This window comes from Chamaea fasciata, unplaced genomic scaffold (genome assembly GCF_029207755.1).
Source record: "Chamaea fasciata isolate MVZ Bird 193981 ecotype frontalis unplaced genomic scaffold, bChaFas1.0.hap1 SCAF_10, whole genome shotgun sequence".
NCBI lineage: Eukaryota > Metazoa > Chordata > Aves > Passeriformes > Sylviidae > Chamaea > Chamaea fasciata.
Genome location: NW_027094095.1, coordinates 30,953,563 through 31,062,093, shown reverse-complemented (window position 1 = coordinate 31,062,093; position 108,531 = coordinate 30,953,563). Strand labels below are relative to the sequence as shown.

Genomic DNA, 108,531 nt, shown 5'->3' with positions numbered 1-108,531 from the left:
TCCTTGGATTCCTGGCAAAAGCGGGTCCAGCCCCACATTCCTACCAGGAGTGTTTTTATTGGCCAGCCCATGAATGTGCTGCAAATGGGAATTCCAAATTAATTCAGCCTCAGATTCCCTAAAAGCACCGATTTTCTAGGAACTGGGAACCGAAAGTGAGAATTCACAGGGAATTACAAAACCATTTAGCACCAAAACCCAGGGAAATCATGATGCTGGGGGGTGAAATCATTCCATAGGGTAAATCCATACATCTCCAGTACTGCTCCTTGGAGCTGGCTAATTATAAACCTGGAGGAAAATTACTGTGATTAACTGAGGAGCTGGGATGGACTTGGGAGGGAGCAGGCACGGGACCAACAATTTGTTTGGAGAAGATAAACCAGCCCATGACTTCTCCCTGCCAGCAGAGCCTGGAATTTCCAGCACCCCCACAATATTTTGTCCTTAAAAACTTGTTACACATGGGGAAAAAAAAAAAACAACCCAAAAAAACTTGCTCAATGTGGAAAACTGGCCTCGAGGAGGTAACACCAGGGAAACATTCCCCCCAAAAATTTATGAGGCTTTCAAACTGTTCTGCTGTTCAGTTATAAAAGGTTTCCATAGGAACTGTCACCCAACGTGCTGTGCCTGATTCCTCCATGTTCAGAGTGAAAAAAAAAAAAAATCCATCCCCTTCCTGTTTTCCAGGTTCCCTGGCTGAGGTTTTTTGTTTACAGATATTTCCTTGGTCCAGCTGCAACAGAAATAAACCCATTATTAAGGAGGTTGTTATTATTATTATTACTATTTTACAGCCATTAGATCGTGTTAATTACTCAACCTTTAATCCTTCATGTGATTTGCACGAATTATGCCAAGGGAATGGATCTTGGGAGAGCAGCTTCGTGGCGGTGTCAGAATGTTGGAGAAGTGAACAGAAGGAAATGAAAACTCTCCGAGTGCATTCCCAGCTTCCCGCTGCTGGTGCCAGCCCATCCTGGGGTGTCTGCCCAATTTCATCACCTCGCTGCAATTGGAAGGGGTTTAAAATTGGAAAAAAAAAAAATATCCATCGGTGTTGGCCAAACTGGAAATCCTGATGGTTCAAGTGGATTTAAGGAGAGACCACCAGTTTTGTCAGGACCTTGCCAACGCCTCCCCGCACGTTCTTTCCTGCAAAGTGCCTGTGGAAAGCGCTGACTTGGCAGTTTTGGAGGCTGCTCCCCTTATCCATGGAGTTGTTCCAGAGCCAGGTGAAGGTGGGATGGAAGGATCCCTTCTGCCCCGTGCCCCTGGCCGCTGCTGTTGTCCCAGGAGAGGCAATCCCAGCAGAGGGCAGGGATCAGGCAGTGCTGGACTGCTGGATTTGCCAGCGCCAGCTCCAAAAACCAACAACAAACCAGAGCAAACCAGGACTGCTCCTTCCCAGGGCAGCTCCCAGCAAGGAAATGAGCCCAGGGATCATTTTTTCCACAGGATTTCAAAGAGGCCACTCTGAGCTGAAGAAAACCTCCAGATCCAAGACACGTCTGGATCACATTCCCGCTCCTCTGCTCACAGCGTGGCTCTTCCAAAGGGATTATCAGAGATCCCACGGGACCTTCTCCCGAGGAGGAACCAGCAGAGCTTCTGAGCAAGGGCTGGCGCTCCCCCCAGCTCTGTCTGGCACCCCTCTAACGAGGCAGGGCTTGGAGAACTTCACTCCTGCACTGCAGTGTCCAAATTCCACTGCAGCCTTGGCTCCAGGAGCGCCAGCCCTTCTGGGCCAAGGTCTTTCCGTGCTCATCTCGGAGCACAAAGCACAAAATCATCACCTCTGATCAGCCCGAGGGCTGCCAGGCAGGAATATGAAATATTCCATGGCACTGATGTGCCTTTTCCCCCCCACTTCAGGCTCCCTGGCAAAGGGGAGGGTTTGTACAGAGAAACAATCCAATGGTTCCCCAGTTAACTGCTGCAGGAATTAATATTCCAAACATCGCTGACAGCCCAGAGCAGGCTCCTTTGAAAATCCCAGCCATAGCTGGGAATCTCTTTTACAAACAACTGAAATGGGCGGCCAAGAGCTGGGAACGCTGCAAAATTAAACTTGGAACTCGCCAAGAGCCTTTTGGATCACCTGCACCCTCTTAGATCCAGGACTTTTGCATCCTAGTTTCTTCTCCTTTTCCATATTTGCTGCCAGCTTACTCCCATAGTTTCTCCTCTGACAAATCCACTTTCTGTCCTCTTGCCCATTTCTGGGTCACTTGACAGAATAAAGCCTTTGAGAGATCTCCCTTTGCCCAGTTATAGTCACAAGTCCTGCTGCATGTGAACGTCTCCTAAATTCCCAGCCATCCTCCCTTCCCTGCCCTTGCCAAGGGCAAGGATAAAGATAAAATTTCATGGCTTAAGTGGCCTTATAAAATGTTCAGGGGTAAATTGTACCAGGCTTTTGCAAGCCACGCTTTTTTAGCCAGGCAATAGCATAAATAGATTAAAAAAAAAAATCTTAATGCATTTTCAATCAATATATTCTGCCCATAGAAATGCTTCTCCATGGTTCCTGGGATATAGGGAAATCCATACACTTGGCAGATACTCAAAGACTCCAAGCATCAAGTCAATTTAACATTCATAAGCACAAACTAAAGGCAATGCTCATTTTCACTTTAAAAGAGCTATTTTTTTTTTGTTGCTGGGAGAACGAAAGAAAACCTACAAGAAATTTCCACAACTTTGCTGGGAAAATGAAATAAGTGGAAAATTAATGGCCATAAAGTCTTATCAGTTCTAGGCAAGGAGGATCCAGGGTTTAAACTGCTCCTTTTATGATCCTGCTCCTCAGTCAACACAGTAAAACAATGCTGGGGAGGGAAGGCCATGGCAGAACTCGGGCAATAAAAATGGAAAGCTGTGATGCAGCTCCTGACAAACCCCAATCACATCCAGTATCAGCACCCGTATCTTTCCCAGCATCCCATTTATTCCTGCTGGGACAAGGTCAGTGCCAGCACTGGATTTGGCACACCTGGAAATCAGAGCTTTCCCTGTAATTTTTCCCAGCAAGAGCTCGGGCTCTTCCCATCACTTCAAGCAGGGCTGTGCAGACCCCTCAAATCAAGAACAATTTGTATGTCCCAGAAGAAAAGAGATGAAGCAGCAGCGAGGAGAAGCTCTTGAAAAGCTTCTAAGGCAAAAGGAAAAGGGGTTTGATTGTTGGATTTCCAAGAGCTGTTCCAAGAGGTTCTGGAAGCTCCCGAGTTCCTGGCAGAGCTGCAAGAGAACCCTGCAAAGGTTCTCTTTGAAGGTGAGGAGCCACCAAAAAACCTCTCCCCTGAAATAATGTTGTAGATCGAGTGATGACCGTGATGACTTTTTCCTCATTGATGATATTTCTGGTACATTTGATCAAAAATGATTTGTCCCACGGTATCCAAGCACCAGCATGACTTTGGATTCCCAACTGGAAATGAATCCCAGCCTGGATGATGCCCAGGGAATCGGCCGCAGAGCTCTGACAGCACAAAGCAGAGGCTCAGTGGATTCCCGCACTGCCTGCTCAGCAAAAAGCCTCCACCAAATCCTGCACAAACACAGCACAACAGCAAATCCAGAGCCACCGAGGTCTCAGGAGAGGATCAGGAAAATAAAACCCTGAAATTCTTTGCTTTGGTGACTCTAAGCAGTGGCTGACCACTTCCAGAAATGGCCATTTCCCAAATAATGACCAACCAGCTAAAAAAAAGGCTTTTAAACTTCCACCAACGCTGACATTGCTGTTTAAAGTGTAGACTTCTCAAGGCTGTTGACAGAACTGGAGGAATTTTCAGTCCTGTTCAGCCAGAGAAGGAAACTGAGGCAGAATCATTTCAGTGCAGCCACCTCTCCACAGATCCATACTTATATACAGTTTATTTCACTAGAGATTTTAATTTTATACATAGTATAAAGGGGTATCCTGGTATCACACACAGAGTTATTTTACTGTACTGTTTAAGAACTGATTTTTTTTTTTTACAGAATACAGTATTAAGTACCATATTAATTAAAACAAGTCATTTTGTTTTAAAAACTACATATAAATGGATGTTTATCATATGCACAGTGCAAGAACGGCTTGATGTAGTTGCAGTCACAAAATGTGAATCTAAAATACAACACTGTGATTGAAAACTAATTGACATTTTGAATGAGTTTTTGAATTACCAAGCAAGGTTAAAATTCCAGACAAACGGCAGCAGCTTCTCATTACGGTTTCAAGGTTTCTTCCACAGTAACCCGAGTTTTACAAAACACTGGTTTATCCCTCTACTTGTGGTCTAAGGAAACAGAAGAAATGGCACAGATTCCATCTGGGATTACCTGGTAACTAATGCTAAAGAAATTCTTTATTACTTCCACACAGGAATCCTTTAAGGATGAGCGAAGAGATAAAAGATGGAGAAGTTTCTGGGCAGAATTCTCCGGATTTTACTGACAGAGTTCTGGATTTCTCCTCTGCAAATAGGAAGACAATACTGGAATAGAAATCGGGCTGTAATATTTACAGGAAACAAGTGTGGCAAAGGAAGCAATCCTAATGTAAACACCGAGGCAGAGAGGGCTTCTTCATTTTCCCTTTGCAGAGCGGGGCACGGGATGAAGGTCAGCTCCTCAGGAGCAGCTGTTTTCCCGGGAAGAGCCCCTTCCCCAGCACAGAATGCACGTGGTACTCGTCGAGAATCCCAAACAGGTTTTCTCCCCTCCCTCCCCCCGAAGTTTCAAGTTCAATAAATAGTAGAAAAATAATCCTTTACTTAAAAATCTTGAGATGCATTGTCCCAGGTCCCGCACAGCGACGTGGGCACAGGGAGCCTTCCACCTGCAGAGAGGCCAGCAGCCTTCCCTGCCCTGCCTGCCACTTCTGGGCTCTCCAGCTGCACATCCCTGCTCTTCCAGTTAAGGAAACCAAATCGTCTCTGGCTCTTTAAGCTCCCTCTCTGCTCTTGGCTCAGCACAACAAACTCCAGCTGCTGGATGAACTCCCATCCCTGTTCCTGGAGGTCTAACGCGCCTCCTGCTCCATCTGTCTCCATGTTTTGGCAGGTCCATTCATCAAGCACGTTTCCAGGCCAGAGCCAACCTTACATCTGTAAAAAATGCAACGAGCTCCGATGCCTCAGTTTGGTGGGGAGGCCTGTGGGGTTGTCCCTGGGGAGCAGCACAGCCCCCGTGCCTCTGGAGCGGCATCTGTGGTGTCCTCAGTGCATGGTGACTGCAGCCTGCAGGAGGTGGCTGTGGTGTCCCCGGTGTCACAGCCTGCAGGAGGTGGCTGTGGTGTCCTCACTGTCACAGCCTGCAGGAGGTGGCCATGGCAGCCTGCAGGTGGTGACTGTGGTGTCCCCGGTGTCACAGCCTGCAGGAGGTGGCCATGGCAGACTGCAGGAGGTGGCTGTGCTGTCCCCAGTGTCACACCCCCTGCAGGAGGTGGCCATAGCAGCCTGCAGGTGGTGGCTGTGGTGTCCCTGGTGTCACAGCCTGCAGGAGGTGGCTGTGGTGTCCCCAGTGTCACAGCCTGCAGGAGGTGGCCATGGCAGCCTGCAGGAGGTGGCTGTGGTGTCCTCACTGTCACAGCCTGCAGGAGGTGGCTGTGGTGTCCCCAGTGTCACAGCCTGCAGGAGGTGGCCATGGCAGCCTGCAGGTGGTGGCTGTGGTGTCCCCGGTGTCACAGCCTGCAGGTGGTGGCTGTGGTGTCCCTGGTGTCACAGCCTGCAGGTGGTGGCTGTGGTGTCCCCGGTGTCACAGCCTGCAGGAGGTGGCTGTGGTGTCCCCAGTGTCACAGCCTGCAGGAGGTGGCTGTGGTGTCCCCAGTGTCACAGCCTGCAGGAGGTGGCCATGGCAGCCTGCAGGAGGTGGCCGTGGTGTCCCCAGTGTCACACCCCCTGCAGGAGGTGGCCGCGGTGTCCTCAGCACTCGGCATCCACGGTGTGCACGGTGACAGCGGCCTGCAGGTGGTGGCTGTGGTGCAGGGTGGGGTGGTGCAGGCGGTAGTGGTGGAATTTGTGGCTCAGCAGCGCCGCCGTCTGCGGGGGCGTGTCCAGCTCCAGGTCCTCGTCGTGTGTCCCCACGTCCACCCCGGCCGACAGAGGGTCGTTGTTGCACGGGGGGTTCTCGCTGTCCTCCTGGGGGCTCATCGTGCTGTAGCCTGGCAAGAAACAGCAGCAGTGAGCAGCAGCAAGGCTGCGTGGTCAGAACTCCCAGGGCTGGCTGGGCACCTTCATGTGCTTAGAGAGGGAATAAAACTGTTTTCTTCCTAGATCAAACCCCTACAAACTCATCCTCTCCTGTAAGTCTGTAATGGATCCCTTCCTCTGCCATTCAGAATTCCCAGGACTGGCTGGGCACCTTCAGAGAATCAACACGGGGTCCTTAGAGAGGGAATAAAACTGTTTCCTTTCTAAAATAAACCCAAACAAACTCATCCTCTTCTCTAATGATTCCCTTTCCTGCCACTAAGAATTTCAGGGCTGGCTGGGCACCCTTCATGGAAACACACAAGGTCCTTAGAAAGGGAATAAAACTCTCTTTTTTCTAAAACAAACCCCAACAAACTCATCCTCTTCTCTGATGGATCCCTTTCCCTGCCACACCGAATTCCCAGGGCTGGCTGGGCACCTTCATGTGCTTAGAGAGGGAATAAAACTGTTTTCTTCCTAGAACAAACCCCAACAAACTCATCCTCTCCTCTGAGTCCACACCGGATCCCTTTCCCTGCCATCATCTTTGGTTCAAAGCTCTGGGGACCTGTGGTTTGTGCCACCCCGAACAGGAACAGCACCCACGTGTTCAACAGTTTGTAACAACAGAACTGCTGGCACTGATTTCAAACCAAAACATAAGAGATACCACCCCCAAAAAATCTGTTAAGATACAACCTGGATTAATCCAAACCAGCTGCTCCCACTCAGACCAGGCTGCAAGGCAAACAACTCCCCCTCAGCACTTCCACATGCAAAAACAAATGAAATTTAAAAGGAAAAAAAGATCTTGCTTTAACTGGAAATAAATCCTTCTCATAAAACAAGGAGTAAAGGCTGAGGAAGCACTGGTGCTCCTGAGCATCTCGCTCAGGTTTTCAGCTGGAGACACCTAAAAGGAGGGTGGTAAAAAATAGCAGCTGAGTCCCCAAAGCTGCCTCCCATTTCCCCTGCTCTGAGTCATGGCTCGGAGCTGGCACGGAGGAATTGGGGAAGAAGCCTGGGCAGCCCTTTGAAGAAGATGGAATTACAGAAACTAAAAATAGCAGTGCACATTCCAGATGGAGGTAGACAGCTCCCCTGCTAACCCAGGATGACTAAAAGATGGGAAGGATTTGCTGGGACTGCAAGAGAAGGAGCAGAGGGAGAGCATTGATCTGGCAAATCGGCCTCAGCACAGGTAATCTCACCCCAAATCCAGGGTAATTCCTCCTAGAGCAAGATTGTCTAGGAGACATCTGTTCATCCACGTTCCAAGGCTTTGGCCTTTGGGTTTCCTGCCCCAATTCCATTAGTGCAAGCAGAGTCTTAGTGCTGGGCCAGGTCTGCTGGAAGTTCCCCAGCCTTGCAGAGCCGACAGCTTGCAGACTGCCCTGTCTCGCCCTCCTCCTCTTCATTTCCTAATCAATTAAGCCTCCTCATGAGTCAACAGCATTACACCCCTCCAGCAGCTTTCCAGATTTAAGGAGATTTAGTCTTTGGGCAGGGGAGACACATCCCAACCCCCTGAGCCTAATGGTGCCCAGCATCTGCTCAAAGGTGCTGGAAGATCCCGGAATGCCAGAATGATTTGGGTTGGAAGGGACATAAAAGATGATGCCATTCCAGGGGATCCCATAGCAGGGACAGAACAGGGACACCTTCCACTATCCCAGGCTGCTCCAGACCCTGCCCCTCGGGAGGATGCGGAGGACCCTGGGGAGGTCTCCCCTCAAAACAAACCAAGTCAGAACCAACGGCAAAGCAAGGAGGAGCACAGCACTGCGTGGCTTTGGCTCTGGCTGTCCTTCCCTGCAAGGAGGCAGGCTGCAGAAGGAAAAGGAGCCCCCCAGGAGAGGGAGCGAGGGGCCGGGACTCACCGTGGTCGCTCTCGGTGCCCGAGCGGCCCCAGTAGCGGCGGCGGCGCTCGGGGCTGTGCGCGTGGCGCTCGATCACGGCCGCGATGAACCGCGTGTTGCTGACTGCACAGACACAGACACAGCCTCAGGGCAGGGTACACAGGGCAGAAACCCCAACACACAGTGCAAAACCCCGACACACAGTGCAAAACCCCGACACACACTGCAAAACCCCGACACACAGTGCAAAACCCCGACACACAGTGCAAAACCCCAACACACAGTGCAGAACCCCGACACACAGTGCAGAAACCCCAACACACAGTGCAAAACCCCGACACACAGTGCAAAAACCCCCCAACACACAGTGCAGAACCCCGACACACAGTGCAAAACCCCAACACACAGTGCAAAACCCCAACACACAGTGCAGAAACCCCGACACACACTGCAAAACCCCGACACACAGTGCAAAACCCCAACACACAGTGCAGAACCCCAACACACAGTGCAGAAAAACCCCGACACACAGTGCAAAAACCCCCCAACACACAGTGCAGAACCCCAACACACACTTCAAAACCCCAACACACAGTGCAGAAACCCCGACACACACTGCAAAACCCCGACACACAGTGCAAAACCCCAACACACAGTGCAAAACCCCAACACACAGTGCAGAAAAACCCCGACACACAGTGCAAAACCCCAACACACTGTGCAAAACCCCAACACACAGTGCAGAAAAACCCCGACACACACTGCAAAACCCCGACACACAGTGCAAAACCCCAACACACAGTGCAGAAAAACCCCGACACACACTGCAAAACCCCAACACACAGTGCAGAAACCCCCCAACAGACAGTGCAAAACCCTGACACACAGTGCAGAAAAACCCCGACACACAGTGCAGAAACCCCAACACACACTTCAAAACCCCAACACACAGTGCAAAACCCCGACACACAGTGCAAAACCCCAACACACAGTGCAAAACCCCAACACACAGTGCAGAAACCCCCCAACACACAGTGCAAAACCCTGACACACAGTGCAGAAAAACCCCGACACACAGTGCAGAAACCCCAACACACACTTCAAAACCCCGACACACAGTGCAAAACCCCAACACACAGTGCAGAACCCCGACACACAGTGCAAAACCCCAACACACAGTGCAAAACCCCAACACACAGTGCAAAACCCCGACACACAGTGCAGAAACCCCCCAACAGACAGTGCAGAACCCCAACATACAGTGCAGAAACCCCAACACACAGTGCAAAACCCCAACACACAGTGCAAAAACCCCCCCAACACACAGTGCAAAACCCCAACACACACTGCAAAAACCCCGATACACAGAGCAAAAACCCCCCAACACACACTGCAAAACCCCCCAACAGCCCTGCTGCACAGGGCACTGCCCAGCCACAGACGGCAGCAAAGGGCTGGGATTTACACCGGCAACTGCTGCGCTGCACCCACCACCACTCAGTATTTTCTGAGCCTGAGAATTGCCGAGCTTTTCCCCAAGGGAAACTTTTCAACAGTTTTCTTCTTTTTTTTTCCCAAACAACCTTGCGTGAACAATATTCTTTTCCTATAGCAACGGGTGTTGTTGGCTATTTCTGTTACTGAGCCAAGGGGAGAGGTGTCAGCCCCATGGGCCAGGAACGTGCCTTTTAGCACAGCGTGTTATAAAAGGGCTGCATGAATTGTAAATAAACCGTTCTGATTTCTACTGCCCTCTGACTGGAGTCAAACATCTTTATTTCGTGTCCTGTTGCGACACACCACCAGGTAGATGTTTTCTATACAAGGAAAAGGGTTTCAGTTTCACCTTAGGAGTTTTAAGGGGAAAACACTGAAATTTTCTGTGCCCTCCTCACTGTAACTAGCTCCATGCCAAGACAAAAACATCCATAGCTCTTTTCAGCTGTTCCTCAGAAATGCAGCTGTTTTCTATTGGGTTTCTATTTCTGTTACTCCAAAAACCCACCTAAATCATTCAATCCTTAAGGAAGAGCACGAGGCTTCTTGGCACATTTTCAGGATGTTGTAGCAGGTGTGTGGGACCTCTCCCTACACTGTGCGTGGCTTTTGTTCTTTTGTTTTGTATTATTTTCTTCTTTAATTAAAACCTCTTTGCTTTTTCAAGATATACTCGATCGTGCTGTCTCACAAATTATTTTAAGCCATTTCTGTGAGGTGTTGGACACTCTCAGATTGTATTGGACCCTTGTGGAGCTAAAAGTATCTGGCTCGATGAGAATTCCAACAGGGAACAGGTGAAGATCCAGCCAAACTCCTTCACCTGGGCTGTCCCAGTGCTGAGGGTGCCATGGCAGCAATGTAAGCTGACTCCAAAGGAAACAACAAAGGGAGGTGCAGAAGCAGTAGATGCAAGCCATGAAGCTGCTCAGATTTGTTATTTTTCCATCTCTGAGTGCTGACACAGCTTCAAATCTTGAGTATTGTTTTAGTGAGGGCCCAGAGCCAGGGATCAACTTACAGCAAAATGCCATTTTTACTGGATGGCAAAGAACTGCAGGCACCCCAAATCAATGCAAAAGAGATTTACTGCCGAGTTTCCTGACCAGACTTGCCAGACTTGGCTTCTGCCTTTCTAAGGCCGAAAAAGGGGAAGAGTTTTTTCCCCTTTGTGGAATTTTTGAGCTGATCAGAGCCGTTTCTGGAAGTGCTCATAACAAGGGGTTGTAAGGGGCAAAGCTCCTCCACACCTAATGGAGAATTATCTTTCGAAAGTGAAAAATGTCATTTTGCTGCACGAGACTAAAGGCGCACTGGATGTTTGAATTCAAACATTGCTGCCATTTTCCACTGCTGATCAGCACAGGGCTTCCTCACATGTGCAAACCTAGGGTGTTAAAAAACAAATGGCTGATTTAATTTGGTTTTTTGGTACTTACTGATTCCTCTGTCTTCATGGCTGTCGTCGTCCCTCTCGTCCCTGTCGTTTTCCAGGTTGGACATTCGCACTGACATCTCTACACAGAAAATGAAACTGGTGAGAGGGAAGTCCTGCATCATCTTACTGCCAGCTGTCACCCCAGAAACAAGAGGGGGAGCACTTTGTGCTACTGGCCTGAGCTGGGGGTGCTCTTCTTCACACGAGGATGGGGCTGGGATAGCAGGAAAATCCCACTTCCCCCTGAAAGGGACTCACTTTCAAATTCTGAAAGAAGTGATTTACAACAGAGCTGGGGGATGATCAAATGTAGAGGTAATTAGCTCTGATCACGTTTAAATTCCCAGAATGGTCTGGCTTGGAAAGGGCTTTTAAAAGCTCATCTTTTTCCACCCCCAGGGACACCTCCCACTATCCCAGGCTGCTCCAAACTCTGTCCATCCCGGCCTGGAACACTTCCAGGGAGGTGTTCTCACCTCTGGATCTTTATCTTTGTACCAGAACCCCTTTGGCCTCTCAGACTTCACTGGTTTCATCTCTCTATGCACAGACATTCCATGAACATCACGTGGACCACAACCAGGAAACGCAAGTGAAAAAAGACACATCCCAAGCCCAAGGCAAAAGGGGGTGCAAAGTGCGTCGCTCCCAGCAGCCACACAAAATAAACACGCGACGGATCTGCTGGGCCGAGCTGCAGAAAGCTGGGCTTAGTGTCTGAGCCCTGGCAAAGCTCAGCTTATCTCCCTCTGGGCGTGGGCAGCTCCCCGGGCAGCAGCAGCAGCTCTGGCTGTACCCAGGAGAGGGCAGCAAGACACAGCCCCTGCTCCTCCAGCTCCAACGCGGAGTAAAACCAGGAAAACTGCAACAAAACCCGGGGGGAGAGATCTGGGATCGCTTTTCCTTCAGGTCCTGACGTGCTGCTGGGTGTTTTTGCATCCCCAGCCCGTTGCTCAGCCCCTGAGTTGAGCTCACCCTGTGCTGCCAGCGGGGACATGTGCTGGTGGCTGCGGCGGTGGATCTGGTGCCGGTACGCGTACACGGCCAGCACCAGCACCATGATGCAGCCCATGATGCCTCCGGCCACGGGGCCCACGGGGGCACTCTTGATCATGTTCAGGGTGATCACCTCATCTCCTAAAGCGCACGGGACAAAGTAGAGGGAGAACGACATCATAAATGCTCTGCAGGAAGGGTTAAACCGACAACGTGGAACGTGGAGCGGCTCTGCAAGGATTTCTGGGTGCCTGACTGTGCCCGCTTGGAACAGAAGGAACTCAAGAGAGGGTGCAGGAAGGGTTAAACCAACATTATGGAACATGGAGAAGCTCTGCAAGGATGTCTGGGTGCACCAAGAACATGGAACATGGAGAAGTTCTGCGTGGATTTCTGGGTGCTTGACTGTGCCCACTTGGAACAGGAGAAACTCAAGGTGCAGGAAGGGTTAAACCAACAAGATGGAACATGGAGAAGCCCTGCAAGGATTCCAGTTCCTGTGCCCACTTGGAACAGGAGAAGGAATTCAGAGAGAGTGCAGCTTAAAGACAGGAATGCAGAGTTACACTCAGCTCCACATCAGGATTTTCCAAAAGCGGATATCCACCACGTCTTTGCTCTTCATGCTGATTTAGCACGCAGCTAAGAGGTAAATGTCATGTGCAGAACCTGCCGCTTGTTCTGCTGTTGGAGCCCTGGGCACTGGGAATTTCAGACCCTCTGTGCTGACAGGCTCTGACCCCCAAGCAAACTCTGCATTGGACCTGAGGCCGTGGAAAAGGCTCCCAAAACTGAGTGACAGCTCTGGGATTGTGGGTGCGGGGTTTGGATAGAAGTGTGTGATAGCACAGGGGGGAAAACACAGAGGTTAAGGGTTTAGAATACAGTAATATATGTATAAAGCAAGGTGGAGGTTTTAGGGCAGAGGCTGAGTCCTTCTTTTTCACCTTCTCCTCCATGGGTCTGGGTGGGATTTTGTAACTGGGTAGAAAAATCCATATTGTGGGCCAGGGGTGGTTGGTTATTGGGTTAAAAGTAAAAATAATTCAGGTGTCATTTCCTAATTGGACAATTCATCCTTAAAAGGCCTTGTAGAGGGATAGAGATGGAGCCATTTTCCACTTTGTTAGCCAGAACTCACAACTTTTGAGACTGTACTATAGGTAAGCATTAATAAACATCTGAGTCCAAACACAAACACCATCTCTCGAGCACTGAATCCCGACTCTAACAGAAAAGACGATAAAAAAGCCACAGCCTTAAACACAAACAGCCGAAGGCAGAGTTACCTATTGCTCCCAGGTCATCCACATAGGGACTCTTGGCTCCCACGATGCCACCAAAGCATTCCTTCTGAGGGGCACAGTAGGATTTGTCCAGGTGGGTCTTCCCATCGCTGTCCACCATGCACCACTCGCAGTCCAGCACCCCAAAGCAATCCCTGCGTGGGAACATCCCAGTAAGGCACGGTTACCTTCCAGTCTGACACCTCTCCTCTGCAAAGCTCAGTCTGGTTCAGAGCCATGAGACACAGGGAGGCCAGAAGCATCTGTAAACCCTCAAGCACGTGAGTTCAGCCAGAAAAAATTCCATGGAAGTGCTCAAGTACCACAAGGGAAGTTGCATTTCCAGCATCCCTTCTCCAACTCTGTCTGCTCTGGTATTTTCCTGCACCGCTCAGCCTCTGAGCAAAAGGAGAATCCGACTTTTAACTCCTCCAATAAGACATTTCTCAGTGTGGTGAAGTCTGGCTGCAGTTCCAGCCTTTCTCTGCAGCCTCTGGAAGATGGCAGAAAGGATTTGGGCAGTCTGATCAGAGCGTGGTGTGTTTTACCCAGCTCAGCTCCCTGGAGATCGCTCGTAATGAGCAAAAATGAGCCAGGAGCAGAACCTCATTCTGGCATCGTGCTTTTTTCCCCTGTATTTTTTTTTTTCTTGAAAACATTTACAGCAGAGCTGTTTCCATTGGATTTTTTCCACAAGAGAGTGTTCCGAGGGGTGGGGAAAGCCACCTTACCCACTCTCTGTCCTCTGGTTGCACTGGGTGTTGATGCACTGTGGGAGCGCATCCTGCAGGCTGGGATCGATGGCCGTGAACGTCATGGGCTCCTGGTGCACCTCACAGCTCGGGTTCCTGCAGTGGGGCAAAGGAAAGCCTTGTCTTGCAGAGCACAATCCAAATCATCTTCGCTTACTGCATGTCATCTGCCTCATTGTACCAAAAACTCCTGCCTGTTGGATGTCAGCAGGACAAAGAGGGAATTTGTTCCTGCAGCCTCACCTGCTCTCGGCGTTGGTCAGGTTCCCAGTGCACTCGTTCACCTCCAGTGGGCACTCACAGGGACACTCGCACTCGTTCTGTTCCATCCTGCAGGGCAGAACACACGGGGAAAACCCATCAGACACCACTGGGGTTTTAAGCCCACGGTGGTGCAGCTCTGGAGCAGCAGCTCCCATGGAAAAGGCTGTCCAGTGACTCTGCTCCTTCCCCCAGGAACGGGGATTGCTCTGTCCTGCACCAGGACTGAGGGTGACCCACCCCTGGAATTCCAAAAGCAGGCAGTCCCTCAGACTGGGAGGTAAGGATCCTTCCTGGCAGTGCCACAAACACCTCAGGATGGTGTGGGCAAAACCTCCCGGATCCCCTTGACCAAAAACCCCCAATCCATGGAAAATCAGGGGAATTTCTATGCCAGAAGAAAAGGGCTCACTCACAGGCAACTGCTCTTGAGCCACTGAATCTCTCAGTGTCTTTCAGCACTATCTACCCAAACTCCCCCGGCTTAAACTCTCTGGCAGAGATACCCCAAACCTCTGCACCTCCCACAGGGAGCACAGGCAGAGCAACTCTCATTTTCCCCGACCTTGCACAGAACTAACTGCCGCACTCACTGTGCCCTTGTAAACCCCAAAGCAGGGAGGGGGGCAGGAGTGTCCCAGCCCAGCCCTGGCACCTGTGGCAGTTGAGGCACAGCCTGTCCACCATGCTGCAGGCACAGAAGGCCAGCGAGTCGCACGTCTCGTTGACGATGCCCACGAAGGCGTTGGTGCCCGGGATCCTGGTCAGCCTGTACTTGGAGCAGTGACTGCCATGCACCAGGTTGGTCAGGTCACCCTGGGCAGAAACAAGGTGTTAGTTTTGTAAAATGCTGTTTTTAGGGAGATGGAGGCTCTTCCCTTCCCGAGGGATCCTACACAGCCGTGGGGACATGAATTCTGCCATGGCTTCCAGAGGTGGTGGCTCCGCTCAGGAGTTTTTGCCTCACAAAAGAGAGGCTGATTAAAAGGTGGGTGAGTTTTGCTTCCCAGATACTTCTGGGTGAAAAGACTTTGCTGGAGATAGAAAGGAATTGGCTTAGCGTGTGGAAATGGGATGTGGCAGCAGAGGTGACGTGTCACTCCTTCCCAGCGCTCGCTGACCTGTCCCCACCGTGCCAGCCCTGAGTGACCACCCCAGAGGCTCTCATGGGAGCCACCACCACGTGCTGGAAACTTCCTGAGCCTCAAAAAAAAAGTCACCACAGCACTGCCCAGCTCCTGCAGACTCCTTCCTGATTGCTGTTGACAAGTTTCTGCTCTGCCCTACACAGTTTCCTTCCCAACACCACACTTCCCACTTGGCTTCTCGAGTGTGGGGAACATGTTTAAGCCAAGCTGACATCCATCAGAGTATTCTGACACCACTTGCAAATATTTTCAAATCCTCTCCCACAGTGTAACAGCTTTGGGATCATTGTAGAGGGACTCTGGCAGGGTGGATCTGCGGCTCTGTGAGGGATGAGAGCCCCTGGTTCAGACTCCTCACAAGAGGAAGCTCACCCAGGATCCATGGAGAGCACAGAATGTGCAGGACCCCAGAGATTTCACTCTCACAGATACTGGGAATGCTCACCAGTAAATGGATTTATTTGGACACCCAAAGAGAAGTTATTAGAGACCTCACAGGACACTGGTCAGAGCTGGAGCCAGAGGGCAGCTCAGATCCAAAGCAGCACGTCCCAACTACAGCTGGAGAATCCTCCCCCGGCGACAGCAAACTGCCCTTCTCTCCCTGACGCTGGCTGGGACCCTGCAGACAGCAGCCACACGTGGCCAGGGCTCACGCCCACAACCCCTGCAGGTCAGGGAACTCTGTTTGTGCAGCCTGGTTTGTGTCTGCAGAAGGGGAACAGAGGCCAATCCCCACGGCAGGCTGGCTCCCAGCCCTGGCAGGGACTTGTGTTTCCACCCGAAGAAACCCAACCCAACCCAAGCAGGCTCGAAAGGCAAAATCAGATAGAAAAGCAGGCTCACCACTAAGCTGGTGTTGAATTTATAGAAGCGCTGCACGGTCCTGTCGCTGAAGCTGTTGCAGAGGTTTTTCTTGACGAAGTTGGGGTGGTTCAGGATGTCATTTGCTACCAGAGGCTCCTAAGGCGGAAAGGCAGGATTTGGAATCAGACCCAAAGAGCAGCTCAGGAATGAGAGAGGTGGAAGGAGGCAAGGGAAGGCAGGCAGACCTTGTGCGTGATGTGCTGCTGCTCCACGGGCGCGTGGCCCTTGGGGTCGATGAGGGTCGGATGTGCCACCAGGTACCCCCTGTCCTCCATGATGAAGCACCTGCCCCCCGAAACACAGAGAGAGCCTCCCGTTAGACCTCCCTGGCCTTCAGGAAAACATGGTCCTAAAGGGCTTTTCAAGGTTTCCACTTAACAGGGCCATGAAACAAATTCCCTGCAAAATGTCCTTAAAGAACGCGTCGGGTATTTCCCCGAAGCTTTTCCATCTGTTACTGCTCCAGAGAGCCAGGGCCATCAATGAGCTGGAAACAGAGCCGATTAAAACCAGAAAGGAAAAGCCATCAGTGCATTGTCTGATTGGGGAAGAGCCAGGAACGAACAGAGCCTAATGAACTCGGAAAGCTTTAATGGTTTATTAATTTACTATGTGACTAATTAAAGAGAGATTTCACACTCTCCTTTAATGCCTTCCCCCTTCGAAACTCGATTTTAGCGGGGGATAAATCACTCCCGTTCCACTCCCAAGCTTCCCTCTCTCCCTCTCCAGCTCTTCCCACGTTGGAGCTGTGTCCCAATCCAGAATCCAGGGAGTTCAGCCCAGCCCTTTTTTCCCCTCTCCCGTTTCCATGGCCACAGACGGCAGCGCTGGGGAAGGCGCGGGAGCCCTGCCCGGGGTGGCACCGACATCAGGGACCCCACCAGGGACTCGGTGGCCACAGAGGGGACAGGGAGAGGTTAAAACCCCACTTGATGTTCCCAAAAGCTCAGCGGGGTGGCGGCCACAGCAGGAATCCGCCTGGATCCGGGGCTGGAGCAGATTTCAATGGGATTCCCGTGGGATGTGTCAGGGGTGAGCAGAGAGCAGGGGGAGCATCTGTGCTCTTTAGGGGTACAAAGGAGGCAGGAAAACTTGGATTTTTGGGGGGGGTTCCATTAGAAATACACGCAGGGATGTGGTGTTGGCTCTTTTTCCTGATAGAAAAATCTTTAGGAGAGATACACCAAAAAACCCCAAACACCTGCATTTATAGAGACTGGAAACACTGGATCCAATTTCTACATCAGAATGGTCCAACACTGAAAAATACCCTCAAAATTCCTCGTTTGGGGAACGCAGGAACAGAATAAAGCATCTGACCTTGCTGAGCAGCAGCAGCTTTTTACTGGGAGGGAGCGATGCCAAACCAGAAATCCTGACTTGTTTTTGTTTTTTTTTTAATGTGCCATAAAATATATAGAAAAATACCCAAGGCAGAAAAGAACTGGGAGGATGAACAGAAAACCACTTCCCTTTCCCAAATTTAAGGTTTAAAAACAAACAAGGAACCGAGAGCAGTGCCCAAACCACGTTATCAAGTCACTCCAGATCCAAACCAGAGTTTATCCCACCCCCACAGGATTTTTTAAAGAAGGAACAATTGAGGTACCCAGGGGTCTGACTGAAATCGGATACTCCAGATGAAATCAGACTTCTTCTGCCTAGGCTGTGCTATGGATTTCTGGGAAAAAAACATCCCCAAAAGTGGATCTGAGTAATGGGAGTTAAAATAACTGAGATCCTGTATCATTCTTACACGCTCACAGGAACTAAATAGGTGAAATTACAATTTAATAAGGAATGTTTCTTTTTTTTTAAACCCAGAATTTCAAAGGAGTCTAAATATAACCAAAAAAAAAAAAATCAAATCAAATCTGTTATCTTCTGTTTTTGTAATCCTGCAGATTGTTTGTTTAGCTGATGGCAAGTTTGATCTGGAATAACAAAAACAGCCACATAATCTTTATGAGAAGGACAAGCACAAATTCTACTGGAAATCAGAGAACACACACTCAAACTAACAGAATCCTCGGAGAAATGAAGTTGGAAACAACCTCTGGGTCATCTGGTTAAAGAAAACAACTTTTTTTTTTTTTATTTTATGCCTGGCAGGAGCAGCTTTTACCTGATTTTGTTCCCCCCATCTTGGTTACAAACTGGCAGCAGGTCCATGAGGACTTTGTAGAAATATCTGAGGGTGAAGTCGATGCCCATCACGGCCACGGAGTGTCCTGAGGACATCTGAGCACTGCAGGGAGGGGGAAAAGGGAAAAATTATAAATATTATAAATAAAAAAAATTGTTGTCCAGGACTGTATTGTTATTATTATTATTATTATTAATTATTATTGACAGCCCAGGAGTGGATCCCACCCCCCAGACACCCCCACCACCTGCAGACATTTAATCCTGAGCGACAGAAATTAGGATTAAAAATTGCCCATGCACACGAAGATCCAGAGGATGCAGCCCCTGTGTTTTCCAATCCCCCCAGAGCTGGAAGGAGCTACCTGCACCCCTCCTCTGCTCAGCCCCCGGCAGCAGGAATGAAGATGAAGGTGCCAGACTTTGAGTTAAATCCCTAAAACTCCCGAGTGTGGGAGTGATTGTGAATGGCAGGCAGAAAATCGGAAGAAAAGAACATTTCTTAGGCTGGGTTATGAAAAGGATCCTGTGATGTGGTGATGTGCAGCAGCCTGAGGCTGCATTTTGTCCTTCCTCCATTCCTAACACCCCAGTTGTCCCAGTTTGCTCCCAGTTTGCTCCCAGTTTGCTCCCAGCAGCACTGAGAGGGCACAGCCAGACCAGTCCCCTCTCACCCCTGCAGGACACAAAAGGATCGGAGCTCAAGGGTGTGGGATTTGCACCCGTGTGGACCTTACACCTCTGACCTGCTGCTCTTCAAAAATTCACTCTTCTCCGTTATTTTATCTCTGAAGAGAGGAATAAAAACGTTTAGAAAAAGAAGGAAAAAAAAAAAAAGATGCTGCAAGGCCCAGCTGGACTGCACAAGCAGAGCTCTGGCCACCCCTGCTCCACGGAAACCCAGCTCTGTTTACTGGGCTGAGGTTTGTTTGCTTTCTCAAAGAGGTGCAGGCGAGATGGAGTCAAATCTCGTTTGCAGACAGATAAATACAGATTTTTTAAAACCTGCATTTAATTTAGTGTTCACATTTCCTGGGGGAGGAATGGGAGGATGGCAGCGAAGCAGCACAGACACATTTCATGTGTGACAAGGCATCAGGCTCTGAAGTTCTGCTCTGTCCTAACAGACATAAAGCCATTAGAACACTGTAAATATTTTAGCTTCGTTTTTTTAAGCATTAAATCCTCCAGCTTTGCTGACGCCAACTGCATTTAACCACATCAGGCGTAAATCTTCTTCTCCCAGCCTCCATAAAAAAGAAGTAAGATCTACAGAAAACGGGAACGAGAGGTGTCAGCTCTGGCTGCCCTGATGTGGGTATTTAAACCCTCCCAGCAGTCCCTAATGCCAGAATTCCTGTAAACTCCACGGATTCCTCCCCACCCCTCTGGATTTTGAGCTCAGGCCTCTTTGGGGATTACAACCACATGTGACTATGAGCTTCAGAGGTCATATTTACCCAGGAATCACACTCACGTCTGCCAAACTTTGTTTAACTGTTCTTTAATCATGTTCTAATAACCCACAGGAGCTTTAAGTTCTTAGAGCTGAGTAAACCATCCCCTGCTAGATAAAAATCAGAATTCTGATGAATTGCGCCTCTCCCCTTACAGAAGGGCTCGTTTCCCCATTCCTCTGTGAGAAGGGAACCACGCAGGGGCTGGGGCTGAAAACGCTCCTGCCAAAACGCACGGAAAAAGGTGCAGTGGTGGGAAAGCCCACACAAACAGGGGAATCTCTGGGAAGAGTGGAGGAGCTGGGGGGAGTTCCCTGCTGGGTTTGGGATCCCTGTTTCCCAGCAAAACACTGGGAGTCACCTTTGTACTGCTGGGTAGGGAGCTTGGAGGAGACTCCCTGGAAAAACCAGGACAGGTAACTGCTATTTTGGGAATTTGGGACAGCGAGGTTTGCCCCACGTTTTATAAACTGGGCTCCTTTAAACATCCTTCATCCCTACTCCTGGCCTCAGGCTGGGGGCTGGCAAGGAGGGAGCTGGAACAGCAATGGTCTGGTTCTCCAGGAAAAAGTCATTTCATAGAATCGTGGAATATCCTGAGCTGGAAGGGACCCACAGGGATCATCCAGTCCGACTCCTGGCCCCGCTGTTTCCACTCCAGTCTGTTCCCAGCAATCCTGGAAGGGCTCTTGGAGATTCACAAGCTTTGCCTTAAGATCTTTCTCCTCCTGGAAGCCCAGAAGTGCTGGATTTAAGCAGCCCAGGAGAGGAGCTCCCCAATTCCTGGAGTAGGGACAGCTCTGTCCTTAACCCCCTTTGTGGCCTGGCCGCTCTGCCCTTGCATCAGCTTCCACCTCCCTGCTCCTTAAAACCCCTCAGGTGGAGGTGTGGGGAACTTCAGGAAACGTGGAGCTTCTCCTGATGAAGAATTTAACTTCCAGCAGAGAGGGAACACTTTCCAGAGTGCCTCAGGAGAGCAATCCCTCTCCTCCTCCCAATTCCCTGGACATCCCAGCTCGTGTTCATCCAGGAGCACCTCCCCACCCATCAATCCTTTTCTAAAGTGTGCTGTTATTACTCCTCTAGCAATAACGCCCCAGAATTCCTATAAAACGGATTTCTCCCAGTGTTTCAATGCCCTGTTTCCACAAGGTCAGACGACATTTCCCCACCAGCACTTTAAGACCAGCTTTGGTGTTCAGCTCCTGAGCACACAGAGTCACGCAGCTCTGAGAATTCCGAGTTTTCCTGCCTGCCCCAAAGGCCCAGGGCCCCTCACCTGGAGGAATGGACAGTGTGGCTGATGGTCACCACATATCCAGCCCCTCCCACGTCCAGGTAGGGCCCAGTGAAGGTGATCAGTCCTGGGTTGGCCACTGCATGCAGGTACCTGAGGGAAGCCCAAAGAAACGCTCACAATTAATGCCAAAGTCCGTGACTTCAAGAATCCTTGACTTTCCCAAAATAACGAACGCTGAATTCTGCACGCTGTGAGCAACAGGCCCCAAATTATTGGGTTTTAATATCAAACAAATACCTCAACACAACTGGGACTCCAAACTAACCCACACTGGCTCAATCAACGGTCCCCCAGAACATCCAGCTGCATTAAAAAAAGCTCAGTTTACTCCTGCACAGGACACATTTAATGTGATTTCAGACATTTCCCCCCAGAACAACGCGGGACTTGGTGCCAGCAGAGTCTCAAACTCAAAGCAAACCTTGGCAAAATGATTACATTTCAAGCTGGGGAGGAAAGACAGAACTGAGGCAGGAAAATTCAGAAATACCAGACAGTGCTTATAAATGATAATCTCCTAAAGCTTCCATCAGCATAAAACAAGCCGCAGCCAGAGGACAGTTGATAAAACTGTCATAGGAAAGTTGATAAAACTTTTTGGAAACACTTTTCTGTCAGAAAAAGCGCTCACTTTGCTTCTCCCTATGCAGAGCACCAACCCCTGAGCAGCTTAACCCATTTCTGCTTTATTCCCAGGATTTAACTTGCACCTTCTTCCCGTAACACTACAAATTTCAGGGAAAACACGGGGCAGGAGAGCTGCCAGGAGCTCTGCAGAGCCACAGGGGTGGGATCTGTGCCTTTCCCTCCTTCCCACACATCCCAGCCTACGGAGCACACTCAGAGCCTGCTCCCATCTGCAGTATCCCCAACTCTCTGCCCAAATCAGATGCTGCTGCATAATGCATCCCTCCTTGAAAGCAGCGAGGAAAACCCACCGTAAACAAACAAAAAGGCTCCAATATGAACAACCAAAAAGGGCCCAAGGAGCTCAAACACTCCTCAAGTAGCTAATCCCTGAAGGGGATGCTCGTTTTCTGAATATTTATGTCCCCACCTGCCAAAGCTGGGCTACGAAACACCAACTACCCCATCCCCCAAAACCAAAAGGCCTGAAATTAGAACCAATAAACGCTTGAACTGCATTTAAGCCCTGAGCTTCTTCCACATGACAAAACACTCTTTAACTCAATTAAAAAATAAACAAATAAACCCACAGGCTACGGAACCAACTCTAAAAAAAAAAAAAAACAAACCAACAACCCGGAAACCAACTCTAAAAACCCAACTGTAAAACGTTTCCCTTCTTGCCCTCGGAGGGGATTCGAAGCTTTGCTGCAGGGGACCCTCCAAACTCACCATTGTCTCCTGGTGGGATCAAATGCTTTGTCCATGAGGGAGCCGGGGTAGATGCGGAGCACCCCATTGGGGGTTGCTATGTAACGCCTGACAATGTAACTGTTGAGGCCACTGATCTCCATCTGGGTCATCCATTCATCCGTGCCGTGACTGGTTGCCATCACTTCGTTCCTGACAGAGAACTGCAAAACAAAGGCAGAGCTGGCAGGGTTCCTGCAGGACTTGCACAGGGGAGGGAATAAAAAGCTTCCCCGAGAGCCATCGGCGATCGGCTCGGCTCAGTTACTTGGTTCGAGGCTTCTCGCGCCACACATTCCAAGCAGATTATTTGGGATGAAATATTGTTGGGGTTATCTCTGTGGCTTTTAGGGTTTTTTAAACTTTTTTAAACTTTTGTTTTTTTTAAATGTGCCGCTTGCACAGAAAAAAAATAGAGATTTCTCCTTTGTATGCCTAAGGTGTTTCTGCTAAGAATTTAGTGTGGTTTTAACTTTTCTAGTGTTTTGTTTCAACAGATTTCTGCCTCCCTCCTCTTTCTGCTCTCAGATCAGATGTTGGGAAGGAATTCCTGGCTGGGAGGGTGAGGTTGTCCAAAGAAGCTGGGGCTGCCCCTGGATCCCTGGAAGTGTCCAAGGCCAGGTTGGAGTGATGCCTTTTTTGGGGGCTTACCTAAAAACAGAGGCCGGACAAAATTAAGAGAAGAAAAAGTGGTTATTGAAGAGCCTTCAGGTACATTTAGGGCAGACAAAGCCTCCCCAAGGGGTTACACCCAAAAATGGACGATGGGTCATGAGTTTTCACACTTTTGTAACTTTGGTCCATTTGTACATTGGGGGTTATTACAATAATTGGGTATCTCCCAATTACAGCTTCAGGTAATGAAGTCATGGACCCCGGATTCGCTGCCCCCAGCTCACTTTTGTTTCCATCTCTCAGGCCTGAGGCAGCGAGGTGTCCTTGATTCCCAGGCCTGGAGAGGAATTGTTGTGTCTGAGCAAAATGGGGAAGCAGCAGCTCACATTCTATATGGGCTTTAGAATTCCACACTGAAGAATTACAGGATTACAAAGAGATGGGAAAGAGAAAAGCTACAATCCAAAGGTATCAGCAGCACCCTGGGATAGTGGAGGGTGTCCTGGCCATGGCAGGGGTGGGATGAGATGGGCTCTAAGGTCCCTCCCTGTGACAGTTTTGGCTTCTTTATCTCTGCTGAGCTCAGGATGAAAGACATGGGAAATGCAGGATGGAGTTTGGACTTGGATGTTTATTATTTCTTATCTATTTACAGACTCACGAGCCATGAGCTCCAACGAGCATGGCAGGAAAACGAGCTTAAATGGAGAGCTACTAACTCTTTCCAAGGTTATTTGAGGGATAATCCCCCAATACCAAGGTGACACCTACATTATTTATATTTTTGACCCAACAATGACCCCCCAAGGCCCCGCAATGGGGACCTTTTTCACCCAATTACAGAAAACCACCCAAACCCATGAAGAAGAAGGAAGAAGGAAGTGAAGAAGGAAGAAGGTGAAGAAGGAGGAAAAAGGTGAAGAAAAAGGAAGTGAAGAAGGAAGAAGGTGAAGAAGGAAGAAGGTGAAGAAGAAGGAAGAAAGTGAAGAAAAAGGAAGTGAAGAAGGAAGAAGGTGAAGAAGGAGGAAAAAGGTGAAGAAAAAGGAAGTGAAGAAGGAAGAAGGTGAAGAAGAAGGAAGGAAGTGAAGAAAAAGGAAGTGAAGAAGGAAGAAGGTGAAGAAGGAAGAAGAAGGTGAAGAAGGAAGAAGGTGAAGAAGAAGGAAAAAGGTGAAGAAAAAGGAGGTGAAGAAGGAAGAAGGTGAAGAAGAAGGAAGAAGGTGAAGAAGAAGGAAGAAGGTGAAGAAGAAGGTGAAAAAGGACAAAGACAACACCCCAAATCCTCCATCTTGACTCACATGAGTACACGCCAAACCCCCAAATTCTGAGTTTCCAAGACCCCAACACCTCCCAGTGCCAACTGCTGGGATCTGGAGCTCCCTGCAGGAGGGCCAGCAGCAGCAGGAAGGCCCGGGGGGGCCCAGGGCTCACCTTGAGGCCGGGGTTGGCGATGAGGCGCGTGTTGTCGCTCAGGTAGGCCGTGTAGTGCTCCACCATCCGCTTGGTCTCGGGCTGGCTCAGGTGCTCGTAGGGGGAGGAGAAGCTGCCTGCAGACAGCATCACTGTGGGGCTCTCTGCAAACACCAGAACAACCAGGGATTTCAGGGTGGGGAGCTGTACACATTGCCTGGGGAGGGTGTCTGTCCCACGTGTCCCTGACGTGGCGTCCTTGGGGCAGGAATGACCCTGCTGCCTTCCCCACTCTCCCACACAAAGCGCTCAACTCCCGCAGGACACTCTGGACTGGGAGGGAGGGCAGGAAATATCGATTTTTTCCACCCAGCCCAGAGCACTTCCCAGCAGAGTTTCCTCCTGAACTCAGGCTGCTCATGAACTCTTCCCTTCTCGCCCTAAAACACACAAGTCAGCACCAGCCCCCCTCCTCTGATCTCCGTGTGGCATTTGGTATTTAATGCCCTTGTTCCCAAAGCCTCAGTGATTTCTCAATTGCTGCTTTTTGTGAGATCACAGAAGCTGTTTTCCCTTAAGGGAAGATAAAGAAGAAATTAAGTATCCCTGTTTAGGTTAGGTATCCCAGAGGGAAATGAAAAGTGAGCGTTTTCAGTTCCAGAGAATGAACATCTGGAGAATCCCAAGTGCAGAAGAGGAGCTCCCCAATAAAAGTGCAGCTGTCTGGAGTGGTTTTCAGAACAAACTCGAAAGTAAACTTTCATCATGCGAAATCTGCAAAACCAGACAGCTTTTTCTTTTGAAAAACCATAAATTATGATGATGATGCAGGGCTGAGGGTTGAGGAGATCTCTCCGGAGGATGTGACCCATGGAACCCAAACTCCCTGTGTGGAATGGTGTCCAGAGGAAAAACTGCAGCGCAGTATGTGAAGTGTTCTGCTTTCAGTCACATCCCTCTCCCAACACATCCCCACACGTGTGCTGCAGTCCCCACTTCCAAACTTCCAGTCCTTCATCTGCTTCCCAGAGCAAATATTCTGACTTTTCTTCGCGTGAAGTTTGTCCACTTGACGGCTTAGTACCGCATTTTTGGGAAATTCTCCATTTGTGTCTCTCGGGACATAAGATGATCAAGATTGAGCACCGCAGTAAAGAAAAATTCCTGTGTTTCAAACAACCGGCAAAGCAATTTTCCACAGGTTTGTCAGGTCCCTCCTCCAGTGTGATCTCACTGAGTTATTCTGCAGGGCTACAAAGAGCTAAGAAAAATCTCACAACCGTGCCACTAATGCAGCGTGAGACCTTCGAACCCCGCTAGAAGCAGAAGTATTTAATTCACAACTTCTTACATTACAGATTTTAGGGACCTCCCAAGGTTATACCTCAATATGACAGCTTCCAGTGGAGGATGTTTGTGTAAAACCCCTCTGTCCTTGGGATATTTCTGGGGTTTAAGTTCTCCATCCTTCCCAGACACTGGAACTGCCACGGAGATTCTTCCCTTTCTCCCAGCAATGTTTGAAATCAGCCAGGAGGAGCAGAACCACTTTAGCCCATCAAAACCTGAGAATTTTGAAGCAGCTGAGGAGGGTCTGGAAACCATCAGAGCACTGAGGTTCTTTTTGTCCCCAACAGGCTCAGCTTCTGACTCTGAAGGTATTCAATGCTTCTGGCACTGAAAAACTTCCACGAATCCAAAGCAAAAGAGCAGCAGAGTCCTGCACAGCTGGCTGGGACTTGATCCTACTCTGTCACTGCTCAGGGAGGTGCTTTGAGCCAGGAGAGGACTTGGTCTGAGCTTGGTGAGACACCTCTGCTCCTCCCCCTGCCCTGTGGGACCCTGCTGCACTCCCAGGGCATTTATCTCCTACTCTGACGAGCAGCCCCACTCACTGATCCTGCAAGAAGTAAATATGTTGGTTAAAACCCAGCGCTGATGACGACAAAATTATGGATTCAATCCCTGCATGGGCCCTTCACTCAAGAGCCGGGCTGGATGATCCCTGTGGGATCCAGCTCAGGCTCTGCTGTGGAAGAGCTCAGCACTGAGCAGCTCACTGTGAGAAGGTAAAAGCTGATCACAAAATCAGCCTTGGAAATAAAAAACTGATCACAAAATCAGCCTTGGAAATAAACGCTTCTCCAGGGAAGAGTGTTTCCCATGTTTTGTGAGAAGAGCTTTGCTTTGCGCTGCCACACTCTACAGAAACACAGAGGAGGTGTGACTGTGCCACAGGAGGCTCAGGTTGGACAGCAGCAGGAATTTCTCCATGGAAAGGGTGCTCGGGCATTGGAACTACCCAGGGAGGTTTGGAGTGCCCAGCCCTGGAGACGCCCAAGGAATTCCTGGACGTGGCACTCAGTGCTGGGGGCAAGGTGGGGATCGGGCAGAGCTGGGAGCGGATCCTGGAGGATTTTGTCCCAGCTGGAGGCTGCTGTGTCCCTGAGGTGGCCAGGACAGGCTGGCAGAGGCCCTCACCCAGGGTGGCCAGCTGCTTGAAGTGCAGGCAGGCGTTGGGCTGGCCCAGCAGGTCCAGCCTGTGGTACAGCAGTTTGCTGCTGGGGACGGTGTTGAGGTTCTTCAGCTGCTTCACAGGAATCTCTGGCTGGATCACCACCACACACAGGATGAAGGATGTGTCCTGCACCTGCAAAACACCAGCCAGTCACAAAACGTGGGGCAGCAACAGAATTTCTCCGTGTCGGAGCCGCCGAGTTCTACAAAAAGCACTTTTCCACAGTTAACACAGAAAATAAAAATAGCGTAATTTTTTTTTTTCCCCTGAAAACCAAACGAATCTTTCATTCTGTTGCTCAAATAGCAATAATTTCTAATTCTAACACTGCTTCATGGGTATTTTTTGTCACTAACAGAGGAGAGGCGGCAGGTTTCCAGTTGCTGGACACACACTGCTGTTACCTTCATGGAGAGTACAGACAAATTAACTCTCAAATGCAAGATTTTATTATTTCCACTCTTAATTGTGTGCTGCACGAGCCACATGTTTTACTGGTTTGGGTATTTTAAGGACTCTAAATTACACCAGACCAGCAAACCTTGGAATGCCCCAGCTGCTCTGCAAAGGGAGTTTGGTATTAAATGCAGCATTACAATCTTAAAAAATCAGCTCCAGACACTTCCCTGTGCGAATTTCTGTTAAACAATGACAGATTTAACCTCTTAAAACTGCTCAGCTTAACCCTTCAGGTTGGATTTAACTTAATATTGTGAAATCCACGTGTACCTCCTTGAGTTTGTTAGCACAAAGCAACCCATTACTGCTGGCATCAGTGAATTCACCTGGATCGTGTTTAACCTCATACTCCATTTGAATCCCTGGGCTGAGATTAGTGATCAGATATTCCCAAACTGACGGGAGGACAGTAGCAGAGCCATGAATTCCCTCTGGGCCATCCCACACTTGTTTTTCCTTACCATTTTCCAGGCATAGCTGACGTTGTAGGCTTCTTTCCCAATCTCCCTCAGCTTGTTGACGTGCCAGGACAGCGAGGAGTTCACAGGAACTGTGATGATCTGGCTGCCCAAGGGAATGCTGCAGTGGCAGATAAAACAGCCAGCAGTTTATTAAACACTGAGCAAAACTGTTGGGACTTCAGCAAAATCCTTCTGTCGTGTGTTTATATAATTATCATAAGAATTGAAGGAATTATCTGTTATTTGTGACTGGGGGAAGGAAAGCGTGTGCGTGCTGAAAATGCACTTGTGCACCCCCAGATTTTGAGTTTAAAAATTCTCAGATTAGGCAAAGGATAAAGAAAAACCCAGATCAAATAGTGGGAAATCTTCCTGACAGGGAAGAGACAGATTAGAAGGAATATTCCCCAGATCAGCTGGGAAACACAACATAACAAATGACAACTGAAAAAAGCTGGAGGAGACAATCAAACCGGAATTGTTAATGGGGGGGGAAAAAATTCATCCAAGTGTTCAGATATTGTAGGAAAAGGGATTTTATGTTATATATTCTTAGGATTCTGCTAGAAACACTCCCAGTGCTGCTTATTTGGGAGCTGCATCCCACTCCTTACCTGAGGATGTTCTGGCGCACCAGCTCAAATTTGGGAATGTTCTCGTAGTGGATGATGTCTGTGTGGAGAGGAGGCTCAGACAGCAGGTAGGGCCTGGTCAGGGAGGGGTGCATCAGGGTGTATCCTGAAAAACAAACACACAGCCCCAAACGTGGAATGCAGCACAGAACTGAGCCTAGGAGAGGTATTTTAGGGGGGGAAGAAGAATACACAGGCATTTCATAGAATTTTGGCAGAGATGGCAGCGGCCAAAAGATCTCCTCATCAAAGGGGTGGCAAATGAAAACCAGCTTGAAAAATTCAGCAGTGAAATAAGCTGGATCAGAGGAAAAGAGCTGGACACACACATTAACACCAGTTTTCCCTCTTTCCCAGAAAACCTTGGGATGTCACAGGTGCAGGAAATCCCCACAGAAACTTCCCAAATCAGAACTCCAGGACAGAAGTTTCAAGTCATGAATCCGCTTAAAATCTCCAGCAACATTCAGGCAAAACTAACCAACAACATGCAATTAAACTTTTAATAAATATTAACATTCATTATTTAGAGACAGCCCAGAGAATTCAGAACTGGTGGTTCACAAGCTCAGTGGGACTAGAGGAGATTGTGTGATTTAAAATTACCTTTATTATCAATGAGGAAGGTGTAGGATCCCAAGGAGTCCTGGTAATAGGTGACGTCTTCCAAGATATAGGCAAGGTTGACATCTACTCCAACAATTCCCAGCAGGAGGTTCCCGAAGTAACAGGGTTTACTGACGGTCATGATCAGGCCTTGGAGGGAGAGAAACACCACAAAACCATCAGGAATATCATCTGGTCAATTATTTTGAGAGGAAAGAGAGCATTTTGAGCTGTTGCACAACTAAATTTTGTATCTATTCCATGCTGGAATATGGCCAGGGAAGCTCAGCAGGGTTTCTGTTGTGTCTGGCTGTCGTTAGCCACTCTCCCTAATCAGTTAATTTGTGTTTCTGATAGTGACCTGAAGTATATTAATCGATTTATTAGAACACACACCACAGTTGATGTTTAGGGGGCTGTCAGTCTCCAAGTGGGTTCCTTAGAGATAAGAAATAAATTTGTGCGAGAAGCCAATGAAGTGTTTTCTTCCTTTAACAGCACTGAGGGCATTAAAAACAGGATCGAAAGGGAAGTTAATTTGGGATTTATCCCTGAGGCGAGAACTCCGCACCACCTTCTCACCTCTGCTTTCTCCACCACTGTTTGGAAACTCAGCAGCTCTTCCCTCAGCCCAGGATAAAATTCATTTGCATGTACAAGGCTTTCAGCACACTGTGAGTTCCACGTAAGACAAACGTCTCTATTGCACCATTCCCAACCCTTTGTTGCTCACAGTTTCCATTGGATATGGCTTTGGGGGAGAGCAGTATCGGAGCTGAATCACTGAGGGAGGCAACGCAGGAAGGAGCAAAAGCTCAGACTCAGATTTGCTCCGGAACAGCCTTAAATTTAGTTTGGGTCTCAGAACAGTCCAGGTGTGCTGAAGTCAAAGAAGGGCTGAGGGTGGCCAGCTTGGGAAAATAATTAACAATAATTAACAATCTCTCCTTGTGCCATTTGCAAGGCTGCTTTTATCCTGCTCTTACACAGGGCTGCCATGGATGCCATTCCAACCGACTTCCCTCCAGTCCAAAGAATTTCTCTCCACGGATTACATGATGGATGTTGTGTATGTACTCGTACACAGGAACGAATTTCACCGCAAGAATCCAAACCGAAATCTGCCCACTCCACGCCTTGTCACCACTTTTGTCTCAGCTCAACCTTCTGCAGATGAAAATGCTACAGACAGAAAGGCTTGGAAACACACCTAAAACCTAAGTCTTGTTGGATTACATGTTGGAATTCTGGAAACTGAGAATTTCAGGCTTTCTGTTCTAAAGGGCACTGACCCTCGAGCAAACACATTTGACCCGAGGCTGTGGAACAGGCTTCCAAAGTTGAGTGATAGCACTGGGGTTGTGGAGTTTGAATAGCAGTGTGTGATCTCACAGGGTGAAAAACTTAGAGTTTAAGGGTTTAGTATGTCGTGATATATATGGGGCAGGATGGAGGATTTAAGGCAGTGTCCACGTCCTTCTTTTTCACCTTCTTCTTCATGGTTTTGGGTCGTTTTTTCTTATTGGGTGAAAAAGGTCCATATGGCAGACTTTGGGTGGCCAATTATTGGGTTAAAAGTATAAATAATTTAGATGTCATCTCGTTATTGAGTAATTAATGCTTTAAAGACCTTGGAAAGAGTTAGAGGCAGCTCCATTTTCTACCCTGTCAGCTAAAACTCACAACTCCCGAGACTGTGATAGAAATACGAATTAATAAACATCCGAGTCTGAACACAAAACTGCAACTCCTGTGCATTAATCCCAGCTCTGACACAAAGAAAAGAAGCCAAGAAGCCAAGAAAAGAAAACAACCCCACGATTACAGTGTGTTTGGGGCTATGAAAGCCAAGAGAACCTGACCTCTGATGGTTTTACAAGGCCAGCACTCACCATCCCCCATCTCATCCGAGAAGGGCAGGCTGAACACGGCCTCATCGATCATCCTGTTGGGCAGGTTGGTGTAGAACCTGCCCACGGTGGTCTCCAGGTTGCTGAGCTGGTTGAGGACCATCATGCTGCCCTTGGTGACGGGCAGGGCGCTGCGGTCGGGCACGCCGTACTTGGCCGAGTTCTGCTCCGCCAGGTCCCGCAGGAAGGCCAGCTCCTTCAGCCCTGTCACCCCCTCTGCAGGGGCACAGAACACGAGCAAACAGGTAAAAACAAAGCTCCACCTCCAGCCAGGCTTCTGCGTCCTGCCCCGGAGGAATGATCCGTACTCTGTACTGAAAATCCTGCATTCTTAGTTAAGTGCTTCAAGATTGGTTTGAGGAAAATTAATTACCTAACACCAAAATTTCAGTGAGATTTAATGAGACTGCCTCTTTCCTACTGTCAGCACGGTGCAAAGATTCGCCATGCCGTTCACATCCCCCCCTTGAAACAAAGCCCTTGGAACAAAGAGTTGTGTGCCCCATAAATCCACAGGGCAGCTCTTTGTTCTCCAGCGGTGGCTCGCCCACAGGCAGGACCAGGAGCAATCCTCAGCCCTGGGAGATAACAGGCTTTGTTCTCCAGCTGAATCATTCCACTTTCACACTTCACTCCAGTCCCAGGCTCAACTCCTGCACACAAATCAAAACCTTTTGCACGCCCCAGTCTCAAGTGAGGATTTAAATTTACAACCACATCATACATTAGGTTAAACATTCATTTCCTTGGTTATTTTCAGTAATACAACAAACTGCCTTCGTGCCAAAAATGCTTTCTTTAGAAAATGGGTGGGTGATCTTCACGTTGAACTTCCCTCCCAGGTTGGTTCCCAGGTTATCAAAGCATTCCAGATCTGGTTTGATCTCCCATTCACCCTCCCTGGCTGATGAAGTCACACTGAGTCCCACTCTGCTGCCCCTGGAAGCCCCCAGCAAGGTTTGCATTTGCAATATCCAACAAATTTAACCCAGTCTGGAAAATCCAGCCCACAATATTTTACATCCCTGCAGCTGCACTGGGATGCACAAGGATAGAGTGGCACAGTTATAAACACCAAAGTAACAACATCTGGATGCAGCTTGTGGATGGATTAAACGTGCCAAAATCCATGAACAAACTGCTCCCGGTAAAACCTGGAATTACCCTGGAATGAGCTTAATAAACGAGCTGTGCCGTGCCAAGAAAGGGAATTTTATGGCCTGGAAATGACAAGCTTCTCTCACCATTCATGAGGGCGTAAGTGAGGATCATCACCGAGTTATTGAGGAAGCTGTTCTCTTCGTTGATGACACGCAGAGTGGCTTTTTTATCATCTTCTGAGGAGTCTTTTGATGTGATCCCAGCCGAGAGATAAATGATGACCATGTCAGTGTCTAAAACACAAACACAGACACAAAGTGCATCAGGTTTTTCACTGGGGTGAGCCCTGTGCTGAGAGAGCCCTGAAATCTGCTCACAGCAGCTTCACGCAGGGATCCACAGCATCTCCAGGGGATAAACACACTGCAGCCACATGGATTCCAGCCTTTGGTGGTGAAATTTCACCCTTGGCACTTACCAAACTTCTGTTTGGTTTGGTGCCTGTCGGCCACCCAGGACTCCTGAGCAAAGCTCACAAGCTTTGGTTTTGGAGTCATGGAATGGTTTGGGCTGGAAGGGACCTTAAACCCCATCGAGTCCCACCTTCCACCGTCCCAAGGTGCTCCAAGCCCTGTCCAGCCGGGTCTTGGGCGCTTCCAGGGATCCAGGGGCAGGCCCAGTTTCTCTGGGAATTCTATTCCAGGACTTCCACAGGCTCCCAGGGAACAATTCCTTCCCAATATCCCATCTGACCCTTCTTCCTCTGGCAGTGGGAAGCCATTCCCGGTGTCCTGCCCCTCCATCCCTTATCCAAAGTCCCTCTCCAGCTCTCCTGGAGCCCCTTTAGGCACTGAGGTCTCCCTGGATCCTTCTCACCTCCAGGCTGAGGAGCTTGGCCGCCTCCAGGCAGGAGCACACAGATCCAGCACCTGGGGCAGCTGCTCCAACTCCATGGAAAAGGCTCCACAAGGTAAAAAACCTGCACTTTTCATCTCCTGCCCCTGTGTTCTCCTTCCATCCTGCAATCCTGAGGCATGGAGCTGCACAGGCCACCTTCCCCTGGAGCAGGGCAGAGCAGAAAGCTTGGGAGTGGGACCTGGCCACTCACACTTTCCCTGGAACAGGTTTTTCAGGCTGAGGATGTTCCTGGCCAAAGTCCTGCCCTGTTGGAATCCCGGGCACGGGAATTCCAGACTCTCTGTGCTGACAGGCTCTGACCCCCAAGCAAACTCTGCATTGGACCTGAGGCCGTGGAAAAGGCTCCCAAAATTGAGTGACAGCTCTGGGATTGTGGGTGCGGGGTTTGGATAGAAGGGTGTGATAGCACAGGGTGGGAAACACAGAGTTTAAGGGTTTAGACTGCAGTAATATATATATAAAGGAAGATGGAGGTTTTAGGGCAGAGATTGAGCCCTTCTTTTTCACCTTCTCCTTCATGGGTTGGGTGGGATTTTGTAACTGGATAGAAAAATCCACATTGCAGCCACGGGTGGTTGGTTATTGGGTTAAAAGTAAAAAAAATTCAGGTGTCATTCCTTAATCGGTCCATCTGTGCTTAAAAGGCCTTGCAAAGAGTTAGAGACAGAGCCATTTTTCATTTTGTTAGCTAGAACTCACAACCGGTGAGACTGTACCGTAGATAAGAATGAACAAACATCTGAGTCCCAACATGAAAAATCAACTCTTGAGCAATTAATCCCGACTCTAACAGAAAAGAAGATGAAAACCAACACGGCCCCAAAGCCTTTGAACACAGCAATTCACAGCCCTGTGCTTACTCCCAGCCTGTTCCATCACACTGATCTCAGTACTGAGAGGGGTTTGTGTTTATAATGAACACACGGATCATCATCCACGGCTAATCCAGAGCACTGGGCTGACGTGGTCACATCCCAGCTCCCTTTTATCACCTGGATTTCTGGTGGATTTGCTGTACTGGTTTATTAAATGGGTATCAATGCTTTGACTTGCACATGTTGTCCTCAGGACTTGACCAGAATTTCAGCCAGAACCAGATTTTGACACAAACAGGAGGTGCTGGTAATTTGGGGGAATTTCTGCCTTAGTTTTTTGTAAGAGCTATAAGTAGGGAAAAAAAAAAGCAAAGCCAGGTATTAAAGCAGCTTTGGGTGGAATTTAAGGAAAACTGTTGCTGTGTTTCCTAGGCTACAGCAGAGAGATTCTATCTGCAGCCAGGCACGGAGCTGCAGCCTGAAATGGAATAACAAGAGCCAGGCCTGACTCTGCATGAGGGACCAGAGCAAGCAGCTTTTGGAGCGTTCTGTCACCCTTTGGGGATGGGGATCTGCTGAGCAGGACTGCAGTAGGAACTGAAGGAGAAAATCCGGATGTGTTCAACAGCACAGCTCTCCCCTCTCAGCCCAGCAGTTCCCTTCTGGTGAATTTGGGGTTGAGGCTGGATCTCCACGGCTTCCCTGACACACCCACACATTGTTCTCTGGGAACAGGATGTTGGAAAATTAACAGCGAAATGAAGGAAATTTTTTTTTTTGGTGCGTGTGTGTGTGTGTGTGTGGGTTTGTTTTTCTTTTTTAAAAAGATGAAAAGATTATTTACAAGAAAATGAGACGTGTTTTATAAACATCCTCTTCTTGAACTTATTGTGCCTCACCCCAGGAATTCTGAAATTCGTTATAAACATGTTAGATCTTCACCATCTTCCACATGTAGAGAAAACCGAAATCCAAAGCATTTGCATTTTAACTTTCTGTGCTTGTGCCCCAAATTATGAAACCTAGTGAAGTATGAATATGCCAAAACTTCTAATCCTAATATAAAACAGTGCCAAATATAAAACCATGGAGTCCTGGACTGGTTGGGACTGGGAGGGACCTTAAAGCCCATCTCATCCCACCCCTGCCACGGGCAGGGATGCCTCCCACTGTCCCAGCTTGCTCCAAGTTGGCCTTGGACACTTCCAGGAATGAGGAATATGTAGGAGGATGCTCCAAGACTCCTCAGCTGATGTTCTTGGAATAACTTCTGATGACAAATTCATCGTTATCCCAGGCAGCTGCAGCAGCACTGCATTGTTTACTCTGCATTTGCTGGAGTTGCTGCCCTGTCATCACTTTGCCAGAGGATGGTCAAATCCCGCCCTTGGCCAAGTTTATCCTCTTGTCCAGTCACACAGAATCTCCCTGTGCCAACGGCCTGAAGCTCAGGAACTGGCTGAGCCTTTGGTAGCACAAGCATCATTCCATAAACCCAAGGAAAGTCACAGGGGATGTGAGGGTATTTCCTCATTCCTTCCAAAGCACTTCAGTTCCTGGACTTTTCCTCTCCTCTGAGCTTTGGGACACTGATGGATCTGCTCTCACTGGAGCAGGCACACGGCCAGGGTGTGGGAGTTGTGTTCCATAATCCCAGTATCCTGATGGAGATGGGCTGTTCCCTCCACCCTGCCATGGCACTGCCAGTGTTAACCAAATCCAAGGAGCACTCAGAGCACAGAATTTTCCTTCTAAGGCTTCTGGCAAGCAGATCTGCCACTCAATTTCACATCCATCTTCTCCATGTCTTTCACCACACCCTCATTACACAAAAAAAACCCCACCCAGAAAACCCCCAGTCTTGGGAAGGGGAAGGATAAAGCACATAACGAGTACGCAGAGCTCAGGGGGGGATTCTGAGATGAAGGAAAATTTAGCCAGGACCAGTTGGGTTCCACAGAGTATCACCCATAATTTGTGTTTTCAAAAACCCCATTTCCCTGGGAAGCACGGGCCACTTCCCCAGTAAGGCACGTCACCCACATGCAAACGTGCCAGCAATCATTAAATGAACCTGCAGAAGCTGCAATTTTCCTGGAAAGGCCCCCTGCCCCATCCAGGCTGGGGAAATCACTCAGCTACCACACGGCTCAATCCTGCATTTTCCTCTTTCAGCTCTAAAGAAAGGCAAGGCAGCAAGTGACACAAACGGGAAGGGAACGGACACAGTCCCTCACGCTGCAGCCCAAGGAGATGCTCCTTAAAATAAAAACAGGGGACAGAGCACAGTTTTGTTCATATTCACCACGCTCCCCTCCCTTGGCCTCTGCCAAAGTGAGAGTGTGAAAGAAGAAAACATTGTGCAAGTGCTCAGGCTTGCACAAGAGGCTGCCTTACTTCCTTGGAGCCTGGTGCCGTTGTTGGTGTTCCGGAGGAGCTGGAAAGCCTTCTGGAAGCCCAGGGCGTGCTGCGTGGAGCTGTCAGATGCCTTGATGCTGCTGACAAAGGTGGACATCTTCCTCTTGGTCTCACTGGTGGCAGGGGACAGGAAGGTCTTGTAGCACTGGTCCAGGGAGCATGTCCTCACCGCCTCCGCCACCGTCAGCACCGAGATCTGGGGGGGAAGAGATTCCATGGGATCCCCACACACACACACAGAGCACAGGGAGAGGCTGAGGGCATTCCCTGGGTTTAAAACTCGATTTGTTGGGAAAGAAATGAGGTAGAGATCCGTCAGATTTCAAAAGGGCGGTGGGGAGGTCGAGGAAAAGAGATTTTGGTCTTTGTTTCTCGGCAGAGCCGGCGTCACTCTGCTCCCTCACAATGGTTACTGGGCAGAGCCTGAGTGAGCCAGGCAGGACTGAGAGGGAAATCAGCAGAGAGCAGCTCCAGGAAAACCTGGAGAGCCCAGAGAACAGTGCAGTGCACAGAGAAATGAAAACAAAACAAACCAAAAACAACCCCTCTGAGGACTGCTCCCAGCAAAGCTTTTTGCTGTTCTAACACCTCAGTCAAAGCAAGGTGACTCTGACATCAGCTTTTCCTGTAAATAAGTTAATGCAAGTGTTACCGCTGTGCCTTAATGACATCTGACACACCAGGCTCATTAATTGAGTGACAAACTTCATTAGGGAGCATGAGTGAGGCAAGACAGTCACAGCACTAAGCAGTGCTCAGATACCTGTGTAACAGGTTCTATAACCACTGAGCTACTGACCAAGGAATCTGTGTCTTAAATATATTCTCTGTATTAACACAAACCCTTCTGACACTTGAATTTAAGTGCTATTAATCCTGCTGAACTGCAAGATTACTTTACCATATTAAATCTCTCTAAAAGCACCAAGTTCCAAGTGGTTTTCCCCTACTATTCATGAGAAGGCTTAGGGCAAAGATTATCACCAGTTTTCTTCAATTTGATTTAACTGAAACTCTTCCTACTCACAAAAGAAAATCCAAGCAGAGAGACTGATCAAGGTCTCACCAGTAGAGAGTTACTAAAAGTAAAAACCAAACTGGAGACTTTTTACAGAAGCACTTTATGAATCCGTGCTTGTCTGTCTGAAAAAAAAAATTTACATTTTAAGTCACTTTCTCCCTGTCAAATGAGTACCAGTGGCAGAGCAAGAGATCAAACCCAGATTTCTCAGCCCTTTGCTGGTCTCATAATTATCTGTGAATCCTCCAAACACTAATTATGCTTCAGCTCACCCCAGTACTACAGGGGAATAAATAACTTCCGCTTCCACAAGACAAAAAGAGAGGCTCAGAGCTGAAACGAGTTGCTCAAAGCAGTTCAGGATGTGAGAAGGAGTCAGGTGTGGAGCATGGTTCTTCTTCCTGCTGACCATCACCGAAACATCCGCTGAGATGGAGGAGCCTTTAGAGATTGCTCAGGTACAAGATTTTGCCTTTGATCGGTGGGATTGCACATTTTCCCCAGCCTGCAGATCCCCAAATGTTTCCCCTTGCAGCAGAAAAGTTCCAAGAGTGAGCTCAAGGCTCAGAGGCGGCTCCCAAATGCGGAGTGCAGGGGCTGCAAACACCACGTTTGGGTGAGAACCCAAGAGCCAGGGCAAGCTGCTCCTTGCCCGGAGGAACCTCACCTTGTCGTGCTCGTCTATGGAGCTGAGGATCACCTGGGCAGCGTCCTTGGCAATCTGGAGCTGTGTCTCCGTGACAGAGGCGCCGTGGTCCACGATGACCACGATGTGCTTGGACTGAGGGCGGACGGTCGAGACGTAGACGGGCCTGAGGAGGGACAACACCCAAACCCCCATCACCAGGCATCCCGTCACCCCCGCTGGAACGCTCACGAGGGGACACAGGCAGGGATTGAAAACAGCCAAGCAAACAACCAGGAAGAAACGACGCGGGAAAATCACGCATTTATGTACATTCATATACAAGAAGCAATTATATCAGGATTTGTTTTTCCCTGATGAAAACTTGTACCAGGAAAGGCCAGCTGAGGAGCTCAACATGCAGAAATGCCCCTCACTCTCTGAATTTTTTCAACCCAAACCAGGCTCTTCTCTCTCTGTCACAGCAAGAGCTTTCAGGAATAAACCCTGTTGCTTACACAGCAGCGTTTGGGATCGCTGCAGCAATTCGCACCAAGGTGTGAATGAAGCAAGAAATGCCTCCTGGGAAATCCTGGCTGCTGGGAACTTCACCCACACGTGAACTGAGGGGAATAATGGGGATGTGCCGGGGCCAGGACAAGTAAAAACCTGTGCAGCTGCAGGGAGCTGATGAGCCCAGGGTGTTTGGGCTGTTGTAAGAAGGCTCCTGGCCAAGGCAGGCTGCCCTGGGATGACTCTCACCCGGGTCATGCTCCACAGTCTGCCCAGTTTTACATCCCAAAGCCAGCTAACACCAGTGAGGGCTCTCAGTGCTGCCATGTGTCTGCGCTAACACCAAAATCTTGGTGCCAGGGATGTGTTTTCAGATCCAGCTCAATACTGAGAGATGTGTGAAAGAGTTCACAAGCCCTCGTACCAAGGTTTTAACCTGGAATAAATTAGGAAGATCCTCAGCACTGAGGAAGGATTAAAATAAAATGGCAAGTTTCTCTTTCCTCTTCGGTCCAGACACAAAACTAGTTACAGTCAAGTGAGAGTTTTGGGATCTAGATTTTATTATATCAAAGGCAGACACAAAAATCTTATTAAGAGGAAAGGAAATGCAGACGATTTGAGACAAGGCACTGCAGTAAACAACTGGCACAAATCAGTTCTTAACTGTAAAACAGCCTGCAGCTCTACGCTGGATTAATACCTGCAACTGAAAGAGGCCCTTTGATCTTCAAAGCACTGAAGCATTGACTAATTAATTCACCCAAACTCCCCTCTGAAGTAAACATTACCGAAAAGACACCCCTTATTTAGCCAGGGAGGAACGCTGACCCAGACTGAATGATTTGGATAACATCACTGATGGTTTTAGTGTCCAAATTCTGAGCAGGACAGGGGACACCCCCAGCTCTCACCTCTTCAGACCACACCTTTCCCAAGGCCCCAGAAAACTCAGTCAGGCTCAGAACTTCGTGCTTTGATGACACACACTGAAGATACCATCGGTAAACTTTTGATTGCTCAACCCTGACAGGAAACCAAACCCTGCTTAGTGTCCCCAAAAGGTTCCTGGATGTGCTGCTGCTTCCCCAGCACAGACTGATTAACTGGTACAATTAATTCACGTGCGACCAGAGATCTTAAAGCCACTGCACTTTCCCACCCTAGAGCCTTCATCAATCCCACGGTACTAACAGGAAAACACTGGACCTCCAATTCTTGGCTCCATGTCTAGAGAGCACAAACCCCTGTGCAGGAAACCCTGCCACCAGCTGATGCTTTATTTTTACTTCCTGATTTTAGTGGAAGGAAATTTGCACTGCTCTCCACGATGTGCCACCTGAACTTGAGGAAAAATGGTCGTACCTGTGAGCCCTTCCCACTCTCTCATCCCTCGCCTCCCTCCCCAAAGCGATGCACCTGCCAAATCAGCAGAGTGTGTGCTCGCTGCTTCATTAACACGGGTCAAGTGTGAGGCAAATCTAAGTCAGATTTTGCCTTGCAGGCTGACCTACAACTTCCAAGCCACTGCTGTTTCCAGCTGATTTAATTCGGGAGAGGTGAGGAGCCTGTCTGGATTTTTAGTTTGAGTTTCTTCCAAGTGAAAAGTGATGCTTTAAAAAACACCCCTAAGAAAAACCCAAGGGACTCCATTAGAAGTTACTCATGAATGTTGTCAGCTTGGCAAACGACAACGCTGAATGAACCCGGGGCTCGAGGAATCCGGAATGAATGCTTTTCCCAGGAAATTGGAAGGAGGCAAATCCTACCTGCTGCGGTGCTCGTAGCTGCCTTTGCACCGGAACTTGTGGGCTGGGAACACGGTGAAAATCCCTTCTTCTGAGCTGAAATATTGCCACTTAATTCCTGGGTTAGACTTCAGGTTGTCAGCAAGGACTGCAGGGTGGAAAGGGAAAATGAAGCAGAGTTACAAAGGCAGCCCAGACTCAGAGGTTTTGTTACTCAGGGCTTCCCTCGTGGTGTTTGGAGAAGAACAAGCAGGGCCCAACATGAAACACAAACTGCTCTGCTTAGGACGGGTAAAACTCACTGGTAAAACTTCACTGATTTGCAAACAGCTCGAGTCTCTTGGAAACTCAACACTGGATTTGACAGATTTCGTTTAACATGTGATGAGAGCTCCTGAACCTCTGAAGTACACCCAGGTCCTGGGAAGGCAAGGCCAGAGTGAGGAAGGAAGAGATTTAGGCAATTTTATATGATATATATATACACCCCTACATCTCCATGTAATAATAAACACGTTGTCAGCATCCTTTCCGTAAAGGAAAAAGCCTTCCTGTTAAAAAGTGCTGCTCTTTTTGGTGGAGCAACTCCAAAATATTGCACAGGTTTGGTGTTCACAGCTTCATAACCAACCTGCTGGCAGGGAAAGGAACAGATCCCATTGGACATCAGGAAGGAACAGATGCCATGGGCATTGGGATTTCTGCCTCATGGTGCACTGAGAATCCTTGGAGAGACCAAGGATTGACGTTCACCCATGGAATCACCAACTTTGCCACACCACTGATCTCACGTGGCTCTAAGTCCTTTAAAACAGAAGGAAAATGCTCCCAGGAGAGAGGGAATGGGAAATCATTGGTATAGGAGGCACAAACCCCCCTCAGCACCACAGCAGGAACAGGATTGTTTTCCACTCAGGGCAGAACGTCCTCTCTGCTTGCAGCAGATTGAAAATAAAATCTGGATGTTTGAAATCTTTAGTTTTTTACCCGGCAAATAAAGTGGATCACACCAGCTTAGAATGCACGAAAAAAAGAAAATATTTCTTTGCCATCTCTCCTTTCACATTGTTTGATTGCAGAACTCCGAGAACTGGCGGAAGAAGGTTCTGATTTCTAGTGCTTCACCTTTTGCTCAGCATTTCCCTTCAGCATCCCCTCAGGACTGCAAATGAGCCAGTTTCATCTCCTGCATCTCCTTCATTATCAAATCTGCCAATATTTGGCTTGGAAAAGACTGCAGGGCACATTCAAACCATAGCCAGACAGTCCACACCCAAATACCCACACTGAGGACGGTCTGAGTCCCACATCCCCCACACTTCAGCACTTACTCAAGTTTCCCAGACTGGCTGTGGCCACGATGTTCTCTCCACATCCAGCTCAGTGTAATTACCCTGCAAAAACCACTGTCCTGGGCTTTCCCCACTCCTCTTTGCCCACAGTGTTTTACACTTCCCACGGAGCCTACAAATCCCACTGGGATGCTGGGCTGGGACTGCAGAGCTCTGTGCAGAAATGCAGCTTCTCCTGAGAACAATTCCCTGCCCCGACGGACCAAGGGCTGCCAGAGATTCCTCATTCCCCTCCAAAATCAACTTTTTCTCTGAACTGCTGCTTCCTCCTGCAGGCGGAAGGACCGTGAGACTATAAAACATTGAAATCCTTCTTTTTCTGCCCAGCCACCAGGATTTCATCGTTCTGGGGGTGAGGTTGACCTGCATAAAGAGGCTGAATTTCTGGTGCTGAAGCTTTTGTTTTGCCTCACAGAACTTGAAAAATGTCATTTCAATGTAGACATGTGAACACACTCAGTTAAAGCCTGGATGAAATAACTTGCTCAGTCTCATTTTACCAACAACGTTACAATAAAGGAGTTTATAATTTAAAGGCTTTGGCTTTTTTTTTTTTTTTAATCCTTGCCATATTAAAGATAAACTTCTCATTCCTGCAAGGCCACGAGCTGTATTTCTTTCCCCACGAGAGTAAGTGGATTTAAAAGCGTTCATTTTCCCCGTAAAACAACTGGGTTTGAAACTCAAGCTCTGCTGTTCCTCCTTTTCACACAGTTGTGCTCATGTTTCCTCCAGCGAGTGTTAGTTCAGTAACACCCTCCCCAGGGACCGCCAATTTTATCCTAACTCTGCTTTTTCCCCCTTTTCTTTTTTTTCTTTTCCCTGTGACCACAGCAGACAATCTCCCCGCAGATAAGCCAAGGCTGAAAAATCCAGACTTTTTAAACACATCCTTATTTTCCATCCACTCAAGCTGCAAGAATGCCCTGCAGATATTCCCTCAATTCTTGCTCCTCGCCAGGACACACAGTAGATGATTATTTTTTTTAACCTAAACCTCACTTTACCCCAACCTTTCCACCCCCTCAGTGCCTGTAGTTTATTCCCACCTCCTCCTTCCAGGAAAACCAGCCCCTGGACAGGTTATTCCATCAAAGGACCCAAGTAAAAAGCTGATCCCTTCATTCTGGACACAGATGGGGAATAAAAGTGGCCAACTTCCCATGAGGTGGCTGTGGTGGGTTAAGCTCCCGCCAGAATTATCTACTCATTTTCTGTTCTGAGATAAGAATTAATAGCAGAGCAAAGCAGGCTCAAAACTTTGAAGGGTATAAAGAATACTTTATATTATTTTTTTACTTTATATTTATTATTTTTAGGTCACTCCAAAGCCTCTGTCCCCTGCACTTCCCCTGCAGCAATAGCTGACCCCAAATCCTGCTGCAGCCTGGAAAAGTTGGGAAGCATTAACACGACAGCATTTGAAATGATCATTCTCTCTAATTATAAATATCTCACAAGGCAAAAAGGACTTTTAGGAAGAAAGCCCTGTGTGATAGAGTTTATAAAACTTCAAAGGGAATGCGATATGATAACACTTAGCACTTCTAGATACCACTTTCCATCTTCAAAGCACAGCCAAATCATTAACTAATTAATCTTCAAAGAACAGCACAAACAGTTCGGGGTGGGGGGGAAGGAACTACTGAACATAATTGCTCGTTATAAAAGGGTTTCGTACAGCCCTCCTCTTTAGCATTACATCTGCTGAGCTGCCCACCTCGGATCTCATCCCACAAAAACCAGGGAAGTTTAATTTTCCGTTCTCCTCTGACAAGTCCCTCCATTGAGAACCCTCACGGTGAAGAAGCAGCACCAAGGAATGTGTTTATTGGACAAGTGAAGACATCCTCCAACTCTGCGGAGAGATCTGATCCAGGATTTTCCATGTCAAACCCAATTCCAGCTCCTGGGCTGTCACCAGGAATAAAAGCTCTGCAGCTCAGCCACAATTAACATTCTGCTGGTGGCATGAGCCAGGACACAGCCCTGCTCAATCCTTAGGACTCTGAAGGGAAAAGAAGTAAAAGAAAAAACTTTTCATTTTAAGGGATGAGACCAGATTCCTCCACTAAAAGGATCTGGAAGGAGAAGTATCAACTCTTCTGCTCAAATAACTCTCGACCATTTATACTCAGCCAAAAATCAATTTAAAATACAGCAATTTAAGGGACATTCCACATTCTGGACTCTTCCAACTCCAGATCTTTTATGATTGTACGATTTTTAAACGATCAACACCTCGAATACAGCAGACAATATTTATTGGGCAATTTGGTGCCACCTCTGCATATTTCTGGGGCGGAGCACCCTGCCAAAGCCGCCTGACTTGGAACAGACATTTCAGCACTTTGAAGGATGAGAAGGAGAAAGATTTACTGGTTCCCTGTTTATTCAAAAGGCAAAAAGAAAAAAAAAAAAACTTCCAAAGGAATCTGATAACATAATGCACTGGCTCAGGGGGAGATTTAATAAATAAAGGACTATTCAGAGTGGTGAGGACAGATCTCTTCATCTAACTGCCCAAAGCCTGTGTCTCCATCTGGAGAATAAAGACTTTCTCCTTATCTATTTTGTAGTAATGGCTAAAAGTAATCCAGATGCAAAGCTCCAACCAAGATAAAACTAAATCTTTCCAAGACTTTAAAAAAAAAAAATCATTTAAAAAACCCACCTAATATCAAGAAAAAACGGAGCTAAAAGTGATATTTTTTTAAAGCTGAGAAGACACACATCAATTTATTCCTCCCTCCTCTAAGATTAATGTTTATTTTAACAAAAAAAAATAAATCCAACAATTCTGGAAAAAAACAGATTTAAAAGCTCCATGAGCTCCATCACCCTCCTTAACACCTCGCTGAGGGTGGAATTTGGGGTTGCTGTCCCCGAGGGCTCTCCCAGGCTCTGCTCCTGCGGCTTTGCAGGAGCCTGCGGTGCAAATTCCGTTCCCTTCCGACACCTCTGACTCCGATCCCACTTTTTTTTTATTCTGGGCCAAGATTAACATTTCCTGAGCTGAGCTCGAGGTCGAGCAGAGCAGAGCAGAAATTTATGTTTTGCCAGGAGCTTTTTATAGGCAGGGATTATTTAAACTGCAGAACTCACGTGGGAAAAGGGGGGGGATACTCACGGGAATTTTACGTTCCGAGTGAAATGAAAAACTCGTTCAGGAAGACAACGCTGAGAACACCCAGAGTTTTTAAAGCATAAAAATAAGTGAGGCAGAGAAGAGCCAAAACAAAGTGCAACAGATATTCCTCCCCAGCTCTGCATGAGGACGCTTAGGAGAGAAAAAAGGAAATGATGGGATCAGGGGGAAATTTTTGTTGGTATTTGATCACCGTCTTCTTTCAGAGGTGGTTTTAGTTTAATGCGAGTATCGATCAATTTATTGAGAATCGGCTCCTGTGCACACCAAGGGCTCTGCCCTGAGGGTGCCCTCAAAGGCAAGCGGTCCCACAGAAAGATAAAATGAAGGGTTTTAAGACACAGATACACTGGTTAGTGCTTTTAAACCCCGTTTCTAAGGTGACAGCATCTCCTCAGCTGGGAGCACTCCATCCCCCTGACCAAAACCGCTTCCCACTCCATTCCTACCCCAAGGCAACTCTTGTCCCAGCCCACGAATTCCTTTGGGCACACAGGAGATCCCAGCCCCGAGCGCTGCCGACACCACCAACACAAACACCCCAAAGATTTCCCGCCCCCAGTTTATCCCAGTGCCCTGCTGACCCCCCGGACGTCCCCAGGGGTCACTCAGAGCCCTGGTGCTGGCGCGGTGGAGCTCATGTGGCCGAGATGAGGAGCAGGGATGGGAAGGTCACAGCGGTGGCTGTCCCTGGATCCCTGAAGTGTCCCAGGCCAGGCTGGATGGGGTCTGGAGCAGCCTGGGACACTGGGAGGTGTCCCTGCCATGGCAGGGGGCCACTGGATGGGCTTTAAGGTCCTTCCAACCCAACCCAACCCCACCGGTGATTGATCTCCCAGACTTTCAAACACAGCAAGGACCAAGGATACTCCCTGGACCTACACAAAACCCCTCTCCTCACTAGGTGTGTGCTCCCAGTACCAACCTCCGTGTCTCAAATTAACCATTCCCACCCCCTTTGCCTGCCTCAACCCACTCCTTCCATCCCATTTCTCTCTTGCAGACATTTCCTCCCTAATCAAAACCTCCCCCCAAGGCTGATTCTGTAAAAGGAGAGCCAGAGGAGAGTCTGCTGTCAATAAATCCCTGTTCTTACTCAATTCCCTCTCCTCCCCTGCTGCCCTTTCCTGCCAATGCCATGGTTTGAAGGTTCTCCTTTCATCAGGAATCTTTCAAGCCAGAGGCAAGGGAAGAGGAGGCACTGGAGCCTCACTGCTGAGCCAGGACAGCAGGAACCTTGAACCCCCACTCACTTGATTTCTCTGAGAATTCAAACCAGAAATTTAAATTATGTTTACCAGAAACTGCAATCTAGTCGCTTTTCGTCACTCAAAAATAAGTTTGAGTAATTGAAGACTTTTTTAACCCCCGACTCCTGAGGTAGAACATTATTTTTACTCAATTTAATTAAAAACCATGCAGTGATCCATTCTATGCCTTGCTCTTACAACAGCGATTCCAAACTTGCCTTTCGAAATGATTCTGATTAATTAACAACTGCATGTGATTTAAACATTATTTTAATGAGTCGCTTGGGTTTGGTTTGGTGTTTTTTTTTTAATAAAGAGATGAGCAAAACAAAGCCCAGCAAATCACAGCGAGTGAACAAAGAGTGCCTGGCGTTGGGATGGAAAACACCACACAAATCATGGCACGTCAGGAAATCAGCCTGGCCAGCACCTGCATCCAAGATGTGGGATACAATGGATGGGATGGAAAAGGATCTATGGGGACTGCTCATTTCTAGATTTCATTAGAAATCCAGAAAGCAAAGCTATTATAAGAAGAGAAACAGCAAAGGGGTTTATAAAAATTTGGGGTTTTTTCCTCCTGTTTGTTGCGAGACGGTGAGGGTGGAATGGCAGGGCTGCCGCTTCATCAGCCCAGTTAATAAAACAAATCAGCATTTTATTTCAAAAGACCTCTGAAAATGAAAACAAAATAAAATAAATCCCAAATCTGCATTATTCCCCGAAAGAATGAACAAACAACACCTCCCCAAAATGAGATCCACAACCAAAGTCAATTAAAGTTCTCTAATTTACAACACTGAGCACCGTAACGAGTTGAAAAGTCAGATGGAACAGCTGGACCAAGGTCTGACTAAACTCAACTGAAATCCCTGGATTAATCCTCGCTGATTAGGATGCAAAATAAAGAAGAAAACCTTGCTGCACCAGAGGCCCAAAAGCTGAATTTTTCAGGGATAAGTCGTGTGTATTTTTGGTTCTAAGCATATTTCTAAGTCCTGAAACGTGTCGAGAAAATGCCCTGACAAGACAAAGAAAGGAAATATTTTAAGATGCCCTCATATTTGGGAGTTTTTGCATATCACATGAGCTGCACTCAGCTAAGAAGATCAGAGGAACTTCCCTGTGTGGCCCCTGCAGCAGCTGACACTGCTGATGCCAAAGCAGACAGGCCTAGGAAGGAGAAAAACCTTGGGGGGAAAAAAAAAATGAAAAGGAAGAAATAAAAAGTGCAGAAAGCACAACAAAATTATCCACGGTAGGCTGGAATAAAATCTTCCTGACATTTATATAAAGTACTTAGACTAAGGGCATTACTTTAGGTATCAGCTTTCAATCATGAAATCTCAAATTAAGAGCAGGGTGACACTTGCAAGGAGAAATAAAAGCCTGTTGCTATGGCAATCAATGCAAATTCTCTGTGCCAAGGAAGTGTTGGAGTCTAATGCGGGAAAAAAAACCCTACAAGAGAAGGAAAAAAAAACCCCAAAGTTGAACTGTGCTGCTCACCAGAATTTAAGTCACGTCCAGGGTTGAAGGCTCTGCTGTTGACAGTGGTCGAGAGTCTGTCGCAGCTGATGGTTCTGGAAACGTTGGTGTTGAAATTCCCGTCAAATCTGGAAAGGCAACGACAGGAACATCATCAAACGTTATTTATTAAACACACATTTACAACAGAAACACATCTTTTTCGTGTTTCACTGTAAATAACTATTAATAGTAAGAGGTTGGAGTTGAAATTCCCATCAAATGTGGAACGACAACGACAGGAACATCAATCAAATATTATTTATTAAACCCACATTTACAACAGAAACACAGCTTTTTAATGCTTCAGTGTAAATAATTATTTATAATAACACGGAGTTCAAATTCCCATCAGATATGACAGGACAACAAGGAGAGGATCAGCAAACATTATTTATTAAACCTACATTTACAATGGGAGCACTTTTTCACGTTTCAGTGTAAATAACTATTAATAGTAAGAGGTTGGTGTTGAAATTCCCATCGAATGTGGAAAGACAACGACAGGAACAGCAACCAAACATTACTTATTAAACCTGCATTTCCAATGGGAACACAACTTTTTAATGTTTCGCTGTAAATAACTATTAATAGTAAGAGGTTGGTGTTGAAACTCCAATCAAATCTGGAAAATCAAGAAAAAGACGCATGAAAAGATGATTATGGAATCAAAGGAGGGCTGGAAGGGACCTCCAAACTCATCCCATTCCACCCCAACACCTTCCCCTGTCCCAGGCTGCTCCAAGCCCCAATGTCCAACCTGGCCTCAGACACTTCCAGGGATCCAGGGGCAGCCACAGCTTCTCTGGGAATTCTATTCCAGGGCCTCCCCACCCTCCCAGCCAGGAATTCCTTCCCAATTTCCCACCGAACCCTGCCCTCCATTGCCTTAAAGCCATCCTGCCCTTGTCCCAGGTCCCTTTACCTCCTGCACTGCCCTGGCTCTGCACAGCCAGGAGGAGAAAGGGACGGACAGACGGACACAAAGGTCTCCTGAGTGTCCTCGTGGTCAGCCCCAGGCTGGGAGATCAGCCTGGGATGCTCTGACAGACCCAAAGCAGCCAAACCTGGGGCTGTGCACGGGTTCATCCCCTCCGCTGGAGCTGTTTGCTGACATCACTGGCAACCTCCTTCCAGAGAACTTCCCCAGCTCGGAGGAAAAGACGTTTCCCAGGAATGCAGCCCTTGGATGAAGGCTGTGGATTTTTTTTCTTATCACCCTTAAAACGTAACCACTTCAAAAAAAAAAAAAAAATCACGGCTCTTTTCCGAGAGAGCGAAAACTGTTGTTGATTTTTTGTTGGCTGAAGGATCTCCAGCCCGAGATTGATTGATAACGGATGGGTTCCACAAAAACCCTGTTTATCTTGGGGCAAACCCAAAAAACTGCACGTTAAACATCTCCATCCTAAAGAAATATTTCCGAGCAAGGCTGAAGAACAACCCCACAGTGAAAAATAATGACTTTTCAGGATGTAAACGGATTGTCCCAGAGCTCCCATCAAAATCTATTAGTGACGGCAACACGACGCCTTGTTAGCAACCAACATTATTCATTCATTGCATTAAAATGCTTCAACATGCTCCAAAAATCATCCAAGGCCTCAGCTCTCCTCAGGAAGCCACTGTTAGTTACCCGCCAGGAAGATGAATTTGTGGACCCCCAAATAATCTGCAGCAGAGCTGAAGGAGGAAACAAAAAAAATAAAAATAAAAATTCCAGCAGCCCCATCCCATTCCCTCCTTCTTACAGCAAAAAGGAAATACAGTTAATGGGGAAAAAAAGCATAAATAAAAGATGAAAAAAATGTTTTAAATCCCACAAATTAAAGACCAGACCTGCCAGGCCTGAGAAAGGGCTGCCCCACACTGGGCCAGGTGGGATGTGTGCCTCAAATCTTTTTTCAGGCGCTGTTTTGCCTTAGAATTGACTTTCTGCACCTCGCAAGGGAGTGGTTTTGGTTCCGTGGCACAAAGACCTGGAGAAGAGAGCAGCTCCCATCACAACTGCAAATCAGGACCAGGAACTGGCAGCACCGTGGCGAATCTGCATCCCAATATTTGTCACCATTTTAACGACACTGGAGAATTTCCCACGTGCTTCCAGGTTTAATTCAGAGCGCATTATTCATATATTCAAAGCCACAATTAAAACCACTGCTAAGTGGCCTTTCCAACCAACGTTCGGAATTCTTAGCTAGAAATCCTGGTTTTACCTTTCCTACCATGTTTATACCTCGCTCATTTTCCACTCAAGTTTCAAACTGTACAGACCTCCCCATCACTCACTCCGGAAGAAGTTAACAAACCAAAAATATTTGTGTTTTAATATTTGAAGACAAGCATTGATCAGCACCTTCTTTTTGCACAGGAGACAATTTTTACCAGTGTCTCCCTAAATTTTTGCCAGTGTTTTCCTAAATTCTTACCTGTGTCTCCCTAAATTCTTGCCAGTGTCTCCCTAAATTCTTCCCTGTGTCTCCCTTTTTTTACCAGTACCTCTCTTAATTCTTAACTGTCTCCTTTAATTTTTACCTGGGTTTCCCTTTATTTTAACCAGCGTCTCCTTATTTTTTTCCCCAGTATGTCCCTTAATTCTTACCTGTGTCATCCCTAATTTTTACCAGCGTCTCCCTTAATTTTTACCAGTGTTTTCCTAAATTCTTACCTGTGTCTCCCACAATTTTTTATCAGCGTCTCCCTTCGTTTTTTACCAGTATCTCCCTAAATTTCTACCAGTGCTTCCCTTGATTCTCACCAGTGTCTCTCCCAGTTTTGCCAGGATCACAACTACAAGGCGGACAAAAACCTCTTGAGATTTCACCCAAAATGTTCCAGGTGACAACACTCAGAAAATCCTCCAGAATCCTCATCAAATTCTTGCCAGTGTTTCCCTAAATTCTTACCCGTGTCTCCCTAAAATTTTTACCAGTGCCTCCCTTAGTTTTTTACCAGTATCTCCCTTAATTTTCACCAACGCCTCCCTTGATTTTCACCAGCGTCTCCCACTTTTGCCACAAGCGTGACTACAAGGAGGGTAAAAACCTCTCTTGAGATTTCACCCCAAAACGACCCAGGTGACTTAAGACAATCCTCCAGAACCCTCATCGAAAACCCCCACACCAAAATCATTAAGACGCAATTCTGGGGTGTGCTTTTTAACGGATTTCAAGCCAATGAAAGACACTGGCCGAGAGATTCGCTTCCAAGACAGCATCCCCCTTTTCCCCCTGCCCTCCCTCTCTTCCTCCTGGATCCCCTTTAATGAAGAAGGGCTGGAAGCTGCATCCCCGGGGAGCAAACAGAGCCGCGACTCCCGCTTTGATCCGGTCCCCGCGGAGCTCGGCGCTCCCCTCCTGCCTCCCCCAGATCTCGCCTTGATTGACGTCGGCTCTGATGTGCAGAACCGCTTTGAACTTCACACACCAAATTCCCATCGGGCTCCCCGCTCATTTTTATTCCCCTTCAACGGGATTTACGAGCGGCGGAGAGATGGGCGAGCGGAGGAGATGAAATGAAATTTGCAGGAGGCTTTGAGTCTGACATCAAAACGGAGAGGGAGCTCCAATTGGATTTTGCTCGGCCTGGATTTCCAGCGTAAATCAACTTCTTTTGTGGGCTCGGAGTTTAGGGGGGAAACGAGGGAGTTGTGGATAAAAATGGCACTCGAGCAGCTGCTCGGGGCTTCGTATTGTTTTAAGAGTCTTTTTCTCCTTTTCTCGCCGTTCGTACAAATTCAAGCTGACATTAATATGCAAATGAAATTACATAAGTCCGCTCAAAATCTCCTTTGAAATTCCCAACTAGGCCTTGTTTGCTTGATTGCAAGGCAAGATTTTAATTCATATTTTACATAAATACTTAAATACAGGGTTCCCACTGCAGCGAAACGGAGTGCTGGAAAACAATGTTTTTATGAATAAATTCAACAACAACCACAAAAAAAAAAAAAAGCTACTGATGGTTCAGTTACACAATTTCTTCTGGCAAGGCACCAAAGCTGCTCCCATTATTTCAAGAATTCTTGAAAAATCCAAGTATGGCTGCTCTCAGATGTAAAGAGAATGTATTATTGGAAGGAGGATTCAACCCAGGAACAAAAACTATTCCCAACCTCGCTTTTTCAAAAGGAATTTCTATTCCAAGCCCCATTTTTTCATGAGGAATTTGGCCACATTGGAAGTAAAAGCAAGAGCTCGGGAGAGGAATTTCCTACATACCTGCAGCACTTCATGGACAAAAGCTGCCAGGCCCAGGACTGTACACAGTCCCTGCATCTCCTAGAACCCCCCGAGCTTTATTGCAACCTGAAACTCTGTCAGAACAGCAAACACATCTTAAATTTGATTTATGGTGGCCTCCCCACTCCTCCTCTGGAAGTGCAGCTCTTCAGATATTGCAGCAACCCAAGGAACTGAATGGGATTCCCGTTATCTCCCACTTAACTGCTCCAGAGAGGAAAAATAAACACAGAGAGAGAGCTGTGATAAAATTGAACTGCATTAGCAAATATTTAACCATCTGTTAAAAAAAAAAAAAAAGAAAAGCAAAAACCAGAACACTTCTGAAGGCAGTATCACAGTCAAGGAGTAAATGATTTCCAAATAGAGGTTTGTAAACTCCCTTATTCAAACAGCTCCATTCATGTTTGCGATGCACCGCTGCCAAGCAGGGTGTTTTACCAACAAATATTTCTCCATTCCGGCTCCTTCCACAAACCTGGATAAATGCATTCCCTAAGCTCTTATCAGCATAGTTAAATAAAGAGCAAAAACAGATTTTCCAGCTGCCTTGCAAGGCAGCCAAAGTGGGAGCATTAATGAACACCAGTGCCCCTGAACAGATGGATTTTGGAGACCTGGGGCAACTTCCCGTGAGAAGCCAGCAGTGAAATCCACTTGTGGCCTCCAGGGTGGGAAGGGGGACGATTCCAGCAGCAAAAGGATCCATGCCCAACAAGGAGGTGCAGTGAGGGACACTCGGGCCACTCTTCTGCCTGCTCCCATCTCATGGAAACTGCACTTCCCTCCTCTCCCAGACACCAGGACGTGGAATGCTGAAGCACATCAGAGTGATGGCTCTCAAAACTGGGCTGAGAGGAGGGTCAGGCTTCGTTCAGGCAAGACTTTTTGTCTCCCTTTAAAAGCATCGTCCGGGTTTTGTTGGAAAAGCTGCAGGAACAGCTCACAAATGCATCTGAGTAATACTTTTTTTTTTTTTTCCTGGAAGGTGATCCCACTGCAGCCACCGCTGTGTTGAGAAAGCACTGGCAGGTTCTCTGTGGCCCCTAACACAACCAAGTTCCCTGGCAAACTGGAACTACAGAAAGCCACTTCTGGAAGTCTCCCACAGGAGAGCATCAGTCACAATTTCTCCAGAAAAAGGCATTTTGTGTAATGCATACAAGACAAATAGGCAAACATTACACGCATGTCCAGCTTATTCTTTGAGCGGAAGGAGTTTCATTTCCTTTCATCTGCAAATATTCCGCATAAACCACCTCCTTATCTGCCTGTTGCCATCCAGGCCAGCAACACCTCTACAAATGAAGTTATTCCAGTCACCACTCCCAAGTCAGACCTCTGTAGAAACCCCCTCAATGCTTCCAAACCTGCTTCCCAAAACTCATTTCTTAAACCCCTATTTAGACACTTCTCACAACTGACACATATCCCAGAAGTTCCCACTGCAGGTACTTCGGGGCTTTTGATAAATAAGTTGTGTTTATTCTTTCCCTCCCTTCTTGCTGCTACATCAACCCATTCCAGATCCGAGATTTCCTCAATATCTGCTGAGGCCTTTCAGGCACAAAAACCAGGAGACTCCAACTTGTACACAAAGGTATTTATCCTCTTCAGGAGAAAGACACTTTAATTAAAACATTGTCTGGTAAATCACCGCCCAATTCCATCGCGATAGGGAATGTCTGGAGACAGCATGAAATCCCTTCCTCATGGCTTATTCGGCAGCCTGTGTTGGTGAGGAAACCCAAAGGCTCGTGTTTCCAGCAGGGATTTCTTCCAAGATTAGAAGAGGTCACTTGACATCCATTTTCCTTATCTCCCATCAGTTTGCTAAGAGCCCAGAGCACTTTATCCGTGTTACCTCCGTGCGCTTGGAGCAGCTTCTTCCCCTGTGCTCCGGGCACTTCCCCAGCGCCTGGGAAAAGGAGCTGCTCCTGGTCCCCAGGCTCTGACCCCAGGGCCACAAACACAGCCTGGATGGTCGGGCAGGTGTTTGGTTTTATCTTCTTCTTGCCGGCGTCGGGATGAAATGCTCAAGACGTATTTCTTGTTCAGACTCAGATGTTGATTAATCCTTATCTACATTACAGTCTCACAAGCTGTGAGTTCTACAGGACTAAGTGAAAAATGGAGCCCTGCGTCACTCTCTCTATGAGACCTTTTAAGGACAAACTGCCCAATTAGGAAATGACACCTGAATTATTTTGACTTTTAACCCAATAACCAACCACCCGTGGCCGCAACGCAGAATTTTCTATCCAATTACAAAACACCACCCAAACCCACGGAGAAGAAGGTGAAAAAGGAGTGGCCTCCACCCTAAATTCTCCATCTTCCTTTATATATATATACATATATATATAACTATATTCTAAACCCTTAAACTCTGTGTTTTCCCCCCTGTGCTATCACACCCTTCTATCCAAACCCCACACCCACAATCCCAGAGCTGTCACTCAGTTTTGGGAGCCTTTTCCACGGCCTCAGGTCCAATGCAGTGTTTGCTTGGGGGTCAGAGCCTGTCAGCACAGAGAGTCTGAAATTCCCAGTGCCCAGGGTTCCAGCAGGGAGGCACCAATTTCCACACCAAGCATGTGGGAGCTGGATACCTGGAGAAAGGATCAGCAAAAACCAGAGGGGAACACAAGTCCCTGGCCAGCTCACCCCTCCTCAGCAGTGCCTGCACACGGATTTAGGCGTGGGATTATTTCCCTGTGCCCAAGCACTTTTAGAGCCTTTGGCAAAGCAGCTGAGAGTAATTTTATCAGGAAATGTTTGTTGGATTAAGGCCTTGCCAAAACCACTCAATAGCCACTGACTGCGCTGCCTCATCCAGCTGGGTTTGCATATCCCAGTTTATTTCTTTTCGCCACTTTCCAAACCAAGGCAGCTCCATTGCAGAACCCTGCCTTGGAGGGGGCACAAACACACACTGCTGGTCTGACACCACTGAAACCAGAATATCTGGGGTACAAAACAGCAACCAAAAGCACAGTCAGGCGGGGATTTTTTATCCAGACTGGAAACTCACACATTTGGGCTCCTCACTGCAAGAGCCAACACCATGGAATGGCAATAAAATAAATATTGCCAATATCCCTGTCACATCTCACTTCTCATTAAACAACCAGTTTAAATGCCAGGTTCATTTTCTAACCCAGTTGGTGCTTTGTTAGGTGCTGTTTTCTGTCATTTACTTATAGCCACCAGGTGTGGGAATCTCAAGAGTTTATCCCAAGCAGCATGACAAAGCAACGCTTGGATTTTCAGGAGAAATCATCAGGCAAACTCATGGATAATTTTGTTAATGGCAGCAACAAATACAAACTGAAGTCAGGAATAAAATAAAATAAAATAAAATAAAATAAAATAAAATAAAATAAAATAAAATAAAATAAAATAAAATAAAATAAAATAAAATAAAATAAAATAAAATAAAATAAAATAAAATAAAACAAAACAAAACAAAACAAAATAAAATAAAATAAAATAAATTTCCCTACAGAATAGTTCATCCTTCCCAAGTTAATTTCCCCCAAACCAATCCAAACTTGCAGCATTCCCAACTCTGTCAATCAGCTGGACAATAAGAGGTTGAACACCACCAGATGAACAGCCTTAAATGCTGTGGGGAAAACTTTCAAACCTACCTCAAAGCAAGTAAAAATACCCTGAAGATAATGCACCTCTGACACTGTTCTTGCCCCGAATGTTTGCTCAAATAAAGAGGCCACATGAGAAAAAAAAAACCACTGAGAGTTCAGGAGCTGTAACACAAACATTTCACAACCCTCCACAAGGAAAAGCAAAGCCCTGAGGACTCAGACACGGCCAAGGCACAACCCAAGGCAAAGGATCTCATGGAAAAAGCGATTTTCACAGACAAATCTGGGTCTTTTCCCACGTGACCTCTTCTGCAGCAGCAGTTAATAAGTACTTTAACCCAAAAATTGTAATTATTGTTGCTTTAACACCAACACGGAATGTTCTAAACACCAAGGATAAGCTGTTAGCAGCAGCAGCACATCCAATTTAACGTCCTGCAAGTGCAGGCCCAGTTAGCCCATGAATTAAACACGGAAGAATTCAATATATGATCGTAATATCCAGGTGAATCAGCTTCTTCCCTGATATTTTAACCAAACTGGGGAATCTCCCAGAAAGGTGATGCCACAGGGAAGGAAAATGAAAGGAGGAGCGGCAGATGGGAAGAGGCAAAAAGGGGAGAAAAACTGAAATGATGGCTGAAGAATTTAGACAAATCATGCAATTAACGAAGCACGGAGCTAAAACTTGGAAGTTTCAAACAGAAAATACATTTTTACGTTATTTTTCGTGCCTTGCAGATGATTTCCTACAGACAGCACTGGGTCCAATGGCCAAACAAGCCTCAACCAGGTCTTGCCAAGGTCCAGAACATCCAGAACATTTAATTATTGATCCAAGTTAACTAAATAACGAGAATCACACTGTAGAGTCGGCATGAGGAGCTGCACAATCAGCAAATTCACCCCTCTGCTCTGCCAGCTGTTTTGTGTTTTAAACCACTTCCTGGGAATGATTCTTGTGCAAGTTCACCACAGGTAAAGAAATTTCTAAAGGACTTCCAAGTTAGGTAATTTTGGAGGACAAAGTGAAAAGGAATTCACTGAAGTTTCCAGACTAAAAGCAGACTTCTCTTTTCAATGAAAAATGAGGCCACACTGACAATAAATCCCATTTGTCCTTCCCCTCAGCCCTTGCTTGGAAGGTGTTCCTGCCTCCTGCTGATTCCCGCATGGATTTTGTGATCAGAGGGCAGAAAGGTTTTCATCCTCAAAGAATTCCTGACCCTTTTGTCCACGCTGCCAACAGCCTGGATGTGCCAGCATTTTCCACAGGCACCTTGTGCAGCAGGAACTGCAGAGAGACTTCCAAACCTGTGCCCTTGGAGTCACCTGATGACCCAAATTACCTTCCTCCCTCTCAAATGTTTTAAAATCAGACTGAGATATAAACAGTAAAAATCAGTCTGCGATCAAGGTTTGCATGAACAGGAATTTACTCTTGTTCTTTTCAAGCTCATATGGAAGTAAATGCTTAGTATGTTCAGCATTTCAAGAAAATTACTCCTCTTTTATCGGAAAAATCTTCTATCACACATTTCTACACTTAGAAAACCCAAAGAAATTTCTGCAAATATGCAGCACAAAAAAAAAGATTAAAGACAACCAGCTGCCTGGATTTAGCCCACTCAAAACCGCCGTATTTACAACCAAACCAAACTGAACATGGACAAACCCAGTTTCCAAGCAATGGACTGGATCTCACGAAACCTCTGCTATCAAACAGCAGCACGTCAGGCCGATTAAACTGGAACACAGCGCTGCTGCCATGTGATGGACTGACCAACTCGTGATTTTGGTTACTTCAAAGGACAGAAAAAGGTCCCATGACCAGCTTGAGGAGAGTTATTCAGGGCAAGCAGTGTCCCAGTGCAGAAACGGAGTCCTGGATCTGGACAGACTCTTTTCGTATAGAACACTGTGAACGAACTTTCCTCCTTTTATTGCTTCCAGCTGATTCCCAGCTCTTGTTTAAAGCCCATCATTAAACTCCGGTGTGGGAGAATCGTAAAAGAAGATGAGGACAAGATAAGAGGCACCTCTGGAGTTGTGCCCTCTCCGTTTTTATCCAAAGTAGCAGAAAACTCAGGATACTTTTCAAAGAAACCTTCATTTTTTTTTTTTTTTTCCACAGATTAAATGGCAGCACGAGGAATTCCAGAATCCCATACTCACTCCATCATGGATGGTGGGATGGTGCAGCAGTCCTGGATGGCAGTCAGGGGAGAGGTGAGGTGAGCAGTGTATGAAGCCTCCACCACCTGCTTGTTCCGGTTCACAACGTCCAAGTAACGGTTGAATTTCTCACGGATTTTTTTTGCCAACTGGAAAAAAAAAGCACAAGAAAGTTTAAAATCAACCCAGTTTCTCTGTATTATTCCATTCCTTAACGAGCAATCAAAAGCTGTGTTAAAGACAATTTTTCTGATTTGCTCATTGTGGTTTTACTCCTGTGGCTAAAGCAAGAAGTCAAGCAATTAATATTGGCTGCAGCAAGGAGACTGTAAAAGAAAAGAAAATAAAATAAATTTATCATCCAGCAATGGGTGCTTCAGCAGAGCTTTGCATGTGTGAAAAGTGTCATTTCCATTACATAAAACTTCCCTTTCACTAAGAACTGACAGCTGGATGTGACACTGAGGGGCTTGCTCCAAGGCCTGACAAGGATGTGAAGGAGAACAAACCAGGCCACAAGTCAACTTATTGAAGTTCTAGACATGGACACTTCAGCGAAGCCCGAATAATGGTGTTAGAGATGTCTTCGCTCACAGAGAACTCCTATTGCTCCACCAGCAAAGAGCCACCAGCAGATCTCCTGCCGCTGGGGGCAACCTCAGCATCCAAGGAACCCGAACAACCCCAAAGACTGCCACGAATATTTCTCTGTTCCTCAGCAGCCTCTTCCTCAGGGGGGAACTGTGCAGAAGGACTTCACCACTTCTTTCACGGAGACCTGGGCAAAATAGGGCAGCCCAGACTTTGCTTTTCCCTGCTGCTTTCCTGGGAGGCTCAGCAGGCTGAGCATTGCCTGGGTGGTTTTCCTCATCGATCCAAAGGCTCACTGTGCCTACTCACAACCCACAGCTTCAACTACAATCTGAAAAATCCCCAACTGACGTTACAATACGGCAGCGAGAAAATAGTGACAAAAGCCTGGCACCGGTGGAATTCCTCCTGAAGCCTTTTGTTGTCAGAGGTCCCTCTAAGGAAGGGACTCCGGTATAAATCAGGACGAGGTTTAGAGGTTACACCGGGATTTGTAAGAGCCGGCTTCGCTCCTTTCAGAAAGTGAAAACAAACAGGTTGTGGCCCCTCCCACGCAATTCTCGGACCATTAAAAAAAATTAGGGTGCCTCACTTTGGAAACAGCAAATTGGCTACTTGAGCCCTTCTTTTTACATGCTTCTGAAAAAAAAATTAAAATAAAAATGAAATTAATGATTTTTTTTTTTGCTGGCAAATTCTTCCAAGCTGGTGTGATTTGAGGGTGCCTGCGGCACCTCTGCCCTGTCCATGCCAGGCAGATTCCAGGCACTGGGAAGGGCTGAGCCTGCTGGGACACGTCCCAGGCTGCTGGAGCGGCTGTGCTGTCACCTAAGAGCTCAGCTGTGTCCCCTCCTAACGAGCCTGACTAATGACTGCCAGGGAAAACGGGAAAGGAAAAAATCTCGGGCTGCTCCTGGAGCAAACGTGACAGCAAACACAGCTACCAGGAGACATCAGGTTTTACAAGGAACATTCACTGAGACTTTCACTCCTGGTCTTCCATTAAAGGGAGGAATTGATGAAATGGATGAGGAAATTCTTTTTTTTTGCTCTGCATATTCTGCATCCCTTTCACACCAACCAATTATACATTTAATCCGCCAGCCAGACACGTCCCAAATGAAAGAATCATCTCTAAGCAATTGAGAGGTGTTGAACAATCAGACATACTGGTTTGCAATTCTGGAAACTTCTCCAGAGCTGAAACAACTCCTCAATCCACAGCACTCCTCTCTCTCCTGCTCCCTGCACACCCCAAACCCTACAGGGCTGATTTAACGGCGCTGCTGGGAAACAGCCCTGGATTTTCCAGATCCCCTGGACTAACAAATGTCTCTCCTAACTCTTACCAACAGGCCGTTTGGTCATGATTTACTCGGCTGTGGGAGGAAGGAGGCCCTCGGTGCTCTAACAGCACTGCTCTGCCTCCATTGTTCCCAGGGAATGCTGAGGCTCCGTGACAGGTCTCCAAGGAGCACAGGTTTAATAGGACCCCGCTCAAATGACTTGCAGAATTACACCTAATTAGTTCCGTGGAATGATTTATTGCCGAGGCACCAGAGGACTGCTAATGGGCTCCTCCACGTTAGACATCCAGCACTATTAAATTGCTCCTGGTTGTTGAGATAACAAGCTGTTGGGGAGATCCTTTTCTGGTTTCCAGTAAACTTGCTTTTTTGTCTGGCTGTACCCCTCAGATGTGTTCTTTAGAAGTGGATTCTCCTGTGGGGTCTCAAACAAACACAAGCCAAGTTCCCCAAATCAAAAGCACTTAGGTTTGGTGGGTACAAAGTTCTCCTCTCACAGTCTGGGCAAATGAAATGCCGAAGTCAACCAGATATTTGAGTCTGAGATCTCTCTCTCGGTCTCCCTACCTGAAATCAGGGAGAGGGGAGAGAGCTGAAGTTTGCTGAGCATCATTAGCAGTCATAAAAGCATCACAGGGCCCCAGAACAAAGGGCCTCTGGTTTGGAATCAGGGCTGCTCTCTGATAAATGAATGCTGAACAAGCCGAGGGTTCGGCGTTGATGAGTTTTCACCTTCTAGGTTGAACGATAAAAGCACCCCACAGCCTTTGAATTTCACCCCGCTGTGCCGAGCCTAAAGATCTGACAAATCTGTTTTTCTGAAGATCCTGTACTTCAGAAGCTGACAAAAAGCAAATGCTTTGTTCCCAAACTGCGTCTCCCATGGAAAAAAACCTCTGAACGGCTCAAAGTCGCTCCGTTATTTCTCTGAAATGGGATCCAGCCCCTCGGTCGGGGCAGGGAGTCAAGTGCGTGTCAGCAGCGAGGGATCTGAAACCTCCCAGAGCTCCAGGCACCAATCCCTGCCCACGGCTGCAAGAACTGACTTTGTCTAATCTAAAGAACTCTAAAAATAGTGCCCTCTGATAACAGGACAATGCTCCCAACAATTCAAAGCCAACGAACTCAAGGAAGTCGCCAAGGGCAAGACGATCCAAAAATAATTTTCTGCCGAAAATCTCTTCAAATGGATAAACTGAAGTTAACACACCGATGAAGTACTAGAAACAAATGGTTCTAATTCATCACATGGAGAAGTATCACCCAGACGAAGCCTAACAAAACAAACTTTTCTTCCACGGTTGGGCTCCACTTCCCTCCCAAACTTTCTTCCCTCTGCACGGCGATGCACTCAGCTGCTGGAGCCTGTCACGGTAAAAGCCGCAGGCTTAAATCACCTTCTCTTCTTTCTAAATAAAAACCTGAAGTTTTTATCCAACACATACCCTGCTTTTTTTTAAGCCGCCTGGAGCTGGAGAGCTGCTGGAGGCTGATGGATGCCAGACCCACAGCGGTTACAAAAGCTCCGAAGCAGAGAAGGAGAGATAACAAATAATGGAAGGACAGAAGACTGAACTATGAAACCGTGCTTACATAATTGTTGAAGCATTTTTAAGGCAAAATGGAAAAATCAGGCACAGAAAAGGGCCAGGAGTGCCCCACACCTGGGCGGGTACCAAGTGTGACGGGCATTCCCTGCTCCCACAGAAATGCTCCAATTCCCCCATTTTAATGGAGACTGATGTAAATCTGGATACCTCGAGGCTGACATCAAATATTATTATCCCACACGAAGTGCTCTTCGCCTCGTCTCAAAAACAACAGCAAGGGGAAGCCTCCGTGGGCATTTTTCAGATTTCTGCGTTTTCTCCCGAATTTCCACAAACAAAACAATGAGCAGGGAGTTCTCTCAGGGAACAATGCAGCCATTAGCCCTGTTTTCCCTGGATTTCCTCTGGCAGCTGACACGCAGCCAAAGCCCTTGGGTTTGCAGACAGGTTGGACTGTAACACCTGTTTCTATTACTGCAGCACCCCTGGGTAATGCACTTCAATTGTCACCATCTCCACTGACAACCTTTCATCACAACATCACTGAGCTCCTCTAATTTTCCCAGAGACATTTCCCTCATTTGCATCGTTCCCTCGAGCTTTTTTTTTTTTAAAGCTTCTTCCCCCCCTCAAAGCTCCGCAGCTCTGAAGTCTTCCCTTTGCAGGGGAAGCAGAGCTCCAAGGTGAGGTTTTCTTTCTGGCTGAAGCTAGAGAAGCCAAGGTATTTTTCACGTTTCCAAGCCTGTATATAAAATATGCATCAGTGGGGCTGACAGGCAGGGATGCCAGGACGGACTCACAGCCAGGGATTTAACACTGTCAAGCTCCTTGGAAAGGTCTGCTTACACATGGCAGAGCTGAGCTAGAAATTTGAGGTTTAAATTCCCCCTGTAAACCAGAAAAATCTGGAAAAAAAAGCAGCTCTCTCCAACAGGCACCAGGCATTCATCCTGCTGCTGTATCACAACTGTGCATCCACGGATTCCTAATTTGGGAAACTTTTAATGTTATTTATTTTCCATCTGCGTGGCTCTTGAGGAAACCACTGGTTTTGTGTCAGTCCTGAAGAGCCAGAGGTCAGCAGGGACGTGGCCCAAGGAAGGATCGCAGAATCACCTCCAGCTCCATCCCACACCTCTGTTTTAAGGGATTCTAACCATTGATGGAATTCTGGAATGGTTTGGGTTGGGAGGGACATTAAGGATGATCTTGTTCCAACATGGGCAGGGACATTCCACTAGCCCAGGGTGCTCCAGCCTGGCCTTGGACACTTCCAGGGATCCAGGGGCATCCACAGCTTCTTCGGCCTCACGTGGAAGAATTTCTCCCTAAAATCCCACCTCAACCTCCCCTCCTTCACCTCTAAGTCCATTCTCCCTTGTGGAAAGTCCCCGTTCCTGCTTCTCTGGATGACACAGAAAATATATTCCAGGATTGCAATCAGGATGCAGGAAACCACTTTCCAATGTGCCTTTTGTCACGGAAACCAGCACTCATTTGAGGTTTTCTACTGGCCAGCACCTTTGGCAAAGCTTCCCGAGACTTATTCCAAGGAAGATGTCAAACAGGATGCACAGCAAAACCTAGAGAGAGGGCCCCGATTCCTGAATCGTTCTGGAAGTACATTAAACACACAATAATTGCCTTTTATTGTGAGGCTCACAATTTATTAATGCGTGTGAACATGCCGCTTTTCACAGCCAGGGAACGTGTTGTGCTCCGCAGCTGAATGTAATTTTTTCAGCACGTTTCAGATCTATTTCCTCCCCGAAGATCTCTCTGCTCAGTCCAAAACCAAGCAAACTAAAAATCCAACCCAACAGCAGCAGCGCGGTCTGAGCTTTTCAAGCCTTTTCTCCTCAAAGCTGCTCCTGCCTGAGAGCATTTCAGCCTCTCTCCTCCGCGCAGCCCAGATCCCTTCCCTCCACATCACAGAAAGCAGATGTCTGGCAGGACACTGAACACACACAGACTTCACTGGAATCGGCTAAATGTCGATTTTCCCCTCATAAAACCCCTCCTCTCCCACTTTTATTTACATCACTAACTCACACCACCGCATTCTCGTGTCGTATGAGAGTTCTCTGATACTGAAATAACTCGCAGGGAAGGGATCCAAGTTATTTTTGGCCACTGCCATCCCGTTTTTAATAACCCACTCAAAGCAGAAAAGGTTTTATCTGTCAGGTACAACAGTAATTCTAGAGCTGCAGACCTTAAAAGCGTAACCAGTTCAATGCTGAGAGGTAGAACTGCTCCTTGTGTGGCATGAAGAAAGCCAAAGGTATTGAACAGATAGGCCTGAAGGCCAACAGCTGGAATCTTTCACTTGCTCAATAAACTGAGAGTCATTATTTACATGGTTTGGTATCAAAACCCCACCACCCCCACAATAATTCACTGCTCTGCCAAAAAAAAAAAAAAAAATCCCAGCTGACACAAAACTGTAATTAATTGCCTTTGGATATCAGTTGCTGCGAAAATGTTAATGAATGACCAAGGCAGAAATGAGATTTCTCTGGCAGGGGATTCCATTTGCTTACATTTGTTTGCTTTTGCTCAAGATGACTCCATTCGACGTCCTACTCTTATAAAATTCAGGTTCTGCTGCTGGGGAGTCATTAAGGCTAAAAGATCTGGTTATTAATGAAGCAGAAGTGCTCGATTATTCCACCATCCACTTCACTGTAGAGCTTTTAACCACAGTAATTACACTTTACCAGAGCCCTGTTTTCTCCCCTGACAGCTCCAAATCCATCACCCCACCTCCAGTGTTTGGACAGCTCTTTAAATCCACTTGGGATGAACACAGACATCTGCTCTGGGAAACAAGGACTGTCTTTTCCTCAGTGGGGAGAATCCCTAGTCAGGACTTCAAAGAAGTTTTAATCCAGTTTCTTGGTTTCCCAAAAACACTTTTGCCTTTCAAAAGCCATCTGATCCATCTGATCCAGCCCACATGGCCCTTCTGTGGTGCACAGACCACCCAGGAACACTCCTGGAAATGCTGCCCTACACAACACGGAGCCAGAGCACCCATCCTGAGGGATGCTGGGATGGTTTGGGAGTTAAATTGTCAAAGGCAGGCGACAGTGACATCCCCAGGGTCCCTCTGCTTGCAAACACACACCTGAGCATGTCTACAGGGAAAGCCAAAGCCTCCAAAAGGATTTGGGGAAGGATCTGGAGCCCCAGGAGAGGCTGAGAGAGCTGGGAAAGGGGCTGAGCCTGGAGAAAAGGAGGCTCAGGGGGGACCTGGTGGCTCTGCACAACTCCCTGCCAGGAGGGGACAGCCGGGGGGGATTTGGGATCTGCTCCCAGGGAACAGGGACAGGAGGAGAGGTAACGGCCTCAGGCTGGGCCAGGGGAGGCTCAGGTTAAATACTGGGAAAATTTCTTCACAGAAAGCATTGTCCATCCCTGGAGGGGTTTAAAATCCACGTGGATGTGGCACTCGGGGACATGAGGTGGCCTTGGCAGTGCTGGGGAACTGTCTTAAAGGTCTTTCCCAACCTAAAAGTTCCTTACGATCCCATTTGAACCAGCTCTGCTTTGACTTCTTCCTCAGTAAAACTTAAAGAATGGAAATGTCGCCATTTCCAGGAAGCACAGCTTGGAGTTTCCATGATTTCTGCATTCCAGGAGCAGTGTGAATCCACACGAACTGCTCTGGGAAACCACAGTGGGGCTGCCTGCAGGGCTGAACGGCAACTCCCTCTCCCCCAGGGCAAGCCCCACTCTGAGGAGCTTCTGTTTTCCCTGAACATTAAAACTGCTTTGATAGGGGTCGAGGAAGGGCAGGTTACTCCTGAAGGTTGAGCAAGTCCACGATTTAACTGGGAAGAAAAGCTGGTGCTTTGTTCCATTTCTTCGACCGAAACCTTTAGCACAAACATAATTGGTACTTTAATTTCTGAAAGAATAAAACATGACCTATCTGATCCGTTTGAAAACTGATCCGAAATTAATTTTAAAAACATACACACGTATTAAAATGCAAACTGCCCATGCGCTATCCCAATGTTAAACGGAAGAGTTCAATGTTGAAATGTGTTCCTGTCGAACCCCACGAAATTACAAACACCCCTCAACCACACCTGTGATGCACCAGGCTGGAGCTGTCCCATATTTCCACATCATAATAAAATTAAAGGGTTTACTTTGCATTTGAAATTTAAAAACAGACACTCCCAACATGAAAGCCTGGAAAATTAATGGGAGCTACTTCACGAGGACCCTTTTGTTTTCAAGGGACAGCCCCAGACTAAACAGATGGAAAAGCTTTTCATGGCAATGCAAAATTCTCAAAAGCACCATCAGCACATGCAGCCCGTCCCCATTTACATCCTATTCCACTGGCTGTGATCTGAGGTTAGAAAGAGGCCACAAATCCACACAGAAAGAATTCCCTGAGCTCACTCTGCCAGTGGAGCTGGGAAAGGGGTTTCGGGCTCACCTGTTGAACTTCGCTTTCTCCGTTCGATATTTTCTCCGTGTACACGAAGGAGTTGAATATCCTCTGCAAGAAAAAACAGAAAGGAAATGTGAGAGGATTTTTTTTTTTGTCATAAATGTCACAGGAAAGCCGCTCCAAAAGGTGGATGCGTGAGGAAATGGGGTCAGAGAAGGACGTGGGGAGTCTCCCAGTGCCAGGCTTCCCAACAGGAATCACGTCTCCATGGAGAGGCTGACTTTGGAAGGCAAATACATAACAGGGGTTTTATTTCCCCAACATCTGTTTATTTACCAAACTGACATTAGGTGCTAAAAATAGTTCCACGTGCAAACTCTGACCCTGCTTTTGCTGAACACTGAACCCAATATAATCACTTCTAAAAGTACTCGCTTCCAACTAAAACATGAGAGGCCGGGAGCCAAATCTAGACAAATTCAATATGTGGAAAAGAGACAAGTGAGACCCAGTATGAACACAACCTCATTAATAGCAAAAAAACCCCCAAAACAAACCCAAAAGATGTATCAGAAGTTAGAAGTGAGAGCTGTGTCCTCCCTCGGGAAGCTCAGCTCCCGCAGGGGACAGGTGACAGCCATCCCTGTTCACAGACACAGAGGGAAAAAAACCCAACACCTTGTTATATTCTGCTTCCACACTGAAAAATAAGACTGGAAAGATTTGGGGTTACGCCAACAGCATTCCTTAAAAGTCTTCCTGATCATCAAGCTCCTCTTCCAAGATTTCTCACCTCCAAGGGCAGCTTTCCCCTCGGGGACAGTGGGGCCATCCCCACTGCATTAATAACCCTAAAATACTCCTTTGCTCTCTTAACTGCAGTAAGTGGCACCAATAGCTGTAACAGCAATAAATGGAGGGTATTTGGGGCTGTTAAGGCATTTCTCCAGGAGAGCTGGGATTTCTCTGAGGGAACGGATCCCACTCCTATCAGTGCCGAGTCGCACACGTGACACCGGATCTGGCAAAGGACAGGGATTCCTGAACGCCCTGGACTGTATTATCACCACTAACAACTGCAATTGCTAAGAAGTCTAAATTTCATCCAAATTCATCTCCCTGACATGAAGAATGTCCACAGCTCCAAGAGGTTTTTTTCGATGCAGGTTCAGCTGATTCTCTCCCAGCACGGTTACAGGCAGCTACGACTGGCAAAACCAGCCTGGAAAATCCTTCGGGGTGCTCACCATCATCACTTCCCCTTATCCCTCTCCCTCCTGAGGACTCGAGGAATTCCAAAAAAGTGAACTCTTCATTCTGAAGAAGCATTTGGAAGGGCAGCAATAAATCTCCTTGGCTTACAAGGCTCAGGGAGCCAAGAAGGGGGGGGCAGGGGAGAGGGAAAAAAAAAGGTACCTACTCTTAAAAGCTGCCTGAACATCAAGACTTCCTCTTCATCCAGACCTTTGTTTAAAGTTCTGCTTGGGTACTTTAACTACAAACACGTTGGCTTTCTTTTTTTTTTTTTTTTTTCCTCCTTCATGAGATGAAAAGATAATTTAAACATCAGAAGGAAATACATTAAAGCGTGTCATTTTGATGCAGAATGTTTTAAATGAATTGAATTTTTCTGTCCACGCGGCGTTTAGTGCTCAGACATCAAAAGGGACGAGGAGGAAATCGACTGTCAGCTCCTGAGAATGGAGCTATCTGTCCCTAACACAAAGCTGACCCTTCTTCCACCCTTTTCACACGCAGCCCGTTTATGAACTTGCAAAAATAACGCCAGAGAACATCGTCCATGGTTATGCAAGAGTCACAGTGCCAGCAGGAATTTATTTGGCTCCATTTTTAACCTGTTTTTGCTTGACTTTGAATTAACTAACTTCTTTAAAATGCTCTGGTATGTTCTGTTGTTTTAACTAAAAGCACTTTGAATGGCACAGAGAGGGGGAGCAGGAATTTCTCAGTCAAACTAAGCACGGGCAAAAATCGAGTGAGGATTGAGAATCCAACCCCGAGGCTACACATGAACTGCTCAGCCCCTGCCTGGGTCCAGTCCCTACTCGGGATATCTGCCCCCTACTCAAGAATTCCTGGGCACAATTCCACCCTGGGGGAAAAAAAGAAAAAAAAAAAATCTTTTAGTTAATTTCACTGACCTAAAAGTGCCCTGACTTTAAGCAGAAAATCAGAGCTAAGTGGCAACCTCAAACGAAGTTGAGGGAACCTCACGAGTCAGCCCCACACACAACCTCCGGAAAAGAGTCTAAATATTTAGGAGAACTTGCGGTTTACACAGCCCATTAGCATCTGGACTTTATTCTTCCCACCCCTCTTGTTTAATTGGCTCTGTGGAGCAGATGGCAGCAGGCTCAGCTCCCTCACACAGCAATCCCACCCGTGTTTAATGAGATGCTTGCCCGGCGTTATTTGCCATAACCCGTCACCACTCGCTCTCCCAGCGCGGGAAGGCTGTGCTGGGTCAGCATCCATCAGCATCCAGCCTTTCCCTTCCTCTGGATCGGCATCCCTCAGCAGCATCCAGCCTTTCCTTTCCTCTGGATCAGCATCCATCTGCATCCAGCCCTTCCTCTGGATCAGCATCCATCAGCATCCAGCCTTTCCTTTCCTCTGGATCAGCATCCATCAGCATCCAGTCCTTCCTTTCCTCTGGATCAGCATCCATCAGCATGAAGCCCTTCCTCTGGATCAGCATCCATCAGCATCCAGCCCTTCCTCTGGATCAGCATCCAGCCCTTCCTCTGGATCAGCATCCATCAGCATCCAGCCCTTCCTCTGGATCAGCATCCAGCCCTTCCTCTGGATCAGCATCCATCAGCATCCAGCCTTTCCTTTCCTCTGGATCAGCATCCATCAGCATGCAGACCTTCCTTTCCTCTGGATCAGCATCCATCAGCATCCAGCCCTTCCTCTGGATCAGCATCCAGCCCCTCCTCTGGATCAGCATCCATCAGCATCCAGCCTTTCCTTTCCTCTAGATCAGCATCCAGCCTCTCCTCTGGATCAGCATCCATCAGCATCCAGCCTCTCATCTGGATCAGCATCCAGCCCTTCCTCTGGATCAGCATCCATCAGCATCCAGCCTTTCCTTTCCTCTGGATCAGTATCCATCAGCATCCAGCCTCTCCTCTGGATCAGTACCCAGCTTCTCCCCTGGTTCAGCATCCAGCTCTTCCACAGCTCACTACCCAGCCTTTCCCATGTCTCAGCATCCAGCCTTTCCTCTGGTCCAGCCTTTTCCCTTGAGCTGCTCCTCCACCAGACTTGGAATATCCCCATGGAATACCTCCATCCCCACCATCACTCCCAACATCCCAGCACACACATCCTCAAGCCCTCAAACGCCACCCTATTTGATTTTCCTTCATTTGCCTTTGCATGCAGTAATTAACTGGAAGAAAACCCTTTATTTTTACATCCAGGTGGAACTATCCCAGCGCTGTGATTGAAGCAATGTCCACTTTCCAATACTAAAGAAACAGCCTTGGAGAGTTTGATTGATCCTGACACTTTCCACAACAGCAAGAGGACAACTGGAAACAGCCTTAAGCTGAGACAGCAGCTTAAATTTTTTTCAGTGTTTTTGGGGTCAGGCATTGGAATAGGTTCCTCGGGGAGGTGGTGGAGCAACCTAGTCCAATGCCTGACCTCAAAAACACTGGAAAAAATGTTTTTTCATCTCTGGAGGTGTTCTGGATCTGCAGCTGGGAGCTGTGGTTTAATGGTTCCAGTGGGGCTGGGTCAAAAGCTGCTGGACCTCATGACGTAAAAGGTCTCTTCCAACCCTGATGATTCCCTAATCCTACCATTTCAAGGCTTATTATGACCTTTCTAAAGATTCTTTTGGAATGATTCAGACATTGGAGAGCACTTGCCTGGCTGTACCTGCAGCTCTGCTCAGCTTCAGGCTCAGAGCTGCTGCCAGGGGCTGAGCACAAAGCCCTGAACCATCCCTGGGACCTCAGGCAACACCCAAACTCCGGGCACACCATTCCTGCTCCTAACCCTGCCCAGCCCTCCTGTCTGGCTACACAAACACAGAGAAAATCCTGGTGCCTGCGGGGATCACCACCTGCTGATCCATCTCCCCAGGAAAGCCGGGAGACGTGGCCCTGGAAGCCTGCGGGGGATGCCCTGGATGGAGCCCTGAGCAAGCTGAGCTTTGTTTTCCAAACACACATCCCCAAAGTACCAGACTCCTGCTTTCCCAAACCCTTGAAATACCTGGCTGGGTCAAAGCTTCCTAGGAAATTCTCCCGTGGTACCTCCTTTAATAACTCCAACTGCCCGGCTCTTAGCTTCGGACAACAGCACAAATATTCGATAGGAGAGAGAAATCAGGAAGCAATGAGGGGATTCAGGAGCAGGGCGCTGGGACAGGGAAGATTTGGGCCACCAGCACCTAATGCCAGGCACAGGTGGGGTCTGACAGTGATGGATGGGCCCAGCACTCAAACCACATCTCAGGGAAGGATGGAGTCAGGTTTCCCACCAAGCCAGAGATAAGCTCGAGTTTAGCTTTGTGCTGTCCCAAAAAACCCACCTAAGAGGCTTTTATTTATCTGAGACTGAAGGCAGCTCAGTTTTCAACCTGGGAGAGGACTCTAAACCAAGCACAGCACAAAAAGCAAAACATTAACTGGCTCGTTCCCTCCGTTCCTCGAGATTAAAATGCACTGCAGTGAGAAAAGCACTTCCAAAAGCCCCAGCCTGACTGCCAGCACAGCATCAAAACAAATAAAAAACATCACCACCCCCAAACCTCCAAGGTCCCCAACCAAGCACAAGCACCAACGGCTCTGCAGAGCACTCGACCATTCCCACATCACTTTATTTGCCAGACAAGGCACGAATCCATCTCCCTGACAACAAAAATAACATTTTTTGAGACAAAGAGAACGAGGGAAAACAAACACAGGATTAGTCAAACAGCCACTGAGCTGTAAATATATTGAAGCTGCTTCACCATCCACACAAGCCATTTAAAAAAGAAAAAAAAAAAAAACCCAAACCACCCATCTTTCAGCAGGTTTAGGGCATGGACTACTGTTACCTGTCGTAGTCGGGTAAGGACTCAATGGCAAAAATCAGTAATATTGAAAAAGTTACACGGAACAATAAAATGTAGGTGTGTAAAACACAGGCAGAATTAACTCAGCGGGGCCGTGATACTTTTTAAACTTCAAGCAGCCCCTCACCAGGGTCTGGTTCCCACTTGAAAGGTTAATGTTTTAAAAAGTGGTGAGCAAACAAACCTCCAACAAATCCTTCTCCTGGTGGAACTCGCCCCGTGAGGTTGTTTTCGGGGAAACCTGTGGCTTCAGCCTGCAGTTTATTTTCGCAGTGTCTGAAGCCATCTCGTGTTCTGTTTTGTTACCATTTTCTAAACCCAAGGAACATTAAATAGAGGCTTCCCAGGAGATCAGGGACACGCTCTGTGTGTTTTTCCTCCAAGAATTTCCAGTAAGGCATGGAAGGAGCTGAAGTGAACTGGAGGAAAACACAGGGAAAGGCAAATCCAGTGGGATGGGAGCACTGAGGGCAGCAGCTACAGATCTGCACGGAATATCCCAACACCACCCTACCAATGCCTTTCTCCTCCTGTGGGTTTGAAGAAAAAAAAAAACATGTTTTCAGAAGGGATTTAAGGAATTAATGCTCTTTCTCATCACATTATTTGTGGAGCAGCCACAGACACCTGAATCAGAGAGAAAAGTGATGCTGAGCTCAGCTCAGCCAGTGAAATCAGAACTTTCCTAATTTAGATAATAATTTAAGAACTAATGCCTCTAATTGACTTCTCTAATCAATTGTTTTAATCAATCATGAGCAGTGTGATTTCCACTTTAGCCAGCACGTAGCTGCCTTTCTTCTCAGACTGGTATTATGGGAGTTTGAGTGGGAAATGGCCGAAATTTGAAGTTTTGCTGAACTAACCCTGATGAGCTTCAATGAGGCTGAAAACTGGACACCTAAAATGCAGGTTTTACATCCCTCCCAGGAAATGCTGCAGAAAGCAGAAGAGCCTAACAGAGGCAATCAGCACGTGCTGGAAACTCCCTGTCTGGGAAAAAGACACTAAAAAGACTGAAAAATATGGATTAATTAGCGTGAGAACTGAGAAATCAATAACCAGCAGAGGATAGAATACTAATTAATAAAGAGAATTATGTAAGTTAGAAGCAATGAATTTCACAGGCTCGTAACACAACTTCTGGGTGCACACATTCCCCAAAATTCAATGTTTTAAGTGGGAAAACATCATCTCCCTTCCCATTTTTTTCCTTTTCATGCAGACTGCTCACCAAGATCCTATTTAAGACTCAAGCTCCCACCACCTCCCAACCACATTTCTGCTGGAATATACTCCAGGCGACACAGGAGAAGTGGGATTCAAGTTTGATCTTCATTTCGATGGCCAAAAAGTCATCTCAGTCAACATTTATTAACCAGCTGCGGGTGGTAAAATCCCACGGGATCATTTCAGGCCTCGGAGGGGAGATGGGGAGTAGGCACATCACTGAAAGGGAGCAAAGCAGAGCACAATTCTTATAAATTTGTTTCTTTGCAAAACTCCAGGCATTTGTAAGGAAAGAAAACTCTGGAAAACTGAGGAAGTGCCAAAAAAAAAAAAAAAATGCAATGAGGAACCAGCAGGTTTTCTGGTCTTCTTTTTCAAGAGAAGAGGAAGGGAAAAAGAGTGAGAGGGGAAAATACCCCAAGAAAATGAGTTCCACATGTTCAAGAGATCATTCATTTAGCCAATGTAACCTGACTAAGGTTATTCTCCTGACAATGTGTACGGCAGAAAAAAAGGAAAGTCATGCTACCCAAGCCTTCAAACACAAAGCAGATGGGCTTCTCAATGGCATTGGATTTCTTCTCCCTCCACTTATTCCTCTTTCCACCCTCTAGGATGTTAAACCTACAATGTTTCTACCTTTTTTTTTTACAGGTTGAGAACATTTTGATTAGTGAACTGTTTTCACCTTCGTTTAGTTGGGCCTTTTCCTTTTAAGAGAACTTAAAATCGAGCATTTAAAAGGAGCAAAATTGACCAGAGCCTTCATTCCATGGGGAGAACTCTGGGTTTCAGTTTTCTGGTTTGCTTTCGAACTCACGTCAAAATGACTAAAAATTGGGAAAAAATTTAAGCAGCAGCCCAAGACTTGCAGATAGTTGCAATCCTAGAGCCAGAAGGGTTTGATAGCACTTTAGTGTAATTACTGTGCTGGTCCAATTTGCTCATGAATTCAATATACAGCAAGAAAAAAACATGGATCAATTGATGCAACATTCCAGCCAGGACTGTGTAATTTTACTGTTAAGCCAGGAAAAAAAAATCCCAAAGCACAAAGGGACATCAAGAAAGGATCAGTTTTACATAATTAAGGCAGAGGCTGATGGGTTTTGCTTGGAGAAATGCTGCAGCACAGGAACTATACTTGAATCAGAAAAAAAAACCCAACAAAACAATACCCAAGCAGACAACCTTAAATCCAGGGATTTAAAGAGCATCAATCACGGCGCTGAACTTCTGTGCATGAAATGAATGGGCTGATGGCAGCCTAATTACAGAAATGTTTGCTTTAAATGTCCAAGAGTATAATTTTTCAGGATCTCTCAGCAGGAAGCAGCAGCAGCATCCACAGGATAAATATCCCGAAAGCCTTCCCTACAACCCCTCTGGAACAGGAGCTGCGTCCCAGTGTCTCCACTTGGAGACACATCCAGGCTGAAAGTTTGAACACAGACTGAGTCCACGTGCAGGTGCTTGCACCAAAACACCCCCACTCTTGTCAAGAGACAAATAATGGATGAGCAGTAACCTGGAAAAGACCGGCAGGGCGTAATCACCTTCCTGTGAGTCAGTGTCTGCAAGGAAAACTACAAGCTTGCTCTTATTTATAGGATTAGTTGTATTAATAAGTACAGAAGTTTTAAGGTCACCTGTTTAAATGCACAATTTTTACATGATGATTTGTATATTATTTGCACTTGGTACAATCCCCATCCTTCCTGAGCAGAAAGGGGACGGTGCAAATCTGTGCAATTTTAAATTCTTGTGGTTGAATCTCTCACTTGAAATTGAAAAGAACGTTAAAAAATAACTCAGGAACACGAACGCTTTGCATTATATTAATCCCTCCCTGGGTGTAAAGTTATTTTCAGCTAACTGTTCCATTCCAAAGTGACTCCAGACACGCCAGGAGAGGTGTCGTGGCCAAGCAGGACCTCAGCAGGTCGTGTCCCACCTCAGCTCCCTGGGGACACGAGGCCACTCCCAGGGCTGTGACCCCACATTCAAAGGGGGGGTCAGTCACCAAACACTTCCAGGAGCAGAGGAGAGGCCATTCAGGCTGAGCTCGGGATTTGAAATCCCCCAGGAGTTTCTGTGGCCTTCAGGAAACACCATTTTGCCACACTCCGGTGCTAATGAAAAGAGAACTACTCATCCAGCAGCACTGCAAATGGGGATTTTCCCCCCTCTGCTCCCAAAACAGGGGTGGAATGAACTCAGACACTGAGCACAGGGATGGATCTGACACCTTGGTATTCCATGAGCCAGAATTCCACCTGGAAAACCACTGATGCCTTTTTGGGGCTACATAAAAACAGAGATCAGACAAAATTAAGAGAATAAGAAGTGGTTATTGAAGGGCCTCCAGGTACATTTAGGGCAGGCAAAACCCACCCAAAAATGGACCATGGGTCACGAGTTTTCACATTTTCATAAGTTTGATCTGTATTGGGGTTTATCTCCCAATTACATTCAGCTAATGAAGTAATTTACCCCAAATTTGCTGCCCTCAACTCACATCTCTCATCTGTCGTTGATTCCCAGGCCTGGAGAGGAATTGTTGTGTCTGACCAAAATGGGGAAGAGGCAGCTCACATTCTATATGGGCTTTAGAATCCCAACCTAAAGAATTACAGGACTACAAAGAGATGAAAAATAGAAAAGCTACAATCCCAAGGCATCATCACCAACACCCTGAACGCACTGACAGCACCAGCAAACTCTGTCCTGCAGCTCAAAAAAAAACCCAACAGCCAGGTGCAAAGTAGCAAATAATTCCTGGGTAAATAAAGCAAAGGCGGTAATCCCTGGAAGAAAGTGCTCAAGCACTTTTCCAAGGAGCCGAGCTGTCCCACAGCATCCGGAGGTCCCCACAGTCCCTTGGATAGTTTTCCCCTCTTTTTTCGTGGCCCAGCACAAGCACCAAAACTTTGGGAATGCTGGCTGGGAGCTGCTGCTGAACTTCTCCCTGGTGGTGAACTCGTTATCTGGGGACACAGGAGGAGGCAGGGCAGCCCGCAGAAAACAAATGTCATCTCCTGCAAAGAGCACAGCCATCAGAGGTTATCAGCTTGCAAAAAAAAAAATTAAAGGTTGAGACTGGAGGAAGCTGATGAATTGAATCCTTACAGCACTTCAAAGCAATTTGTGCATGAATGCAAGCATTTATTCTTCTAATTAAAAAAGGGGAAAAAGCAAGCAAAATAGCAAGACATCATTTACATGAAAGAGGGGGGAGTAACAAAAAAAACGCCGAAAACCAGCCAACAACCAAAACTCAAACAAAACCTCCAGTGTTAATCAAGCACAGAGTGGATTCCAACCCAGAAAAGGGAGAGAAAGCTCCAGATTTAATGAGGGAAGGCGCTGGAGAGGAGCAGGACTCGCCTCGGTGCTTTCTGCACAGCTCCTGCCAAGTCTTCCCACAGGAATTCCTGCATCCAGCCTTGGGGAGCAAAAAAAATCAGGTGTTGTGCTGAGCAGGGACTGTATTTTATTTTATTTTATTTTAATTTATTTTATTTTATTTTATTTTATTTTATTTTATTTCATTTCATTTCATTTCATTTTATTTCACTTTATTTTATTCCTGTCCCCTCACTGTCTTCTAAACAAGCCAAAGGTGGGGGCTCCGAGGTCCTGGCTTTGGGTGCCAGGGGATGGGATGGTCCCACCACAGCAGGGATGGGAAATATGGTTTATCCTAAATAAAGACAACGATCCCAGCCTGCTAAAAATGAGCTGTGCTGAAATGATTATATAAATATATTTACCTTTCAAACACTAAGTAGCAAGAAGTCACACCTGACTCCAATTTAAAAATCGGGGTGTGCTCTTCTGAGGAGCTGTGATTAACAAACCCTGAATGATTTCTGAGTCTGAAATTTACCTCAAATTAGCAGCTGAAATTTTTAAGAACTGTCCCCCCCCCCAAAAAAAAATCTCCCTGGAGGCATTTCACCTGTGCAAACACAACCCCTCAGGTTTTTATGCAGGATTTTTCCACTTTCCACTCAGGCATCTCCCCCTTAGCCAGGGGAAGAGCTTTTTGCAGTTATTCCAATGCCTGGGATGCTCTTGGCTCCAGATTCCCACAAATCCAAGCCCCACATCCTCGGAGTCACTGCAGGAGGAGAGTTCTGCTGGGTCACCCCAGATTTCCCACTGCTTATCCTCCAGTTTTCACAGGAGAAATGCACTACCTGCAGCTTCAGCTCTGCTTGGAGAAACTGCCCATTTGGGGCTTTTTGTAAGGTTACTGTTGCTGAGCAAAGATTGAGGAAAACCTGGGGGAGCCATCACAAAAATCACAAAGCAAAAAAAGCTGCAGAGCAAAGGGAGAAGAGGAAAAAGAAACCAGCTTCCAGGATGTTTAGAAACAGCCTGTGTTCTTTTGGAAGATTGTTTTTTCCTCAGTTCTGAGTTGTTTTTACCTCCCCAGCGCAAACTTCCAAGTCCAGGAACAGACTGGGCTGAGAACTGCCCAATCCCAGCTGCGGAGGATGGAATTAACATCTCAAATTGAAATCAGATTCATGTTTTGCAACCTAAATCACAGCAGATCTTGCTACGGACCTGTAAGCACAGTCCTGGGACCCTGCCCATCCACACAGTCTTGTAATTCCTGGCCAACAAAGCCCAACATCACGGGGACAGGGCAGGCAACAGAATGTGGGAGCAGATTTCTACTGTAAAAAAGGGATTTAAACTGGAGGGAAGCAGCTTTTCAGGAAAAAACCCCGTGCAGGAAGTTGACAGTGACAGCGTTAATTCCTTTCCTGATGTGATGTCATTGCCAGCTGGGTTGTACCTATTAGAAAGATCAAAAAGGCCTCAAGTGCACACACACACCGTTAAAATCCAAGCAGTGACAGGGACAATTATTATTTTCCACTCCCTCTGTAAATATTATCACAAGCTGCTTTTTCACAAAACATTTACAAACTACGAGGCAAATCCACTGCTCCTGGTAAATAAACACAAATCGATTTTTCTTGCAAAACAGGAGGGAATGAGTTGACCTCTTTTTTTAATCTCCAGTCATGTTTAACTTCGTCTAAATAAGATATTTTGGAATCTCTGGAGAAAAGGCTGCTCGTTTACCCCAAACAAATCTCTGCTGCGATTTCCTTCTCTGAGCTCCCTGATTTGAGAAGCGCTTGTGCTGATCACGGGTACTGTCATCTTCATTAAAGATAATCAAGACTCCCCAGGCAGATTATTTGCACTTGAAATTAGATGTTTGGTAATATCTCAACATCTCCTAACATCCATCCACACTGAATTCTCCAGGATGCTTCAATGCACATCAAACATGGATCAGCCCAAGGAGTTTTCCAATCAGAAATCGCTGGGAGCACGAGGCCAACAGCACTGAGTGGCAAACCTGAAATTGAATTAAGGATTTAAGGCTGGATAGGGACCACCTCCAGCTCAGCAACTAAAAGAAATTCCCTTTTCTTTTGCCTTTCTGTGCAATTATCTGTGTGTTGCACATCTGTCTGAACACGCAGGAACGACACCATAATCCACTTTGGGATCGGGATTAGCCAGTTCAGGCTCCAAGGAGAAATAAAGGCATTAACGCTGCTTTGAATGGAGAAGGGAGATTAATGCTGCTCAGGGAATGAATATTCCTGTTGTCTCACAGTTACTCCTGCACTGGTAGCAGGATTTGATTGTCAGGAAGTGGAAGGGGAAAGAAAAAAAAAAAAAGACCTAATGGGCTGAAAAATTTTCATTTCGCTGATGGTGATAATTTATCTTCACAAATTAATGAATAAATTTCCACTTTAATAAATTGCTGATACCCAGGAATTAACTCAGGCCTCTGTTTCAGCATGGAATCTGTATGTTAATTTCCAGATTCCATGTGTGTTTTCACAATGTAGTTTTTTGCATCGGGAACTGACAGAACACTAGAACAGCTCAAAACTCCCGTCTCACCTCCCCAGCTGGATTTTTATTCTGCTTTTTCACTCCTCACAAGGCCACAAACACAAGGCTACAAAACCAAAAGCATCAGGAAACATAAAGGTTCAAAACATTCCAAAAAGTGATGCCCGTCCTTAAACACAGAGGATGAAAACGAAGGAAGGGTGTGAATTACAGGGTCAGAATGAACTGAGAGAATATTGAATTTCTTACGAAGAAAAAGTAAGTTATGAAAATTCCCAGAGCCACGCAAGGCAAATCCTTTCTCCAGCGTCTCACAACACATTAAATCAGGGTTACAAATTAGGGGATGTGCTCCTGTTTCTCATAAATGAATGAAGGATAAGTGGCAATGGGAAGCAGCTGCCTGTGTGTTAAGTGGTAAGAATTTAGGCAAAATTTATACTAAAATGACAAAGTGGCCGTTGTAACAATATCACCAAACCCCAAGTACCCACCACCACCAATTCCCGCTGTCTTTTCCACATTTCCTGGCTCTGCAGTCCCTCAACCCCCCTGTGCCAGACTTGGCTCCCTCCTCCACATGCTCCCACTCTCATCCACAGAACACTTCCAGTGTGAGCATCATCTCATGGAAATACAAATTAGCCACACAGAGAAGGTCCCACCGTGTGTTTGGGTTTACTCTGCTCCACGTGTTCACAGTTACGAGCAGGTGAGCCCCGCATCAAGCTAAAAAATGTGGAATGCCAACCAAATCCTCCCCAAACACCAAGTCAGGGATTAATAAAGGAGAATTACGGGACTCCAGGGCAGTTTACGAGTGCATTCTGATTGATAAACACAGCAATCACTAATTGCTCATGTTAACTGGATATTTTTTCATGCATCTGCATCCAATCTCCACCATAATTAACCACAAGCTACTACTTCTGGAGAAGTGATTGGATCCTCTCAATTAAATAATAAAAAAAGAGCAGGAGATTCCCACAATGAAGCTACAAAAATACATCAGGTGTAGAAGAAACCGGGGGAAAGGAAGTTTCTGAATTAATTTTGATGCATTCCTTGTGGAGAGAGGGGACACAACGAGACAAGTGGTTTCTACAGTGCCGATGCCATTTTAAGTTTACAAGCTGCAAAATCAGTTTTGTTTTTAGAGTTCGGCACATCCTGATCAGGCACTAAAACAGCCCTGAAAGGCAAAACCAAAACAAACCCACACAGAACGACACCACCCAACTTGCACGATTCAAACGCTGACAGAGCCCTAATGAAAACACAGATATTGGTTTTAAAAAAAACCCCAAAGCTGCATTCAACACAGACCCCCCTATAAATCAGTTGTTCCACTTGTTCTGAAGATTCATTTTACATTCATTTCACACTCCTGCATTAAAAAGAAAAAAAAGAGTCTGCTTTGATATTCATGGAATCCCAGACTGGTTTGGGGTGGAAGAGACCTTGAGGCTCGTCCAGTTCCACCCCATGCCATGGGCAGGGACAGCTTCCACCAGACCAGGCTGCTCCAAGGCATTATTCAGGAGATAAAAAACCCAGATTATTTCACTTAGTTTCAAGTAAGAAGATGAAATATTCTGCATGGAAACTTTGGGAGGAGAAAACAATGCTTGGAAAATAGTACAGATGAGCTGGAAACACTTCCAGGACCAACAGGGACATGGAGAGCACACAAGGTCCCCATCTCAAGTTCCTACAACTTTCCCGTCCAGGATTTAAAACTTCCCAGGAAAACCCACACGAAGTGACAAGAAACACATCAGGCAGAGCTCCGTGACACCTTCAGGTGCTGCAGCAGGAGCAAACATCATCTTTTGACTCAGAAACTGCACCCTCAGCAGCCACAGCTCGTTCCACAACTCAACTTCGCAGCATTCCATCAGGATTTATCCCTCCAGTCAAAACCAGCCCTGAGATTCAAACCACTGATCAAAAAAAGAAGTCCTCCTGCTACACCAAGGTTTGATCCCTGCATGAGCCGCTGATTTAAGCTGGACTCTTCCAACCCAGAATACTCTGTGATTTTATTTCCCTCTCTTTTAAATATTTATCCTCTTTGCCACGCCTTGGACGATTGTTGCTCACCACATGGACGTTAACAGCCGCCAGAAGAGGCTGCTGAGATTTCAATTTCTCCACCGAAAAGATAAAATTTCTACCCTGCTCTCTACAGGGCCATTTTTAGCACTCAGTGGAGAGTAGGAGCCACAGCCATGGGCAGACGTGAGGAGTCCACGACCTGCAGCTCATCCGAGAGCAGAAGAGCTGAAAACAGCCTCCAACCACTCGTTTTTTTGGGGTAGAAACGTACTGAGCAAAGGGAAAACACAAAAGAAAGACCAAACTGCCATTTTCTCGCCCAGACAGGAACAAAACCCAGCCCAAAACATCTCACAGAACAAGAAGTTCTGCTCAGGTTTTACAACTCCATAATTTATCACCACATTCGTTGCGGCAGATTTTTATTTTAAATATCAGCTCCCCCTCCCCCCCCAAAAAAGCCACATTGAGGTTTCCAAAGATTCCTAATTTTCCTTTCAGTGAGGTATTACTGTATTTCCTTGTCCTTGGAGGGTTTTATCTGGGATTACACACATGTACCAAAACACAGCTGTTCCACTTCTTGGCTCCTTTATTTTTTTCCCAGAGAAAAACCTGCCTCTGTCAGGCACCCAATTAGCTGCTCACTATCAAAAGGCTGCTTGGGCCTTTCATCTGCTTGAAAAACTGGATTCAAGTGAGAGGGTGTCATGGAAACTGTGGCTGGGGTCATTTCCTGTTGCAGTTTTTCAGTCACCAAAAATAAAATAGCAATAACAATAATTGAAGGGTTTTTTTGCTGATTAAAAAAAAAAAAAAGAGTGTTTGTTACCCCAGCTTGCAAAGCAGTGTGAAAAGGAAAATTTTATTATTTTTCATGAGAAATCTTCATCTGACAAAGCAGAAACTGATTTCAATTCAATGGTCAACCCTCTCTTAAAAAACTGAAGATCCCACGTGCAGAACACAAATCTTGAAGCAAATACGCAGTGAAATTAATGAAGAATTTAAAATTAAAAGCCCAGCTCACAGTACTACCACAGAGTGTTTGTTTCTCTAAATATTTCACTGAGCAAATGGGAAAGAAAATTAAAGATAATGATATAGGAGATTCTAGCCAATGAGCTAAGGCCAGTACTGAAAACTAAAACAAACAAAAAAAATGGTTGAGTTCATGAACCAGGGAGCTTTTTGATGAGTCATAAACAGAGGTGATTAAAATAAGAAAAAATAAGAAAACTTCAGTCCTTTGCCAGATTTTCTTCTATTTTGATGAAAAAAAGAGGGAGAGGGAAAAAAATACCATAAATCTGCACACATTCCCCAGGGAACAGACTTTTTTAAACACGGAGTAAAGTGGGGGGATAACAGGGAAATACAAATAAATTCCTCTCGGAGAAGAATTAAATCACGGCTCTGACTTCTGTGAGAGCTTTTCTTGGGTGAGAGGAGTTTGAGGAACACCTGGCACACATCCAGTTCTGAGCACACCTGGGAAGGTCATCATTGGGTTGACACAGAAAACGCCACAAGTTCATTGGCAAAAGGGCCTTGAGTGCTTCGTCTCCAAAAGCTTCTCCCAATTATTCAGGTGAAATCCTCCCTCAGCTCAACGACATCAGTGCAGAATATCTTGGTTGATCCCCAGACAAGAAATGCTTTCAAGTCTCCGAAGAACAGAGCCCAGCCCTCTGCCTTTCACCCCGTTCCTGCTCCCCGTGGCGTTCCTCTGGCAGCATCTTCCAACTGGAATTCCTTCCCAGGCCCTTTGAGGGCACCTGGGTGCAGCCCAGGTCCTGGTTTCACCCTCAGCCACCACCACACAACCAACAGCTCTGCCCTTGGAGAACCTGCAGATGTTCAACTCAAGCCAGACACAACAACTTTGGCTCTTTCTTGATGCGATGGAGTCTCCAGCATGGAAAACCGAGGGCAAACACGTGGATGAGATGGAGACAGGCAGCTGGAGCCCAGGGCAAGGAGGGAGGTGAGGTTCACCACAGGCATTGCTGGTATCCCCACACATCTGGCTGGAGCTGCCCCTGGATCTTCCTCACCACAATGTTTTCTTGGGAATGAACAAGCAGCGTTTGCTCACCGACCTTTCCCACCAGGGATGGCTCAGGTTGGACACCAGCAGGAATTTCTCCATGGAAAGGGTGCTCAGGCCTTGGCAGGGGCTGCCCAGGGAGGTTTGGAGTGCCCAGCCCTGGAGGTGGCACTCAGAGCTCTGGGCTGGGGCAAGGTGGGCATCAGGCACAGCTTGGACTCCGTGGGCTTGGAGGGTTTTTCCAACCTTAAAGATTCTGGGATCTGACCAAACTAGAAATCCAACTCCAACCACATCTATCCGATTTCTAATTTAATTAAACACGTGCATTTTCTTGTGTATGTTCCCCCACCCTTTGGTTTGTTTGTTGTTTTTGTTTTGGTTTGGTTTTTTGTTTTGTTGGGGTTTTTTTGTTAATCATCTCTCACTTCATCTTTACTCAGCAATTTCCAAACTGGAATAGATTTCCCAAAGTTTTTTGCAGGAGCTGAAACTCTCTCTGCTTGCACCCACAAAGGACCACGTGAATTAGCAACAACACAAAAGGAGACATCTTTATCAGACAACCCAGAATTTATTTTTTTTTGTAGAAGTTTCACTCTTTTCGTTAATGGAAAGTTAAGTACATGTCCACTAAATTCTTGTTCTCGTGAAGATTGTTGCCAGGTTGAGCTGAACATATCCATGACCTTGCAGACTTATGTTTTGAGGATGAAAGGTAAAGTTAGAAAGAGGTTTTCTTTAAGAGCCACAGACAGGAAACAAAATGTAGCTGAGAGATTAAACCAAAGCCGAAAGACAACATCCAATCTCAGCTTACAAAAATAATAAATCAAAAAAATAATAAATCAAACGCTGTTGTGGGAAGTGGCCATTACAGACAGGCCTGAGAAATCAAGGGTGTCACTAGAGGACACGAAAAGAACCACGCTCACCCGTCAGGATGTGAGGTGAGAGAAGAAAGTTTATTATGATTGGGGGTTTAAACAGGGTTCGGAGTTTGCTCAGGGATTGGGGGACAAGAGTAACACCTCTCTGAGACCAGTGGTCAACTCAGAAGTCCATCTCCCTGGAAAGGAAAGTATTATTTACCAAACACCACTCTTGGTTTTTCTTACAATTCCCCAGAAAGCTTCAGTAGAAATAAACGTAAACTACCACAAGGCTGAAAAACCAGGGCGACATAAAGGGACTGAGCGACGTTGTCCCAGTGCCCCCAGGTGTGGACGCTGCCGCCGTAATCCCAGCTGTGATTCCCGGGAAGGCCGAGGTCATGGGGAATGCAAAGCCCCAGCTGGGCCAGGAGGAATTGCAGAGTTCAGAGCCCTCCTCCGCTGCCATTATTCTCCACTCAAGCTGAAAGCCGCAAGGGCTTTTCCCCGGCCCCTCCGTGTCAGGCAGGCTTGGGAAGCTCGGCAGGAATTGCTGAGGGATCCAGGAAGGCACAAAAGGCTCCCGCCACAAAGAGCCCTTTCATCTGGGCCGTGTGTCCATTAAACACGTCCTGCTAATGTCGCCTGCGTTTTATAAAGTGATTATAAAGTGAGGGCTCAGTCACTGACTCAACTGCGCAATGAGATTTTTAAGTCGATCGCTGGAAAACTGGGATTTGAAGAAAACTGGGAATGCTGCACGGCTCCTCTGAGTAGCACTCAGGGTCTGGTACCCCAGCTGAACGTGGGTTTTGTAGGTTTGAAGGCTTTCATTTCTTTATTTGGTGACACTCAGGCACCTCACGCTGCTCGGGAAAACACGGAAAAGAGGATTCAAGCCCTGACAGTGTTCCTGCACCAAACATGATGCTCTGAGGACACTGGAATCGCTGCTCTGGCAGGTTGGAAAGAGAAAATTAATAAATAAATATAGAAATAATGGCTCTTAATAACACTGGATCTTGCTGTTACACCATGGATCAGGATGAACTGGCGAGCAGCCACTTTATCCCTCTTACCCCATCTTTTCCCACAGGGGCTCAGCATCTCCTGAGATTTCGAATAACTAAGGCAGGGATGGACTCCTGCCAGCTCTGTGACAAGGGAAGTTATCTTCTGTCCACCAAAAGTTTAAAAAAAAAAAAAAAAAAAAAAAAAAGTTTTTAAAAAGTAATAAAAGAGATCTTTTTCCTTCCTACATTATCAAAGCAAAGGCAGAAGATGAGAATCCTCCCCAGTGTGGCTGTGGGGCCAGCTTTGCATTCCAGCCCGTGCAAACCACAGCCTCGCTAGAGCAAGGTTTCTGTGTTTTAAATATATTTTTAGACTTAGGGCCCGATGCTGACACTGGCTCTAACTTCATTTCTGAGCAAGGATCCCAAAAAGGATCCCGAACAGGCCGTGAATCTATTTTCAGGATTAAAATGCAATGTCCTCTCCCAGCAGCAGCAGCAAAACTCCAGTCCAGCTCCTCATGGGACAAGGAGGAGGAGTGGGGGGCTGCAGAACTGCTGGGGTTTGTCAGGCACACCGTGATCAGCTGTGTGCTTCATCCATCCAGATCCCTGCCAGGAACTGGGAATCCCAAACTGGTCTGGGTTGGAATGGGCTTAAAGATCATCCCATCCCACCCCTGCCATGGCAGGGACACCTTCCACTGTCCCAGGCTGCTCCAAGCCCTGTCCAGCCTGGCCTTGGACACTGCCAGGGATCCAGGGGCAGCTTTTCTGGGCACCCCATGCTCACAAGGAACAATTTCCTCCAAATATCCCATCTAAACCTGCTCTCTTCCAGTTTCAACCTATTCCTCCTTCTCCTATCACTCCAGACCCACATCCAAAGCCCCTCATGGATATCCTCCATCAAGCACAAAATTCCCAGGGATCTGTTGCCACCCTGTTATTTATTCCCTACTGGAATATCACTGGAGAGGTCCCTGCCACACACTCAGTTGTGCAGAGTGAGGCCAAGCGCTGACCCAGTGCCACGGGGCAGGGAAGTGACCTCCAGCACTCCAGCGGCACTGGGGAGCAAGGAGACAGGGAATGGCAAAACTGGCAGGGAAAAAAAAAAAGGAAAGCAGAGGGCAGGAAACGGTGGAGTGACGGGGAGGCAGCAGAAATCCAGCCCTGCCGCTCCTTCCCCCTGCACAGCAGTTTGATGCACAAACTCCAGGTGAACCCCCTGTGCCTCCCAAGGAGCCAGGTTTGGGATCAAACGCCTTGGAAGAGAAGGGACATTTTTAGTGGGAAAGTTGCAGGAAGATGCAGGTTAATAAAAAACAGGGAAGAGCCTGGGATGAGCCTGACCTACACAGTGTGCACCTGCACCATCCACGGAGAACAGCTCCAAAGAATCCCAAATTAACACCTTCCTTCACTAAATGTTTTAATCACTGTTATTCCTTTCGAGCTGCTTCTTTTTCCTCCTCTTTATTCTGATTTTTCAGGCACTGTGAAGCCATCCAGACAACACACACCAAGCAGGTCTGACATTACACTCATTTCACCCCCACTCCTCATCTTCTCAAAACAGCTGCTGCACCTTTGCTCCTCAAGGAGAACTCCACCACCCCAAGCACTGAGAACCATGGTGATGGACGTTGGCTTTCATTTCTTTTTGGAGCCCGAGTTTCTATTCTTGGAAAGGCAGGAAAAAGCAGCGTTTCAGAGCCTGAGGTTGCAATTACCAGGACATACTTTTTTTTTTTTAAAAAAAATGTATTTCTAGACTTTCGGCCAACCACTTGCTGAATAAATACATAAACATGAAGGGGGAGGCAAAATTCTATTTATGTGACATCACGGCGAATCGATATTTTAAAATTCATGAGATTGAATTTCACACCAAAGCAAAATAACAACTGGTCATTTCTATTTCGATTAAACAAGTTATCTCCTATCGTGGCTGCGCTGGGGTTGCTTTAATTTTGGCTTTGCAGGCAGCAGTTTTAATGGAAACACAGCATCATCAGTGTGTCAGTATTTCAAATTTCAGAAAGCAAACACAACTTTTGGAATAGAATTCCGCGTTCCCGGTGGTGAGCTCAGCACAGCAGAGGTTCCTCTCTGCCAAGAACAGCCGGGTCATCTGAATTTAACAACTTCGAGACCATCAAGGCACACCCATCAAAGCAGCTACTGAAACGATCGAGGGATTGTAAAATATCACAGCGGCAGCGGAATTCAAAAGGAAGCGCCAGAACACGATAATTTATAATTATAGCTTCCTTTCAGTCAAAAATAAAACATTAAAACAGGACTTCTTGTTTTCCCCAATTGCACTAATGAGCAGCAATTCACAAGAGAGGCTTGGCTACCTAGTGCCATCAGGTTTGGATTTGCAAGCCCCACGCTGGTGACTCTCATCTAAAGCTAACAAACCCTCAGGAGTTTACAGTTTCCATCCTCCTCCTGCAATGTATGGGAATATTAACTTTCTTCCATTTTTTTTTTAAAACAGAATCTCCTTCAAGGAAGACACAGGAGACTGTGTAACCAGGAATAAGATTTCCTAATTTTAATCCAACAGATCAAAGCCTGAAACTGACAGTTTAAAACCAGCCGCCTGACCACAGCTGCCTAATGTGACAAACAAACATCCTCAGTGCTCCAGAAAGTGCAGTTTTCCCTATAAAATGCTGTGGGCAGCTGAACTCCAGCAAAACAGAGCCAGGGAATAAATCCCACATCGCACCTGGCAGTCCTGGAGAGCCACTGGCAAAAGGGATGAAAGACAATTCTGAAATTCGTATTCCAGACAATTCTTTGGGCAAACAATGTGCCCGAGGAAGTCAAACGACCTACAGCTGGAGCTTATTTAAATTAAATATCCTTTCATTGTTAAAACTGCTAAGTGCATTAACCTCAAATTAAAAACACTTCTATTTTTATCCTTCCATACCACACAAAAATCCTAAAAAAAAGAGGAATGTTGGTTGGGCCCCTCTGGAATACACCTGTCAATGAGGGCTTGAGCAGATTGTTGCTAACTGGAAATAGAGAATAGAGAAAAAAAATGGTTGTTTTGTTTCTGTTTTTGGTTTTTTTTTTTTTTTTCAGCTTCAGCTTCCAGAACCAAACTGGAACTGCAATTTAGGATCCACAGAGTGGAAGTGGCTTTTCCTCCTCGTTTCACGCTCCTTGCAATGCTGGGAGATCCTGTTTCTTTCTTATTCTCCCAACAGTCCTTATCAAAAGTCAGAAATCCCACATGACTTCAATATTGGTGAAAAGAGGAGAAAAAAATCTGCTAATTCACTGACCACAAACAAGGCAGTAAAAATATCCTGGATGCGATCTCCTTCTGTACCACAGCTGCCCCTGTGCTGGTTTGGACAGGCAATATTTGAAAGCAAAACTTTGCGTTTTGGAAAATTCACTTTTGCTCCCACAAAACGCACAACTCCGTAGCCACGCCAAGGAGCCCATTGTGGGGTATCCCCAAAAAGTTCTTCTGGTTTCCAGCACATCCAACACCTCAGCAGCCCAAAAAGCCTCACACCACTCGTTTTTTCTCTTCCAGTACAAGTCAAACACAACCAGTCCCTGCTGAGGACAGGGGATCCCAGTTCCCAGGGTTTGAGAAATCCCACCTGACACAGCTCCAGGAATCCCTGGGCAGGAGCAGCCCTGCTGTCACCCCACAGCTCTCCAGCTGACCAATTTCTCACTGCTTGACCAGTTTCCACTTTCTCATCCACGCCACGTGGAGAGGGGAAGGACAAGGAATCGCCACCACACAGCTGATCCCTGCTCTCACACAGCTCCTGGGAAAAGGTGCCCTGATCGGGATAAAGCCCAGACCTCGTGCCAACCCACCGTCCATTTCACTGCTCGGACACTGCTGTCCTGCCCTCTGATTTTTCAGCCTTTTGACTGTTCTTTATTTCTACTAGAGTTTTCTTAGGCTTGTGATAAAAACAAAGACTGATGTTTAGTAAACACTTGTAGAGCAAAAGACAAATTGACAAACTTCTGAGTTGACCGCTGGGGTCAGAAGGGTGTCCCTCTCCTCCCCCAATCCTTAACCAAATCCCAAAGACTATATAAGTTGAAATCCCCCAAGTAAACTTCCCTTTTCATCTCACAACCTGTTGGGTGAGTGTAATCCTTTCATGTCCTCTAGCGACATCACCCCGCACAGTTTGGGGCTCCTTTATTTTCCAACAAATCAAAAGCTCTCCTGGTTCTCCTTTCCAGCCTTGGCTCAGAGCCTGCTCCTGCTCCAGGCAAGTAGCTTCCCACCGCAGCTATTTTTGGGATTTTGTCCCCTCTGCCCATCACCACAAACACCTCCCCAGGTTTTGTTTGATCCGAGTCCTGAGGTGAAAGCACAGCCCAAAAGGAAATGTTTCCAATTCTTCCTTTGCTGCAAGAGACTGAGCAGGGCCAGGGAGGTCACGGAGCACCTCGGCCCTTTGCTGTGCCACCACCACATCACCTCTGCCACGCTGAACTGAGCCCCACGTGCAATTTGCTGTGAAACCCCCAAAGAACATCCCTACAGGGGTGAACACACCAGAAATTCTGCTTTAAGGCGTTCCAGCTCCTAGAAACTTTCATGGCAACTTCCAGATGTCTCTATTTGAAAGTTTTTGTGGTTTTTTGGTTGTTTTTTTTTTTTTTTTTTCCCCTGGCCTCATTCCCACCTGTGACAGTCCTAAGTACAGCCAGAAATTCCTACAGCATCGCAGGGATATGTGCAAAAGAAGGTCAGAACTGGACAGGGAGCACTGGCTAGACAGTTCTGCAGGCATGCTGAAAGGAAAATTGCAGGTTTTTATCCAAAAGGTGGAAGGGGGTTCAGATCACACAGTCCAAGTCGTTCAAATCTGCGAGCTCAGAGGCCAGCAGCACCACAAAAAGCTGTTTTTATCAGCTGCTCCTGGCTGGGAAGTTGCTAAAGGGAGATGTAATAGTTTGCTTTTGCTAATTATTGAAATCGTGCAAATATACTTTTGCAAAATCACTCGGGAGACTCTCCACTGAGGCAGTTGATCAAGTGACTCCATTAACACTTTTCCTGGGATTGGGAAGGAGTGTTCCTGATTTGTGGCACCAGGATTGTTTCAAAAGTCAGCTCAGATTTTCCCTGCTAAAGCAGACACATAATTTCATCCAGATTTCTGCACTGAGCACAGGAATCAAGCAGTAACTTGGCTTATGTTTTACATCAGAAAAGGAAAATTTCCACAACAGACATTGCATAAGCACCGACGTTTTTTTATACTCTGTTTTCCATGGAAAAGAGAACACAAGGATATCCTTTCAGATTTCATTAACACTGCGTGGTATTGAACAACAACAAGCTACAGGAAAATGATGCTTGAGGGATCCAGACTCTGTATTTCTACACTTTACTCTGCATTAAACCTACAATGTAAGAGCTGTTCATCAAAACCTCAGCAAAGTTTTTGACATACAAATAGGTCAATACATCAGTTACTTAAGTTTCAATTAAGTTATATCATTCATGTACAGAAAAAAAAATTAAAAAGAAAAATAATTAGTGTTTTCCTATTCAACTGCATCAAAATAAATCATTCCTGGGCCATTATCCAACCCTTAGCCGTGAAGTGTTGCCATTTCCATTGCTCAGGCAGCCCCAAATCCCAGTTCCATCTACGCAGTGCCCTAACAGTGGAAATAAATCAAATTTGGGCTACTTCCTCAGAGCCGGGCAGTTCCACACAGGAGAGCAGTGAACTGACAAAGCTCCAAGCATTTCTCAGCCAATTTCTCCCCAAAAATTGACAAACAAAACCAAAAATCTATTTATTCTTAATTCCACCTTTTCATATACAGGTATAGAAGAATAACTAGGAAGCACATGCGCAAGGAAACGTCTTTTTTTTTTTTTTCCCCAACTCAAACACACCTTGCCTCTCTGAAAGAAGAGAATTTCTCCATGTTTTTTGACAACAAAAATTAGGGTTGTTTTTTTTTTTTCTCCCCAGTGGCTCAGGCACCGACCAAGAAAAAAAAAACGTGTTTTTTTTTTTCCTCGTGTTATCAGCCCTGCCACAGCTGAGATTCCCAATCACTTCCCAGGAGATTTGAACCCACTGCTGTCCCGGGGACCGCGGGATCCTTGGGCACGGCTCATTATCTGCCAGCCCACCTTGCTGCTCCACATCCCAACTTTTTATCTGGCCGGGGCCAGCTGCATTCCCGGTGTTTGAAGTGGAATGTCAGCCCCGGCATCGCTAAGGATGCCCCGACCCTTTGAAGGGACGGCTCAAAGCCTAACTAAAAATTCAGATTTTGGTCCGCGCCCTTCCCACCAGGAGCTCTCGCTGCCTTTTTGGAAATGTTTCATGTCAGGGGGAAAAAAAAAAAAAAGGAATATGTATGGGAAAAGGATAAAAAACTTGAGCTGCCAGAGAGCCTCGAATAAAGCTGCTGTAGCTGGATTCCAACTAAGGCATAATCATGGAAAACAGATGAGGTTTTGCTCCACTGGTTTCTACCCTGTAATTGTTACTGCAGCACACACTGCTGCCAAATAATATTTAAATAATCCATAAAGGTAAAATCAAACACTTAACAGCCTTCCTTCCTTTTTTTTTTTTTTTTTTTTTTTAATATTTCAGCTTCACAAGCTGAAAATTATGGGAGAAAAAAGAAAGGATGCAGATTTTTGTGCTTAAGGTGCACAAGGTCCAGGACTCAGAGCTGGAGGATGTGGGGTTTTACACCACTTGCTGTGCAAGTACCTCACAGCCACCACAGGTTTATTTACAAAGATCCGTCAAAAGAAGTGGAGAAGCGTGTGAAACCCCTGATTTCAGAGATGGAGAACCACTGTTCTGGCATTTTTAAATGTCTGCAGGACAGCTCAAAATGGGATTTATCTCTTCTAAGCAGTAAATCCATTAGCCAGAAGACAATCCCGTTAGAAAAAAATAAATAATGCTGCGTTCTGTCAGCGCTCATTTTCAAAGGGACTGAATGAATGGACAGTTCTGGTGACTCCATCTCTTTGCCATCACCCAAAAAATCCTCAAAGAATGTGGATTTTTCGGCCCTGGACATCTCCCCATCTCCGTGTTGTGCTTGTCTGAGCACAATCTGTTCCTCTTGAAAAACATATGGCCAGACAAGCTATTAGGGAGATAAATAAATAAATCACATGCTCGCCAATCAACCAGGAGAAGCCAGTACTAAGCTGTTATTTTACACATCACTGCATCACCTGAGATATTAACAGATTATTGTTTGCACAGCACTAATATTAAAAATAAACAAAAAAAGAAGTGACCAGCAATCTGCTTTGTTTTTTTCAGATTCAAAATGCCTTTTTTTTTTTTTTTTTTAAATTCCAGCCCCCAAGATCAGTAACAGACAGTGAGAAAGGAGCTCAGGATTAAGATGGCAGAGCTGCCTTCACAAATATTCGAGGCCCTCTGGGCCTACAACTTTTGCTACTGTCTGGCTGGAAACATCACCATGCATTTTGAGAGCTGTAGAGGCATTTAATGCTTTTCATCTTCAAAGCATTTCTTACTCCTTTCAACTCTGGCTGCAAGTATCATATCCCTGTTTCGGAGATGGAAATGTTACCTTGCTCCACACCATCAAAAAATATTCCTCACCTCAGCCAGAGCAGACCCAGAGGTTAAACCTCGCCAAAACCAAACCAACCGCTCACAAAAAGCTCTGATTTATTCTTTTCCTGCCTTTCACCTCCCAAGTAAAGAATTTCAGTTGTTTCAAGCAACAACCTACCCTGTAATTTCAGGCAGGCCAGAGAAGCCGGGATCAGACGAGCCAGGTAACAGCGACGGTCAAACTCCACCCGCAGATCAGGTCACGCCACAACCACCAATTTAGTTATAATTTTAGTTAAAAATGGGCTCGTAACTTTTAATTAGTGCTGAGTGTCAGCTCTGCCCAGGAGAATATATTACAGGATTGTCACACAAGTACTCATTGACAGAGCTGCAGCCCTTGGCCAGCGATGCCACGGGATATTTAGGATGCAGTTTGCTGAGGAACGACAAGCTGGGATTGCACGCTGCCTCCCAAGGATGCCAGAAGGTGTTCCCTGGAAGGACAGGGATGCTGCCAACTGCTGAAAACACAAGGGAACAGTTACAGGTGACTGTGGTACAGCACAACCCGCAATCCTTCTCCAGCACTCTCTGTCCCGCAGGAGGGAGAGGGAAGAGATTGTGGCGAGGCTGTTCCTGGTTCATTTGGGAAATCACTTTGGGCACAAACATAAACACATCACCTCAGGGCAAAAACCCCTGTAAAGATGTGTGTGTACGCACCACTCACACCCCAGTATGTGAAAGAGAAGACACAGAACATTAAGACACAGCAACACCACTAACCGGGGGTTTGGCAGAACTGTCAAACCGAGGGGGAACCACAATTAATCAGAGCAACAGAGAAAATCGGACAACTGATGAACTTTCAATATTTAACCACTCCTGGAGAAATAAGACAGAGGCAGACACCCAGGAACCCACACACACTGCAGAGCCCAGCACGTGCTCTCACTAAGGGAATCCCTGGTATGGTACAAACACGTATATTCTAATAGGAAATTTAAATAAGAAACTCTTAGGCTGCTCTTCAACACGTTCAGCAAATGATGCAACTCACGAGTTGTCACCTACCCTACACGATCCTCAGCTGCTCCAGGCAGCACCGTCCAAGGAACAAATCTATAAATGAAACCAGAGCGCTCGCATGGGCGAGGGAACAAAGCACTCCCCAAAGGTAACAGCGAGACACGGCCCTGGTGCAAGTCTCTGTAAACAGAAAGCAGCGGTGTGAGTGCCAAAATCAATTGTCAGACCGGTGCTGCCACCAGAAAGCTCGCTCATCCTCAGCCTGCCTGGAGCTCCAGCCGCTCCTCCAGCTGGTCCCTCACTCCTCCCAACAACGCGAAATAATGTGATTTTCTGAGGAACACTCAGCCCTCACAGCTGCTGGAGCAGTGCCATGAAGCACAGGTAGGAGGAGAAGGCACCACAGGAAGGAGACACGGCGCAGAGGAGAAGGAGCTCGTTTACTGCCAGCGCTCCCACAGAAATCCGATTTATTTCAGATCTCACACGTCCACACATTTCATATCTCCCCACGTCCATCGCTCCCTGCCCCTTCCCACAGGCATTTAAGGCTCACAAATTCCGTGCTTCTCCTCTTACCTCTTCCACCTGCTCCTCTGGTGTCCGCTCTGGAGACTCCACCTCATCCCGCCTTCCCGCACTTGCGGAGGCTCCGTCTGCACTTTTCCCTTTTCCCAGACTCCAAACACACCCAACCAACCCCTCACCTTCACTCTACTGAAGCGTTTCCACCTGCTCCTGCACTCATTGGATGCTTCCTGCCCACCTCCAGCTCAGACCGAGCCTTCCTGCCAAGCCCTCTGGTGACACCACCACCTCCTGCCTGTTAGCAGGATGTGCAGATGTGGGAGCCACAGCTGGCAAGGACCAGAGCACGCAAGGGAAGCATCAAATCCTGCCACTTCCTCCTCGCTGGCTTTATGAAACGAAATAAAACCGCAGCTCACTAATGGCTGGAATCAAGCCTTCTCCTCCTGCCACCACGGCTTCCCCTCACTAGTCCCGATCTGGGGACTGTCACCCTCTACAGCAGGACAACATCCTTGGATTCAGACCCAGTTAAAGGATAAAAGTGTTCTCGCTCTCCTCCCAAGATCCCACACCCTTCTTCTCTATCTTTTCAGCCAACACAACCTGTCTGCTTCAACCCAAGCATCCCCACCGTGCTGGCAGCCCTCACCTGGCACCAGGTGTTCACCACCACTCACCAAGAGCCCCGAACAAGCAGAAAAAAAAGGAGAATTCTGTGCCAGCTACCCCCAGCCCCACCCGTGCAGGCTCTGGAAATTTCAGCCCTAAAACCAAGTGAGAAGCACGGGCTGCAGTGACACATGTCATAACATTTTTTGTTCTACTGTAGGAGGTCAGCAAAAAAGCCTCTAAAATCAGGGGAGGTTTGTTCCCACCGATTTTTAATCTTAAACAGCTGTAATAATGTTCCAGGGGGGAGCAAAGGACAGGCTGGGCATTAGCGTGATGCGAGTTGAGACAGACAAAATATGAAGCATATAAAAATAGAGCTCAGTACGAAGAGGGTTTCAGTTTAACTACCCGTTTCACCACATTAAATTACTTCAGGGCCTTAAAGATCCAACTAATAGTAAACAGAACTTTAACATTATTTGCATCCCCTTGCACTGGCATCCAGATTGTTCCCGAGCTTGGATTGTCAGTGCAATTCTTGGAAAGAAAACCAGGCTCATCCTATGGTTCATCCCTCTAACAAGGTATATTTTTATGAGCTGCCTTTTCAAATACAACACACGTTGAGGCGATCGTATTATAATTTTATTTTTTTTTTTAACGCCAGAAACGGATTTAGCAATGCAATTATACTGACTTAATTTGCATTAACAGAGACTCCACTAAAGCAAAGGATTATGCTTATGGCTTTTGAGGGGAAATACATAACGTGCGTATGCACGGCAGAAGGGGGGAAAAAAAGGGACTTCCTTGAATTCAGAACATCAATAATGCACCTTGTTAAGCGAAGTCATTTAAATCCGCGTCTTCTTAGCATCAAGGACAAGAGACAGCTCAGTGTTTGCCCGGACAAAACGAGCCCTAGGAGGCCGCCCAGCACAATGATGGTCCAGAGGTGAGAGAATGCAGCCAGTTTAGAGAAGATAAAAGGCCATTTGGGTAGAGACCCCCGCTGATCCTCTGAAAGTGTCTCCTTTTCAATCTGGGAGGCTTTTAAAACTGCATTTGCTACTGACCATACCTTCCCCCCGAAAGCCGCCTGGGATCCGATTTCACTTTTTCCCCCCCGCCCGGCGAGGGCCGGCAGCCGCCGGCTGTACCGCAGGTACCGGCGCTGCCTGCGAGCCCCGGCAGCCCCGAGCGAACCCCCCGCCGACAACACGGCACTGCCGGCAACGCGGACAACCTTCCCCCGAGCCCCGCCGCGAATCCAGCCTCCGAATAAACTCCTCCGGCCGCTCTCCGGGGCCGGGAAGCATCAGCCGGGATGCTCGGGCCGGGACCGGCTCAGCCCCGAGCCCCCAGCGCGGAGCTGCCCCGGGGCACGGCGAGCTCAGCGCCGAGGCCGGGCTCGGACCCCTCCGCGACTGCGGGAGGCGGTTTGGGCTACTGCCATTGTGTAAACTGCAAATAAAACAAGAAAAGACAAAACCGCTACGGCCACGGTCGCCTTCGGGCGGGCGGGCGCTGGGAGGGAAGCGGGGCCGGGGAGAAGCGGGTCTGAGGGAGCCCGGCCGGGGAGAAGCGGGGCTGAGGGAAGCAGAGGCTGAACGCAGCCCAGGAAAGCCGGGCAGCCCGCGCAGGGGGGAGGGAAAGTTTGCGAAGAAGAAAAGAACCGAGGGAAAGAGGGGGAAGAAAGAAAGAAAGGAACGGAGAGAGAAAGGGCAAGGCAGGAATCGGTAAGAGCGTGTGGAGGAGGGAGGGAGGCAAGGAAGGAGGGAAAACCAGGCGAGGCGCGGGCCGGGCCGGGGCCGTACCTGCATGGTGACGACCCTCAGCTCCTCGGTGGCGAGTTTCCTCATCTGGCTGGCCAGGACTTGCGCCTCGTCCAGGATGGAGAACTCCGCCTCGGCGGCGCCCAGCGAGCACAGCAGCGCCAGGCACAGGAGGCCGAGCGGCCCCCGGCCCCGGCGGGCAGGGGCAGCGGCGGCTCGGGGCTGCAGCCGCCCGCCGCCCCGCGCCATGCTGGGGGAGCGCCGCGGGCACCGCGGGCACCGCCCGCCCCGCTCAGCGCCGCGGGCCGCCCGCCATGCAGGGGGACGGCGGCGGCCGCTGCCCCGCGCCCGGCTCCGCGCTCACGGCGCTCCGCGGGCCCCGGCGCTGAGGGAAGAGACGGAGAGACGCAAACTGCGGCGCGGAGGAGGAGGAGGAGGAGGAGGAGGAGGAGGAGGAGGAGCGGGAGCGGCGGGGCCGAGCGGAGGCGCCGCGGGCAGGGGGAGGCGTCTGGGGCCGCGGCGCTGCGGGCGGGGGCCGGGCCGGGCCCCCCGCGCCAGCTCCGCCCCGGAGGCGCCGTGCCCCCGGACCGGGCGGGGGGAGCGGGACGCGGGCCGGGGCGCCTCGCGTCGGCGTGGTACCGAGAGTCGCCGCTCTGCCTCCTTTTATTTAAAAAAAAAAAAAAAAACCAAACTCTTTTAAAACTTTTTTTTTTTTTTCCCCGCTTTCATTTTATTTACTGGATTTTATCAGCGCTCGACGTCTCCTTTTCGCAAGCCCGAGCGCGGAGCCATCCGTCCCCCGGCCACGGCACCGCCCAGCGCGGCCTCGTGTGGAGCGGCGAGCCTTGAGGAAATGTTTGTCGTGCAGCTGACACGGGCGATAAACAAATAAATGAATGGAAGGAACGGCGGCAAAGCCGAACCCAGCCCGTGGCACACGCAGCTGCACTCCCTGCAGGAGCAACACGGATAGGACAAGCCAAGATACCTGGAGAAAAACCCCCTTTGGGGCAGGAAAACTAAGAATTGCGGAGTGGGTTGGGTTGAAGGTCCTTAAAATCCATCCAGTGCCACCCCTGCCATGGGCAGGGACGCCTTCCACTATCCCAGGTTGCTCTGTCCAGCCTGGCCTTGGACACTTTCAGGATACAGGGGCATCCCTACCTTCTCTGGGCACGCTGTGCCAAGGCCTCCCCATCCTCACAGGGAAGAATTTATTCCTGATTTCTAGTCTAAACCTAATCCCCTTCAGTTTTGAGACGTTCCACCCTTGTCCTATCACTGTGCCCTTGTAAAAAGCGCTGTTGATGCCCTGTGCACAAGCACACAAGCCCTGCACCCAGTAACGTGTAGCAGCATACTGAAATCCTAGAATCAGGGAATGAGTAAATTGGAGAAGACCTCCAAGATCATCAAATCCAGGCATTGACCCAGCACCACTTAGCCATGCTCCCCAGGTGCCACCTCCACACTCCGTTTGAACACTTCCAGTGATGGTGATTCCACAGCTGTCCTGATCTTCCTTCCACCTTCCCTCCTGACCATCAAGCTACAACTTTCCTGTATTAGGAAAACTCAAACAAGGACTAAATTTTGGGAGTGAAAGCCAAATTTCCATTGTGCAGCGCCTGGAGGTAACTGCCCAGCAATCGACAAGCCCAAGAAGCCAAACACCAGGCCCACAGAAAACACACACCCTCCAGATTCACTCTTCAGTAATAAAGACTTCATAACTGTGCAGGTGTAGATAATGTTTAAATAATTCTGGCCTGTAGAGACGCAGTGGCTCCGAGAACCCACATCCACAGTTACATTTTTAGGAGTCCCACCAGAGCCACTTGTGTCCTGTAGCAGTAAATTCCAGGAGCTAACAATTCATCCAAGCATTCCTACAACGTGTTGTTTACTATAATCATATCCTATTTCCTTGAAATGTGGTTTCTGTCTGCTTTAATGGTTGATTTTTTGACTTCTCCCGGGTGCTGGTGCCCACAGCAATTCCTCATCCCACTTTGTCAAGGATGGGAGCTGGGTCAGACCTGAAACTTGCTCCTCCCAGCAGCATCTGCTGGCGTCTCTGAGGGACAGCAGCAAAACTCTCTTTCATTTGATTTTAACAAATTAAATATAATCCTTTCTAGGCTAAAGCTGCATCAGCTTATCCTTGGTTTTGTTCATTTAGGTGGTTAATGAGCCTAATATAATTTTTATTTATATTTATGTCTATATATATGTATTTTTAGTCAATATCCCTGAGAATACTTTAGCCAAAGCAATCCAAACCCAAAGGATGCCTCTCAAAGCTGCCCTAATTGCTACCTTGTCTTTCCATTGCTGAAGCGGCATTTGCTACCTGAAAGTCAAGGATTTTTTCTTTCCATCATGCTGAAGCTTCTGGAATTCTGTTGGAAAATCTTCCCTGGGCCCGAGTGAGAGGCAAAACTCAGCCAAATTCACGATTAGCAGTGGCCATTTCCATATTATATTTTACTTCATTTTATTAAATTCACCAGTGTAGAACACAAAGGTTTTAAATTATCATGAGAAGCCAAGTGGTTTTTCAATATCCCGGCTAAACCACACTTCTAAAATAATTAATTTTATTTCTAATACAGCTGCATGTTTGAAAACTTCATATCTGAACTTTTTACATAATTAATTATCAAATCAAGGTCACAGCCAGAGCTCCAAGGATTTCCAAGTCATCCCATTCCTGCACCCCATCACGAGGTTAACACTACAAACAACATTTTTTTTTAAGAAACTAACCCCAGGAAATGAATGAGGTGATTGTCCTTCGGCTTCCAAAGCCCCGGGATGCTGCTGGTGGCGAGGGAACCGACTGAACAGGTTTCAGATTTTCGTGTACAACCAAAACTCATTGAGTGCAGAGCCCTGGAGGCAAAGCTGGGCTCTTCCTGGAGTTCCCATGTGCTTCCTGCCTCCTCTCTGCCCCCCTGGAGGAGCAATCCCGCCTCCAGCACAGAGGAGTTCTTCCAGGATGTGGGAATCAGACCCAAATTCCAACCCAGGGATCCACCAGTGGGGTGTTTTTCAATCAGTTGGGCTCGCGCTCAGTCAGTGTCACATGATAAAATGTTGAGGGAAAGAGAGGGAAAAATCTCCCTTCAAAATGCCAAGGGGAAAAGAGATAAAGAAAAGACCCCTAAATTTGGATTCTGTGATCTTTGGACCTGAGTTAAAGCTGTTGATTCAGACAATCTGGTGTTTGTCACCTTCTCAAAGCTGGTCTTTCAGAGCTGTGGATTAAATCTTCCTCCTCCTATCATAGAACCACGGGGTTGTTAAGGTTGGCAAAACCTCTGAGATCATCAAGTGCAGCAGCACCTCCATGTTCACCATGAAACCACATCCTCCAGTGCCGCAGCCACGCGTTTTTTGGACACTTCCAGGAATGGTGACTCCAAGCCTTATCCATGAAGAAATTTCTCCTGCTACCTAATCTAAGGTGATGAGGTTAGGTGGTGGTGCAACGTGAAGCCATTTCCTCTCATCCTGTTATTTCGCTTTGGAATAAATAAACCCTGGAGAAGAGGAGGATCACCCTTGCTTGGCTTGTGGCATCCCAAAATTGGAGCTGCTGCAGGCTGGAGAGGGAAAGGACCCGTAGGATGGAGAGCTGAAGGCTCTGCTCTGCTAAAAGCAGCGACTCAGATTTGCAAAATTGAGGCCCCACCTGAAAAACATCCCTTTTCCTTTTAGAGAACAGGGAAAGGGAGCTGGAGTGTCAGTGCTGGAGCATGGGAAGAGGAGGAACACGTGTCAGATACAAATCCCAGCCCCGCAGTGGGAGTAAACTCGCTCTGACAGCAGCGCAGGCAGATGCCAGGCAGGTCAGTCGGGAAGCAGAACGAGTGGGATGGCTCTGGGATAGCTGGAGCACGCAATGGCCCTGGGGAAAAACACTATTTCTGTAGGGAATGACTCAATGTGGCTTATTAATGGTGTATCCCCTCTGCAGGGATCAGGATGTGACTGATATATCTTCTCCAGTTGCTCGGCAGATTAATATTTCATTTCTATTCTGAAAACTGGGATGAAACTGTAAATACAGATCCACGTGGATGCAGAGGTCTCTTCTTTCACTCCCTGGCACATCCCTGTACTCTCCCAGAAAACTGAGACCACCACAGGTTGAAAAAAACCGTGGTCTGACCATTGGAAAATCCCCTTAAAAGTAGCACTTCTGTTATCATACTGATCTTCAGGCCTGCAAGCAACACAATATACACTCCAGAAGGCGATTAGGTAGTTACGAGGTAGTTTGGAATAATAAAACAGTTTGGAATAATAAAACAGTTTGGAAGGCTCATAGTTCCTGCCCAGTCCTCCTCCCAGTCCCAGCCTTTCCCTAACTGGCTGTGTGCAAGCTGCACACCCAAAAACCCTCATAGGGATGGAGCAACTCCCAGGCCTTCACCAAGAAAGGAAGTGTGGAACTCTTTGTGGCTCTCTTCTCTTAACCTCGAAGCAAAGGCTAAATTTCATCCTTTGGTATAAACCCAGAATAAAAATAGAGAAAATGAAAGTTTGCATGAGGAAAAAAAAAACCCAAAAATTGCATTTTGCTTTGCTGAAGTTCTTGCCCTGTATCACCTCCCAGTTCATGTGCTTTATTTTATTTATGCTTATTTTTATTTCCCCTTTTCAATTTGCCTTAATTTGATTGTGGCCGTCAGCACACGGGCCAAGTCTGGGGGCTTCGTTTCCCCATGTTGATTTTCATGTTTAGTTTCCCATCCCTCTCATTATGCCTCCAAATATTTCCTCTGGAAGTTACAGTTTGGTGTTAGCTTTGGCTGCGATTCTCCCTTCCCCAATAAGTTTGATCTTTGCTCACTCCTGAGAGTTACAAGTTGCCCACTGGATTAAGCCGAGGGTGGCAACTCTAATTCTTGGATTTAGGGTGGAATTCTTCCAGTGGCAATTGATTCAATTTCATCTGGAAACTGCTCCTCCAAACCTTGTTTTTCTTCCATGCAGATGACAAAACCATGCTATACATCAGAAATAACAGTTCCTTGGATGTATTTAATTAATTCCTGATTGGGAGAGCACCTGTATAACTGTTTTTGGGTCTGCCCTCTTACAAACACCCATTTTCACACGTGCTTGGACCTCTAAGACTCGAAACTCCAAATTTTATCTCCTAGAGCGACGTCTACCCACCTAATCAGTCAGATTGCAACCAGCAATGAGAATGGAAAAAAACCCACCTTGGTCTCCTCCCTGCGCAGCAGGTTTGCCTGTGAGAGCATTCTTTCCACAGCACCATCATCACCAGATAATATATTTAATATGTTTAATGAAAGCCATCACGTGTGTGGTGTGGGATTTCAAAGTGAGCATTGTGCCCAGCTGCACGGCTCAGCACTGGGAAAACCTGATGGGAGCAGGCAGGGCTGCAGCACAAGAATCGCTGCTGTGGGCTCTGATTTTACACTGAGTTTTATCCTAAATATCCCCAGGGATGATGGAAGGGAGAAGACAAAATCAGAGGCTTCAAACTCTCTCTCTGTTGCAGGGCTGAAATGTTTAAGTAAGTGCAGAGGCCACGAGGAAGAGGGAGGCAGATGAAGGGGTTTTGGTGGATGCTGGAAGATGATGGAAGGGTCTGAGAGTCTTGGTTTGCTGCTCCTGCAGGTCCCAGAGAGAGAAAGTGGAAGACAAAGCCAGAAACTTTGGAGCTTTCTGGTATTCCAGTCAGGAATTTACAGGTATTTTCTTACCTGTCAGTTATTTGGGGTCTGAAAGAAGATCCCTTTCTCCTGGAAAATAAAATCACTGTGTGTGGTTTAACCATGATGTTAAAGCAAAAATTCATGATATGGGAAAAAGAATAATAGGATGGCACGATGATATAATCCCACAACAGATGCCATTCATCCCAGTGTAGGAAAGCTGCAGCCCAGCAGTTTGGGATTGTTATGACCAGAAAAAGCAGATGGCATCTTTTAACCACTTACCCAGCAGTCCTGGGAATTTCTAAGCCATGACCTTTCCCTGATCCCATAATTACCTGAGAGAGAGCCTGCTTGGCTGTGAGCAGCTCCCCTGGCACACGTCGGGGTGCTCATCCTGTTCTTGCTGTACCGCACCTGAGCTGTGCCTGTGCTTCCCCAGGCTGCTGGAGCCTCTTCCCCCAAACTGCGATTCCATCTCATCCCAGCTCTAGCCTGGGGAGTTTCCTTAGCTCAGCACATCTCCTTTGTCCATGAAATACCTGGGATAACCCCTTTTAGCAGCACAGCCCCCAGTTTAGTGGGAATTCCGTCAGAGACAGTCCAGGTTCACCAGGAATGACCCCAAAAAATTGTGAAGGAGAAGCAAACTCCACCTGAAACAAGCTGGAGGAATTCTTTGAATCCCCCTGGTTCTGTCCTGAACCAAGACCACATGGATTATTAAGGGTTTTTTTCGTGGTTGTGGGTGAAAGGACAGGCCCGTGCTGTGAAACCAAGGATACAGATTTCCAGTTCCCATTGTCTTGATCTTTTCATTCTTCCATGGTTTTTCTCATTCAGAGGCATATTTTAGCTACTGATGGGCACTATAAAAAGTGCCGGGCTAAAAACGGGTGCTGGAAAGAGCAAAGATGATTAGGAAGATGCTGTCAGTGAGATGATTGTTCAAATCAAAACACTGGTTACTTGCACTTTTTAAAATTTAGGATGAGTTCAAAAATGTCTCTAAAAATAGCATTAAATATCTTCTCTCTTTTTTTTTTTCTTTTTCAGCTGGTTTTCGATTTCAGTGTCATTTTGTGCCCTGCCCTGGACTTAGGGCACATTTCCCTCAGCAGCAGATGCTCAGGAGCCACACATGAACTCTGATTATATATGAGCAAGAGTTTTCCAGAGACTCATAATTTGGCTAAATTTGGATTTTCACAGGTGTTTCGGAGGACACATTCTTGGCCAGCGTGGCAAACCTTAACCAATCTCAGCTTCTCTCTCTTCCCAACCAAACAGCTTTGTTTTTTTGTTGTCTGTAACCTCAGTTGGAGGAATGGCTGAACCTTTCAGCACAAATATCTCGGAGCTTGAAGTGAAAAACAGCTCGGAGCTTTCCAGCACAAACAGGGGGAAAAGAAACACTACCCAGCCTGCAAACCTGGATCTTATCACCGGGAAATGGCAGGCAGCCTTGGGAACAGGCGCTGCTAGGGGCAAGATTTGTAATAATTCTGATACTCTAATCTCTTCATCTTCCTGCTGCATCTCTGCTTTTATCTTCGTGTCGATGCCGTGGAATTCATGGCACCGTTTTTATTTTTCTCTTCCTTTTGCTTCACGCTGGAAATTGGAAGGGCTCAATTTTTGATTAATTGGATGAAGTATGATGTGCATTTCATGCTGTCCTGGGCTCAGGGGCTTGGGATGAGGTGTAATTATCCTTCCCTTGGCTGGGGGAGGATAGGACACAGAGCTGTGAGAACCTTCTAAGGGCATGAGGGGACCAGGAGTGTCACTGTCACCACGAGCTGGGGTGGATGGAGGCATGGGTGGTGACAGGGAGGACGTGAGAGCCACCCATCTCTCTCGTGGCTCCTGGGAAACTGGATCTATCCCAGCTGTCCTGGCATGGGAATTCCTTGAGGTCCCTCATCTGAGTGTCCCTACTTGAATCACGACATTGCTGCTATAAATATCCCTGACAGGGGACAGGGAATAACTCCTGCTGGACCTCCTGATATGGTTTGTGGAGCACTTGGGAAGGAGGCTGGCAGATCTTTGTCTCCCAGAGCATGCTCTCTAATTAGGCAGAGGAGGAGGCGGCGTTCCCTGGGAGCCCCGAGAGCCATCCCCACGCACTTGGAATTCAAATCTCCCAGCTCCAGCACACAAACAAAGCTTGGGAAGAGCTGTCAGCAAGCAGGGAGGAGGAGAGCGGTGTGGTCTGACAGGTTCCACCAGCCTGGCTGGCTGAGGGATGAGCCAGGCATGGAGGAGGTTGGTGAGGAGCATGCCGGGGTGTTCACCACCTGGATCTCTCTGCCTCCATCTCCTGCTGTCCTGGTGATGCCTTGGGAAGGCTGAGCTGGAACAGAGACTGGACAGAGCTGGAGAATAAAGTAGAGATTTATTAAAAAGCATTTAGAGTCCACCTTGGGCGGGACACGATCAGGGCTACATCCAAGGTGGACCCAAAATGGTCACAAAATGGACGCAAAATGGACAACTGGTCACGAGGTCTCACATTTTTCTAAGTTTTGGTCCATTTGCACATTGGGGTTGAATTGTCCAGTCCCAGCTCCAGGCTGTGAGGTCCCATCCTGCTTGTCCCTCCCTCCAGCCCACCCTTGTTTGTGCTGTTGGGGCTGAGAGTTGTCCTCGGTGTGCAGCAGGAGAAGGATTTGTTTTGTGTCCCTGCTGTGTGACACTGACTGTGAGCTCAGAGCTGCACCCCTGGGCACCGCACAACCTGAAATACATGGAAGATAAAACTGAAGGCATCACTGGGAAGCCCTTCCTGAAGTTATGGCGGGGTGGAGCTCCCCTCACCACACTGGAGCATCACCATCCTCCCAGGAGACACTTTTGTCCACGGGGTGTATCCCTCAGCAGCCAAATTTCCAAAGCTGGACACTGAGCTTTGCTTCCCTCCTCTGCATTTCCCATTCAGACATGGCTGTTGGAGTCCTGGGCACTGAGAATTCCAGGTTTTCTGTGCTGACAGGCACTGACCCCCAAGCAAACACTGCAGTGACCTGAGGCCATGGAAAAGGCTCCAAAATTGAGTGCCAGCTCTGGGATTGTGGGTGCGGGGTTTGGATAGAAGTGTGTGATAGCACAGGGGGGAAAACTTGAAGTTTAAAGTTTAGACTGCAGTAATATATATATAAAGCAAGATGGAGGATTTAGGGGAGGCTGAGTCCTTCTTCTTCACCTTCTCCTCCATGGGTCTGGGTGGTGTTTTGTAATTGGATAGAAAAATCCACATTGCGGGCCAGGGGTGGTTGGTTATTGGGTTAAAAGTAAAAATAATTCAGGTGTCATTTCTGAATTGGACAATTCATCCTTAAAAGGCCTTGTAAGGAGATGGAGAGGGCTCCATTATTCACTTTGTTAGCTGGAACTGCTCGCAGTTTGTGAGACTGTACCATAGATAAGAATTAATAAACATCTGAGTCCGAACACGAAACAACGTCTCTCGAACATTTAATCCCGACTCTAACAGAGAAGGCGATGAAAAAGCAACACACAGTGTCAAATACAATCCCCAAAAAACAAAGGGCCAAAATCCAGCGGTTTTTTTTTTTTTCTCATGAACTCCCTGCTCTGTGCTGGCATCACACCCTCCCCATCCTCCTCCTCCTCCTCCTCCTCCTCTGCCCCTGCACATCTGGAATTCCTTTAGCAGCCAGGCTGCAACAGGATCCACAGCAGAGCCTCGGGAACACCTTGAGCTGGTTACAGCCTCTGCAATTAGGCAGCCAATAAGGGGAATTTTCTTTTTATGACCTTTTTTTAGGAATACCTAATGTGCACCTAAATAAGCGCTTGAATGACACAGTCTGCAGGTAGTTACCTTTTCAATATAGCCGGCTCAATGGTTTGGAATTTCACCTCTCATTAGGACCTGCGGAAGTAAAGAAAAGTAAAGAAAATGCATATTAACCAAGAAAATGACTGTTTTGGATGTCTCTGTCTTGCAAGATCTGAGTGTAAAATAAAGAAAAGTAAAGAAAGTGCATATTAACCCAAAAAAGACTGGTTTGAATATCTCTGTCTTGCAAGATCTGAGTGTGAAAGTAAAGAAAATGCATATTAACCCCCCACAAAACACTGGTTTGAATATCTCTGTCTTGCAAGATCTGAATATAAATGTAGGATTTGCCTTATTCTGGGGGATGCTATCAGAGTGAACCAGTGACAGACTATAAAAAAGTACCCAAATTAAAAAAAAATATTTTTTTTTCCGTTTATGTCATTATTTTTAAGACCACGGTGCTCTTTCATTTTGTGACAGCTTTTGCTGCATTTTTTTTTTTGTATCCCTTTCATTTAAACCCTTTTGAAACTATTCCCTCTAATATCATCACTCTACTGTGACTCTACGTGACACCTACTCTTCTCAGTGGAATTTCTCCCTGCAAACTTTTAGCCCTGCCTAAACTCCCCTGTGGGCAGGACTGCAAACTCGATGGAATCAGGGCCACTTTTAAGGAAAATTATGGATTTTACTGCCAGTGACAGCGAGATCTCCCAATGCGAAGGTTGGAATGCGCCTGAATCAGTGATTCTTTGTAATGTTACAAGGTAAACAAGAGAGATTTTCCAGTTTGATGGAAAATGTGAGATAAGACCATCCTCACTTAAGACTTAACACGTTTTGGCTGATCAATTAAATAAGTATCCTGGAACTGGGGAAAAAAGAAATCCAGCCACAGGAGAAAGTGGTTTTTTACATCTGTATCCAAACTATCGTTGTAAATTCTAAATTGCTTGGCCTACCTGCTAATTAAGCAGCTCGTTTACAGGCTGGTTAAATAACAGTCCAAACATGCCTGTCTGGGCTGAACCCAGGGGATCCGGTCCCTTCCCTGCTCCTAAAAGATTCCTCTGAAAAGACAGCAAAGATCCCTGTCGGCCTTGATGGCAGATGGCCACGCTCCTCCAAAATTACTCCTGATTCTTTGGGTGTTGTTTTCAGCACTGCAGCTAATGAGGGAGCAGAGAGAAGAGTCAAGAGACGCCTCAGTTATTTTATTAAAGATGGAATTGAAAGGAAAAAATATAAACTGAAATTGTGTACAAGCCACAAAGACTAAAATCTCAGACCAGAGACCGTAAAACTTTGTGTGGTTGCATTTCTTTTTCTTGCCCTCCTTGAGATTTGCTGAAGAAATCCTTTGGAAGGCTGAAAGGAGTGTTCTGGATTTTAAACGGGAAGCCGAAAGGGCTAGAAGTGAAATCTCCTCACCCCCATCACTTCTCTGGGGTTTGGGATGTAAAATTCTTGTTTTCGTGGCAATCGCAAGTGCCGGGGAGAATAAATTTTATGAACTGGGAGGAAGGAACAGTTCTGTCTCTGAAGTTCGGTGCTGCTCTCTTAAGCAACATGGAGCTGCAAACCTGAGATTTTTTTTCTTTCCTAAATTAAGCCTCTGCTCGTTCTTTTCCACTTGATTGCTGACATCATCATCAGAATGCAATTTGGGAAATATTTCCAGATCATTTTCCGAGCAGCACGACACGTATAGTCTAGACTTAATTAAAGGAGCAAAGAGAGAAAAATCCCAGCTGCTTTTCTTTTTCCATCATCAAGATTGCAGCATTTATCAGTTTGGCTCTGCCCTCTGATTCTTATCGCAAATTTCTGCTCCACAAACAGCTGGATGGGGTAAAGAAATAGAACTTTTTTTTTTTTTCCTCCCCCCAGTTATTCGTCATGGAGGTTGAAAGAAAAAACCCCGATGAAAATGCCAAGGTCCTTCTTCGTGGCATTAAGGAGAAAACTGAGTTTTTTTCTAAGGAATCTTTAGTTAATAAGTGACTGAACTCACCTGAAGGTTTTTCCACATCTTTGTTGAAGCAAGAGGAAGCTTAAAGGAAAAGTTGGGCAAGGATTAAGTACGGACTAATGAGGTCAAAATCCACAGGGAGGCCTTCGGTGAATGGGTGCCTTTAGCACACCTGGAGAGGATTCCCTGTGAATATTCACATGTTTCGGGGATCCTCAGCGCCGGGAGGACCTGGAGCTGCTGGAGAGAGTCCAGAGGAATCCATGGAGCTGCTCCAGAGAGTCCAGAGGAATCCACGGAGCTGCTGCAGCGCTGGAGGGAGGCTGGGAGAGCTGGGGGCGCTCACCTGGAGAGGAGAAGCTCCAGGGAGAGCTCCGAGCCCCTGGCAGGGCCCGAAGGGGCTCCAGGAGAGCTGCACAGGGACTGGGGACAAGGGATGGAGGGACAGGACACAGGGAATGGCTTCAAACTGAAAAAGTGGAGATTTGGGTGGGAGATTGGGCGGGAATCATTCCCTGGGAGGGTGTGGAAGTCCTGGAATAGAATTCCCAGAGAACCTTCTGGGAATTCTCTGTATTCCCAGAGAGTGTGAGGAATACATGAGAAATTCCCTGTGGCTGCCCCGGGATCCCTGGAAGTGTCCAAGGCCAGGTTGGACATCGGGGCTTCCAGGGGATAGTGGAAGGTGTCCCTGCCCATGGATTTTTAAAGGTCCTTTCCAACCCAAAACATCCCACAATTCTGTGTAGGCTCAGCACGTCCTGCAACCCTCGGAGGATCCCATTAATCCCATTAATCCCAGTGACAACATTCCACAGTTTGCAGCCCAGAGGGTCGATTTTACACCACGGGTGTGGAGTGGCCTTGTGGCGACCACCAAGTGCAGAAAGGCCGTGGGATTGTCTCGATCCCCACCAGAAAATCACCTGACTTCGTGCTGTGAACGACGAGCTGGGTAACGCAGCTCTCCGTCCGTTCCTCGAGATGATTTTTATCCCAATCCAAACAGAAAGAAGGGATTGCTCCGGTGTGAGTCACGAGGAGTGGGCAGTGTCCAGGGCCTGCCTCTGCCTACCGGCAGGAATCAGCAAAGAAATGTTCCTGCAGCGTGAGAACTGGTGGGGACTTGCCCCAAAGCCTCCTGCAAATCGGCTGCTAGTGATTCATCAAAGAAATGAGGAATACGCGCCATGGATAGAACAGTTCCTGATAACCCTTATCAGTGTAGAACAGTTCCTGATAACCCTTATCAGCGAGACACCCAACCACGCTGCAGAGCCTGCCTGTACCCATCAGCCCGAGGAGAAATTTGAAAAAAGAGGGGAAAGCAGGGTGCTCTGTTTGTGTGTCCTGGGTGGAGACAGCTCGTTGGACTCTGCTTTTCTTTGATCGTCTCACCACCAGTGGCCCTCTCCAACCTGCCAGCCCTCCCTCCCGCTGCCAGAAACAAGGCAGGGACAAATGGCTTGAGAGGAAAACGCCCTTTTTTTTGAGCAGCAGCGATGAAAAGATCTCCCAGCAGAGCCTTGGGTTGCTTTCCAGCGGGAATTATGACAAATTGAGATGGGGCACGGGTAGCACAGCCTCAGATCCGTCAGAGCAGTGCCGCAGGTCACAGCCCGTGTTCCAGCTGGCTCCTCTTTGGGGCCTGGGTAGATGGAGGCATTGATTCTTTCATTTTTCTTATCTGTTGTTCGTCAATTAAGCAAGTTGGGATTGCATTTCTCTTGTGGGAAGAGCGGCTGGTAAAACAGAAGCTCCAGCCAAAGGTGCTCAGGCAG

General features: G+C 47.1%; 1 protein-coding gene across 2 annotated transcripts; it reads right to left on the bottom strand.

Annotated features, from left to right (window-relative positions):
• Nucleotides 1-3,852: 3,852 nt before the first annotated feature.
• CACHD1 (cache domain containing 1) lies at nucleotides 3,853-95,511 on the bottom strand. Of its 2 annotated transcripts, XM_066192982.1 has the most exons (27): nucleotides 95,305-95,511; nucleotides 65,544-65,606; nucleotides 57,640-57,788; nucleotides 47,598-47,704; nucleotides 40,360-40,486; nucleotides 38,120-38,264; nucleotides 36,411-36,627; nucleotides 32,424-32,573; nucleotides 31,162-31,395; nucleotides 29,270-29,419; nucleotides 28,646-28,769; nucleotides 28,032-28,149; nucleotides 27,075-27,243; nucleotides 24,615-24,757; nucleotides 22,554-22,735; nucleotides 21,174-21,284; nucleotides 18,418-18,540; nucleotides 16,475-16,574; nucleotides 16,269-16,385; nucleotides 14,930-15,090; nucleotides 14,257-14,343; nucleotides 13,993-14,109; nucleotides 13,265-13,416; nucleotides 11,955-12,116; nucleotides 10,981-11,058; nucleotides 8,066-8,167; nucleotides 3,853-6,154 (listed from the first exon to the last, which is right to left on the bottom strand). In XM_066192982.1, the coding sequence occupies exons 1-27, from the start codon at nucleotides 95,509-95,511 to the stop codon at nucleotides 5,916-5,918; spliced, it is 3,834 nt and encodes a 1,277-aa protein (XP_066049079.1). In that variant the 3' UTR covers nucleotides 3,853-5,915. The 2 variants fall into 2 exon arrangements, with proteins under 2 accessions (XP_066049079.1, XP_066049080.1); XM_066192983.1 differs by lacking the exon at nucleotides 11,955-12,116.
• Between the last annotated feature and the right edge of the window lie 13,020 nt (nucleotides 95,512-108,531).

Coding starts and splice junctions, on each gene's coding strand:
- CACHD1 (XM_066192982.1), bottom strand. CDS start 95,511: ATGGCGCGGGGCGGCGGGCGGCTGCAGCCCCGAGCCGCCGCTGCCCCT. Junction 57,789..65,543: donor GAGAAAGCGAAGTTCAACAG/GTGAGCCCGAAA, acceptor TTTTTTTTCCAG/TTGGCAAAAAAAATCCGTGA. Junction 47,705..57,639: donor ATCCCACCATCCATGATGGA/GTGAGTATGGGA, acceptor TTGCCTTTCCAG/ATTTGACGGGAATTTCAACA.